This window comes from Phaseolus vulgaris, chromosome 10 (genome assembly GCF_000499845.2).
Source record: "Phaseolus vulgaris cultivar G19833 chromosome 10, P. vulgaris v2.0, whole genome shotgun sequence".
Lineage (NCBI taxonomy): Eukaryota > Viridiplantae > Streptophyta > Magnoliopsida > Fabales > Fabaceae > Phaseolus > Phaseolus vulgaris.
The window spans coordinates 4,698,519-4,842,634 of record NC_023750.2 but is presented as its reverse complement, the minus strand read 5'-3'; the positions used below and the strand labels follow the sequence as shown (position 1 = coordinate 4,842,634).

At 34.0% G+C, this 144,116-nt stretch overlaps 11 protein-coding genes and 5 non-coding genes across 18 annotated transcripts; 10 read left to right on the top strand and 6 right to left on the bottom strand.

Moving 5' to 3' along the window:
• Window positions 1-5,749: 5,749 nt before the first annotated feature.
• On the bottom strand, window positions 5,750-12,958 carry LOC137819023 (uncharacterized). The gene is made up of 7 exons (XM_068622724.1): window positions 12,338-12,958; window positions 12,073-12,222; window positions 8,040-8,144; window positions 7,902-7,946; window positions 7,175-7,523; window positions 6,826-7,015; window positions 5,750-6,530 (listed from the first exon to the last, which is right to left on the bottom strand). Exons 1-7 carry the CDS (start codon window positions 12,903-12,905, stop codon window positions 5,895-5,897), a joined length of 2,043 nt encoding a protein of 680 aa, XP_068478825.1. The 5' UTR covers window positions 12,906-12,958; the 3' UTR covers window positions 5,750-5,894.
• Window positions 12,959-24,303: 11,345 nt separating this feature from the next.
• Window positions 24,304-31,420, bottom strand: LOC137818671 (uncharacterized protein At5g02240). Of its 2 annotated transcripts, none has more exons than XR_011082121.1 (9): window positions 30,961-31,294; window positions 29,580-29,692; window positions 29,136-29,189; window positions 28,905-28,989; window positions 28,595-28,700; window positions 27,660-27,746; window positions 25,764-27,527; window positions 25,296-25,405; window positions 24,304-24,559 (listed from the first exon to the last, which is right to left on the bottom strand). XR_011082121.1 is itself a non-coding variant. In XM_068622227.1 (9 exons), exons 1-9 carry the CDS (start codon window positions 31,226-31,228, stop codon window positions 24,494-24,496), a joined length of 987 nt encoding a protein of 328 aa, XP_068478328.1. In that variant the 5' UTR covers window positions 31,229-31,420; the 3' UTR covers window positions 24,304-24,493. The 2 variants fall into 2 exon arrangements, 1 of the variants encoding a protein (XP_068478328.1); XM_068622227.1 differs by having other exon boundaries at window positions 27,430-27,527; window positions 30,961-31,420.
• A 561-nt stretch (window positions 31,421-31,981) lies between these two features.
• TRNAV-AAC (transfer RNA valine (anticodon AAC)) lies at window positions 31,982-32,055 on the top strand. Its single transcript has one exon. It is a non-coding gene; the product is annotated as a tRNA-Val (tRNA).
• A 7,088-nt stretch (window positions 32,056-39,143) lies between these two features.
• On the top strand, window positions 39,144-39,217 carry TRNAV-AAC (transfer RNA valine (anticodon AAC)). Its single transcript has one exon. It is a non-coding gene; the product is annotated as a tRNA-Val (tRNA).
• Window positions 39,218-45,677: 6,460 nt separating this feature from the next.
• Window positions 45,678-45,751, top strand: TRNAV-AAC (transfer RNA valine (anticodon AAC)). The gene has a single exon. It is a non-coding gene; the product is annotated as a tRNA-Val (tRNA).
• Window positions 45,752-65,781: 20,030 nt separating this feature from the next.
• On the top strand, window positions 65,782-65,855 carry TRNAV-AAC (transfer RNA valine (anticodon AAC)). Its single transcript has one exon. It is a non-coding gene; the product is annotated as a tRNA-Val (tRNA).
• A 3,133-nt stretch (window positions 65,856-68,988) lies between these two features.
• Window positions 68,989-69,062, top strand: TRNAV-AAC (transfer RNA valine (anticodon AAC)). Its single transcript has one exon. It is a non-coding gene; the product is annotated as a tRNA-Val (tRNA).
• Window positions 69,063-71,311: 2,249 nt separating this feature from the next.
• LOC137812816 (uncharacterized) lies at window positions 71,312-71,695 on the bottom strand. The gene has a single exon (XM_068615040.1). The coding sequence runs from the start codon at window positions 71,693-71,695 to the stop codon at window positions 71,312-71,314; it is 384 nt and encodes a 127-aa protein (XP_068471141.1).
• A 6,400-nt stretch (window positions 71,696-78,095) lies between these two features.
• Window positions 78,096-91,028, top strand: LOC137818194 (protein transport protein SEC23 C). Its single transcript, XM_068621469.1, has 12 exons — window positions 78,096-79,106; window positions 79,795-79,968; window positions 81,433-81,594; window positions 83,686-83,828; window positions 85,549-85,624; window positions 85,702-85,877; window positions 85,974-86,055; window positions 87,784-87,861; window positions 88,601-88,762; window positions 88,859-89,122; window positions 89,662-89,766; window positions 90,680-91,028. Exons 1-12 carry the CDS (start codon window positions 78,375-78,377, stop codon window positions 90,818-90,820), a joined length of 2,295 nt encoding a protein of 764 aa, XP_068477570.1. The 5' UTR covers window positions 78,096-78,374; the 3' UTR covers window positions 90,821-91,028.
• Window positions 91,029-92,551: 1,523 nt separating this feature from the next.
• Window positions 92,552-95,522, top strand: LOC137819487 (protein FAR1-RELATED SEQUENCE 5-like). 2 transcript variants are annotated; one of them, XM_068623356.1, is made up of 3 exons: window positions 92,552-92,687; window positions 93,392-93,819; window positions 95,153-95,522. In XM_068623356.1, coding segments are annotated over exons 1-3 (600 nt in total). In that variant the 5' UTR covers window positions 92,552-92,686; the 3' UTR covers window positions 95,324-95,522. The 2 variants fall into 2 exon arrangements, with proteins under 2 accessions (XP_068479457.1, XP_068479458.1); XM_068623357.1 differs by having other exon boundaries at window positions 92,578-92,691.
• Window positions 95,523-97,245: 1,723 nt separating this feature from the next.
• LOC137812810 (uncharacterized) lies at window positions 97,246-98,222 on the bottom strand. The gene is made up of 3 exons (XM_068615027.1): window positions 98,149-98,222; window positions 97,670-98,066; window positions 97,246-97,575 (listed from the first exon to the last, which is right to left on the bottom strand). The coding sequence occupies exons 1-3, from the start codon at window positions 98,220-98,222 to the stop codon at window positions 97,246-97,248; spliced, it is 801 nt and encodes a 266-aa protein (XP_068471128.1).
• Window positions 98,223-106,900: 8,678 nt separating this feature from the next.
• Window positions 106,901-108,797, top strand: LOC137812805 (uncharacterized). The gene is made up of 4 exons (XM_068615017.1): window positions 106,901-107,152; window positions 107,823-107,882; window positions 107,976-108,515; window positions 108,624-108,797. The coding sequence occupies exons 1-4, from the start codon at window positions 106,901-106,903 to the stop codon at window positions 108,795-108,797; spliced, it is 1,026 nt and encodes a 341-aa protein (XP_068471118.1).
• A 270-nt stretch (window positions 108,798-109,067) lies between these two features.
• Window positions 109,068-109,958, bottom strand: LOC137812798 (uncharacterized). The gene is made up of 2 exons (XM_068615004.1): window positions 109,506-109,958; window positions 109,068-109,169 (listed from the first exon to the last, which is right to left on the bottom strand). Exons 1-2 carry the CDS (start codon window positions 109,956-109,958, stop codon window positions 109,068-109,070), a joined length of 555 nt encoding a protein of 184 aa, XP_068471105.1.
• An 87-nt stretch (window positions 109,959-110,045) lies between these two features.
• LOC137812789 (uncharacterized) lies at window positions 110,046-111,826 on the bottom strand. The gene is made up of 5 exons (XM_068614991.1): window positions 111,749-111,826; window positions 111,482-111,662; window positions 111,304-111,366; window positions 110,556-111,165; window positions 110,046-110,436 (listed from the first exon to the last, which is right to left on the bottom strand). Exons 1-5 carry the CDS (start codon window positions 111,824-111,826, stop codon window positions 110,046-110,048), a joined length of 1,323 nt encoding a protein of 440 aa, XP_068471092.1.
• A 7,643-nt stretch (window positions 111,827-119,469) lies between these two features.
• On the top strand, window positions 119,470-128,946 carry LOC137818741 (uncharacterized). The gene is made up of 4 exons (XM_068622322.1): window positions 119,470-119,816; window positions 123,044-123,254; window positions 123,892-127,534; window positions 127,657-128,946. Exons 1-4 carry the CDS (start codon window positions 119,655-119,657, stop codon window positions 128,744-128,746), a joined length of 5,106 nt encoding a protein of 1,701 aa, XP_068478423.1. The 5' UTR covers window positions 119,470-119,654; the 3' UTR covers window positions 128,747-128,946.
• A 2,440-nt stretch (window positions 128,947-131,386) lies between these two features.
• Window positions 131,387-133,633, top strand: LOC137819232 (uncharacterized). The gene has a single exon (XM_068623017.1). It carries the CDS (start codon window positions 131,387-131,389, stop codon window positions 133,631-133,633), a length of 2,247 nt encoding a protein of 748 aa, XP_068479118.1.
• The last annotated feature ends 10,483 nt before the right edge of the window (window positions 133,634-144,116 follow it).

Here is a 144,116-nt window from a genome sequence, read left to right as displayed (position 1 = left end):
ATATTTGAAGTTTTCAAAAAATTTCATATAATAACTAATTTTTTTTTTAAATTAATTTTGATTTAATGATTTTATTGTAGTGTTATTTTTTTTATATAAAATCCAAGAGATTTTCTTTTCCTCTAAAATCCAGAGTAAATAAATGACGATTAAACTTTAACACTTTTTTAAAGTCATAAGGAATAAAAGCTATATTCTATATAAAAAAAACGTGTATTGTCATCTGTTTTTTTTGTATATTGGAAGATGAGAACATTGCATATACTTCCCTCCATTACCACGCATCCATTCATTATTTATCTATTTTTATTATATCATTGTTTTTCAACATATAAAAAGAAAACCAGAATTGGTATTATTTTCCTTAAACTAAAAAATACCCACTTAAAAAAAAATAGTATAAAACGGCTTTCAATTATAATAGACTATACCCATCTTGCAAAACTCACGGGTTATATAAATTGATTGCAAAGTATAATTCAAAATAATTGTAACTGTAACAGTTGGATCGCACAAATAAGATTTAAGAGATGATTAAGAAACTTAAGTTGTACCGAGAACTAGGTAATACGCTCTTAACTACAATTAATGTGTTGATCTCTAATTTTGGTCTAACACCAACATGATCCATCACAATCATATAAATAAACACAACTTTCAAGAAAATGTACGTTATGATTACGCATTTATTACACCGAGTATCGAACAATTACTTGAGCGTTGGAGTACCTTTTGTAGGTATCCTCCCGATTGAGAGCGAACGAAGGAAACGAAGCCCAACCAAAAGTAGTGAATGAGAGCAAAGGAAGGAAATTGAGTGCGACTAAATCTGAGGAGTTAAAAGAGAGCAAAGGAAGGTAATACTGAGCGAAACGAAGAAATCAATTATTTAGTTGGTAGGAGTTCTTTAAGTCCCTTTTGTACAAAAACAATTGGAGCCACCAGAGGGGCGAGAGAAACCGTAGAAAGAAGAGTGAAGCAGATGGTATCCACTACGAATATGGCGAATAAGAAGAGGTCCGAGACCGAGAAGATGATCTTGCTTACGTCCCTTCAAAAGGAGATGGCAGAGATGAAACACAAGAACGAGGAGAAGATCCAAGCTCTTCGAAAGGAGATTGAGTACATGAAGCGACAACATACCTAGGGTAATTTGTTGCCAAAGCAACAACAATAGCGTGATGTGTCCCAAGACAGTCAGCACTGTGAGAAGCCCTCAGTCCAACCCATCGACCCATTTACTACAACGCGTCCTCAAGAAATGGTGGAAGAGTCACGACTCAACTAGTCGTTCCACAACCGAAACCCTGGAGATTGTTAGAAAACATTCCTTCATAAACTATGATGGAGATCAAGCTCAAGTGGACATGGAGGCCAATCATCAAGAGCAAGAAGAGGTTGAGGCTCAAATGGAGGACGCCCATGGAGGTCAAAGCCCACCTCAAAGGCTTACAAGAAGCATGTTCAAAGCTTTAGGAGCTAGGGGACGTTTATTTTTTCTTTTTGTAATTTCTTTGGTTGAAGGTGCTTAGAGGGAAACATTAGAAACCTCTATTGTTAAAGCATCTTTTAGTCTTTAGTTAGGAGTCTTAGGAAGGGGGTGCGTTAGTAGATAGGTGTATGAGTAAATAAGGAGGTGCCAAAGTGAGAGAAGAGATCACACCTTCCTCATGACTTGGTTTAGGCGCCACTTTCATTTGAATTTGGGGGGAGTTTTTGAATTTATTTAGCTTGCATTTCAGCACCTCTAGGCTATAAATTAAGGTGCTGCCCTTGTACATTTTGATTTAGAGCATTGGAGAGCTTTGTGTCTTCTTCACTAGTCTTATCTTGATGGTTCCATGGTTACCTCAAGTGGCGGCTTGCACACTTATCTTGGAGTCTCCATCCTCCTAGTGGCGTGATCATCCAACCATTCTTCCATCTTCATGAGCTTTCTCTTCTCCTTCCTTCCTTCTCTTTCGATATTCATGTCTTAGCTTGAGTTCTTGTCTTTTGGTTCAGCTATTTCACTTTTCAGCAAGTTGTTCTTCTTTGTTTTGTGTTTTGGTTCGGTGCTTTTACATTTCCAGCACTTCTTTTCAGTATTCTTTCCTTTTATTTCATTTTGATCGGTTCATTTCAGTTCTATGTCAATTCTATTCGGTGCAATTGCTTTTCCTCTCATTTTAATCGGTTCAATTTGACAATAATTGGAACTTCCATATGAGTTTGTGTTTTGGCACTAGTTTTGGTGAGTTCTTGTTCATAGAACCTTGATCCAATTCTATGATAAAGTGCCTATCTCATAACCAACTCAAGATGATTCCTAAGAATGTTAAGAATCATTCTAATTGTGCTAGTGGAATCACATCATGTGGTATCAAGATTTTAGGTGTGTTCTTGTTTAATTGTTGAGTTGTGTAGCACTTTATTTCAAGAGCTCTTTTAATTTCTTGCAATTTTAGGTTCTGTTTTTAGGCTTATTTGAGTTTGCTTGCTGTTTTAATTCTTTTGCCTATCATATGTTTGAGTATTTTTCTTTTTGAATCCATACAAGTTTTGTCTTAGTCTTGTTTTTCCATAATTGTCATCACTTCTCCCCACGTGGAAGGGGTTGAACATCGACCGATATGACAGGGTGACTGATTTGGACGAGCACATTGGCATCTACACTACTCAGATGAGCTTATGCGCTGCAGATAACTCGGTGTTATGCCGAGTCTTCCCCGCGTCTTTAAAGGGAGAGGCCCTTAGTTGGTTCACCAGACTCCTACCTAATTTGATTTCGAAACTTTGATGTCTAAGTTTATAACGTAGTTTGCCACAAGTCGACCGCATGACCTAACATCCATTATGCTCATGAACATACGGTAGAAGAAGGGAGAGTCTGTGTGAGTGTTCATATAAAGATTTAGCAAGGTCACGCTAAACATCCGAAATCTAAGCCCAGAAGTCACCATGAATCACATGGTGACAACCCTCTAACCGGGCCCTTTCGTCTATACTTATGCAAGAAGTCGACCTCCAATGTGGACGAGCTCCAATAGCAAGCAACAAAATTCATGCAACTGGACAAGCTCCACCAAGCCCAAGCAGATACTATAGGCAAGAATTGGAAAGAAAAAGAAAAGGTTGGCCAACCCCGGTTTGGCAGAAATGATGGGTACAGGGAGAACTACGACCCTCAGTTCACCAGATATACCCCTTTCAATGTTGATAGGAGGAAGATCATGGATAAGATTCCAAATGTCGATCTCCTACCAACTCCCTGGAAGGTGCTGAGTCCCAAGGATGTTGATGTGTCATGTAAGTGTTAGTATCATCGCAATATCGGGCACACAATTGGGTATCGAGGAGCTTATCCAAGCGGTCACCTACATAAATACGTGCAAAGTGACAATCAAAGCATGAAACGGTCCCCTCCACAAAGGGAAGAACATTCAAGGATAGAGGAGGGGCGTCGGGATAAGTGCTGACCAAAGCGTCAGTCTCGACATGATGAGCCCTAAGGGAGGGATGAACCAGCGCGTTAACAACATGAAGGTGATTAAAATAATTGTCGATATTTTTACCATAGGCGGTAGTTCCATCTCAACTCGGAAGAAACACCTCCGATTTGTGCAGACGGTGAAGTTGACCTCATTCGCTTTTCGGTCGATGATGTCTCCCATCACCTTTATAAACGATGACTTCAAGGTGATTGACTTCTCGATAATGAAGACCTTGGTCAACCAAGGGAGTTTGGTCGATATCCTGTACTGGAAAGACCTTAAAAATAATTAGAATTTCAAAGTCGGAAATACAACCGTACGAGGACCAGATCGTCGGTTTCTCCAAGGAGCGAGTAGACACCCAAGGTAACATCGTATACCAAGTTCAATGAGGGAAAGCTCATCCGGACAATCAAGATACAATATTTGGTAGGAGAGGTCAACACCTCGTACAAGATACTATTGGGGAGGCCCTAAACACAGTAATCACATCTTTACCCTTGTTTTACATGTTTTTTGTTGAAAATCCTTGCAAAAGTGTTTAATTCAATTAAGAAAAATTAAAAGAGAATTCTTTGGAATTGGGGTAGCAAGGATAGGAAGCTAGTGTGGATAAAATGGGAAAATATGTTCAAATCAAAAGAGAGTGGATGACTAGGAATTAGAGATCTAAAGGCTTTTAATATTGCTATAGGGAAATGGACATGGAGTTTATGTAGAGAAACAAAAAAAATCATGGAAGGAAGTATAGGAGTCTAAATATGAGAATTAGCAAAACATAAATAACAGGGACAGTAGTAGTAATAAGGAATCGTGGTGGTGGAAGGATATTAGAATAGCAACCAACGATGAGGAACATGGAAATTGGTTTGAAAGTAACAATGAATAATGGTAAGAGAAAAGAATATTATAATACTATTTGGCATGAGAGGAAACCGTTGGCTGAATTATTTCCTAGACACTATACTAACAACATTAATAAGTATGCAACAATGACAGAGTTAGGTAGCTAGAATAATTGAATATTAAGAAAAGGGGTCATGATAGATAACATGGTGTGTCCAATGTGTCGTATGACTAATGAAAGCATTAATCACCTATTTTTTACATATAAGGTTGCAAGGAGCTATGGAACCCTTATAATAAATGGATAGGCATTAGTAACATTTCATATTTTAACTCCTAATTTAAGAATTTAAACATTTTTACATATTTTTTTATTATAATTTGAATAAGAACTATTTATTCCCAAAACAGTATGGAAATTAATATATGAGATCCTCACTAAGTAGAAAATCACATATTCCATGTGAAAATACGAAATTAGTCTTGCTTTATCTAAGAATTATAGGGGGAGGAGTTGTGGAGTATTTTTTTAGTGATAATCGATTATGGAGCAAGGAATAATAAATTATGGAGTTTTTTTTTTCCTGAGGGTTAATAGATTATGTTGTTGAATAATTGATTATATGTGTTGATTTTTGCTCATGCTTGATTTGCATAATCTTTACATCGTTTGTTGTTGTGTTGCAAGTGGTGGATACAAGTGTTGACTTTTGTGATCATGCAAGATGGTGGTTGTTCTTCTTCATGTTCGTTCAAGGTGGTGGTGTGAGGTGGTGATTCTTCATCTTTTTCATCGTTGTTGTTGTTCTTCTTCATATAAATGTATTTAATACTTTATATTTTTAATTAAAATTGTTAAAATATATAGTAAGGATATAGTTGATTTATTTTGGGTAAAAATAATAAGATTAAAATTTTAAAATAATAATAATTAAAATAAATTTATAATATAATAATAAAATATAAAAATAATAATAATAATGAAATCATTAACAATAATTATAATAAATTATAAAATAATTAAAAAAACTAATAATAACAAAATTAAAAATAATAATAATAATAATTAAATTAAATTTATAATAATATTAATTTAATTTTACAATTATTTCTATTCCAATTTTATTTAATTTTATCAAAATTTACATTCAATAATTTTGTATGTATCCATAATATTAATATTTTTTTCAAGTTCATAGATCGTAGTGAAAATAATGTTTTAATCACAAGTTTCATGTACATCATATTTTATTTAAAATTAATTTTAATCACAATGGCAAAATTGTAATCTTAGAATTTTATCAATTAAAAAAAAATTATCATTCACATCTCAAACTTTCATACTTTTTTTTCTTTATTTTCCTTCACTTTCCACTCCCCCTTAATCCAAACAACTTTATTTTTCACTCTCTTTTCTCTCAAATTCATGATTTTGTCCAAACCCATCTTCAAATACAAAGAAATCTTTAAAGATGATACATGACAAATTGTTTTTAATCCAAAGTGTATATTCAAAGTCCACATAAAAGTTAAAAGCTCTTACAATGTGTTCTTGTCCATTCAATACTAATGACATCAAGTATGACTCATGCAGTGTTGAATCAATCTTGTTGGAAAAATCTTCTTGAGTTGCTTCCATAGATGCTTGGTGATACTTCGAGCCATGACATAAACAGGAAATTGAATGATTGCAAATATAGTGACAGGAAAGAAAGCAGCACTGTATATCAATGTTGAAGTCCAATTCCTCCATTCCAATCGAATGGTGAGCAACATGGTTGCACTGAATGCAAGCATTGTTGTCATCAAAGAAAAGAACAACAAAGCAAATCCCAAATTTAGTTTCCGAGGGAGAGACTTATGAAAATCCCATAACTCACATGGGGAAGTGAGGATGGAAAGGAAGACAACAACTGAAGCAAGTGAGGTAGCAAGAGCCACAACATCCATGATGGTGAAAAAGAGAAACACACTTGAATGAAGGAATACAGGAGTACCATTTTCAGTTCCCCCTGGAATGGTGTATGCAGCAGCAAATACAACTGTAGCAACCAGAATAGCAACAGTGGAGCATGATTGAGCCGTTTCCTTTAACCATTTTTGTGCCTCTTTAAGCATTCCATCATGCTCAATTTCTAACATGTCTTCTGGTGTGTGTCCATCTATGTCACAGTGCATGTTGTAATGTTTAGGAGTGAATCTTCTCACACTCTGAATACACAATAGTTATTTTCTAACTCATTAGTTTGAAGATTATAAGGTTTGATCCCTATGAAGCTAATGAAATAAATACATTTCTTAATTTTTCTTCCATATGTTTAGAAAATGAAATAAATGTATTGATGATTTTAACAAATCAAAGTATTAGGAATAGGTGTAACTTTATTTGGTGGGAATAAAAACCTAACTCATTAATTGTGATTGAGTAGAAGTGAATAAAGTTTATGTAGAAAATAGTGTTGAAATGGATATATAGTAAGTTGTAAAGGTTTAACTATGTACTTACATCATACCAACGCAACTCATCTTGTAGATGGAATGCCACTCCAGCTAAGTGTTCTGCTTTGTAGTAATCCATTCTTGCAACTTCATGCAACACAGTTCTTCCTTTATCTGTGATTTGAGCAACCAATGATTCAATTGTACCTGTTCTTTCTATCAGTTTAAGAATTTTTTTTTGTCGATACTTAACAGCCCTGTGCATAAGTTACACTAAACAAAGTTAGTATGTACACTGTAAGAAAATTATAATTGTTAAAATAATATTTAATTTAGTCAACATAATAATTAATTATTTTTTTATAATGGTATAAATGATAATTTTCTAATAAGAGAGAAGTCTGATATATTCTTACATGGTCAATATGTTTTGCTGATTCTCAGTAACATGATATATAGCTGCAGGATGCACTTGAAGAAATTTATTAACAATTTCTACAATTCCAGTTTTAGTTGCTAAGAAGAGTGCAGTGCGTTCTGGACGTTCTTCTGTGTTCTTACGCCTCTCTTCCCTTTTTTGTGCATTTACTCTTCTTCTTTTGGCCACGTTTAAAGGATCACGTGGCATTGTAATCAATATTGTCCTATTATACTCATTTTTTGATACTTGCCATGATAAATCATATGTTACTAAAATGCTCGCTAGATGTTCAGCCAACTTATGTTTTTTCTTTTCCTTCCACATTTGGTCAATTCCTTCAAACTCTGAAATCAAGATCCAATAAAAACATTATCATAAAAAAATAATTGATGGATATAAATGATTATAAGTTGGAATTTCACGTCGGTTAGAAATAAAAATATTTTATAATACATAAATGTGTGTAATTTTAGAGATCAAAATAATTAGTTACTATATTTATTAAATCATATATCATCTTATAAACTAAAAAATTATTGTATCTAAAGTATAATAAAAATTTATAAAGTAGTTTCTAAATTAGTATCTAACCATTAACTACCAAGATTTTAGAACATAAGTAGTTAGTAGCTAAAACATTGATACTTTTGGGAAAAATTAATGTAATAATGATTAATTGAAGACAATGGAATATAGAGAAAAAGCTTGTAATTAAGAAATACCTTTGGCCATGCGTTTCCAAAACCTGTAGTTGATCTCTGAAATGGCTGAAATTTGTAAATTTCTTCTAATGTTAAATATTTATAAACACATGTCACTCCCAATATTTTAGGAAAAAGAAATTAAATTTACATGAATACCTGATTTGCAGATTGTAGGCTCATCATCCTCTTTACCATTTTCTTCATCCTTCTTTTGTTTAAACAATTGTGACTGTTCATGATTATCATATCCATCAGGAAGCACTGAAACCCAAATCATAACCAACTAACATCAATTATATGTATCAATGGTGAAAGAGTTATGATAAATATTGCATCAGGTCTAAGAAAAAGAACAAAACTTATTTATTGGGTATAGTTTAAATCATAACTTTAAGTGAAATTTATTGGTTTGAAATTTAAAAAGAGTCTAACAAAGGACCATCGTAACATTCAATGTTCCAGTAAATGTGATCACCTCCTATAAGACTTAAAGAAGAACAAATATTCTTCTTGGTTACTTTCTTTATGGGTAAATAACTAAGTGTAGTAGGATTATTACACAATATAGTGTGTAGTAGTTGCTACCGAAGTGGTGGATGAAATAAGAATGAAAAAGAAAATTCAGGTTATTGTGAAAGTAGCTCTTAAGAAAGTTTATGATTCACTTAATTGGAAATTCCTATATTATATAATAGAAAAATTAGGTTTTTTTTCTTCAAAATGGTTTAAGTAGAAAGATGGTTGTTTGGAATTTTTATTAAGTTCTAGTTAATGGACCCAACTAAGTAATTTACACCAATTAAAGGGCTGAGGCAAGAGAATTCATTAGCTCTTATCCTATTATTTTATTGTAACGAAAGGATTAGCAAGACTAGTTAGGCAGGTTTCTTGTAATGAATTTCTTGATTGGATTAAAACTGATGATCTTTCTTGTATGCCTTTTAATGGATCTTGTTATACTTGATGTAATGGAAGGAGAGGGTTGCATAGAATTCATAGAAGACTAGATAGGTCTTTATATAATGGATTGTGTCTGGATGGATGAGATTCTTGTACTTATTAGGTTCTTGTTAAAAATTATTTTGATCATTCCCTATTTTTGTTAGTTTTGCTAGTAATTCTTTAAGGAAAGTTATCAATTTTAGTTTCTTTTCTATGTGGCTTCAGGACACTTCGTATATGAAGCTTATTCATGATTCTTAGGCTAATAAGTTTGTTGGTTGTCCTATGTTTATTTTGCAACATAAGTTTAAAAGGTTGAAAATTGAGCTCCGAGACTGGAATAAAAATTCTTTTGGTAATGTTCACAATGTAGTTACTCCTAAGTAGAGTCTCCTCCTTGGTATTCAACAAATTTATAGACTATTAATTTGTCTGATATTGATGGGTTTCTCTATCAAGAAAAGATTGCTAAGGAGGAGCTTGATCACGCTCTTCACTATCAATACTTGTTTTGGAAAGAAAGGTTTAAGATGTTATAGTTTAAAGATTATGTTGTGACCATGTGTATGCCTTATATAATTAGTTTATTGCTTAATAAAAACAGGTTTTATAGATTTCTAAGTTATGAAATGGATAAAAAGGCATACACATGGTCAATAGCTTCTGAACCAATTATACAAGAATATTTATATGAATTAATCTCATTAACAAAACAATTATCCATTGACGAGTTTTGCTTAACAAGGTGAGTGGATATTGACCCTATCTTATTCACCTGAGACTGTGTGGCAGTGTTATTTTGTTGTAGAAGATTGATCAGTGTCTTATTGATAAGGGGTAATTAGAATATAATTACTTTCTTGATTTTGTTATCCTTACCATTGTATAATTTATGTCTTGGCAGGTAGTAGACTTAAATAGTGTGACCTTACTTTTTGTAGTACGTACAAATCTTCTTGTTGTAGTCATTCTTGATATTTTTACTATCTTGATTGGAAGCGAAACCATGTTTGTAGTAACAAACACTTTCAACGTGACCATTATGCTCACAATGAGAGCAAGCTTAAGAAACTTGATTAGTATAACATGTAGGTTCACATTCTTTGTACTGGTTATAAACGCATTGTTAGCCAATTGTCTTTCTTACTGGGAAACGAACAAGAAAATCTTGGTTATTGGAGGAATGATATCCGTGAGGAGAACATTGAATTTGATATTGTTATATTGGTCATTAAGCTCACGCAAAAACTAGCTTGGTTTTCATGCTCACTCTCAAGAATAGTGGAAGAAACACCAGAAGAACATTTGGTTTAACAAGTACATACAAGATCTGGCCAAAAAATTTCTAATTCATTCCATATAACTCTAAATTAGTAAAATATTTAATAATAGATAGATCACATTGATACAAAAAAGGCCACCTCCATTTGCTAATCAAAAATATGAAGAAGATCTCCTAGAGAGCATCTTAGCTTAAGATCATTCCAAATGTCAACAACAATGTACATCCATATGATGCTCAGTCTTATGGAAGTAGAAATAGAGTGGACTAGCCATGATACAACCATGTTGTAGCACCTACTCCAGACTGAGTAATTTGTATTCGTTTTAGGTGGTCTCGACATATTTCCAATGATAAATTTTACCTTGTTCTTGGTTGTAAGGACAGTGATAAGTGTCATAATTATGAATATATTATGAATAGTGATGTCACTTATCCCAAGCTCAATTAGGTTAAATAGAAGGCATGAGGCATAACCCTAAGCATCATTGAGAGGAACCAAAGGAAGGAAACCCTAAATGAGGTAGCTGTCAAGGATAAATACTCTAGATCTTGTTTTCTTGTTGTTCATGCTTGTAATAGCCACCATGAGTGGCTAATTCTCTTTTCTTTGGGATTGTGAGCAATCTATTCAAACTCTTATGTACTGAGGTGATATTTATCTATAGTATTTATGACAAGAAAGTACTTCTAAGCATCTAACCTAAATGATAATGTTTAACATATTGAATGCTAGGAATAGATTTGAAATGTTAATCGCTTTATAACATCTATTCGTAATGATAAGGAGTTTTTATAAATATGAGAGGAATCGAAAGACTCTCTTAATAATTTTGTATGCGAGAAATCAATATTTATGAGACTCTCAATAATTTTGTATACGAGGAATCGATATGAATGATTTTTATATGTGCATCAGTGTCAATCAAGATGAAATATTATATGTTTAAAACTACAGACGTGTGAGAAAGGTTAACCTCATTCCCAATTTTCTTAATTGAACTATTTTACTCATTTACTTTATTTTTATTTAATTTCATGCAAAGTATTGTCAATATCAAATCAAATCAAATTATTGTACATAGTCTTATACTTAGTGAATACTACTATTAGGATTTTAAATAATTGTTCCTTGTGGATTCGATATCTATGTTTAGGAATAAATTATTACTTCTAACTCGGTACATTGCTGTAAAAAAGAGTCAACAGGTAGTGGTCATAGATCTGCTCCAAGAATAATAATTGGAGAAGTCAAGAACATGAGAAACTAAGACGGTGGCAGGATTTTTGTTTGGATGTAGATAGAGGCAACTATGGACTTGGACTCCTGATGAAAGAAAGTTTAAGAGTGAAACAAAAAAACAAGAGATTGCGTAGCAGAGCTCTTCAATTACATTCTCTAAAGAACTGGTTAGACAATGTAAAGAAGAAAATGAGAGAATGAGTGAGAGAGAGAGAAACAAGAGGTGAACAAACAAATGACTTATATATTTTCTACAATGCCAAAGTCAGGCAAAAAATGAATATACACAATAAAAGTAAAAGAAAACTAACTAATAGAAAAAAGATTTAGAAAGTTTATTAGACTAGATGGTCTAGCATTAAAAGATTGTCAAGATGGTTTGTCAATAGAATAAATGCTAGTTTAGAGAAACAAACTAGACAGTATGTTAATTATTAGAGAATCTACACTAACAAATTAGACAGTCTAGTTAAAGACCGTTTTTGGGATCAGCGTAATCTACAATAATTGCAAACAATGAAATATATAAAGAAAATAAAAACAAATTTTTCCACCTTGACTTGGATTCGTATTAGCTTAAACGATGAAAGTGTTAATAAATAGATAAAGTGTCTAATCCTAACCTTCTTTAACTTGTGAAAAACTAATAGCTTAGAATTGAATTAGAATCTTGGCATCAATTATGATAAAGGTTAAAGAAAAAAGAGAGATAGGGAAAGTACAGTGATAAATGGTGTTCTTCAATGGTCCCATGTGAGTATGGCTTCGGAAAACCTGTGGCATTTTGGAGAGTAGTTGAAGACAAGTTAAGTCCTTCTCATCCTTTTCCAGAGCAAGTTTTTCATCCATTCTTTCCAGCCAAATTGCAACATCTGCACCAAGAAAACTTACTCATATTCCACAATCAAACACTTTGAATGGACTATAAAAACGTATCAGAAATTTACTCCTAACACTCGCAGACACAGAGAGAAATGAAAGACATACGAAAATGTTGGCCAATGACACTCGCATGAAGAGCGTTATATTTGTCAGATCGACGAAAATGTTTTCCAAGATTCTGAACACGGTTAGCCATATACTTGAGAATCTTGAGCTTTCCATGCATGGCAGCGACGAACAAAGGGGTTTCTCCTTGGTTGTTTGTGAGCTCCAGCAATGGCTTCTTTTGTGGTGTCAGCAACTGATCTTCAAATCTGAACACCACATCAACCATTTTCTTGGCCTTTTTTGAAAACACAATCTCGTGCAAGACAGTGTTTCCCTCAACATTCTTCCTGCACAAAGCGTTCCACCTTTCTTCTTCATCAGGCACCATTTCTAGCAACTCTGAGAGGAGTTGAGGGTGGGAGCGAGTTGCAACATGGATCGCAGTGTTCCCAAACAGATCAAACTGCTTCAGAATGTTCTCCGGCTTTTGCATCATTATTTTCTTGAACTCTTTCCATTGTTTCTCCATGGCTGCTTTTTGAGCTTCTTTCATTTCCTCACAAAACAGTTTCGTTTCTTCCATTCTCTCCAACTCTCCTCCTTCCTTCACCTGCTTTTCATCCATTCTTTATCACTCACAATAAGAAACTTATATATATATATATATATATATATAGAGAGAGAGAGAGAGAGAGAGGATATATATAAGGTGAGAATTATGCATGTAAGAAATAAGAATTTTACATATTAAAAATGAAAAGATAGATAATAATTACGAAATTATTTTTAAAAAGTTATGAGTTGCTTATCTTAATTATTTAAATATGATTTAATAATTTATGTTTATCATTTTTATTTTTACAATAAAATTGTGTATACCAAAATAGACACTCAAAATAGATAAAAAAAAAAAAACTTAAAACGTTTAAGTTAAACAATTTAATTTATATATATCTCTTCCATTATCTCTTACAATTCTCTGGCTGACATGTGTTGGAGTGTTGGAAACTCTTACATTTTTTAGTTTTTTCTATGATGCAAAATATAAATTGTTATAACAAAAAATATTGAAAATTGAAACAAAAATTCAAAATATTTTAAGAATCACTTAAAAGAACTATCATAGTTGTCAATAACTTAAATAAATAATTTAAACAATAGAAAGGGATTTACTCAATCTCAAAATTGCAGTGTGTCTTATACTTAACTTGTTTTATTTTAAATGAGTTGTCTTTATGTATTTTTAAAATTAATTATAATTGTTACTAAATTAACTTTATGCAAAAGAGCCTTATTAAAGGTCATTTCAAACCCTACAAAGGTGTAAAGGTGCACTAGATTTTTGTGCATCTCACTTTTTCTTTATCATGTTTACTTATTCTTTTGCAGATTTTCCCTATATCCTTCTCTTTTATTGAGTGGTTGGTATGTGATTGGAATTTGATTTTTTCAATTACTTTCATGGAATAATGAGAATTTTTTAAAATAATTTACCATTAACAACTTTTTTTATAATTATTAATTTTGTTTATTGCTATTTACTTTGTTAAAATTTATTGCTTTTCTGTGAAAAGTTTGATTCGATCTCTCATTTTTTAAAACACTTCGATGTGATTCTTTCAGTAGTGGAGGGACACCTTAAGCTTAGAAATTTTGACACTTTGTTTTCTGATAATGATAGTCAAAAGTTGTTATTTTTTAAAATTAAATAATTGCAACTTTTATATAGTTGATGAATATAAAATATAAAATGTTGAAGGACTTCATTGGTAAACGAATAATTAAAGTCTAGTTCCTTTGATTATTCGTTGCATAACATCCAAAAGAATTATTCATTGTACTATAAACTTAATAGAGGATTTGCACAAATTATAATATATTTCATAAATACAACTTAAACATAGAAGAGTTTATATATATAAATATAATTTTTCACTAAAAAAATAAAATAAAGTCTTTATGATCAAGATGTTGCTCTTACGCTTGTATGTATATTTTCTCATAATTCAAAATATATAAAAATAAGTTATTGAAATAAACTTTTAGCATAAGAAAAATATATAAAAGAAGATATTTTTAATCAATAGATCGTAATCATTCAATCTCTTTTAAATATCAACGTACAAGAACAATGTAAATCACACATGATTTTATACCATAAAAAATATTTAATAAACGAAATATTAACTAATATTCTATTAAAAACTCGTGTTAAGTGTGTTCTACCTGAAATTTCTTATTTCGTGAAAAATTTCAAATCAAATAAGAGAACCACTTAAAATCTAGACTTCGAATAAAGTATTTAGACATAACAAATTTTTAGTATGAGATTAATCAAACTGAGATGATTAGTTTTCTCAATTATCCTCATCAAAATTAATGATAAAATCATAAGAAAACAAAGTATAGAACAATAAAATTTTAAAATAATTTTTTTTATTATATTTAAATGATATGTGGTTTTGAAAAACTTAAAAGAAAATTTGTTGGGGGAGAAAAGAAAAAGAAGTGAGAGAGAGGTGTGTGTTGAAGCCTGAGTTACATTGAATATATGTTTGTAAACATTCTCAAATCAATAATAATATATAATACTATAAATAGAATTAATTTCAGACTAAGTGAACTCCAAAAAATTTGTGGGAAAACAATATATATATATATATATATATATATATATATATATATACTTGATAGCCATCTTATCATTGAAAATTACTATGGAAGTACGAAACCAAACAAATAATTCTAATTACTTTCAAAATCGTTTGATTAACCTTTTTACCTATTAAATAAAACATAATGAATATGTTTTAACTTTTCAAACCACTAAATATAATTATATTTTATTAATAAATTAAAAATAAAATCTAAAATAATTTCGAAATATTTTCAATTATATATATAATATTAATTAATTATTTTCCAATTGAATTGCTAAAACATTTTTTCAATCATCCTCTTCTTCACTACGCAAAGGAGACAGAAAAAAATTATAATGACTTTTGTCCAAATGTGAACTAAAACTTTTTAAAAAGTTAAGGATATACAAAAATCACTTTAGCTTTAGTGATTTTGTCAAATCATGTGAATTCATATGTTCCCCACTTTATAAAAAAAATGTGTTATTGATCATCTTGGACGTGTTTATTTTATCATTGTTATATTATTTACATTATTTAAAGCATAAAATGTTCAGTCCTCTAAAATAAAGGCATAATGTACATTATATCACTATTTTCACTAATTTTTTAGTTTTCCAATACTTCAATTTATTATATTTTCTTAATCAATTTATATTAGGGGTGGCAAAGCGGGCCAGCCCGTCCCGCATTGGCCCGCTCCACACTTGGCCCACAAAAATGCGGGGCGGGTTGGCCCGCCCCGCAAAGTTATTGCGGGTTAGAATTTCCGACGCGCCCCGCATAAGAGCTGGCCCGCGGATTTGCGGGTCAGCCCGCGTTTCTTTTTTTTTTAAATTAAATATTTTTTTTTTTACATTTTGTTCTTAAAAAATTGTCAAATTAAACCTATATATTTGTTACTATCAAATCCAAATTTTTTTTTCTTCCTTTTCAAACATAGTCAAACATCAAAAAATTAAACATTAAGATAAATATCAAATATCACTATTCTTCCACTTCCAAAACATTAAACATTAATTAAAAAACATTAAACATAAACATTATAGACATTCTTCCATTTCAATAACATAGGAGGTCGCTTTAGAAGAACTTTCTTCCATTTTTTCATAATTATAATCTTCCCCATTATCTGCACACATTAAAAAAAATGACACTTTTTTTTCTTACGGGTTAGCGGGCCAGCCCGCCCCGCCCCGCTGCTGGCCCGCGCGGCCTACGGGCTAATGCGGGTTAGCGGGTTGAAAAGGTTAGCCCGCCCCGCGTTTTTTACATGCGGGCCGCGGGTCAGCCCGCATGGCCCGCTCCGCTTTGTCATCCCTAATTTATACTCACACCAATTTACATATTTGTAAAGTTTTTAATTGAATAAAAAATTATAGATATAAAAATGGATCAAAATTTATTAATCAATCCATTTTATTATCGACTAGTGGAAACACAGGTGCAACCGCACCTATGTATCCCCATTTCCCTTTTTTACTCAACTTTTATGATAATAGAAATTTAACATACATACAAAAATAATTTTGTACGAGTCGAAATTAAAAAACAAAAAATGGAATGCAGTGATTGAAAATGTAGTTTATTTTATTTTATATGTGAGATTTGGTGTGGAAATGTGTGAGAGTGTGCTCTCTCTTTCTTCCTGTTGTTGCCTTAAAATAAGGAATTAAGAAAAGAGTTTGAGAGTCATATAAAAACTGTACATTAATATTAATTTAAAAAAATAAAAAATAATTTTATTTTTTGAATAATTCAAATAAAATAATAAAGTACTTCATTATATCAATAAAATGAGATATATTAAATAAGAGTAGAATAAAAAAAAAATTATGTAAAAAAAAATCGGTTATAATAAGAATCCCCTTTATATAAGCAGATATAAATTAGACTCGAATAAGAAAATTGATTAATTATAGTATATGTTAAAATGGAACTTGACCCACTAAAACCTTAATTTATTGGAGTTAACTTAATAATTGAGTGATAAAAGAAATTAATAGAAACACTTTGACGTAATCCAAGAATAATCCAACACAATTAAAAAGATGATGGAAATACACACGACCAACATATTCTTATTCTCTTCTCCAACACTCTTTCTCTCTCACTTTTTCTTTTTTCAAAATCAAAATCTCTCAATTCATGTTCTTTTCTCCTTCTACTCTAGGATTTTTTTTATTTTTATTTTTTTACCACCAATTGTTGCACACATCATCTCCACCATTAGCAATGTCGCATATTTATCAAGAACCACACCCACCATTTAGAATTATTATTTATGCATAGTAATACAATATTTAAATTTTATAAAGATCTCTTATATTTTATAATATTTAATAGATAGTTTATTTTTTAATGATATATAGTATAGGAAAGACTTAATTAAGGTTTTAGTTTTCTAACATAAATAACTCTAATTTTAATCTTTCTTAAAAAATAGTTTGGATTGTAGAAATAAATGGTTTTTACTTTTACCATTATATAAGAATAGGTAATATGGGTTGGAGTTAATGAATTCTGGGGGGCAATATGGGTTGGACTGGTGAGCGAAATTTGGAAACACAGGAACAACGTAATTTTTAATAAGGGTAAGACTGATGTGTCAAAAGTGTTTGCAATGATCCAAGTCAAGGTTTGGTCTTAGTTTTACTCTAAGTCTAGTTTTAGGTCGTTCTTTTATCCTAATTGGTGTTTGGACCCTTTGGCTTGTATGAAGTTGGTTTGTTGAGGTTTTCAGTGATTTTTACCTTGGTATTAATGGTTTCATCTGTTTGGTAGGCGTCTTTTGGGAGGGTGGAGGAGGTTAAAGCGCGATTGTATAAGGGTTGGATCACCCCAGAAGTAATTCATATTTATTAATTTGTTTTGCTGATAAAAAAAAATTAATAATTTCCTATATGTTTAACAATGATCAAATGACTTTCTTAAGTGATATTTACTGCAATTTGGTAACATGTTAGGATTTTTTATGGGTATTAAAGTTCTAAAATAAACTTTAGTTATGTATCTTAAAATAAAATTTACTGATTTTATATTTTTGAGATAAAAATCAAAGAAAAATAATTCACAAAACCAAAATAAAATAAAATTTAAGAGTGGTGAATAAAAAATAAGTTATTTATAGGATTTAATTCAAGACTAATTATTTTTCTTATGATTATGTTCTTTATAGGATTTAATTCACTTGACTAAATTTTTCATTTTTAAGGACTAATGACATATTTAAATTTATATTGAAATTAAAATATAGGCTAAATCGAGTTTATTTTTATTTTTATGCTCTTATGTATATGTGAGTTCATATATATATATATATATATATATATATATATATATATATATATATAATATTTGAAAATATTTAACAAATTTATTTTAATATTATTTTACTTGTTAATAAAAAAAATTAAGCTTTCAAAACCTTAAATTTGTTTTTATATAATATATTCTAATAAAATTTTGAAAAATATAAAAATACTTATAAGAAAATATATGTATTAATATTTAAACAAAATTAATTTCCAAAAATTATTTGCCTTTTTATAAAAGATTCCATAGGCTTTTCTTTTCCTCTAAGATTGGAGACAACCGTATCCTCCAAAATAAATAAATGACGATGATTGTCTGTGAAGGTTGATCAAATCACTTTAACATTATATTTTTTCAAAAGTCATAAGGAATAAAAAAATATTCTATAATTTCCACTTTCTAAAAAACGTGAAGATGAGAACATTATATATACTTCCCTCCACCACCACCCATCCTTTCATTATTTACCTATTTTCATTTATATCATTGCTTTTGAACATAACAAGAAAACTAGGGTAACTCACTTAAACTAAAAATTAACCCACAATTAACAAAAATTATTAGTATAGTTCAAGTCATAAATTATAATAGACTATATCCACCTTGCAACATGGGTTATATAAATTAATTGTACCTAAAAAATATAATTAAAAATAATTTTAATATACTTTAAATAAAGTATTTCTAAAAATTTAAATAAATATTTTTTATGGTTTCAACAATTCAGTGTAAAACATAATTTTATGTGTATTAAATTCTGTCAGATGCAAAGTATCCATTTTAGTCTAATAAACGCAAGTTGTACGATTGAACATATGCAACTGCTATTTAAATGTATGAGTCGGTTAACTGAGAGTTTATTTACTATATGTTAAGGAGGTTGGGTTTCTGTGATACTTGGATCCGGTGGATAAAGGGTTGCTTAGAGTCAACTTCTGTTTCAGTTCTTGTGAACGGTAGTCCAACTAAGGAATTCTTTTCTAGGAGGGGACTTCGCCAAGGTGATCCGCTTGCTCCGTTTCTCTTTCTTATAGTGGCAGAAGGGTTGGCTGGGGTGGCTAGGATGGCAGAAGAAAAGAAGTTGATTGACAACTTGGAGGTTGGCAAGGATAAAGTGAAGGTAAATATGCTACAATATGCAGACAATACTCTGTTCATCTGTGAAGCTAACACCAAAAGCGTGTTCAATATTAAGGCGATTTTGCAATGCTTTCAGCTTTCTTCTGGGCTTAGGGTGAATTTTTTGAAAAGTAGAATTGGCGGGACGGGGGTGGATCATTTTTTGCTTCAACGGTTTGCAGTTATCCTTAACTGCGACACGATGGTTTCTCCTTTTGTATACTTGGGTTTGCCAGTTGGTGGAAGTCATAAGCGCGGTGCTTTTTGGAATGAGGTGATAGAGAAAGTTCAGGCTAGACTAAGCAAGTGGAAAGGTAGGTGCTTGTCGATGGCTGGGAGGATTTGTTTGATCAAGTTTGTTCTTTCCTCTATTTCGTTATTCTTCATGCCTTTATTCAAATTGCCTTCTGGGGTGGCAGATGAGTTGGTCAAGATCCAAATGAATTTTCTTTGGGGATGGGGTTCTGAAGGAAGGAAGATCGCTTGGGCTTCTTGGGAAAAGGTTTGTAAGCCTCGCGAGTTCGGGGTGCTAGGTATCATTGATACAAAGTTGTTTAATGTGGCTTTGTTAGGTAAGTGGATTTGGAGGTTGGGTTCGAAAAAGGGTGGTCTTTGGAATAAGATTCTTGTTTCTAAATATGGTGGTTGGAGAAGTTTGGGCGAGGAAAGAAAAAGCAGTAGCAGCTCTCCTTGGTGGAAAGATCTAAAAGAGGTGTGGGCTTCGGAGGGTTGGGGAAGAAGTTTTGAAGATGGTTTTAAGCGGAAAGTTGGTGATGGAAAGGATATTTCTTTCTTGGAGGACAGTTGGTTGGGTTATTCCCGAGATTGTTTTCTATAAGTTCGACCAAAATCTATGGTGGTTGAGCTTAGGTCTTGGACTAGTGGTGTTTGGGTTTGGCAGCTACTCTGGCGAAGATCTTTCTTCGACTGGGAGAAACATTTGGTGGATCAGTTGCAGCAGGTTTTGCTTGAGGCTAGGTTGGTTCCGGGAGAGGCGGATAGTTGGGTTTGGAAGGTTGGGGGTCTTTAAATATTTTCAGTTAACTCTGCCTATATTCATGTTAGGAAGGATCGAGAGGTGGTTTCTTCTATGGTGTTCACTAAGTTGTGGAAGTGCAAAGTTGTACCTTCTATTGTTCTTACTGCTTGGAGGATGCTTGAAAATAAGTTTGCTAATAGGATTAATTTGTAAAGACGAAGGGTGTTGATTGAAAATTCTATGTGTTGTCTGTGTGGGAAGGATGAAAAGTCTTATCGCCACTTGTTTTTCGATTGCAGTTTTGCTTGGAGTATTTAGTGTTTATGCTCTAAGTGGCTTGGAGTATCGTTTGTGTATCACATTGATCCTACGTCAAACTTTGATCAATTCAGGATGTGCTTGGCTTCAGATTCGGTTAATGACGTGTGGAGCACAATTTGGGTTGGGGTGGTGAATGAACTCTGGAATCACAAAAATTCTGTCATATTCAATAGGGGTGTGGCAGACGTGTCAGAAGTGTTTGTTTTGGTGCAAGTAAAGGTTTGGTCTTAGATTTCGGTAAAATCTCGCTCTGCTTGGTTTTCCTATTCTAATTGGTGTTTGGAACCTTTAGTGTGTATGATGATGGTTTCTTGAAGTTTTTTTCAGGCTTTTTAATATGGGTAGGATTTTTGTCCATTAGTTTGGTGGTATTTATTAAAAGTTGATTTTTGTGTATTTTGCATAAGGGTTGAACCATCCCTGAAATAGTTTCTATTTATTTATTTTTTATTATTGATAAAAAAAATTAAATGTGTTTCATGCTACAGATTCAAGTGTTGTCTTGAACATATGCAAGCTAGTGTACTTAGTAAAAAAAAAAGTTTTTGCTTAATAGCCATCTTATTATTGAAAATTACTATGGAAGTACGACTCGAAAAAAATAATTCTAAGTACTTTCAAAATCGTTTTCTTAACCTTTTACCTAATAAATAAAACATAATGAATATGTTTTCAAATCACTAAATATAATTATATTTTAATAATAATTTCAAAATAAAATATAAAATAATTTCTGAATATTTTCAGGTATATATATATAACATTAATTATTTTCCAAATCAATTGCTAAAACATTTTTTTACAATTCCACTCAATCCTCCTCTTCTTCTCTACGCAATAGGAGACAAAAACAATTATAATGACTTGTGTCCAAATGTGAACTAGAACTTTTTAAAAAGTTAAGAATGTCAAAAATCACTTTAGTGATTTTGACAAATCATGTGAATTCTTATGTTACCCACTTTATAAGAAAAAATGTGTTATTCATCTTCCAAGAATATGACATAATCGTCTTGCATAGTTTATTAGAGAATTATAGGACTTTAAATTCAATTAATTTTATATATATATAAATTCTGTGTGTTTATTTTATCATTGTTATGCTATTTACATTATTTACAGCATAAAAAGTTCAGTCCTCTAAAAATAAAGGCATAATGTACATTATATCACTATTTTCACTAATTTTTTAGTGATCCAATACTTCAATTTATTATATTTTCTTAATCAATTTATACTCACACCAACTTACATATTTGTTAAGTTTTAACTGAATAAAAAATTATAACTATAAAAATGGGTCAAAATTCGTAAGTCAGTCCAGTTTTTACGTTAGATCTTCAGGAGGATGTCTATATGAATCAGCCACCAGGTTTTGTGTCCAATTCTCCACATCTAGTTTGCAAACTTCACAAAGATTTATATGGTTTAAATCAAGCTCCACGGTCTGGGTTTCAAAAGCTAAGTACCACACTTCAAGCTTTTGGTTTTCACTCTTTCAAAAGTGACTCATCTCTATTTGTTCAGTTTCATTCGTCATACACAATCTTTATTCTAATCTATGTTGATGATATTATCATCACAGGCTCTTGCATACAAGAAGTTCAAAACCTTATATTCAAACTCAACTATTGTTTTGCATGCAAGGATCTTGGCCCTCTTCATTACTTTCTCGATGTCCAGGTTAATCGTCTTCCTAATGGTGGTCTGCACTTGTCTAGCATAAATATATTAATGATCTCCTTATACGTACAAACATGCATGTTGCTAAACCACTACCCACACCCATGAAAACTAACCTTCGCATACCGAAAGATGCGTCCTCCGCAATGCATGATCCATCCATATTTCATTCAGTTGTGGGAGCTCTTTAATATATCCTCATCACATGTCCAAAATTATCCTATGCGATGAACAAGGTGTGTCAATTTATGCACAACCCACAAGAGATTCATTGGAAGGCAGTAAAACAAATTCTACACTATCTTGTTGTACTCGCTCTCCTCCTCAGATGTTCGTGCTTTTAGTGATGCTAATTGGGGCAGCAACATTGACGACGAGAAGTCTATCACTGGCTATTGTGTCTATTATGGTCTCAACATCATTGCTTGATCCTCTTACAAACAACGTGTTGTCTCACGTAGCAGCACCGAAGTTGAATATCGCAACATTATCGCAGCTCTAACTGAAGTCATTTTGTTGTAATCTATCCTATATGAACTACACCTTTCCTCCACTCAACCACAGTTATTCTCGAACAACCTAGGAGTTGTTATTCTCATCGCCAACCCCATCATGCATTCTCGAACCAAGCATTTTGAATTAGAGTTACATTTTGTTAGAGATTATGTTCAACAAAACAAAATTCGTTTGCTTCATCTACCTGCCAGCTTCCAAGTCGTTGATACATTAACCAAACCTATTGTTGGTCCCTCGTTTATGGATTTTCGACATAAACTTATGATTTTGAACCATCCCCATAAGTTTACAAGGCAAGATATTAGACAATGTATAGGCAATTATAATATTAGTCTTCTACTTAGTTAGTGTGACATCTATTACATTCTTTGGATCTCATTCTTCTATTGTATGTATGCTTGTATATGGTAACTATTATTTGAGAATGGTCAAGATAGACAAACTTCCACACTTCTTAATCATAAAAATAAAAAACAATGTTTATAAAAAAACACATTTTTGAATTGATTAATCCGTTGGAAAAAAATATTTTCAGATTGATCAATTTGTAAACAAAAAAATTAATTACAAATGCAATCTAAAATTTGTTTTTAAAATTGTATAATACAAAATCTATTTTCATATTGACAAATATATATTGAATATATAATTCAGAAATATACATATATAATTAAACAATCCAAAAAAATCTTATTTATTTCAAATTATTCAATTCAGAAATATTATATATCAAGCAATCCATAATGTCCCAACCCCATAAAGATTCAAGGGAAATCATGGAGGTGAAGAAAGTAATTGCTATTATTTCTTAACTACCACAATCCAAACTAAAAAGTTAGAGGCATGCAAATGTTGTGGCTCAGTTTTTATCCAGAACAGCAACAGATGATTCAAGACTCAAAAATATCACCAAATTCCTACTTATATTTTCAATTTCATCATAATGATATGAGGTGATACAATTTCTGTCAACGACAAAAAAGGTAACTATCAATTATTCAAATTATACTTTAACAGTTTCTTATAACTTTTTTTTTGTTTAATTATGCTTTTAATTCCTAAAATTTGAAATAATTTTTATTTTCATCTTCAAATTTAAAAAAAAAAACATTTTTGGTATCTCAAAATTGGAAAGAAAATTCTGATTTGTCTTTATCTGTAGAGTAGAGATTATTTTCCTTTCAGAGCTTCTAATACTTGCAATAAGTGCTTTTCTAGACACTATATCATTTCTCTTTTCACTACACCACCTCTTCTCTTAATAGATTCAAAAAAATCATTTGTCATACTTTCATGAAGAAAATTCATATCAAAATAATATTGCTGCAAAATATTTATTACAGTAAGAGAATAGAAAGAAAATTGATGCAACATATCTTATTGCAACTTGCAAGTATTAGAAGCTCTCCTCTTTTTCAGTACACCTCTTCTCTTAATAGATTCAAAAATCATGTCAAAGTATGAAGAAAAATCATATCAAAATAATATTGCTACAAAATATTTATTACAGTAAGAGAATAGAATGAAAATTGATGCAACATATCTTATTTTTTATTTACTGGTTTCTTACTTTTGATTTGCCTCTTGTTTTCCCTCTTTTTCCTTCTGTAGGCACGTCTTCTGTACACATGGCTTGAAATGCTAGCTGGACAGTGCAGATTCAAATAATTCTTGCCACTTCTTAGCTTCATTTCCAGGACCTTCCCCCTAAAATGTTTGCAGTTTAGCACCAACAATATGCACAGATGGAGTAAAGAATATATAACTAAAAATATGATCGACTAACAAATATGCACTTTTTTATTTACAGTATATTATAAATTATAGCTACTTATATTGAAATACTTGCACCATATAAATTGCTAACAAAATGTAACCAAAAGAAGAGCTAGTTCTTATCCCCATTCTCATTTATAAGCAAAAAAATCACCCTTACTCTGTATTCAAATATAAGTATATTTTAACTCTTCATTTAATGATATTTTTCCTAAAATTTCCCTAACTTTAATTAATGTCTCACTTTTGATTACACTGTTTTACATAAGAACATTTTAAGAAGAATATTAAGAGATTAGTAAAATTTAATATAGTTAACTGATTTTCTTAATCTGTGTGAAGTTAGGTTTTTTTAATTATAACATGTCGTGTTGTCTAATGCTTATGTTGTCTAATTCTTTATGGGATTATGTTTGAAGATCGCACACCGTCTAGATATATATGGTCAGAATATAGAATATAAGTTATAAGTTGAGGACAACTCTCAATTTGTAAGCGGATCTTGTAGAATTGAATTAAACACGTTCAAATTCTTAAGAGATTAAAAAACTGACACTAATAAAAAAGGTTTGAGAGCCATGTGCAAAAGCATTCTTTCTTTTTTATTAAAAAAATATGTATCATTTTATATAAGCTAATACCAAACAAATTACCACTTAAACTTTACCTCAACAGAGTTAACTTCATATACTTGGTTTTCAGTGACTTCGAGATCTAGTGCCTGCACGCAAGCTTCAGCAACCACAATTCTGCTGGCTTCTCCAACTAGTTTATCACCTGAAAGCCCGTAACAAATTTTTAAAACTTTAAACAAACATACTAGTAAAATGTATACTATAACTTAGTCATAGTCATGTATCTAAAATGCGAAGGGAAATAAGGTAAATTAACATTCTAGTTTCAATATCAATCTCACATGTAGGGATGAAACATATACATCCAAAAAAATGCCCATTCGCTCAAGCCTTTTATCCATAAGATTTCATATAATTAGTGGGCATATGTACAGTGTCAACAGGGGTAGGTAGTCATCATACCAGACATGTTTCATGATGTTAGATTATATTCATTATTATCTTATGGTATAAGCGTTAACAGTTTGTTTTTTTGTTCTTCAACATACAAGCCAACTCACATGATATGCTGATATCCTTTGCCTACAGTTGAATTACCCTTAGCCGGACCTGATCTCACACCTTTCCCATGTGCCATATAAGCCTCCAATCAATCCTCTTCTGCTATTTTCTTTCTCCTTACTAGATTCATCAGTTACGAGAGGGTTCTTTCAGAAACAATCATTTAAATGTAACGACCAGTCACAAAGATCATTTTTAATGGTCATCAACATAGCGCACCACAAGAACCATAGTCATTTTCCTGCATTGTTTCTTTGTATACTTCCAGCTACAATAGCATTCACGCCATCCTCCTTCATCTTTATTGAAGAATTTACATCTGAACTGAGTTCTGTGTCTCACTTGAAGGGATGTTCCTCTCAGATTCCTAACCAACAATTTCTCACAGTTCCACTAGAAGCCCTTGATCTACTATCAGCTTCACCACCACGGATAGTCCCTTCACTTCCTATTCTACCTCCAACAGATAAAATACTGTTCCTGATGCCTCATGGGCTTGCTGGAAGTAAGCAATCTTGCCTCTATCCAGCTAGCTCCTTTGTTATATGATGGTTTATGACTTTCCTCCTGTTGAGGCATTGATTTCCTAGATCTGTTACGGTTCCAAAGTTTGTCTCTGAGTGTCTTACACAAGATGTGTAGCAAAAGTCTATGCAGGAGTATATGATGGCTGAGAGGAGTAATGCCTAGCATTATGTTTCATTTCATTGAGAAGACATACATGTCGTATGTTGCAAGTGTAGCTTTTGCAGTCAAAATTAAACATGATATATGAGTCTCTAAAGAGTTAGATTGGTTGTGTGATAGGAACTGGACTGGATCAAAATTATAGAAAGAAAAACCTTCTATTAACAGAAAAGGGTATATAAATGATTATCCAGAATTTGAAGAGGCACGAACTCTCACACAAAAATCTGAATTCCCTCCCAAATCACAGGTTAAAAATCTCCCTCTCAAACCCTTTTCTTAGTTATAGGCAACAATAACTAACCTTCTCTAATTAGTTTACTAACAATGTAACTAACAACCGGGGGTTACCTATCATTCTGTTAATTGCTATGATTCCACACGTGCATTTGTATGGTTATGAAATTATGATAAACCCCCTTACAAACACAATGAGCCTACTGAATGAAACTCTACATATTCAACTCCACACTCTCAGTGATTCAATCAGAATTATTATTACACTTTAGGGCAGTAAAGATTGGTTGGTGAGATAATCAATCAAACTGTTACAACAGGTAAAACACCAGAAATCCTTTTATGCCATCAGCACTGGGAACTCACTTTTAGGCTCACCTAGCAGCAGTTACTGATCATAATAGACGTGTGAAAGGGTAACTATCGAACAACGTTTTACCAAGACATCACCCAGTTATACATCTAGATCAAGTCGAGGTTAATTCAACCATAGCTCAGGCTCCTGCTTCAGTAGACAAAAAGTGGTGGGAATCTGATTTCTTCTTTTGTCTTTGAAACAAGCTACACTGCTAGCAAGTCACATTACTGATTTTCTAGAATGCTAGTATATATTCAAATATTCAATCATACATCTGGTATATCTAGCTAATTGATTCAGGTGAGCATTGCTTAGGAAATTAACAAAAATTAAAAAAAAATTGCTAGTGTTGTTACATACTTATAAATGAGTGTTACTCATACCTTGACCTACAAGGACTGCTCGTCGTTGGCCAGCTGTTGCTTTGAGCAAAGTATTAAGATCATATGATGTGTATGGTCCATCTGTCAACCTTCCAGGTCTAAAATGCATTTAAATGTGTTATGAGAAGCTTCAAAATTTTAAGACTTTTACATTTAAATTAAAAGTCCCACACCTTTATATTCATCAAGTAGTAACACCAGGTGTGGAGCATGCAAAAATTTCACCTTACCTGATTATGGTAAATGGAAGGCCAGAACTCCTCAGAAAATCCTCCCCCATCTTCTTATACTTCAGGACACCAAATAGGTTCATAATGCTACATGAAAAAGGGACAATGACAAGTCCATGAGAAAAGTTTTGGAACATAATAAACATAATATTTGTCATTGAATAATTATATAATTAATCGCCTGGAAAGTGGAACTTATTTACCCCATAAAAAAAAAGTATTTTATGTAGTTATAGGTAATAATTATGATAGTGAATGAATATTTAAAATGAAGATGCGGTGAGATTAATAAGTGGTATAGTACATCTCACGGTTTGGACTCATAGTAACAGCGTAAGGCACAAAGATTTGTCTCAAAAGGATGAACAGGGGAATCATGCACTCAGAATTAGGGGTAACTTTTTTTCAACATATGCAACAACCAGGCCTTATCCCACAAGGTGAGAGTGACTACATATATTAATCAATGCTATTTGGTTATATCGTAAACTAAAACTTTATCAATGAGCGTTGGTTAACGGGTTGGACAGCACCAAAGAAAAGGTCTAGGGTCTGAGTCTTGAATCTTGACTATTAACTAGGAAAAGTAAGACAATTTTGACTATTTAAGTTTGAAGCACAATATTGACTATACCTAATGAAACCACGTCTGCAATCAATAATAGCCAACAGAAAACCAGTTATGGAATTTCAATAACAATATAAACACAAGGTAATTTCATTTCGTCTTACACTTGAATTTAAAAACAAAAGAAAAACTCTTTATACCTTGATGGAAAAGTGTTTTAAAGTATAAATTAGTTTCTCATTATAATTTTAGAATGGTCTTATTCTGAATTACCATTACCAATAAAATAAACTCTACTTTCAAGCAAGCCAACATATGATACTACAAAACCTTCATGAATTAAGAACAAAATATGAGGTATGCTTACCTCCATGGCAATTCATTGAATTTGGTCACACCTATTGATGACACAAGAACAACTCTCTTCACTGAGGAAGGCAATGCAGATACTAGATTCTTTACTCCCACCCAATCTTCAAATTAAATACTTTTAGTCAAAATCAAAATACCGACAAGTGCATGAAAAGTAGATGAAGATTATGTTGTAGGCAACTTTCAATAAAAGGCATCAGTATTATGCTTACATTTTCCACTCTTGAATCTTCAGATATCTAATCTTCTATTTCATTCTAGTTATGACATCAAATGCTGCAATATATGCATGACATGATTCTTACCAACCCTTTCTGGTGTATTATCATCATCCCAACGCCTTGAAGGAAATGCTGTTGTTCCTGTGCAGCAAATCACGTGTGTGACATCCTAAAAAGCAAGTAAATAAAAAGAAAGGAAAGCAAAAGAAATGGAAATTATTTCCTACACTTTCTTTCTAACTGAAATGAATCATCAAAATGAAAATAATTCAGATCAAGCAAGTATTATTCTGTAAAATACTCTGAAGAGCTTACCTCAAATAAGGATGGATCCAAATCTTCCTGGTTCCTTGTGTCACCTTTGAATACCTGTTATGTTCAGAAGCTCTATATAAGTAGAAAATAAATCCAGAATGGATGAAAATAAATTAACATAGTTTGTTGCTCCTCAGAGGAACTACTTTTTTGTTTTTGGATAACCATCGCAATTAGTTTGGCACCCTAATGAGACCCTGAATTATCTCCAAAAGCTTCAGTCTTTCGGATTTACTATGAGGCTAATCCTCTGTCCCGAGATTAGTCACACTTAAAACTCCTTAAGCATATCTAAGAATGTGTTTTGTGATAATTGAACCCAAGTCCTACCCCACAGGTTCATTGTGTAATGTCAACTGAGTCACACCTACTGGATACCTCAGTGGAACTACTAAAGCAATTAAATTTTCACTTTGACAGCTCAATAAAGAGTAGATGGTGTACCTGCAGTTTCTCCTTATCCTGTTCACCAAATAGTTCTGTGGCTTTCTCAGGATTCCTAAGTATCAACCGTGACTTAATACTCTGCTGAATCAGTGATGCAACTACCAGCTGCCCTGAATAGCAAGGGAACAACTGCTTAACAAACTTCCCCAAGCAAACTATTGTCAATAATTATGTATGCATTTCCACATTTTATAAAACTAATCTTAATGCATAAAATAACACTAAAAATGGGATTCCAAAAGACTTGCAAATACGCAAGGATACACAAATAACAGAAGTTACTATTACAGTCATGTTTATTTAATTGCAGTATTTCAATTACTTATAGAGTAAACCTTCAATTACATCCTCTAAAAATTGGGGTATAACTACAATGGTCCTCCTAAGATGTTTTGTCACCAGATTAATCCCTCAAAAAATTAGCATTTTACTGCATTAGTCCTTCAAACATTTTATCACCAAATTAGTCATTTACAGATCTAAATATCACCATTTTCATCCTTATGGAAGACTAAAGGGTGAACAAAACCGACAGCAACTATGTTTGCCACTTAGTTACCAAATATTCAAGGGGAGTTACAACTACACTAGCACTCTGTTTTTCTCATTGAGTAAATAATAGAAGTACATAAGTTGAGTTATCCAAAACTTATTATCGTCTAGGGGCTAATTCAACCGTCTAACAGATACATTACTCATGAAACAATATTGGCGACTCAGATCGTGTCTAATAACCGACTGCTAAAATCCTGAACGATACACATATCATTCCTTATTATGTATTTTATCCTCCTACTAAATGTCCTAATAAGAGTACACGGAACTTAAAATCATGACTAAAATCACTTTGGTTTTAATAAATACAAAAACTAAAATATATTTCCTCCATCCTTTTTTAAATGTCCTATTTTTGAGAAAAAATTGTTTACATCTATATTTGGTTTTCAAAATTCGAAATGGCATTAATTGCTATTTCACCAGTTATATTCTTACTTTTCACCTAATAAAAATAGAAATAAGAAAGATAAAGTATAAAATATTTCACTAGAAGAGTTAAATCCACTTTTGGTTCTCATAGTCTCGTCAATGTACAATTTTAGCACATTCGGTTCTTCAGTTTTTTCCAAAATTAAAAGGTCTACATGATCCAATTCTATTGTGGTTAGAGAGAAACCTCAACAAAATTGTTTATTCAAAAGTGTAATTAATTTATTACAGAAACCGTTATTCTACTTCGACAAAACCACGGAAATCAAAATCCAGAAAACTAGAACTAAATTTCAATATATTTTTAGAGCAGCAACATGTTTAAGAAATAAATATGGTAACAACAACTTGAATAGGAATATAAATAAATGAAGATAAAGTGTGTGTTTACCAACGCCTCCGGAGCCACCAACAACAAGCACCAATTTGGAGGAAGAAGGAGTGCGTTGGGTACCATTCTTCAACTCCGAGCTTTGGCTTTCAACAACTTCCTCGTTCACAGCCTTCTGCGCTTTCGCCAACACTCTCCGTTTGGAAGCCGAAGCAGAGAGGGAAACTCCGTTACGGAATTTAGCAAAGAAGAAAAGTGGACGCTGCGAAACACCGTGACGGTGGCGCTGGGCGAAGGCTAACGGGAGTGTTGGATTTGCAGAAGCCATGAAACGCAGTCACAACGCAACGGACTCGTCGTTTGGAGCCTCTAACTGCTCCACCACAATATTATTTTTATTTTTATTTTAATAAATTAAAAGTTGTTTCGTTGTTCTGCATTGTGCCACGTGTCCCACTCCTGCGTTTCTCAACCTTTCACTTCTAGCTTCTCGTAAGCACTGCAAAAACGTGTGTACGATGCTTTCTGCAGTGAATTAACTCAAATCTTATAGGTTTTAAAGAATTTTGTGAAAATAATATAATCATTATTTTTCTCTAAACTCGTATTAGAAAATAGAAATAAAAAAATTAAAATTAATTTATACTCTATTACAAAATTATGAAGTGACAAATTTAAAACCTGACCTTTTTATACTGAAAAATTAAACAAAATTTTGCGTCATAAAAATTAAAAAAAATTACCTTTTTATTTTACAAATATTAACAAATAAATAAGATATTAATTAATTAAAATTTAGTTATCATGAGATATAATAATTACATAAAACATTAATAAAGTATGAAATCTTATCAAATATTTTATTAAAATAAAAGTTACACGAAAGTTTTAAAAAACATATTATACAATAAAATTTTAAAAAAAAATAAGTTCTTATAAAGTTGACTCTTAAATAAATATAATGACACGTGTTTTTATCTTTACAAATGTAATCATTTTATTTACCCAATAGCTGAGCATTATCGATTTATAACATGTATTTCTTGTATAGAAAAACCTAATTGAAAAATTTAAAACATAAGGTGTCGTGGTGTAGTTGGTTATCACGTCAGTCTAACACACTGAAGGTCTCCGGTTCGAGTCCGGGCGACGCCAATTTTCTTTTGTTTTTCATTTCTTTTGTTTTTCTATAAACTAAACTCAACTTTTAAGATTTCAATTTCATGTTCTTTTTTTTTTTCTAGTATTAAATGTAATATGTATATTGTTTCAAAAAGTATTTAAATAATACTAAAAGTTGTAATTCATTTAAAACTTACATTGTTCTTCACATCAATATTCTTGATTAAAGCATTACTCATAATTTTAAGCAAAATAGAAATATGATAGAAACGTAAAGATACTTAAAAAAATAAAATAAAGGTGTTTGGAATAGGAAGTGTTCATGTAAGTATGAAATGATAAATCATGCTGAATTTTAAATATTTGATTGAAAACTTTTCATGTTATTTCACTAGCTATTAAAAAATATATTTTTTATACCAAACAAAAATAACTTTTTTATATTAGTTCTACGTCCAGATTTAAACAGTTTCGACAATAAATTTACAATATTTACTTTTAAACATTGTCCATCAAAACGCAGTGATCTTTTTTAAATTAAAGCAAGTGTAAAATGACAATGACCGCCATTTTACTGTCATTTTATTACTCCAATTCGAAGCGTGTCACTTACGCTATCGTATTTTCTTTTTCTTCTTGCACTTTGTCTTCGTGCTTTCCCTTCGTGCTCTCTGCTTCTTCTTCATCTTCGTGCTCTCTATTCATTGTAAGTTTCTTTCATTCACTCATTCTGGCATCCTCCATTGCTTATTTGTTTCTCTTATTTGTTTCTATCCTCCATTGATAAAGGTTTTCTCTACTACCATTACTGTTTCATTGCCTTCCACCACTGTTTTCATTAGTTTCCTTGCGTCACCATTGGTTCTTTATTGTTGTTAGCCACCGCCACTTTTCACCACTGTTGCTTTCACACACAAGGTTTGTGGTGTTTTTAAATTTTTAAATAATTTTTTAGTATTATTAATTTGTATATTTTATATTTATTATAATTTGTATTTATTTTTAGTTTAAATTTATATTATGTTAGTTGTTAGGTCAGAATATAATTATTAAATTGTTATATTGTAAATAGATTTATATTATTTAGTATTTATAATTAATTTAATGATTTTTAATTTGTATATTTAGTATTTATTATAATTTGTATATATTATTAATTTATAGTTATTTGTTAGGTTATAATAGAATTATCATTTTGGTATTTAGTCTGAGGGTGTTCAACCCTCACCAATTGATACGTGTTGGTATTGAGTCTGAAGGTGTTCGACCCTCGGCAAACGTGAGATTTCACACTCATTAGTAAACACCTGAATGACCATTATAAAACATAATGGATCAAAATTGGAATAACTTTATTCACATAAGTGATGAGTACAAAAGAGGAGTAGAAGAATTTATACTATTCGCGCAACATAACGCCAATAATAGTGGCCATGATGGAGTAAGGTTTAGGTGGTCGTGCATTAATTGTTTGGACGGAAGGAGACTGGATGTTAACAAAATCAGGGAGCACCTTCTATGTAATGGATTTCTTCGATCCTATACAACTTGGACTTGACATGGTGAATTATTAAATTTATCACATGTTTCTGTATCTGAAGAATGTGTGGGGTCCACCATGGATGATGCAGTACATGGTGAAGTACATGATGATCGATTGGAGGACATGAGTCATGATGTTGGAGTTGAGTCTTTTGCCAAAGCACATGCGTGTGGAAGTATGTCAAGCGATGCAGAGACTCCATCGTATCCTGGATCAACTAACTTCACACGGTTGTCGACAGTGTTAAGATTGATGAATTTGAAGACAATAAATGGATGGACTGATAAAAGCTTCACGGAATTGCTTCAGTTGTTGAAGAATATGCTTCCATAGGAAAATACTCTACCTAATTGTAATTATGAGGCCAAAAAAATTCTTTTTCCGATGGGTGTGGAGTATAAAAAGATACATCCATGTCCTAATGATTGTATATTATACAGGAAAGATTTAAATTGTTGAAAATTTGTCCGAGATGTGGGTTATCATGTTATAAGTTGAAATAAAAAGATGATGATACTATTGAAGAAATAGAAAAGCATGGACCCCCAATGAAGATGAGAGGAAATGTGATGGCATGTACCAACATCCAATTGATTCTATTCAATGGAAGTAATTTGATGACGAGTTTCCAGAGTTAGGTAAAGAATCAAGAAATACCTGACTTGGTTTAACTACAGACTGAATGAATTTGTTTGGTAATATGAGTACGAATCACAGTTCATTGCCTGTTTTACTAGTTATTTACAACTTACCTCCTGATGTGCATGAAGCGAAAATACATGATGTTGTCTATGATGATATCCGTTCCAAGAAAACCAGGAAATGACATAGATGTTTATCCAAGTCCCCTAATTGAAGAGCAGGCATTACAAGGGATTGAGAGCCGGTAATAATATTTAAATTATTCTTTATAACTCTTTAACATATATGTATCTTAACACTAATTAATGTGAAGCTTATTTTGTAATGCAGTTCTTTACGAATGAGAGGCCACTACCTTTTCCCGCCACAAAATATGTAAGACATGCTTGGGCCACATATTTCCTTAATTTCTATAACTCTAAGATAGTTAATCAATAGTGTATGAATTAGATAGATATATAGGAATATGTTATTAGTGTTTGTAATACATTTTTATCAACATACATAATTTGATTCTCTAAATTTATGTATTTGGCTGACTGAGTTTTAATTGAACATGTCAATTTAAACGGGAATTAGCATTAAACAGAATGAACTAAAAAAACCAATAAAAAACGGTGGTTATGACCAAAACCGTCATTTTATACCTCTCGGAAGAGTGTAAAATGGTAATAAAATGGTGGTTATGGTAATAATCGTCGTTTTAGGGCACCATCTGTTTTGATGTTAGGGAGAGTATAAAACGATGGCTTTTACCATAACTACTGTTTTATAACCTATGCATGTATTATATATAAAAGTTATTGGAAGGTATAAAACGACGACTTTTACCATAGCCATCGTTTTAGATTGACATTAACACAGCGGTCAAATAGTCATCATTTTAATGCCAAAATGACTGTCATTTTTTCACCTTTTTTGCATCAGTGCAACTTAAAAAAGTAAAAAAAATTCAAAATAATATATTTGTTTTTCTATTCATTTTTCTCCTTGAAAACACACCTACAACACTCATTTTTCATTTTAATTTAAGCAGTTTCAACATATATAAAAACTTATAAATAGTTCACTACAAAAATGTTAGAGATTAGTTGTCAAAACATAGTATCACTACAAAATAATCATATTAGAATTGGCTAAGTCAATACTAAAACCACACTATAATTATTATAATTAAGTGTTAAATTTTTAAAGATTTTGTTGGTCAAGTCGATGTTATTTATAATCTAGAGTCGATTAAAAGAACTCTAAACCGATGCTTTAAAAAGATAAAATAAAAAGTAATGAAAAATAATCAACATTCATCTATACGACTCTAAAGTAGACTCTACTATTCTTTTTATTTGAATAACAATAATTTACTATCAGTCTAGATAACTCAAAAGTAAATAAATATAAATTAAATTCAAGAAATGTATGTATTGGCTAAGTAGACACTAAGAAAACAATTTCTTAATGCAAGTAGTGTGGGTTTAATCAACGTTAATGGGGAGTAATAGATTAGCATCAGTTTGACCACCACTAGTGGAGCTTTGGTAAGAAAAAAATAAAGTAATAAGTTATCGAGCACATGTTTTAATGTGTTAATTGCGAATTTTGACTTCCCCTTAACAGTTCCCTCGATCTTTAAAGCACAATTTTCCACTTTCTCTTGCCCTAGTTTCACATTCCCTTTTTCCCCTTTCTCTAGCAATAATTTCACATTTCCTTATGTCATATATATAACTCTCAATGCACAATTCAGATGTGAAAATAGAATACTATCCAAATTTCTCTCAATAAATTTTGAAAACCTTGAGTTCTTGCGTCGCATGCTCATAATGGTTTAGCATCTCACAACGAAAATCTTTTAAAATCTTACCTAGTGTGAGCTGAAATAGGTGACCATGCGCATGACATGATGGTGTGGAGTCAAAATAAATGGTGTTGTGGCGACAGGCCTAGGGCTTTCAATGGAGCTTAAACCCTATATCGAAGATGTCATAAAGGTTACTTTTTTTTTACTTCGTATTGTAAAAGTGTAGTGCATTGTTGATTTTGATGTGTTTTTTTGTTTGAAATTGTTATTTGGTTTAGGTTGTGACTATTTTTATTATATGCATGTGCTTTGACATTGAAATGTGTGGTTTTTACTGAATTCACAAATAACTTAGTGCTTAAGTTTGTTTTGTTATTTGTGACTTTATAATGTGTTTGATTTAGGTTACTATTTGTAGGTAGTCAAAAACCAAAGTTCATAAATTTAGTTCAATTGTAGGCAATTTTTAATCTCTGGGTTGGAGACTTAATGTTGATGTAGGGTAAAGAAAATTCATGACAGTCATTTCTTAGAGGAATGAATCAGTAATGTTTAGTGATAATATGTCCTTGTTCCATGGTTAAGTGATAGCCTTTGTTGTGATGCACAAATTAAATTTTATTCCTTCACTGATATCCATAACCTGCAAATACAATTTAAGGTAGCAAGCAATGAGGTCAAATAAATATTTGAGTAAGTAGAGTTGGGCATAATTTGTATTCATTATGCTAGCCTTTATAGTTTTATGAATGATTACATTTTTTAAGACTATTCTCACAAGTTAACTCCATTGATAACTAAGAAGCTTCCACTACTATACATAAGTGTTTTTCGTGATGGTTCGAGAACTATGTAAGTCTAATGTCATTACTGGTTGATTATATTTCATTAATAAAATAAAAGTATATCTAATCTATGTGTATCACTAGTCCATAGGTTGATGATGAAAGGAATGAGGTGATCAACCCAAACATGAAGGTGCTAGCTTGGAGACTTAATTAATGTGCAACATCATGGAACATGTACTTCGTTAAGGGATATAAATTTCATACAAAGATATGGGTGATGGTAGAAAAATAACAGATTGTGACGTGCATGTAAAAGGTGTGACTGAAGGAAGACATAATGACCTTTTTAGCATAATCCAACATATTAATGGAACGAAATATCTTGGAATGAGTAAGAGGAGTCCTCTTTTGTATTGTGAATGGTTTTATCTAACAATGGATGTTGGCGTGAGAGTTCATTTGCAATATAACATTGTAGAAATCAACATGAGTGAAAAATATATTCTCTATGATTCATCCATCATTCCATAAAAAGCAAGGTCTCTTATCCAAAGATATGTAAGAACTTTTATGACTAGTGCATGACAATCACAACAAGACCCCAAGATCATGTTGAAGTTCAAAACATACAAGATGAATTGACATATCAAGCATACAATCACTAATTTAATGATATAATTTAGTGTATGTAAATTATAAACTATACAAACACCTCCAATATTGAAAATGAGTTTTCATTTTAAAATTTAAACTTATAAAAGTTAATCAACATTTGTCATAATAAAATTGAAATTTCATTTCAAATTCAAATTGATAACCAAATCTGGTCTTCAAATGAAATTTTCATTTGGAATCCAATTGATTCATAGGTGTTATAATTGAATGAGTTTTGATTTAGAATTTAGCTTTAATTAAAAGGTGTTATGTTGTTATTGGATTTCAAATTATAATTGAAATGGGATTTGAATTTGAAATTGGATTTTAATTTAAAATTTGATTTGTAATTGCAATTTTTACTAAAAATATGTCTTGTTCACTAAAGTTCAAAAATCGACAACTAAATTGAGTTATGATAGAAATAGTGACAAAAACATTCATAGTTAAAATAAAATCATTTTTAGTGATTAATTTAGAAATATTATTATTGTTATTATTATTATTAATTGTGTTGTTATTATTATTAATATTTATTATATTTTTGGTTATATATTATTGGATTCGTCTGTTGTATAGTGTTGTATTCGTAGTAATTTTTTCTATTCCATAAGTACTTCTAATTGACTATACGAAACATTTTTTTCCCTTACATCATCTAATATTTATCTTCAATTTTCATACATTATTTATTCCAACTTTTAGTCGACTTTTAATCTATCATACTTTTTTAGTTGTTTATGCAATTTTAGTGGTACAATACTTATTTAACGATATAATTTTTAAATGTTTACTTTGAAAATGAAATTATAAACTATTTAACACCTTCAATATTGAAAATAAATTTTTATTTAAAATTTAAACTTATAAAGATTAAACAACACTTGTCATAATAAAATTATAATAAAATTGGAATTTCATTTCAAATTCAAATTGATAACCATATTTTGTTTTCAAAGACATTTCATTTGGAATCCAACTTATTCATAAATGTTATAACTGAATTTGAGTTTTGATTTAAGATTGAACTTAACTAACAGGTGTTATATTAATATTGAACTTGAAATTATAATTGAAATTAGATTTGCAATTACAATTTTCACTAAAAAAAAGATGTTTTAACGATCACCAAAATCGGATAGTAAAATTCAAAAAACGATCACGAAATTAATTTTGTGAATGAAATAATGATCAAACACATTAAGATAGCTTTCTATTACAATATGATTTACAAAATTATGAAGTGATAAATTTAAAATATGACTTTTTTATTAAATTATTCTTAAGTGACATCTAATAAAAAACTGAAAATTTTAAACAAAATTTTGGGTCATAAAAAATTACTTTTTTATTTTACAAATACTAACAACCAAGTAAAATATTAATTAGTTAAAATTTAGTTATCATAAGATATAATAATTGCATAAAACATTAATAAAGTATGAAATCATATCAAATATTTTATTAAAATAAAACTTACATGAAAATTTTAAAAACATATAATGCAATGAAATTAAAAAAACAAATTAAGTTCTTAAAAAAATTGATTCTTAAATAAATATAATGGCACGTGTTTTTAACTTTGACAATTTTAATTATTTTATTTACCCAATCAAAGATGAACTTGCTTGTACATTATAGATTTATAACATTTGTTTATTTGTCAAATATAATAATGTAAAAAAATTGAACAGATGGTGTCGTGGTGTAGTTGGTTATCACGTCAGTCTAACACACTGAAGGTCTCCGGTTCGAGTCCGGGCGACGCCAACTTCCTATTGTTCTCTTTTTATTAAATATATATTAATATATACTGGTTTCAATATTATTCTTTCAAATAGTATTTAAATAATGTGTTTAAAAATATAATTTTGAAATGTTTGTTTTGGAACTAAAATTATAAACTATACAAACTTATTAAAAATGAATTTTCATTTGAAATTTAATCTTATAAAGGTTAAAGATAAAATTGGAATTTCATTTGATAATATATTGTATTCCAATGACATTTTTATTTGAAATTCAATTGTTTCTTAGGTGTTATAATTGAATTTTAGTTTTAATTTGAAATTAAACTTAATTAACACATGTTATATTGATGTTAGTTTGGAATTACAATTGAAATTGAAATTTGGATTTTAATTTTGAGGGAATTGAAATTGAATTTCAATTTAGAATTTGAATTTAAATTGGATTTGCTATTACAATTTTATTTGGGCTTAAAATTAAAATTTATTATTACATGTTACTATTAAAATCTACTAAATTGGAAAATTTATTGAAGATAACAAAAAATGGTTCGATGGAATGCTTGCTTCGGTCTTTTCTTGGGACACATCTTTTGCGGTTGAAGAGAATTTTCATGGATAAATTGTAGAGGCAACTCTATGCAGCTTTGGAGTAGTCAGTGTTTTGTTATTATCAGGGTTCTTGTTGGGGAGATTATTGAGGTAGACGAATCAACAACAAAAAGGGAGGTGTTAGAGTACGCACGATGAAGAGGAATGTATATTTTCAAAGAAAAATTGAAAAAACTTAAAAGCAAATTTAAAAGTTTGGAACAAAGAAGTTTTTTAGGATGTTAACTGTTAGAATATATGGCCTTAAACGAGAGGGGGGTGAATTGTTTAAGAAAGATTTTAGTAAATTTTTAAGCTTAGAATGAAAATTCTTCAAAAGCACCTTGATTAAGGATTCAGTTTTTCAAAACAAAACAGCAAAAGCACAAAGTTGGAAAAACAATCGGTTGTTTTAGCGAAACAATCAGTTGTTTTAGCGAAACAATCGGTTGTTTATACCAGTCTCAAAAACACAAAACTGAATTAAAGAAATAGGGATTGAGAAATTGTACACAGTTGTTTATACTGGTTCACTCCAAACCCAGAGCTACATCCAGTCTTCTCAGAACCCTGAGGAAATCCACTAAGCAATCACCACTTGATCACTTACACCACAACCAAGAGAGTGACCTTGAAAACCTCAAGAAACACACTCTCCTTGGCCAACACTAAGATTGCTGATCTTGAACACCTCAAGAACACAAACCAATCTCAGCAAAACACACAAACGAATTGTTCAGCAGTTTACAAAGATTACACTTGTTATAGATGAATATCTGAAATCAATACAAGTAGAATCCTATTCCAGCACCTTGATCAATCTCAGAATTCGTTGAAAAACTCTTAGTTGTTGTTCTTGAAAACTTTGTCTCAAGATTCTTAATCCTTAAAAACAGTTTTTCAGAATATATTCAAGAATATAGTTTGTTATAAAATCTTAACAAACTCTTAATTGCATTTAAAATAGATTGGTCAAAGCATTTAATGACTGGAGCGTATTCAGTTAAAGCATTTAAAGCTCAGTCAAAGAAAACGGTTTTTCTATTATGGTTTCAAAACAAACAATCGATTGTTTCCTCAAATCAATCGGTTGTTTTGTTACTTAAGAGATTTCACCATTTAAAAACAGTTTTCAAACTTTCTCAAAACACCTAAGTGTAAACAATCGGTTCTGCTTTGCTGTGTGTTGAAGGATGTTGAAGCCTCTGCTTTGCTGTGTGTTGTTGTGCTGGTTTAAGCTTTGTTCTGGGGTAGTTTAATGTTGTAATCCACCCTTAGATTAAATCTCAAGCAATTAGCATCTCAATCTTTATCAAAGTAAAATGTTTTTCAAACTAAGTTGAAACAACCGATTGTTTTGTCGAAACAACCGATTGTTTACACTTACGTGTCTTGAGAAAGTTTGAAAACTGTTTTTAAATGGTGAAATCTGTTAAGTAACAAAACAACCGATTGATTCGAGGAAACAATCGATTGTTTGTTTTGAAACCATAACAGAAAAACTGTTTTCTTTGACGGAGCTTTAAATGCTTTAACTGAATACGTTCCAGTCATTAAATGCTTTGACCAATCTATTTTAAATGCAATTAAGAGTTTGTTAAGTGAGGGCTTGCAAAAGAGGATTAATGAGTTAGATGCAAGAGATGATGAATGTGGTTTAGACGAGTCAGAAAGAGAGGAAAAAAGGTCTCTTTTAGCTGACTTTAGCAAACTTTTGTTTAAGCAAGAGGAGAGTATGCATCAAAAAGCAAGACAAAAGTGGTTGAAACAGGGTGATCTTAACACAAAGTTTTTTCACTCGTTAGTTAAATGGAGGAGAGCAAGGAATGAGTTACATGGGGTTTTTGTTAATGGTAGGTGGTGTGAGGATAAGGATGTGGTCAAGGACATGGTTAGAGATTTTTTTTGAAGATAGGTTTGTCAGGAACGATGCTTGTTAGGTCAAATTGGACAATGTTGGGATCAATACTATTTCAAAGGATGACAACAAAATGTTGATTGGTAACTTTTTCGAAGAAGAAATTAGGGCAGCATTTTGGAGTTGTGACAGTTCGAAGAGTCCTGACCGTGATGGGTTTTATTTTGGATTCATTAAATTTAGTTAAAATTTCATTAAAAAGGATATGGTGTCGCAGTGAAAGATTTTGCGGCCAACAGTAAATGGCCTCGGGGATCCAATGTGTCGTTCTTATGCTTAATTCCAAGAGTTGAAAATCCTCAACAGCTCGACGAGTCTAGACCCATCTCGTTGGTTGGATGATTATATAAAATAATTTCAAAAGCGTCGTCTCTATGTTTGAAAAAAGTGATTAGCAAAGTTATTGACGTTAGACAGTCAACTTTCCTTGAAGGAAGGGGTTTGTTGGATAGTCTGTTACTAGCTAACGAAGTTTTAGAATAATTAAAAAGAAAGAAAAGGAGTTGTGTTTTCTTTAAATTTGATTACAAGGAGGTTTATGACTCAGTCAGTTGGGAGTTTATTTATTATATGTTAGAAAGGTTAGGTTTTTGTGGCAAATGGATTCATTAGATAAAGTGTTTCTTAGAATCTGCTTCAGTGTTAATGCTAGTGAATGGTAGTCTAACTAAGGAGTTTTTCCCAAAGAAGGGGCTTCGTCAAGGTGATCCGTTAGCTCCTTTTTTTGTTTCTTATTGCGGTAGAAGGCTTGGCAGGTGTGTCAAGGATGGTAGTAGAGAAAAAATTGATAGATAGTTTGTAGATTGGAAGGGCGAAAGTGAAGTTAAACATGTTACAATACAGTAACGATACCTTCTTTCTATGTGAAGCCAACACGAAAAGTGTCTTTTATATTAAGGCCGTTTTGCACTGCTTTGAAGTTTCTTCTGGGCTTAAGGTAAATTTTTGAAGAGTAGAATAGGCGGGTTGGGGATAGATCAGCTAACGCTCCAGCGTTTTGCGACAATTCTTAACTGTGATGTGATGGTAACTCCTTTTGTTTACTTGGGTATGCCGGTTGGGGGTGTCATAAGCGATGTGCGTTTTGGAGTGGGGTGGTAGCGAGACTTAAGGCTAGGTTGTGTAGGTGGAAAGGTAGGTTTTTGTCATTGGCTGGGAGGATTTGTCTGATTAAGTCAGTGTTTTCTTCTATCCTGCTATTCTATATGTCTTTGTTCAAAATTCCCTCAGTGGTGTCAAATGAGTTAGTAAGGATTCAAAAGAATTTTCTTTTGGGGTGGGGTTCTAACGGAAGAAAGATGGCATAGGCTTCTTGGAAAAAGGTTTGTGAGCCCCGCGAGGCTGGGGGTCTTGGAATTATTGATTTAAGGATTTTTAACACGACTTTGTTAGGGAAGTGGATTTGGAGGTTGGGGTCGGTTAAGGGTAGACTTTGGAAGGGGAAATTGTAGGGCTCTCTTTGGTGGAAAGATTTGAAGGAGGTGTGGACTTCAGAGGGTTGGGGAAGAAATTTTGAATATGCTTTCAAGTGGAAGATTGACTATGGAAGAAAGATTTCTTTCTGGAAGGACAGTTGGTTGAGTTGTGGTGCTTTCAAGAGATTCTTCCTGAGGTTGTTCTCTCTGAGCTCGTTCAAAGCTGCTAAGGTGGCCGATCTTGGGGTCTGGAATAATGGTGTTTGGGTTTGGCATTTAGCTTGGGGAAGGAGTTTCTTCGAATGGGAGAAGCCTATGATGAGTCACTTTTTCCAAGTTTAGCAAGGGTTGAGGTTGGACTTGGAAGAGAAGGATAGTTGGGTTTCTAAGGTTGGGAAGTTTCAAACATATACGGTTAACTCTGCCTATGTTTCTTTAAGGAGGGATCAATAAGGGGGAGAATCTTCTACGTACAATAAGTTATGGAGGTGTGAAGCTTTGTCTTCTACACTAATCACTGCTTAGAGGGTGATGGAGAATAAAATTGCTACTATGGTCAATTTGGAAAGGCGTGAGATTGCGGTCAAAAGCCCTTTGTGTAGTTTGTGCGAGATGGAGGATGAGTCTTGTTGTCACTTGTTTTTCGAATGCAGATTAGCTTGGCTTGTTTGGAGTCAATGATTTGCTTTGCTTGGAGTGACGTTCGTGTTTCACAATGATCCTTTGTCAAAGTTTTTACAGTTCAGGATGTGCAATGCTTCTAATTCAGGTAATGACATTTGGGCAGCAATTTGGGTTGGAGTAGTAAGTGAAATTTGGAAACACAATAACAATGTCATCTTTAAAAGGGGCGTGGCTGATGAGTCAGAATTGTTCACACTGGTTCAAGTAAAGGTTTGGTCTTGAATTTCTTCCAAGTCACGCTTTGTTTCGTTCTCTTACACTGACTGGTGTCTAGTCCATTTGGTTTTTATGAGGTTGGTTTCTTGATGTTGTACCTTACGGGTTACTACTATTGTCGATTTTTGAGGTTCTGTCAGTAGGGTTGCTTTTTTAGCCGCTAGAGGTGTTTTTAGCCGTTAGGGGAGGATAAAGTGCAATCCTTGTATAATGGTTGAATCACGCCTGAAGTGGTTCATATTTATTGATTCTTTATTGCTGATAAAAAAAAAAGTCAATGTTAAAAGTGTTTGTTGTGGGGGTTGGTGCAAAAGTCATAACGTCAATTTGTGTTAGTTTTTAGCAAACACTAAATCAAGATCTTCTTATAATGGTTTAATGTTTCTAATACAACAATAATACACTATATCAAATATTATAAGAAAATACAAATTACTTTTTAAAGTTTCTCTATGATATTTTTTACCTTATACAACACTAAACTTGTTTGCAACTATATAATTGTTGTCTAAACGTGAATAAACTACCACAAAACCACACTTTTCATATGTTGTCTAATTTATCAATAATCAACACATAGAATAGTGTGACCTAAATAGATAAGATAAAATTCATATCTTTAAACTTACAGTTGAAGGAACACCTTCTCAATATGGTAGAGGTTTAAGCAATTGAGATGTTTAAGCAAATGAGATGTTTAAGCAATTTCTGAAAAAAAAAATTGAAACATGGAGAATCTTTTAGTTGAAATGTAATATTATAGTACATTTAGATGATGAAACTCAATTAATACATATTTTATTTTATGATTCAGTGGTGAATTCATTTTCTAATGACATTCTAAAATTTTTCTTGCAAATTTCATTTTCCAAATTTTTATTGTTGTTAAAAATTTATTACAACATAATTAAATTTGGTCTAGATTGTATAATTTGTTTTCTTACTCTTTTTTTCAAGTTGTTTTCTTACTTTTTTTTAAGTTGGCTTGCAGATGATTTTGAGGAAGAAATGATGAATAAGATTCATTAAATAAAATATAGAAACAAGTTGGATATTTTCTTAATTTAATTTTTTAGTTTTAATTATGATTTTTTCATGTATTGAACTGGTTTTTTATGTGTCAATTATATATTGAAATACACTTTTGTATATTATAAATTTGATTTATATCATCCTTAGTACATATAATATTATATTAATTTACTTACCTTTAATAAATATATTTAGTTCATTAATTATCTAATAAAATTTCAATAAATAATTTTCTAACTGTTTGTATAATTTAACATATTTTCACATTACAATAATAAGATTTATTTAAAATAAATATATGATCTAAAACAATAAATTATATTTTTTTAAATAATATATCTGTTGACTAAAGAAATAAATATAGTTTTTAAACAATTATTATGTACAACTCCAAGTATATAAACTATATTTTAAAACTATTAGAAATGTGTAGGTTTAAATTCCATGAAGGTATGTATATTAACACTTGTTTATGGATACTTAATTTTGTGGACAATTTTATCAAGTTTTAACTTTTAGAAACAAACTCGCTTAGATTTATAACATTTTTTTTAATCAAATATATTAATTGAAATTTTTGAATTTTCATTTAGACAAAAAGTTAATATTTCTTAATTATAACATATGGTGTCGTGGTGTAGTTGGTTATCACGTCAGTCTAACACACTGAAGGTCTCCGGTTCGAGTCCGGGCGACGCCAAACATTTTGTTTTGAAATAGTATTTAAATAACACTAAAATTTAAATTATATTAACATTTATATCATACACAAGTAATATAAAATTACACTGTATAATATTTTTACTATATAATAAAATAATGAATCACTAGTTTTATTTCTTAAAACTTGACATTGTTGTTGACATCAATTACTTCACTACACACCTATGATTAACGCATTGTTTTTTTAAAAGCTCACTATTTTTCAATCTTATAAATGACAAAACATACTTGATAGGAAACTTGATAATAAAATGTACTTTCTTCTCACTTGGTTGATGAAGTTAATATAGTTAATATAATAGAAATTTGAGCTTGTAAATGTTTGTATATGAGTGAGGTTGATTGTTTATTTTAAAGAAAATAGAGATATGATAAACATAACAGTTATCTTAGCAGTAGAGTTGATACATATACTTTATTCTAGTCTATCATCACGATATAATGTTACTAGTGGCGGGCATCAAGTCAATAGTTTTATGCCAAAAATCTATTTTTCTCATTCCTCCACTCCTTCTTTCTTCAGTGATCAAGTCAAATCTTTTCGGTTATATATGTGTTCTATACATTAAGTTCCTCATATTTTGGTTTGAGAACATGTTGTGTAGTTGCATAGATTAAGTGGTTTCTCATTTAATTTATCACCCCATCAAAGATCTACTTCATCACCTCATCTCGCCCCTATTCCACTAGTATATACACTTGTTCCATTGCTACGTGTCACCCTTACTTCACTAGTCCAATCCTTCTTTGCTCCAACTTTCCACCACACCCGGGATGCACCGATACAATACACATATGCTCCCTTAGTCAATCCACTTGTTGCTTGGTTAGTCCAGATCACCCATATTCCATTAGTCCAAACTTTTTATAGTTTGACACTCCACCCCACTTGGGTTCCAACAATACAATCCATGTTTCTTCCATAAATGTAGTTATCCTCTACTCCCTCAGTCCAGATCACCTATGCTCCCCTAGTCGAGCCATTCCATGTTGTTGTAGTTCATCCCACACCTCTTACTTCGAACCATGATGCCCCTAATGAAAAAGTGCAACATGATGTTAATGGCAGGGTCATCATATGACCAGTGGATAAAGGGTAAACTTACTATGTCATTTATATATTGTTTTATTGTTTAAACTTAATGCTTAACATTTTGGGTTGTGTTTTATAGTTAAAAACATAACCATGATGTTATTAAGGCAATTGGCCATGTAATTAGATTATAATTTAGGAGTCCCTACCATTATTATGAGGGAATGACTTATGAAACCCGACTTAAATGGTGGGCTAAATTTTAGGTGACTGTAATTATATATCAACGATTACAATTTAACCAAATTTTTATATGATCAAATTTACTTAATTGTTTTTTAACTTTACCTATTAGAGTGACTTGGGTCCCTCGTGAGTTGGGAAATTAGAAAAGTATACGAGTCAAAATTTAGAAAATGTTTTTGTGATATGTTCACTAAAGCTAAAGTAAATGGGACTATACATAGTTGCATTGGATAACAAGCATGGGTTGAACTTTTGAACTTGGGATATCCAGAAGTTCAAAGAAAATTCATCGCAAAACAAAATCAACCAGTCTTTGGTTTGAGGTGGAGCATTTCACTCGGTTGGGTGCAAATCACACCTAGACATTACATTGGGCCTAGTAAGTATTTTTCATGACTTATGTATACCTGGTTACATGTTATTCAATTTAGTAGTGTAAGATATAATGTTTGTAAGTGTAAAAACTTATGAGAATATGGTTGACCTATTGAACCGAATGAATTATTTATCGCCACTCAGACCAAGAAGAATGGTGGTTGGGTAGATGATCGTGCTCGTGAGACCTATGTAAGTTATTGTTTCAAATTTTGACACTTTATTCATATATTTAACATAAATTCTTAACATTTGAAACTCCTAATAATCAACTAGGAAACCTACCATAAGCAGTTGAGCGTCATCCAATCAGACAGTTCCAAAGGATCAGCCTCCAACTTCCAACAGATAAATGTTGCAATAAAGTTTCAATAAAGGAAGGATGTTATTGGATGAAAGAGTAAAAGTAGGTATTGCGCATTATGAACTTGGTTGCTAATGTTCACTATGAAGTGTCATCCATCACTCAACCCTCATTATTATCACAATGAATAATTAGTTGAGAATGAACAAATTCACCAACAAGTCCAAGAAGCAACTACAATGACTAATGCAGCAATTGAAAGGGCTAATGCAACAACAACAGGCTTTCTTGAAGAAAATTAAAGGTATTCCTTATTGGAGGACAAAGTAAAGTTGATGCAACAACAATTAACCATGAAGATGAAACAGAAATTTGGCGACACTCCAATAGGTATAAGTTAGGTGTACTCTCACTATGTCGAAGACTTTGATGACCAACCTCTTACTTGAAGTTTACCTACATTGTGAGATAAATGAATTGCTAATTGTTTTCAAGTATTGAATAAGCATACATACGATAGAAAAAATGATGATGTTGAGTTCTAATTTATGTTGGACATTCTAGTTTACTCCAATTGATCTGCATAGTTAGATATTTTAATACTGAAATTTCTATGGCTATGATTGCATAAAAAGCTACCATTTTGGATCTCCATATATTTTGTTCTATCCTTGCCACCAAAAACATTCTATCTCATCTCAGGCAACCTTAAGTGATACAAATGACATTATGAAAAGATGGTGTATGTGGTTGTAGCCATACTGAAATGAAAATGTAAATGGCTAATTTATTTTTTCTCTCTCACCATACTAATTGCATTTCTTGTAGCATTTAGTAATTCAAAGCTTTTATTCCTATTACATAAAAAAAATCTTTAGATACTTTAAATTGTACAATAGTCTTATGGTAATTCATTGTTCTCTAAACGTGTCTAGTCATTAGTACAAATGCATACTCTTTATAAACCATACTTTTCTTATCTTTCTAGCTCATACTTTTACATATATGGTCTCCTTTAAATCATAATTTATTGTTATATTGTAATATATTCTTCTCTCAAATTATTTTGGAATATGATAATTTCTTATTCAATTGTAATAATTTTATCATTTTCAATTATATATTGTTGGATTCACTTGTTCCATCTTAAGTATTGTATTCATTATAATTGATTTAATTATTTCCACAAATACTTCTAATTGACTATGCATTATGATGTTTCGGCCAACCTATGTAGCTTTCAAACAAAATATTTGTTTTCCTTATATTTTGTAATATTTATTTTCAATTTTCATACATTATTTATTCCAAATTGTAGTCATTTTTAGCCTATCATACTTTTTAAATTATTGATGCAATATCAATGGTACAATCATTGGTTTATTGCTTAACGATATAATTTTTATATACTTGCTTTGGAGTTGAAGTTCTAAATTATACAAGCACCTCCAATATTGAAAATAATTTTAATTTTAATTTTAAACTTATAAAGGTCGAACAACACTTGTCATAATAAAAAATTAGAATTTCAATTCAAATTCAAATTGATAACCAAATCATGTTTTCAAATGAAATATTCATTTGGAATCCAATTTTGTAGGTGTTATAATTGAATTTGATTTTGATTTAGAATAGGTTTAATTAGATGATGTTATATTAGAATTACAATTGAATTTGGAATTGGAATTGGATTTCAATTTTGAATTTGAAATTTGAATTGAATTTGAAATTGTAATTACATGTGTTACCATTGAAATCCACTAAAATTGGATTTCTATTTCAAATTAGTATTTTCTTCCAAATTGTTGTTATAAATGAAAGTGATCTTAATTTCAAATTAATATTAGATTTGAATTAATTAGGTGTTATATTCAAATTCAATTGGATTTGTAATTCTAAATATTTTTGAACAAGGTGCTTTGATGCCTCCAAAATCTAAGTAAAAGACTTGAAAAACTTGTTGTGTTTGTGTGTGTTGTTTAGTAGCTTTTGAATTATTAATTCACACCTTGTATTGATCCAAGCTCACTTGAATCTTTATCTCTTTTAAAAGAAGTTTTTTCTAAAAAGTTGTGAAATTTTAGTTAGTTGTTTTTCAAATCAATATGTTGAAAACGGTGTTACTCAAAGGTCTTAAGGTTATAACAAGTTTTTATCCAATTGATTTGTCGAAACAACCGGTTGTTTGACACTTAGTGATTTTTAAAAGGTTTTGAAATAACTTTGCTTTATTTTGTCTTTTTTGTAAAACTGGTTATTTCAATAAAACAACTCGTTATTTTATATGAAATCCTTAATAGAAAAATAATTTCAATCAGTTTATTATTTTTCTAACATAATTCTGTTAAGAGTTCCAAACTGTTTTTAAATGTTTCCAACTGCTTTTGATTTATGATTTAATAGTTTTAACCACTTTCTTAAGTCTATATAAAGACTGTTTTATGATCTTTTCAAGAACCTAAGAAAGAAAGTTTATTAAAAATGTTTTCAAGAGAAGATCAAGAGCTTTTGGATCATCATTTGTGTGTGAAATAGGAACTGGGTTTTTTATACTTCTGTACTATTGCTTTGTAAAACCCACGTGTACTCTATTTACTTCTTTTGAACACTATAATTCTGTGTAATCTGTGTAAAGCAGTTTCAGAAAGGGTTTCTAAAAATTGTGGTGTTGTCAATGAGTGTTGTGTGATCTTGAGGTTCAAGATCAACACTCTTGGTGTGTGTTTTGTAATCTTGCTTTGATTGCTTAGTGAATTCTCAGTGGTTAGCTGAGGGCTGGATGTAGCTCTTGGTTAAGAGTGAACCAGTATAAATATCTTTATGTGAATCTCTTTATCCTTACTCTTATTCATTGTGATAGGCTCCTTCTAGAGCTACACTAAGATAATTGACACTAGGGTAACATCAAAATTCTCCTCTTTTTCATTACTGTTAAAAACTGACCTAAATAGAAGTTGTATGGGCCAAACTGACCTTACATTGTTCCCTAAACTTTCTAATAACACCTAATTAATTACATAATGTAGTCTTTCATCCATTTGGGCTTAACAATCTGACGTTTGGGCCTATTATTGTTGGGCCATGTTGTATCAGTACCATCCACCGGTTCCAGCACTTTGTCCTTAAAGTGAGTAGTTGGATTGATTTGGGCTGAAGAGTCATTATTGGATTGGGCTTGCGGATGTGTTGGGTGTGAAGGGTGAACATTGGGTTGGCCTATTTGTGGATTGTTTTGGAACGTTATAGCATTGTTAGGAGTGAAGTCTTTGTTTTGGGAATCTGTAATGTGGTCATTACGTGGCCTTGGGTGAGTGGTTGGAATGGGTGGTTGGGGCAGAGAGTTAGGTGAGTGACTTAATGGTGGGTTTAAAAGTTCTGCAGGGTTAGGTGGGGCTATTAATGATGGTTGGAAAGTGTTGAGTCACGTGGTGTAGAGTTAGGTGGGGCATTAATTGCTCTTCTGAAGGGGTTTCAATAGAGAAGGCAAAGCGAGGCGGGCCGTGCTGGCCGACCCGCGGGCCGCTGGTAAAAAACGCAGGGTGGGCTGACTTTTTCAACCCGCTAACCTGCATTAACCCACCCCTCATTAGTGCGCAGCCCGCGCGGGCCAGCAGCGGGGCGGGACGGGCTGGCCCGCTAACCCGCAAGAAAAAAAAATGGATGAAAGTTTTTCTAAGGCGACATCCAATGTTATTGAAATGGAAGAATGTCAATAATGTTTATGTTTAATGTTTTTGAATTAATGTTTATGTTTATGTTTAATGTTTTAGAATTAGGTATTTTTAATATTTTGAAAGTGGAAGAATAGTGATATTTGATATTTATCTTAATGTTTAATGTTTTGGTGTTTGACTATGTTTGAAAATGAAGAAAAAAAAAATAGGTTTGATAGTAACAAATATATAGGTTTAATTTGACAATTTTTTAAGAACAAAATGTAAAAAAAAAATTAAAAAAAAAGAGAATGCGGGCTGGCCCGCAAACCCGCGGGCCAGCTCTTATGCGGGGCGGGTTGGGAATTCTAGCCCGCAATAATTTTGCGAGGCGGGCCAACCCGCGGGCATTTTCGTGGGCCAAGCGCGAACGAGCCAATGCAGGGCGGGCTAGCCCGCTTTGCCACCCCTAGGTTTCAAAGTTAGGTGAGTGAAGTGGTTGGACATTTGAAATGCTTTTGGGGTTAGGCGTGCGGGTATTCAAAGAGTTTGGCGAGTCCCTATCCGCGTGAGAGAGTGAATTAATATTCGTGGCTACATGGGTTCCTTTGAAAGCACGGAGGAGGGATACATGAAATACCGGGTGTACTCGTGAGGTGGCTGGTAAACAGAGTTCGTATGCCACAACACCGATGCGGCGGCGCACTTGATAAGGCCGCGAGTAACGAGGGGCGAGCTTCGAACATGTACGACGTTCCACCGATTGTTGGCGGTGAGGTTGAAGACGTACCCATACCCAGTCATCGGGGTTAAAAGAGCGTTCAGATCGGTGGCGGTTGGCCTGGTCGCACATTCGTTGACGAGCCCGACGAAGGTTTTGTTTGAGGGCGTGGAGAACCAGCGTGTGTTGGTGCAATAAATCAGCAACGGTGGTGCCTGAGCGTGGACTGTGCAACAGATCTAGGGCGGTGGGAGGTTGTCTTCCGTACAGAGCATGGAACAGTGAGGTTCCAATGGCAGAGTGGTAAGTCGTATTGTGCCAAAGTTCTGCTAGATGAAGATATTGGAACCAAGTGTGAGGATGTTCGCCCGCAAAGCATCGTATGTAATCTTCCAAACTTCGATTAAGAACTTCTGTATGTCCATCAGTTTGCGGGTGGTAAGCAAAACTGAACTTTAATGTTGTGTCTTGTGCCTTGAATAGGTGTTTCCAGAAAGTGCTGATAAATAGGGGATCTCGGTCTGAGATAATGGTTTTTGGCAGCCCATGTAGACGACAAATCTCAACCGAGAATCGCTTGGCAAGTTGGTGGGCATTGAACTGTTTGGGACGTGCCACAAAGTGAGCATACTTCGTGAGGCGATCACATATGACCCATATCACCGAGTGACCTACTGATGAGGGTAAGTGTCTTATAAAATCCATTGATAAATCTTCCCACACTTGATCTGGTAATGGGAGGGGTTGGAGTAATCCATGGGGCTTTGTTGGCAAATACTTGTTACGCTGACATGTGGTGCATTGTTGAATGTAGTTCTTGACATCTCTAGTCCACCCCAGCCAGTAGAAGGCAGCAGCAATGCGAGCAAGGGTGGGTTTAATACCGGAATGACCCGTTGTGGGCGATTTATGTAGTTATAGGAGAATGTGGTTTCTGAAATTGTTGGTATCTGGAATAAACACTTGGTGAAGAAAGAAGAGCAGACCATGACGAACCAAGAAGAGGTTGGGTCCTTGTGTATCTTTAGTGCAAGCGTCTACTAATCTTGTTCCTTCTATAGTGGAATAAAATTGATGTAACTCTTCAAACAACAATGGTATTGGCGTCGAGAGTGCAAGCAACATTGAAGGTGGATCTGTGTCTTGGCGTGAGAGAGCATCTGCAACCACATTTTGTTTGTCAGGTCGGTATAGAATTTGGAAATCATATCCCTGTAACTTTGATGTCCATCTTTGTTGTTCTGGAGTTTGTATTGTTTGTGACTGAAGTATATTTAAACTTTTTTGATCTGTGATTATTTTGAAGTGTTGCCCCAACAAGTACTGACGCCATTTTTTTACTGCTTCTTTGATTGCATACATTTCTCGGACATACACTGATGAAGCTTGGAGCCTTGGACACATTTTCTTGCTGAAGAAGGCTAGCGAGTGCCCCTTTTGGCTGAGTACAACCCCCACGGCTACTGCAGACGCGTCTGTTTCCATAACAAAAGGCAAAGAAAAATCTAGTAGGTGTAGTGTAGGAACTTGAGATATTTGTAATTTTAATTTTGTAAAGGCCTCCTGAGCCGAGACACTCCATGTAAACTTTTGATTATGCAACAAATCAGTGAGAGGAGCGGCGAGTGTGGCGTAGTGATAAACAAACTTCCTATAAAATCCTGTGAGGCCGAGAAAACCACGTAATTCCGTGAGTGAACGTGGCTGCGGCCAATTGTGTATGGCAATCACCTTTTCTGGATCAGGGGCTACTCCTTTAGCCGAAATGATATGGCCCAAATAATTTACTTGAGAAGTGGCAAAACTGCACTTAGATAACTTAGCAAAAAATTTCTTAGTATGCAAAACTTCTAAGATAATCTTTAAGTGCACAATATGTTCCTGCAAATTGGGACTATAAATAAAATATCATCAAAGAAAACAATGACAAACCGCCATAAATAAGGTCTGAGAAGGTCATTCATGGCTGCCTGAAAAGTGGAGGGTGCATTAGTCAATCCGAAAGGCATGACTAAAAATTCGTAATGTCCATCAATGGTTCTAAAAGCTGATTTGTGAGTGTCTTGAGGAATAAGTCGAATTTGATGATACCCTGAGTATAAATAAATCTTAGTGAAAACTGTAGCTGAGCCTAGTTCATCGAGCAATTCATCGATGGTAGGGATGGGAAAGCTGTCACGGATGGTGGCTGCATTTAAGGCTCTGTAGTCCACACAAACGCCAACTACCATCTTTTTTTTTAATGAGGAGGACGGGGAAAGAAAACGGGCTTGTGCTGGGTTTAATGATACCCTCTTGAAGCATCTCAGAGATGAGTTGGGTTATAATTTCCTTGTGGGAGTAGGGATAACGATATGGTTTAACATTAATGGGTGGGGTATGAGGTAAAAAGGGTATGTGGTGGTCATGTGGTCTAGGTGGTGGTAAACCTTTGGGTTTTTGAAAGATTGTTTTGTTTTGTAGAAGAATGGACTGAATGGAAAAAGGAAGGGAATATAATGGAGATGATGGGTTTTGTAGGTCAGAGTCCAAGGTCACTGATGGAATCGAGTTGTTGTCTATTGAAAGCAAGTGAAGGGATGCAATGGCATGGGTGGATAGGTACTGGCAAAATGTGTGGTAAGTGGTTGAAGTTGGGGCAGATGGAGTGGTAGCTTGTAAGGTGATTTGTTTGTTCTGGAAAGCAATGTTGGGTACAGAGGAATCTGCCTGAATAGGCCCTAGAGTGCGCAACCATTCAATACCCAAAACTACATCTGCTCCTTCAATAGGTAATAGGTAGAAAGGAATGGTGAATGTAGAAGTTTGAAGAGAGATGTCCACTAAGGGGCATATCCCTTGGCATTGTATGAAGGCCCCGTTTCCTACCATCACTGACAATGGGGGGCTTGGTGTAATGTGTAGATGGAGGTGGTGAGCTATGCGGGGCTGGAGAATGTTGTGGGAGCTGCCTGAATCAATGAGAACAATTACAGGCAGGTTGTGGATTGTGCCAGTAAATTTTAGAGTTTTGGGAGATGTGTTGCCTGTGAGGGCGTGGGGTGATAAATGAAAATGGATGTTGTTTGGGCATTCAATGTTTGTGGGTGCAGTCTTGACAGTTTCTAAGGTAGTGTCTGAGTCATCCAAGAGAAGTAGGAAACGAGAAGTGGTGCATTTATGCCCTGGGGTAAATTTCTCATCACAGTTGTAGCATAAACCAAGGGCACGACGTTCTTGCAACTGGGTTGGTGTGAGGCGTTTAATGGGCAAGGGATGAGTTATTTGATGGTTGACAGTGGATTGTTGCTAGGCAATATGGGGAAGTTGGTGGTAGGATGGGTTGTTTGGGGGGTAAGAAAACGTTGGGGTTTAGGTTTGGAGTCACGAAGTTTGTCCTCAATGAGTTTGGCTAGACCAATAGCTTGGGAAACCGAATATGGGTTGAGGATGGAGAGTTCTCTGCGGATTTCATGTTGGAGTCCCGAAATAAAGCAATTAAGTATAATATCAGGGGTGAGTCCAACTACGCAGTTACATAATTTCTCAAAACGGGATTGATAATCTGTTACCGTGGTGGTTTGCTGGAGTTTGAATAATTTTGCTTGATGGTTAGTGTAGGTGGACGGTCCAAAACGTAGTTCCAAGGCTCGAGTGAAGGAAGGCCAGTCTGTGATAAGGTTGTTTTGATGCAACCATTTAAACCAACTGAGAGCCTCTCCCTTGATGTGAAAAGCTACCATAGAAATCCTTTGTTCAGGTGGAATCTGATAAAACGCAAAATACTGCTCTGCTTGGAAGAGCCAATCTAAAGGTTCAGGGCCTTCAAAAAAGGCTAACTGGAGTTTGGGTGGCCGAATAATGGAAGGGGGGTTGCTATTAGTTGGGTGATGCCAGGGGGGTGATTTGTGTTTCCATCGGTGTGTGTGGAGGGAATGTGATTCATGAGAAAGGTGAGGGTGGATTGAATCGAATCATTATGTGTCTCCATGGCTGCCTGACGGGTGTGATTATCGTCCATCTGAACGTGAATACATGACAGACGTTCTTGAATGGATTGTAGAACTTCTTCTAGGTCTTTGGTTTGGGGTTTAGAAGGAGGCATTGGGAAGGTCAATGAAAGCACCAATTGATAGGCTCCTTCTACGGCTACACTAAGATAATTGACACTATTAGAATATATGGCTTTAAACTATAGGGGGTGAATTGTTTAAAGAGGGTTTTTATAAACTTTTAAGTCTTGAATGAAAATACTTCAAGAAAACCTTGATTAAGAAATCAGTTTTTTTCAAAACATAAAGCAAAAGGCACAATACTAGTAAAAACAATCGGTTCTTTATACCAATTAGCAAATATCAAAACTGAATTTAAAGAGTTAGGGATAGAGAGATTGCACACAGATGTTTATACTGGTTCACTCCAACACCAGAGCTACATCCAATCTTCTCAGAACCCCTGAGGAAATCCACTAAGCAATCACACCTTGATCACTTACACAACAACCAAGAGAATGACCTTGAACACCTCAAGAAACACACTCTCCTTGGCCAACACACCAACACCAAGATTGTTGATCTTGATCCCCTCAAGAACACACAGCCAATCTTAGCAAACATAGAAACGAAACTTGGTTCACAGAGTACAAGGATTACACTTGTTACAGAAGATAATCTGAAATCAATACAAGCAGAATCCTATTCCACAAACTTTGATCAATCACAAATTTTTAGCAATCTCAGCTCTTTGAAAAACTCAAAAACTCTTAGCAAAAACTTGTCAAAGATTAATTCTCAAATCTGTTTTTCTGAATATATTCAAAAATGTAGTTTGTTATTAAATCTTAACAAACTCTTAAATTGCATTTAAAGATTGGTCAAAGCATTTAATGACTGGAGCGTAAACAGTTAAATCATTTAAAGCTCAGTCAAAGATAAAACAATTTTTCTGTTATGGTCCCAAAACAAACAATCAGTTGTTTCCTCAAATCAATCAGTTGTTTTGGTTCTTAACAGTTCAACCATTTGAAAAACAGTTTTCAATTTTTTTTCTCAAAACACCTAAGTATAAACAATCGGTTGTTTCGACAAAACAATCGGTTGTTTTAACTTAGTTTAAAAACATTTTATTTTCATAAAGATTGAGATGTTTTATGCTTTAGATTCGATCAAGGGGTGGATTACAAAACTCAAACTACCCCAAAACTATGCTAAACCAGCACAGCAACACCAAGCACAGCCAAGGCTTTAACATCCTTCAAAGGGTTTGGATTCTTCAAAGCTTGAACACCACTTGGTTCAACAATCTCCCCCTATTTGATGAAGACAAATCCTTGGTGCTTGTGTTTGATCTGATTGAATCTGAAGCAGTACTTGCAAAAATAGCATTTAAACTATCCAATGCTTCTTACAGCAGCAAGTTATATTTTTACATATTCCAAGCATATAACATGATAAACAATCGGTTGTTTACACGAAACAATCAGTTGTTTTTATCAGCAGCAGCAGAAAACACTTTCATATCAGAGATTTTAACAGATTATTCAATATCAGATAAAGATATACAAGAACCAATTAATTATCCCCCTATTTGTCTTCACAAATAGACTTTAGCATGTAAAAAAAAAAAACAGATTTAGGAGAGATTATTAAGATCAAGAATACCTAACTCATTTCTTAAGAAGAAAAACCTCTCTTTTGGTAAAGGTTTTGTGAAGATGTTAGCTAACTGCAATTTGGTCTCCACAAACTTCACTTCACAGTTCCCATTGTTTACATGATCCCTGATGAAATGATGCCTTATCTCAATATGTTTGGTCCTTGAGTGCTGAATCTGATTTTTGGTAAGATTGATGGCACTTGTGTTATCACACATTAAAGGAACCTTGTTGATTTGTAAACCATAATCTGCAAGTTGTTGCTTGAGCCATAGAATCTGTGCACAACAGCTTCCAGCAGCAATGTATTCAGCCTCAGCAGTAGAGAAAGCAACACATGCTTGCTTCTTGCTATGCCATGAGATTAGGCTTGAGCCAAGAAGGTGGCAAGTACCACTTGTGCTCTTTCTATCTAGCTTGCAACCTGCAAAATCAGAATCTGAATAACCAATTAAATGAATTAGAGAGTGAGAAGGATACCATAATCCTACAGATGATGTTCCTTTGAGATATTTCAGAATTCTTTTTGCAGCTTTGAAGTGTGACTCTTTAGGATTTGCTTGATATCTTGCACATAGACACACCGCAAACATGATGTTCGGTCTACTAGCTGTTAGATAAAGCAAAGATCCAATCAATCCTCTGTATTTTGTTGGATCTACACTCTTTCCAGCAGCATCCGCATCCATGTAACAGCTTGATGGCATTGGAGTGCTTGCTTCTTTGCAACTCTCCATTACAAATTTCTTGAGAATCTCCTTGCAATACTTTGATTGATTTAAGAAGATCCCATCCTTTGTTTTCTTAACCTGCAATCCAAGAAAGAAAGACAGTTCTCCCATCATAGACATTTCAAACTCACCTTTCATTGCAACCACAAATTCTTCACACAAACTATCTTGTGTAGCACCAAAGATGATGTCATCAACATAGATTTGCACAAGAATTATTTCTGCATTTGATTTCTTGATGAAGAGAGTCTTGTCTACCATTCCTCTTTCATATCCATGAGATAGCATAAAGTTACTAAGCCTCTCATACCACTGCCTTGGAGCTTGCTTCAGTCCATACAAAGCATTCTTCAACTTGAAGACATGGTTGTGGTACTTATGATCTTCAAAGCCCGGTGGTTGATCTACATAGACTTCCTCATTGATGTAGCCATTCAAGAAGGCACTCTTGACATCCATTTGGAAGAGTTTAAAACCACTCATACAAGCAAAAGCCAACAGCAGTCTCACAGCCTCCAATCTAGCAACAGGAGCAAAGGTTTCACCATAATCTATACCCTCTTCTTGATTGTAGCCTTTTGCAATTAGCCTTGCTTTGTTCCTTGTGATCACACCATCCTCATCTAGCTTGTTCTTGAAAACCCATTTCAAACCAATAATATTCATTTCATTAGTTTTAGGGACAAGAAACCATACCTCATTCCTTGCAAATTGATTCAGCTCTTCATGCATAGCTTCAACCCACTTCTCATCCTTGAGAGCTTCCTCAATTGACTTTGATTCAATTTGAAAGACAAAAGTTGTGTGCCTGCAGAAGTTTGAGATGGAGCTACGTGTGGAGATACCTTCCTTTATCTGTCATATGATGTTATCCACTGACAGGTCTCTAGGAATCCTCCACTCCTTGGGCAGCTCACTCTGTTGCAAAATTTCAATCGGTTGTTTCTGCGAATCAACCGGTTGTTTTTCTGCACAGATTTCCAGCTTTTCCAAACTGATGCTTTGTTCATCTTCCTCAGCACTGGTCTTTGGGATTTGATTGATTCTGCAATCTACCTCATCAAAGACAACGTGAACTGATTCTTCTACAGTCATCAACCTCTTGTTGTAGACTCTATATGCATGACTTGTGAGTGAATAACCAATGAAGATACCTAGGTCCGCTTTCTCATCAAATTTTCCCAAGTTTCCTTTCCATTGTTGAGGATGAAACAACTGCAGCCAAAGACTTTGAGATGACTGATGTTAGGCTTCCTTCCATTGAAGAATTCATATGGAGTTTTCTTCAAAATAGGCCTTATAAGCACCCTATTCATCACATAACAAGAGGTGCTCACTGCATCTGCCCAAAAATACTTAGGAAGTGATGATTCACTAAGCATTGTCCTTGCAAGCTCTTCAAGAGACCTGTTCTTCCTCTCTACCACTCCATTTTGATGTGGTGTTCTTGGAGCAGAGAAATTGTGCAGAATTCCCAACTTCTCACAGAATTTGCTAAACTTTTCATTATGAAATTCTCCTCCATGATCACTTCTAATAGAGCCTATGTTGTTGTTCTTTGTATTTTGTAGTCTTCTTGCTAGCTTTTTGAATGTAGAAAAAGCATCACTCTTTGATTCCAAGAAAAGAGTCCAAGTGTACCTAGAAAAGTCATCAATAATAACAAGAGCATAATAATTTCCACCAAGACTCATAGTTCTTGAGGGTCCAAAGAGATCCATGTGAAGAAGTTCAAGAGGTCTCAAAGATGAAACAACATTTTTAATTTTGAAAGAACTTTTCACTTGTTTCCCTTTTTAGCATGCTTCACAAATGTGATCCCTCTCAAACTTGAGTTTTGGCAGCCCAATCACAAGATCCTTTGAAATTAGCTTGTTCAAATGATTCATGTGAATATGAGCAATTCTTTTATGCCAAAGCCAAGATTCATCTTGCTTGGATAGAAGACATCCAATAGAACATGGTGAAGAGATATCTAGTAGATACACATTATTAACTCTCTTACCTACCAACATTACCTCTTTGGTGTTGGGTAGACAGATTTCACATGTGTTTGATTTGAACATCACTTGATATCCCTTGTCACACAGTTGGCTAATGCTCAGCAGATTGTGCTTTAGTCCTTCTACAAAAAGCACATCATGGATTACCAAGATGTTCTTGTCTCCTATGGATCCTCTCCCAAGAATCCTTCCTTTGTTGTTGTCTCCATAGGTGACATGACCCTCTTGCTTAAAGGAGATACTCAGGAACTTTGATTTGTCCCCTGTCATGTGCTTGGAGCATCCATTATCCAAGTACCATAGTTGTTTGCTCTCCTCCAAGATTTCCTACAAAAGAGATTTTCGAGTACAAAGATTTGGTCCCCTTATGAATGTGGGTCCATCTGGTTTATACTCATCAATTAAAGCTTTATTTCCCTTAGGAATCCACTTCATAAGACCTTTAGGAACAACATATTTTCTGATTTTACAGAACCTCACAGAATGGCCTCTCTTCATGCAATAGAAGCATGTAACAATCGGTTGTTTCGATGGTCCAATCGATTGTTTTTCTGGCATTTTCAAAAATAATTTTGAAAATCTATCTTGTTTGTTTTGTGGATTAAAACCTAATCCAGCTTTTCCAAAAACACAGTTTTGAGATGCTAGAACATTCTCAAAGTTGGATTGGCCTTTAGAAAGCTTATCCACTGTTTTAACAAGATAGTGGACCTTCTTTTCAAGATTTTCGCAATTTTCACAAACTAGAGTATCACACTTGCACGAAGAGTTTTTGTAAATGATTTCCAGATTTTCAAAATCTGTTTTTGAATTTTCTAATTCCTCTTCCAGTGTCTTTACTCTGTTTTCAAGCCAGCTGTTCTTTTCTTTTAACCAATTGTTCAAGAAAGCCAATCAGTTGGCTTCTTCATGTGTTTCTTGAAAGGCTTGAAGCAATTGACCATAATTTTCAGAGTTTGAGGAGTTTGATGAACTAAAGATTGAGGCTTTTCTTATTTTGCCTTATTTTCCTTCTTGCTTGACTCTTTGTCATTGCTTCCTTTGGTTCATGAGCAGCCTTGAGTGTGTCCCACATATCCTTAGCGGTTTTGCATTTTGATATCCTGAAAAATTCATTAGTATCTAGTGCAGAAGCTATAATATTTTGAGCAGACCGATCAAGTTGGGCCATCTTACATTCATCATTTGTCCATTGAGACAAAGGTTTTGCAATGAAAGAATTATCCTTTTTAAACTTTGGAATGTAAGGACCATTCTCAATTGGATCCCAAATTCCTTGATCAATAGATTCCATAAAGATTTTCATTCTTGCTTTCCAAATATTGTAATTCAATCCACAGAATAAAGGTGGTTTGTAGATTGAAGCACCTTCCTCAAAAGATAGTTTTCCAGCCATAGAAGAAAAATTTGATCAACTTGAATATCTTTCAAGAACCAAGCTCTTGATGCCAATTGTTATAATATATGGCTTTAAACTAGAGGGGGGTGAATTGTTTAAAGAGGGTTTTTATAAACTTTTAAGTCTTGAATGAAAATACTTCAAGAAAACCTTGATTAAGAAATCAATTTTTTTCAAAACATAAAGCAAAAGGCACAATACTAGTAAAAACAATCGGTTGTTTTACCGAAACAATCGGTTCTTTATACCAGTTAGCAAATATCAAAACTGAATTTAAAGAGTTAGGGATAGAGAGATTGCACACAGATGTTTATACTGGTTCACTCCAACACCAGAGCTACATCCAATCTTCTCATAAACCCTGAGGAAATCCACTAAGCAATCACACCTTGATCACTTACACAACAACCAAGAGAATGACCTTGAACACCTCAAGAAACACACTCTCCTTGGCCAACACACCAACACCAAGATTGCTGATCTTGATCCCCTCAAGAACACACAGCCAATCTTAGCAAACACAGAAACGAAACTTGGTTCAAGAGTACAAGGATTACACTTGTTACAGAAGATAATCTGAAATCAATACAAGCAGAATCCTATTCCACAAACTTTGATCAATCACAAATTTTTAGCAATCTCAACTCTTTGAAAAACTCAAAAACTCTTAGCAAAAACTTGTCAAAGATTAATTCTCAAATCTGTTTTTCTGAATATATTCAAAAATGTAGTTTGTTATCAAATCTTAACAAACTCTTAAATTGCATTTAAAGATTGGTCAAAGCATTTAATGACTGGAGCGTAAACAGTTAAATCATTTAAAGCTCAGTCAAAGATAAAACAATTTTTCTGTTATGGTCCCAAAACAAACAATCAGTTGTTTCCTCAAATCAATCAGTTGTGTTGGTTCTTAACAGTTCAACCATTTGAAAAACAGTTTTCAATTTTTTTTCTCAAAACACCTAAGTATAAACAATCGGTTGTTTCGACAAAACAATTGGTTGTTTTAACTTAGTTTGAAAACATTTTATTTTCACAAAGATTGAGATGCTTTATGCTTTAGATTCGATCAAGGGGTGGATTACAAAACTCAAACTACCCCAAAACTATACTAAACCAGCACAGCAACACCAAGCACAGCCAAGGCTTCAACATCCTTCAAAGGGTTTGAATTCTTCAAAGTTTGAACACCACTTGGTTCAACAAACACTAGGGTAACATCAAAATTCTCCTCTTTTTCATTACTGTTAAAAACTGACCTAAATAGAAGTTGTATGGGCCAGACTGGCCTTACATTGTTCCCTAAACTTTCTAATAACACCTAATTAATTACATAATGTAGTCTTTCATCCATTTGGGCTTAACAATCTGACGTTTGGGCCTATTATTGTTGGGCACTGTTGTATCACATTGCTTTGTAAATTGTTCTTTGTTTTCTATTATAAACAATTTGTTGTTTCGAAAAAACAACTAGTTGAATTTTTTATAAAGAACTATTAAAGTGAAATTTTATCTAGTTGAACAGAAAATCAATTGGTTGATTTTTCAGAACTTTTCACTCTACTTCCAATCTTTGCAAAAATCTTGTTAAAAAAATTCATCTCCTCTTGTTTTGGCCACACATTCTAACAATTGGCATCATGAGCCGAGTTCTTGAAAGTTACTCAAGTAAATTACTCAAGTTTCGATACTAAAACCTTTTTGAAAATGGATGAAATACTACCCTTTGAGGAGGGTGCTTCCATAAAAAAGTCATCTTTGTTTTGTGAACTGAACATTAATTTTGGAAGGTAAAAATAAAAATAGTTTTGTTTTAGAATTCATATTCATAAAACTACAATTTTTTTTATTAATCATAACAAGGGTCGGCTAGATTGATGTTTACATTTTACACAAATTATATATTTAATTACTAATAGCATAGCGATGATACATTTTAATAAATACTTAAATTTTATAATTCTTGAGTCCAATACTACATTCAATACTAAATTAATATTTAATATATAATGTTCGTCTTAACAAATGTTTATCTATGGTAACAATGACCATTATTTGGAGTCGACGCATAGTCATAACATTCACTCCCCTAGAGTTTATTTCGTTCTCTCATCAACATAATATAGGTTTTTATTCTTCATTTAATTAATTTGTTTCAATTTAGATTTATCATTTAATTTCATGAACTTTCCTTTTTTATTTAAAGTTTGGTATTCTCTAATCTTCTTTTTCTGGGAACGATTGAGACCTGAGAAAGAAATTTATTGTGAACAATTTGAATCCATTTTTGAAAAATTGTTTATATTTTTCTGATATGAATGGTATATGTTATTTATATTAATTATATAGTATATAGAAACATGTAGAATTATGAAAACGTGTTTATTACTTCTGCTTTATCTAGTTTTATATAAATTCAAATAATTTTATTTTGAGTTTAAAATCTTGTATACACTGATTAATGACAACTTTCTTAAATTGAAGGAGCACCTTCGATTTTGTTCGAACTAATGTAATTTCATTTCAATTTTTTTAAAATAGGTAATTTGTACCTTTTCGATAAGACAAAATTGCCAACCTAAAATACGAATTTTAAAAAATAAGAAATTGTATATATAAAATACGATTTCTATATACATTTTTAATATTTTAATATATTAAATTTTAAAAAAAAATATATGTAAAATATGGTTTTTATTTTTTTTTAAATCGTATTTGTGGTTTTCGATTTTGCCTTATCTAAAACCTACCTACGATTTGTCCATTTTAAGAATAAAAAAAATTACTCATTTAAAAAAATTTAAAATAAAATTATACTAGTTTCAGAAAATAACCAGCACCTTCTCATATATTGTGGTGACTAGTAGTCTTATAGTGCATTTAGATAATGGAACTCAAATAATTCATATTGTATTTTATTTATTTTATTTTATGGTTATTCAGATTACAAAATTCATTTTCTATTGGTATACTCAATTTTTTCTTGCAAAATTCATTTTTATTTTTATTGTTGTTATAAACTTATTACAACTTAATTAAATTTGATCTAGATTGTATAATTTTCTTTTTACTTTTTTTGAAGTTGACTTAAAGATCATATTGAAGAAAACGATGAATAAGATGCATTAACAAAAATATAAAATTAAATTGGATATTTTGTTAATTTGGAATTTTAGTTTTAATTATGCATTTTTCATAAATTGAACTAGTTTTTTTTATGTTTTCAATTATATATTGAAATACACTTTTGTATATTATAAATTTTGTTTATATCATCTTAGTACAAACAAAGTATAATATTATATTAATTTACTTATCTTCTTTTTTTAATAAATATAATTAGTTAATTAATTATCTAGTAAAAAACTGAATAAATAGTTTTCTAATTGTTTATATAATTTAGCATATTTTCACATTAAAATAATTTGGTGATCTAAAATTATACATTATATTTGCAGACTAAAAGAATAAATCTATTTTTAAAACTATTATTAGCTACAACCCCAAAATATATAAACTATATTTTAAAACTATTAAATGTTTAAGGTACAACTCGATAAAGTTATGTATATTAACACTTGTTTATATGTTAAATGAAATGACAAAGTTAAATATTTTTTCGTTTCTATATATTGTATGGGAAATTTGATTTTTTGTTTTAGTTCAAATTTTGAAAAATCTATTTGTGATATGTAAAAGAAAATTAATAAAAAACATTTTTAATAATTTTTTTTATAAGTGATAAAGAGATTTAAAATTTAAACTAAGAATAAAAATTAATTTTATGTTAAAATATTGCAGAAAAAACATATTTAACTTATTGTGTTAAATAACATTATTTTGATTTTTCATTTTGATTATAACAATAGTTTATCTATCTAATTAATTAACTGAAAATCTTGAAATATATGGTGTCGTGGTGTAGTTGGTTATCACGTCAGTCTAACACACTGAAGGTCTCCGGTTCGAGTCCGGGCGACGCCATTATTGTCTAAATTAATATGTGATAGTTTTTATACTATTTTTACTTAGTTTTAATTTATAAAGAAGTCTTCTTCTTATTTTTTATTTTTATTATAAAAATAAATAATGCATCACTACTTTTCTATCTCTAAAACTTGAATTTGTTCTTGAAATCTAATATATTTGGCTAGACTTATGATTAAGGCATTACTTTCTTAAAAGCTCATTATTTTTCAATCTTATAAATGACAAAACACATTTTCAAAGAAAACTTGCACTTTTTCACTTGGTTGGATAAAGTAAATATAATAGCAATATGAGTTTGGAAATGTTTGTATATGGCCGAGGTTGATTGCATAATTTTTAAAAAAAATAGATATATAGGAACATAAAGATTAAAAAATAAAGGTGTTCGGAATATGTTAAAGTAAATATGAAAGGATAAATTATGCTTAATTTTAAATCTTTGATTGAAAACTTTTTCATGTTATTTCACTAGTTATTATATAATAAACTTTTTACATCAAACATAAATATTTTTATAGTATTAAATATGTTTATCTTTTTTGTACTACAATGTAAAATTAATTTTCGTCTCATTATTTAAACTATAGATTTTTACGGTGCTTGTAGTACGAAAGTGATTGGAATGAGTCATTGACAATAAATGACATTAATTTTTTTTATAGGGTAAAGAGAGTTCTAGTTATTAGAAAAGTAAAAAATTGAAAAATATTATTCATTATCTGTGAAAGAATACAAATGAAACATATATGCAGAAGTGCAGTTAGAAAAAATAACAACCAACGGTCTAATATCCCCCATTTAAGCTTATGTTGGTGGAACTATGAAGTTTAGCAAATACACGTTAGAAATTTATGAAGTTAGAAAATAATATCCCTAGTTAGAAAATAAACGTTATTATCTCTAGCAAATTTAGCAACAATTATAAGGTTCTTGGTTATAGCAGGGACATGCAGGAAATTATGAAGTTTGAATGTAGTATGTGTGTGTGGAGCAATATAGATAGTAGAATCAGTGTGCAAAATGTTCGTACCTTGACCATTACCTAATTTGTGATCTTGTGAAAATCTTGGAATCTTTTGTGACATGGTATGTTGCACCAGTATCGGGGTACCACAAAGGGTCTTCTATGGTGGAAGGACCACCAAGAATGGAGGGCGTGGAATCTTGATCAAAAGTAAGAGCATATTGTGACATGTTTGCATTGAAGGAAGTGGTGGCAGGTGGATCGTAACGATGCCAACACATGTCTACTGTATGCCCAGGCTTGTGACATATTTGACAAAAATATTTGATAGATTGCTATGGAGAAGTTTGATGGGATGGGGTGCGAATGTTAAGATGAGACCCAGGGAACCGAGGAGAAGGAAAAAATGAACCTGAATTATTGTTTGAGCAACCCCCACGAGTGTTGTGATTGGTGAACTTCTTTTTGGTATTGTGTTGATTGTTGAAATGCAATGGAGTAGAAACAGTGTTAACCTGAAGAATAGAGGTTTAAGCCAACTTGTGTTTTTCGGATCTTTCTTCTTCGGCAAGTAGAAGAGCTTCAAGCTCATTTACGTTGTATGGGTCGTTGCGAGAGAGAATGGACGTGATGAAACCATCAAAGTCCTTAGATAAACCATCTAAGATTGTATCAACGTGGTCAACAAAAGATACTAGAGAAACAACTAAGCTAGCGAATCAACTATTTTCTTGATGTTATTAATGTAAGTGGAGATGAATTTGTCATTCTTAAGAGTCTTGAGGAGAAGGCAAAACTTCTTGATCATGGCGCGTGTGTAGGAAACATAGTAGGTGATGAGATGTTTCCAAATTTCAGCGGAGGAGTCAAGACCAACCATCTTGGTCAAGAGGGAAGAAGACATGGATGCAAACAACCATGCCACAAGAAGTTGATCTTGTTTGTGATAATTCCGATACACGAAATTATTCAAACTTTCATTATTTTGATTATGCAAAAACTTGGGAGGAATCTTGTTGCCATCCAAGAAGTGCATTAACTCAAGACATCGCAGGATAGTCAGCACTTGTTGTTTCCATACAAAAAAATTATCGTCATTTAGTTTGTGGGAAATAGGGATATTGAAGTGGTAAATTTGGGAAGGTAGCCATGCAGTGGGCAAAGGCAGAAATATTATAGGTAAAAGAAGAAGAAGACGAGGAAGACGAGTGAGAGTTCATGAGAAGAGAGAGGAAAAAAAATCTTTTAGCTCAGGATAGCATGTTAGAAAAGTAAGGAGAATGAAAAATATTATTCATTGTCTGGGAAAGATTACAAATGAAACATATATATAGAGCATGCATAAATGTAGTTAGAAAAGAATAGCATCTCAAATATCGGCATAAACTATATTGTAATATTATAACATACACGTTACAATGAGTCATTATTCATGTGAGCATACAAGTTCGAGAAATAAATCCAATTTTAACTATATAAAATATTTACAAAATATATTGTGGGAATCCAATCAAACTAGTAAGTTTTGCACTCTCAAGTGCTTATATTTTTGTTCTTTGTTGAATATTTCCGCACTCTCAAAAGTATTTATACTTTTGTTCTTTGTTGAATATTTCTTCATTTAAAACCTTTAAATGAAAGGAGCTTCAAGGCCTCAACTCTTCTTTCAAAGCCTCTTGAAATGAAATGAAATGACAACTATTTAAAAAAAATATGATTTAAATGTAATGATAAAAATTAAAAACCGTGACCTGAAAAACCAACAATTGTCTAAAAATTATAAACAAATTGTTGTGTAAACATTTAAAAAAAACTGGAACTTATTGCAATAGTTTAAGATAATGATTTTGAAAATCTTGGTCTAAAAAATAACTGCTACGTTTAAACAATGTACACGACGGCATATTTCATAGTTAAAAAAAATCAAAACTTAGTTTCTTAAACAATATTGAATCACAAAAATAAATAAAAATACTATTTTCTTACAAATATTTAATTAAAATATAATAATTATATGAAATATTAATTAAAGTATGGATCTTATAAAAAAAATTATTAAAATAAAACTTTAACAAAAAAAGTTATAAATAATATGAAATAATAAAAGTAAAATAAAACATTATAGTATTACTTAATATATTAGTTGAAAAACCTGAAATATATGGTGTCGTGGTGTAGTTGGTTATCACGTCAGTCTAACACACTGAAGGTCTCCGGTTCGAGTCCGGGCGACGCCAACGCTTTATTCCTTTCTCATTTTCTTTTTTCATTTTTCATTTTTCATTTTCTTTTTTCATTTTCTTTTTTCATTTTCATTTTTCATTTTTCATTTTTCATTTTCTTTTTTCATTTTCATTTTTCATTTTTCATTTTTCATTTTCTTTTTTCATTTTCATTTTTCATTTTTCATTTTTCATTTTTCATTTTCTTTTTTCATTTTTCATTTTTCATTTTTCATTTTCTTTTTTCATTTTCATTTTTCATTTTTCATTTTTCATTTTTCATTTTTCATTTTTCATTTTTCATTTTTCATTTTCATTTTTCATTTTTCATTTTCTTTTTTCATTTTTCATTTTTCATTTTTCATTTTTCATTTTTCATTTTTGTAAACTAAACTGAACCTAAGATTTCATGTTCCTTTTTTCATAATGTTAAGTTTAAATTGTATAGAGAAGTTAATACAAATAAGAACATTTGCTACATGTATTTACTAACTGACTTTTACTTTCAATAATCATAAATGATCAAGACTTTCAGTCTTAAACATAAAAACTTGTTTAATTTATAAAAGTACTTATACATTAATTTGTTTCAACGTCAATTTTTTATTACTTATTTATAAGTTAGTTTTAATTTATGATAAGTTTTTTCTTCTACTTATTTTCATCTTTTATATGTACTCATAGAAAAACAACTTACTATCCATTATCCATTATATATTGCATTTCTTCATATACTATTTTTTTACACTGTTTTATTACTATTTTTTTTCATTGAATAGTATAAGAAAATTATTAAATTATTATTATTTTTAAAGATAAAAAAAATTATTTATTATATTAATTAAGTTAGATAGTATTTTATAAATTAAAAATTTATTGATATTTAAAGTGATTTCTATTTATTATTAATAAAAAAATTAAATTAAATTTGAAATTGGTAACTAGAGAATATTGTGTTGTTAGTTTGAAGATTTTTTTTTTTGTCATGAGTGAATAAGATAATATTGTGATTTTTGGTAGGTTGAAGTTTTCATGTTGAGGCAAAGTGATAGTACATGATGTTGTGTATAGTGATATATTTTGCTATAGTTTACATAATTTAAAGTATTTTAGTACTTTCATTTATTTAATTTTTTATTATCGATAAAAACAATGAGACTTTTTTTACCATATGTTATATAGCATGTGTGACGTAAGAGACCCTTAATTAAGATGCAACAAGTTTCATAAATACATTAAATATTGGAATTTATTAGACTATTGGGGTGCTTGTTATATGGTTTGTGTATTATGGGACATCACAACATGTTAAGGTCTTTTTTAAAAAATCAATGCAATGTGTGTTTTCCATTTTACTCAACATGGATTACTTTTTGTGTTCATGGTGAGGAAATTCGATCATCAACTTAATCAATATAAACGAAAACATGCAAATGAAACCAAGAGAAGTAACTATTGAACATATTTTGAAAAGTTAATCGATAATGAGACTATTATTAAAGAATGTTCCAACTCATATATACAACAAATGCTAGATATCCCCAAATCAAAATTCATTATTACAATCCAACAACATACTACATGGTTTGAAAAGTTTATCATTCTCTATTTTCAATTTATTTTAGCATTTGTTCTTGGATTTGGCTAGGATATAAAACCCTTGATGATTTTTCTTTGTCCATGTATATCTTGCCCTATTTACTTGAGAAAAAAAAATAAAAAAGGTATATAAGAGACAAAAAAAGGGAAGAATTCAATAAAGATCAAGGTTAAGAAGGCTTGTAACTTTTCTTTTTCCTATTTCAATTCTAACTCGATGCTATTATATACATCCATTAACATTATCTTACAAAAGAAAATAAAACTCCTTACAAAATCACTACTCTTGAAGACAAACCATCCTAGTGAACTTTTTCCTTGCCACTTTGTCATCTTTCTACAATTAATTAACACCTAATTAACCAATTCATCTGCTTCATCATCTCACTGTTTTCTCTCATCTCATATTCTCATGCATGCATCAACCTCTAACCCTAACAATATTATACATTAATTGTGGTGCATGCCATGGTTGAACATTCAACTACATATACATCACTTGAACTTGATTCCGTTGAACACCACCACCATGCATAAAATTCTCATCCATTAGGATTTCAAAGGCAATTTTTCACTTTCTCTAGTCTCAACCATTCCCAAAGATGATCTCATTCCTTGGACTTATCTTGTTACTTCTGGCCAACTTCTTCATGATGATGATGTTCTTAGCTTTTGTTGTCCATGTCAACTCCTCCAACATCTCCTCCAACATCAACATGGTGTCCTCCACCACCATCAGGAGCTTTCTCAACACCAAGGTTGTTGTTGGCCACAACATTTGTTAGGGTATGTGTTTTAGAAGCAGCAACCCTAGCAGGGCTACCAGATTGGTGAAACATGGGTTTACACCATACGTATATATAAATGAGAAACCAAAAAAACCATGGTATTGCAACCAAGGTCATGCCTGCAACCAGATAGTCATATACAAATGTTGAATCTGGATACATCATATATAGACCGAGAAAGACACCTCCTGCAAGAGTGCATGCCAGAAACAACCCAAAAATGAGATATACTCTAACATCTCCATTTTTATCATCTCCCATTGACTAGGAAGATAATGATGATGATGATGATGATGAAGAAGAAGATCAATCAATAACAATTCTCTATCTATATTCACACCAATCTCTTTCTTCTTACACAATTTTGCAGAAAATGGAGAATGGTTTGTTAGGAATCAAACATTAGACAGTTTGAATGAAAGGGACAAATTTGAAACGTTGAAATCGGAAGAAACTTTGTTGGTCAAGCAAATATTACGCTTGAATAAGCTCAATGTTTAATTTTTGTAACTTTGGTATATATTAAATAAAAATACAAACCATGTATTCCTAAAAGTTTCTAATTTTGTTTACTGATAGTAGCCTTATAATATTTTAAAAGACATATATATTGGCTGGATGGAGGAGAAAATAAAACAGGAGAAAAAGAAAGTTCTTAACATTTTTAAATAATCTTAGTAATAGAGATATATAGAAATTTTAAATTTCTCCTCATTTTAAATTTTCAATTTCAAAATTTTGATTCATCCCAACATGAGTGATATTATTATTATTATTATTAAAAAGTATAAAAAGGAGATTTGTATAGTTTCTGATATTGGTACAACATTAATTATCAAACAAGATATATTGCTTAATTATGGATTTCATTTTCAATTCAAATTCAAATTTGAATTTAGCACTGTCCTTAATGCATTATATTACTCTCTCTTTTTTTTAACTCAAAAGCAAATTTCAAATTAATGTTAGAAATACGACCTTAAAAAAAAAAGAAGGTTTTATCCTTTTATTTCATGTACTTTTACTTAAATGTTCTTTTCAAATTAAAGGGTGTTTGGTAATTTTTTAAAAGTTTTGATTTTATTTAAAACCAGTTCTTAGATCTAATTAAAACATATATTTATAAAATAAAATATTATGTAAAATTAATTTAATTTACATAAAATGATCATAAAAAAATATTAAATTAGTTTCAAAATATGAGTGTTCGTCAAATTGTGACGTTGTTATCGTCGGTTAAAATACTCTAATGTGATATAACAATTTTGTTTTTAAAATTTAAAAAACGTAAAATAATTTTTCAATTTTTTTAATTAAATTAATATTTGAATTAGGGTAGTCCATGTTAATAAAGGTTTTTTTAAACATTAGTGTGGATTAAGCGAATTAAATCAATTTTAAAATAAAAAAATATTAATATTGATCAACCAAACGTTAAATAAAATAAAAAATATTAGTGTGTCATACAAATGTCAAATTAAATAAATTTTAAAATAAAGTATATTAGCGTGGGTCAAGTGGATGTGAAATGAAATAAATTTTAAAATAAAAAATATTAGTGTGACAAAAAAAACAGTAAATTAAATAAATTTTAAAATAAAAATATTATCGTGGTACAAGTGAACGTTAAAATGAATAAATTTTAAAATAAAAAACATTTGTATGGGTCAAGCGGACGCTAAATATTTTTAGTTTGGATATTTATATTTATTTAATTTAGGAATTCGTGACAATGAACAAGAATCATAGATTATTTTTAGTCTAAAAGCTCCCAGATTTAAAGATGGTAAATCTCCTTACCCACAACTTTTTTCTCTCACTCCCTATGTAAATATCCTCACACTCATTTCCTTAATCAACATTCATTTCCTTCATCTACTATCATCTCATTCATTTACAATCATTTATTTCATCTTCAATCATCTTCTTTATTCACACTTATCACCTTCATCTACACATATCTCTTTTATCCACATTGTTCTCCTAATTCTTTCATTTACACTCATCCACATGCATCTCCTTCATCAACACTCATTCCCTTCATCCATTACAAAAAAAAAATATCTATTTTTTCTTTCATATTTTATTTTATTAAATATGTGATGTTTTACTAGGTTGTTTTTTAAATTACACCAATCATCATCGATCAAACCGACACAAATTAATATAATATTAAAAATAGATTTTATTTAACGTAGGCCAAGTAAACGCTAATTAAATAAATTTTAAAACAAAAAAATAGCGATGACCAAATGGATGCTAAATTAAATAATTTTAAAATAAAATACATTAGTATGGATCAAATGAACGCTAAATTAAATAATTTTTAAAATAAACATATTAGACTTAGAGTCGGTCTTCAAAAGCCGACTCTAATGAATTAGCATCAACGATTTTAGAGTTGCACACAAGCGACGCAAATTCAATGCTATTGGTTAATTAACGTAGACTTTTAATTGTTAATGTGAACTTTAGCTTGACGTTAAATAATTATTTTCTTGTAGTGTATTTTAATGATAATAAAAAGTAAAATATATTCAATAATAAAATTTAAAACGATAAAATTTTGAATGAAAATGAAAAAAAAATATAATAACTTGCAAATAGTGTATAAATAATAAGAGTTGATAATTTTTAGATATATTTGAATTGTTAAATAGATAACTGTTTTAATGATCATGTGACGCTAAATTTTTTTTAAGTCTAATCATCATGTATGATTATATTTCTCTTTAAACAAATACGAAAAATAATGTCACTTGTATTTATATGATTTTTGCAGTTTTTGTTTCAATGTCAAATGTGTGTTTTGATCTTTCTATGCCTTGATTGAGTTGTTTATTGAGTTCAAAACTTAATAAAGAATCAAAAGTGGAAATATGTTTTTTTATGAAAAAATGACTTCTAGATTGTGCAATACAAAAGCAATTTTGTTTGTGCAAAAAGCTTTTTAAATTGTACAATCGGAAAGTAAAAAAAGCTTATAAATTACACAATTCAAAAGTAAAAAATATCCAAAAGCTTTTTGTTATGCAAAAAAAATGACTTATAGATTGTGCAATCTAATTTTTTTTTTCATGCAAAAAATGTCTTATGAATTGCATGATATGGAAGTCTTTTTTCATAAACTATAAGGTCAAAGTGAGGATTTTCATATTTATGGGGTGTAGAATGAAATTATAGGGGTGAAAAATGAAATTTCCCTCAACACATTAGGAATTAAGAGGCTTAAGGAGGGTAAGGGAATGACTGACGTTGGGGACAACTAGAGGAAGTTGTGGTGACATGTTTTGAGTGGAGAGCTTGGATGATGAAACTAATGTTTTAGGTGGTAAATTGATGGATGAATTTGTGGATTATTTTGTGGGTGTGTTAAGTTCAGTTGTGTAATAATGTGATGAGTTTGAGGGAGAATGCCCTTGAATGGTCGAAGAAATGAAGTGTGTAAAATCAAGTGGATTTATGAGGTAAAGGCTAGTTTAAGCTTGTAAGCCACAATGCCTATCCAACAAGTGGTTTGGTAGGGTCTGGATAGCAAGGATTGAGCTTAGGGGAAAGGCATTAGGCCATTGATACAGTAGGAGTCTCACCTAGACCTAGTCGTTGACATTGAAGCTTCTAATGGTGTGATGACAATTGTTTTAATTAGCCATGATTTGAAGGGTACAATGGAGGTTGTGCCTGAGAGTGTAAAAAATGAGAGTATGTTGTTGAAAGAATTCCAAAATAATTGTACTCTTAGAGGGATGCATGCAACGTATCAAAGGTGGTGGGAAGTAGGCGACTATATATTGCATGGAAGGGAGAGATGCTAATTGTAAAGTGGTGGGAGGTGTTGCACCACAATTTTGCAAGCTAAAGATATTGGTACCATGTGTGTGGATGATTTTTGGCAAAACATCTCAAGTGAGCCTCTAGCTCCCTGTCTCAAACTTTAGTTTGATCGTTTATTTGGGAGTGGTATGAAGATTTAAATTTAAGTGTGGTTCCTTGGGCTTTGAACATGTTTTTCTAGAATGTCCTGACAAAGAGATAATCACGATCAAAGATTATGGTCTTTTGTAAGTAATGGAGGTGGAAAATTGTGATGGAGAAGTGATGTGCGAGACTTTGGGCAGTGAAATGAGTGGGTAATGATAGAAAATGAGTGTATTTGATTAAACACTCACAAATGACACAAAATAATTATGTGGCCTGCTGATGAGAGTAGGTGGGTGTGATGAAATTCATATAAGTCTTCCCATACATTAGTTAGGATTGGTAAAGGTTGTTTTAACCAATGTAATTTATGTGGCAGTTACTTGTTGCATTGGAAAGTGGCGAGTTATTGAATAAATGTTCTAACATCCTTAGTTCACTCGGGCCAATAGAAGGAAGCTACCACATGTGCAAGGTTGGACTTAAGACCGAAGTGACTTGTTGTGGGTGATTCATAAGATGCGTTGTCATAACTCATTGGGGGAAGGTAGAAATATTTCATAATGGAAGAATAAAAGGTTGTGGCTGGTAGAAAACATATTAGGTAACTATTGAACTTGGGTGCATGAGTGGATTAATTGTTGGCTCTCACTTGTGTGGAACAATTTTTGTAATTCTTTGAAGATGAGTGGAAGAGAAGAGGATAGGGTCAGCATAAGTGACAGAGTCATTGTACATTGATCGATAAGTCCTTGAGTTTCATAAGCAAATTGTTGACTACACAAAGAGGTAGACTCTTCAAATGAGATATGAACAAGTCACGAAATGAGGTTCTTTTACAAATGACTATCTAACGCTAAAGTAAATCAATAAGAAATAAAAACATAAAATATACTATAATGAATATATTAGTTTAGATCTTATTCTCTTTAATAGAATTTTTTTTATAACTTGTTTTTTTCAATTTAAAAGATATATAATAATTTATTATATATTTATTGTATGGTTAATAATTTATATTATTAATAAAATAAGATTTGAAAAATATCTTTTATTTAGTTGGACACTATTGCTTTGTTTGAATTTGAAGATGAATTTGATGGAGTGGATTTGAGGTGAAAGTGAGGTTGTTTGGATTAAGGAAAAAATAATGAGAAGTGAAAGAAAAAATTATTAAAGTTAATGAGTGATATCATATCCGTGATTGATAAAATAATTTTTTTAAATAAATAAAAATGTAAGATTACAAATTTATCATTATGGTTAAAATTAAATTAAATTAAAATATAATTATTATTTTTTTATGTATAAACAAATTAAAATTTATGTAAAAATATTTTACAAATTTTGGCACATATATTTTCCATAAATAAATTTTGTAAATCATTAAAAAATCTTAATAAATATAAATCCTAAATTTTTTAATGTCATACTTAAATAAAAATACAAAATTATAAATTATTCAAAATTATAAATAAATACAAATCTAAAATATTTAATGTAAAAATAAGAAATATATAAAACTCCTGGAATATGAAAAATCTTAAATAAATACAAATCCTAAATTATTTAATGTTATATATGAATAAAAATTTGAAATAAATAAAATTAATAAATTATTGAAAATTAGAAATAAGTAAAAATTGAAATAATTTAATGTTCTATTTAAATAAAAATCTGAAATAAATAAAATTCCTAAATTATTGAAAATTCTAAATTATTCAATTTCCTAAATAAAATTTTTAAATTATTGAAAATTCTAAATAAATACGAATCTAAATTATTTAATATTTTATTTAAATAAAAATAAAAAATAAATTATATTCTTAAATTTTTCAAAGTTTTAAAAAAATATAAATATAAATTATTTAATATAAAAAAATTTGTAAAATCAACCCATAATCAATTTCAGAGAAAAGATAAATAATTATCCCATAAATTTACATGCATAATTGATTATCATACGATCAACATCGATTATCCATTAAAATTTCATACAAAACCAATTCTCGAATATCGATTATGTCTTAAAAATAAATACAAGAATAACCATGTAAAATACTACAATCCTTTGTGACTTTCTTCATAAATCTTAACCATATTGGATGAACTATGTTTTGAAATTTTTCTACATTTTCACACCTCCAAATCAATCAATGAAAAAACATGGATACAAACATTAATGATTAACACAAATTTATCCAGATGAATAGTATTTACCCTGATCCAAATAGAGTGTACATGTATAACATATGAATAGAAGTAACTAAAAGTTATAAAAAAAAAATTTATGACTGAAATAAATTTGAAGTTCCTAATATATGATCAACTTTTGTTTTAACTATCTACTATATTTTTTTCAAAATAAATACTTAATATTTAACATTTTTTTTAGTTTTTTATTTTTTTGTCAATTCTATTGTCGAACATGTTTTTTAAGTTCTCTCATGTCTCGTACAATCATAAGTAGTGTTAAATCTCTTCTTATAGTTGTATTCCCATAGTACATACATAATGAAAAAACTTATAAGTTGTTATGATAAAAAGATATTAATGGACGAACACACAAATTTTAAAATATTTCAAGGATTTAAAATATTAATTATTTACTATTAATAATTATAGTATTATTATTCAATTTACTCTCTGTTGAAAATATTAAATTACTCAAATATAAATAAATAATATAGTCTATTTTCCTTTAATTTATAAAAACTATAAAAATCTAACTCGATTTTTTTTTAGTTGAATGAGTGATACAAAAGCGAGTGATGTATTTTTTGTTAAAGAAAATAACAAACTCCCTCTTTGAAAGTTTGCTGGTTAGTGCAAACTTTGCAGTAACCAACCAATCAAAAGTCACCATTGTGTCTCGGTTTTTGATTCAATATTGAATGCATGCTTATTTTTTTCAGTGAATACTGTGATCAAGCAATCTGAGTGGAGAGAGAGAGAGAGGCAGCAAAACCACTACGATCGCTCTCTCGTGTTCCTTCCCTTTGTTCTCACCGATCCTCTCACCATGGCCGAATTCTTGGATCTCGAATCCCAAGACGGCGTGCGAATGCCCTGGAACGTGATCCCAGGCACCAAGCAGGACGCCCTAAACGCCGTCGTTCCGGTCTCCGTTGTCTACACTCCTATAAAGCACTTCCCCTCCATGCCAGTCCTCAATTACACGCCTCTCCGCTGCCGCACGTGCCGTTCAGTCCTCAATCCCTTCTGCATCGTCGACTTCGCCGCCAAGATCTGGATCTGTCCGTTCTGCTTCCAGCGCAACCACTTCCCTCCGCACTACGCCTCAATATCTGATGAATCCCTCCCCGCTGAGCTCTTCCCGCAGTACACGACCGTCGAGTACAACTCCGACGCCTCCTCCTCCGCCGACGCCGCCGTGCCTCCCGTGTTCCTCTTCGTCGTCGATACCTGCATCATCGAGGAGGAGATCGGCTTCCTGCGCTCCGCGCTGGCGCAGGCCGTCGAGCTCCTCCCCGAGAATTCGCTTGTCGGACTCATCACCTTCGGGACGTTAGTGCATGTTCACGAGTTAGGGTTTGCTGCGCTGCCGAAGACGTACGTCTTCAAGGGATCGAAGGATGTCACCAAGGACCAGCTCCTCGAACAAATGAGCTTCTTCGCCAAGAAGCCACGCCCGGCCGTCGGTGTGGTCGCCGGCGCGCGCGACGGGCTCTCCTCCGACAGTATTTCGCGGTTCCTCGTGCCGGCGTCTGAGTGCGAGTTCACAATCAATTCGGTAATGGTTGTTGATTTAAAGTGTGTTTGGTGTTAGTTTCTGTGTGCGCACGGGTGCTACTCTCGATTTGGTAATTCGTGTTGAGTGTCTATGGCAGTGGAATGAAATGAATTTCGATTGTATATATTTGGTGTTGATTTGCATGTATGTGTGTGCGCACGCATTCCGCTCTCAATTCAGTTACGTTTGTTGAGTGTCTCTTGTAGTGGAATGAAATGAATTTGTATTTGGCAAGGTTTAAATTGTGGAAGCGTTTTTTGTCACCGTGCACGGTGTTTTTGGAAAGTGCAGACACAAGTGGCTGATGCAGCTGCAATCGCAAATGTCATGTGGTGGTAGATACTTCCAAAACATCGACATTGTGGTCAAAACTGTGTTCATAGACTGTTTTTAAGACGTTGGCCTCTGCTGTTAATTTGTGTGTATAGACTCTATTTTCAATTTGGCAATGTTTGTTGAGTGTCTCTTGTAGTGGAATGAAATGCATTTGGTGTGTATAATTGTATTCGGTGCACTCCACTCTCAATTTGGTAATGTTCGTTAACTTTCCCTTGTAGTGGAGTGGAATGAATCTGGAGTGTTTTCGGTGTTAACTTTTGTGTTGAGTGTTTCTTGTAGTGAAATGAAATGAGTTTGGAGTGTATTTTGTGTTAATTTATGGGTGATATACTTGTGGTTTGGTTGGCAGGTTTTGGAGGAGCTGCAGAAAGATCCTTGGGCAGTGCCCGCAGATCAGAGAGCAACTCGGTGTACCAGCACGGCTCTGAGTATTGCAGCAAGTTTGTTAGGGGCATGTGTCCCTGGTTCAGCCGCAAGAATAATGGCTTTTATTGGTGGACCTGCTACTGAAGGACCTGCTCCTGTAAGAGCCACTAATGAAACTTATGCAGTTATATATAATATTGTCAATGAGTTATTTTTGTAGTTGTGTATGTAGCAAAATTTGAGTTCTATAATTAGTTAGTGTTGTGGGTTATCATGGTGAACTGTAATAAGTGAAGCCTGTGATCAATGGAGTGTTTAGGCTGGTAGTAAAGGAACCTTTTCAGCAACAAAGTGTTGAGGTTAATAATTATACTTTAAGTTTTGGCTTCAAAGATTCCATAAGGATGTGATTATAGGTCAGACATCGATTTTTTTTATCATGATAACTGTATCTTAGGAGTTCTTTATTGTCAGCATGCTCAAAATATGTCATCTTTAAGTAAAAATGAAAAAAATGTGGGGGAAAAAGTTGTCTTGTTAGTGATATGATTTGATTATTTTAGAGATATGATTAAATTATATTAAATAGGGAGATACAATATGATTTGATATGGAAATATATTACCAAATATTTCCCATTATTAGATATCGATTTTATTCTTTATTATTGTGTCTCTTCATTATAAATAAGAATACTCATGTGTGAATACAACACGTGGACTTCATTATATTCCTTTTTGGTTTCTATCTTCTCAACATGATACCAGAGCAGTATCATCCAGTGACTTGTTCTGTCACTAATCCTCTCAACATGTCTAATATGCCATTAGCCATTGCAGGTATATTCTGTAGTGAAGGATGACAATTTCTTGACTCATTAGTGATAAATATTGGTTAATCTTTTAGGTGAGGTTGTTGAGTTGTTTTCTGGTCAGAGCTAGATTATGATGAAGGAATCAGAGGAGGAAATACATAGATTAGCAATTGCAGTGAATTGTGGAGGGATATAGGAATGAACGCTTAAATAGGATTTTATTGAAGTTTTGAATTTGGCTTTAGTGTTAGGGTAAGAAAAAGTTGTTTTGGGTTTTATAGTTTAGAATCTTCCTTTCTGCAAGTTCTTTTCCGATGAAGTTATCTAGTTTTATTTTTATTTTATGACAGCAATTGTTTCCCAATTTCAGTTCATCTTATGATTTTTGGAGTATTTTGAATTGAGGTTTCTTTTGCGGGTTTTTTTCTTTTGGTCCTTTCTCAGTCTTTTGGTTTCTTTCAGAGTATATCACACCCTCTGCTGTGCTTTCCCCCTCCTCTTAGAATCTAAAGTCGAATATTTTAGTTTTGAATGCTTTTGCTATGTTGGTAAGGGCATGTAAATGGATATCATTGTTTTGAATGCCTGCATCAGGGTAATGCATTTCCTATGTTTGTAAGGGCATGTAAATGGATCTCAATGTTTTGAATGCCTGCTTCAGGGTAATGTATTTAACTGCTTAGATTGGAGTTCATTTTGATGAAGTAGTAAAATGGAGTTTGCATCATAGGCAATAATGAATCCATCTCACTTGATTGGTTGGTGACATTCAGCTGATTCTCTTTTATGAACTATTGAATATTGCAGATTGTATCCAAACAACTTTCTGAACCAATTCGATCCCACAAGGATCTGGATAAAGATTCTGTGCCACATTACCATAAATGTGTGAAATTCTATGATGGACTTTCGAAGCAGCTTGTACATCAAGGACATGTACTAGATCTCTTTGCTTGTGCTCTTGATCAGGTAGTTTTCACTTTTATCAACTATCCTTTTCTGGTTGGTACACAACATTTACTTGTGCATAAGTTGACCAGTGATTGTCTCTGTTTCCCCCTAAAGAACCTTCACTGTTAAGTTTTTGCCAAACTTAGAATATTTAAACGAACACTTCCAATTATCCAGTGTAATGAAGAGATTGTGACGCTGGTTTAAGCAGTAATTTACTTCTTCCCATTCTTTAATATATTTAATTTTCCAAAGCGATGTATGCAGAAGATTTTGCTTTTATGTCAAATCTTCATGCTATAACCTCCTTTCAGCCTTTTATTGGGTGATAATGGTTGAGCTCAAACCTTATTGAACATAAAATATAAGCCAATGAACTAGGACACGTGTTAGACACTCCATTAAAGTGTCAATTTTTAAAACAATATTTTTGTGTCTACAACATTCCCAGGATATAATCCGATCCAATTCCAACAAAATGTTAATGAGAGAAGACAAAATGATTTTTATAAGAAGTTGGAAAATGACAAACTTATTAGGTAAGTTTCTATTTCTCCTTTAAACAAACACATCCATTTTGATATTTACATTTTGTATTTCTCTTTTTCTGTTTAAATTTGTCTTTAGATGAATTTAACTTAGATGGTATCTTTTTCAATGATGGTAAGTAATCAATAGGGGGCGAAATATTTTAAATGAATTAGATCTGCTTTTCACTTTTATATTTTAGATAGATGGATTAGATTCCGTTTTGTATTAGGAAAAAAGCATCCAACTTGTTATATTTGATTAAATTCTTTGTAGATTATATTAAATATAATGTTCATTCTCAATTTAAGTGATTCATAATAATGTTCACTGTGTGTGTGTGTAGATATATATTTGTGTTGTATCCATCCTATATTTTAAAAATTATAGGTGTGGCAGTGTCCTTGCTTCATAGAATATAAGTGTTGTGCTCAAGCAAATGCTCCAAATAGTAGCAAAAAGTCCATGTTACATATAAATATAATCTCCTTACTTCTACTTCTACCAAAACCACGTATAAAGCCTGGTTACGACATGGGCATGATATTACACAAATATGGGGACATAACAATTTCTCAAAATTTAGTGATATATTATTGGTACAGTAACAAAAATTTATAAAATATTTTATATAAATGAAAAAATATTGATAAAGAAAGAGAGTTTGATGTTTTTTTCGTAATTCATAACTACGAAGCTCACAATTCAGAAATAGACGCATAATAAACCATTTTTGGCTAACTGTACTGTATCAATATAAACATCTTTGGTATAACTCAAACCAGTATTGACTCCACACAATAGCCTACAATTTAGAAGCATTGCTAAATTATTGGCTACAATCTTTTTATCATTTGCTACTCTCTAGTCTATAAAAATATTGATATTTATTCTATGCTATGAGAAGAAAAGGTTCACTGGGAATGACTTTTATTAAAGCAGTCCACTCATTTTATATTATTGTTTAGAACAAACTAGAACTAGTAAACAAAGAGAATGTTTTCTTTTATCGGAATTAACAAAGAGAATATGAAACATATGAGTATAATGATTAATTTTTTTCCACAAACATAATTTTTTCTTACCAAGTTTCTTTTTCTTCCCCTGATTTCTTAGCTTTTATGAGTATTCCTGATCTGTCTTGCCTGGAATCTTCTCTTTTATTTTTATTTGTTAGATTTATTTTATGGAAAATAATTGTTTCAATCATTATTTTTATATGAAGCTTAAGTGGTGTATGATAGTTTGAGGCAGTCCTTCCAATGAGCCATAATTCTAATGCCTCTCGCCATTAATAATTAGATTGTCCAAATTCATAATTCCTATAGTCTGAAATCCCTGGTTCGTTTATGAATAAAATAAAAAAATAGGGGATGATTTTGTTACCTGCTATCTGATTTCATTTCTGGTCAAGTTGTGTGATGCTAAGCTTTATAGTTTTAGGTGGACTATATTGGCTGACAAAAGTGTTATTCTTTATTTCTGTAGATGTTAGAAATTTCTGTATGTGGTTGTTTTGCTTTTGTATAATTTTCACATATTGAAAAATATTAAATTTCTTCTGTATACTTTATCCTCCAGGTAGGAATTGCCGAACTTAAAACTGCTGTTGAAAGGACCGGAGGCCTTGTTGTACTTGCTGAAAGTTTTGGCCATTCAGTGTTCAAGGATTCACTTAAGCGTGTTTTCCAGTCGGGTGATTATGATCTGGGTCTATCTTCAAAGTAAGTCTTAATATTTTCATTTTTTTTCTTTGATGTATGGATCTTCCTTAGTTGTTGTTGAAGAACCCGCATTTACTAGAGATATGGCTAAATAATACTATATAGGTGCAACCCTCACCTTATTAAACAAGTTTTCTGAGGTTGAGTTACATTTTAATCTCACTTTCTTAAGATGACATTAGAGTCATTTAAAACCTATCTTAGTCAAGTTCCTAGTCCTGTGCTCAAGATAGATGAGGGCAATTATTGTATATAAGTGGTTTCAAACCTCACCTTACCAAGCTAATTTAGTGAGATTGAGTAAGACTTAAATTCTACTTTCTTGAGATGGGTATCAAAGTCATTCAAAGCTTATCCTACTCAAGTTTTTTAAGTCTCGTGTCACCTACTATTGGGTTCCCCCTAGTCCCATTTTCGAAATGTCCAGTCCTTGGCATGATGGAGTGTATTGAAGAACCTACATTGACTATAGATAAGGGCAAATTATAGTATATTAGTGGATGCAAACCTCCCCTTACAAGCCAATTTTGTTGGGATTAAATTCCACTTTCTTAAGATGGTATCAGAGCCTATCTCAGTCATGTTTGTTGAGGTCTGTGTTGAAGAGCCTACATCGACTAGAGATATGGTCAAATAATAATGTAATGTATAAGTGGGTGCAAACCTATCTTACCAAACCAGTTTTGTGAGTTTGACTTAGGCTTAAATTTCAAATTTTTAGAGTTGTATTTCTTTTTTGTGTAGAGGGTAATTGTATGCATAAGTTTATTATTGCTAGTTGAGCTACTATGTTAGTTAAATACTAAATAGTATTATAGTTACATTACATGTGTGTGATTAGTGTACCAATGTATAATTGTGTAAAATTGGAAAACAAGTTGATCCTTGTTAAAATGATGAATTTTAGGGCTAGGAAAGAAGTGAATGAGAAATTGATAGAAATCCAGAAAAAATAAGATGTAACTAGAGAAGACCAAAATAACAGACTTTATTTAAGAGCAGAACAGAAAATGGGGAATGGAATTCTCGCCAAGGGTTTCCTTTGTGAGAATTACTCTTATGAGTCTACGAGTCGGGTTTACGAGTCGAGTTTATAGACCTCCCACGAGTCTGAGTAGACTCTCGAGTTTAATAACCTTGTAACCTACTGACTAACAACTGTCTTTATTCATTTTCATTATACATGCTAACAGAAAAAAGATACAATGCTAACTATTATCACGTTGGATATATTATTGATGATGTAATGCAATATCATTGCCTAAAACTCCTATTAGTACTAAGACTTTGGTCAAGCACTAGTACTGCTAGCCCCCAAGCCATCTAACAATCTATTAATTCATATATCTTTTAATACTGTCCTCAAGTTTAACTTGTTCTGTGGCAGTCTATCTTTCTAATAAAAAAGGAATAACAGTGAAGGAATTGATCAGCACTTTTAGTGTACCGAATCCCTAATTATAATATGGTGCATGTTCTATGGCTGCTGACTTGTTGACTCAATCAGCTCCATTTTTTCATGTATTAGAAGAACCAAGCTTTACCAAGTTAGTGCTGGATAATTGACCATAACTGGTGCCATGAACATAGCCTTACTGCAAATGTATATCATTCCCATTTATAACATATATTAAAGTCATATAGTTAGTATAGATGGTCCTGATAGTCATGCATTGCTTTATATAATGAATTTTATTTCTTATCTAACTTCTTTTTGCAGTGGAATATTTGAGATAAACTGCTCTAAGGACTTGAAAATCCAGGGTATTATTGGCCCTTGTGCATCTCTTGAAAAGGTGTCTAGAATATCTCACCTCTTTTCTGCTACTTATCTCCACCCCATAGATGCTTATCTTCTTCTCTGTATCTGCAGAAAGGCCCATTATGCTCAGATGTTGTTATTGGTCAAGGGGGTACAAGTGCATGGAAGATGTGTGGCCTTGACAAATCAACATCGCTGTGCCTATTTTTTGATGTTGTGAGGAAGGAAAGTCCTGAGGCAGCCATGCAGGCCACAAGCAATCAATTTTACTTCCAATTCTTGACTTAGTATGAAAACCGTCTCTATCCTCCTCGAGTAATGTTTTGTCTGTTATGGTAATGTACGTGAAATATTTCTCACTCATCACAGATGTTTTGCTTCAGTTATCAGAATAACAGTGGGCAGATGAGATTACGGGTTACGACACTTTCACGTAGATGGATTGCTGGACCAGAAAGTATACAGGTAAGGTTTCATCTTCAGCCTTTTGATTCATTATACCTGATTCTTTCGATCTCCATTCATTACTAAATCAATTTGTTTAGAGTTATCAAATTGAAAATGTGATAAAATATAGTTTAGGAATGATACACTGTACATTTTTCATTGTGATGCAAAACAAAGCCTTTTTCTTTGTTCACTATTTCTACCACTATATTCCTTCCCTTGCTTAGCTTCCTTGTTGGAAGTCAATGGTTTTGGGGTAATTGGTTGAGCTTATTGGTAGGCTTTGATTCTGAAGTGAAATTAAGACAATTGTTGAATAGGTTGGTATTTAGAAAGTAGGTTGCTTCCTTTTATGATATCCAATTCGGCTGCTGTGCTCCTTTGATCTGAAATATTGGCCATATATATATGTATGCATGTATTCCTTTTTTGTGTTTTTAAATGGACTCGTCACAATTCTCATGTATGGTAGTCATTTTTGTACTGAACTTTTCCTTCACCCAAAACTGAAAGATCTAGCTTTTTTTTACTTATGTTCATTCTTGTATGAGGGGGAGCTTAGGCGTCATGGTAAGTTATCTGATTCGTTACTTTGAGGTTTACACAGATTCTAATTATCAAAATAGCCTCTATGGTTGTGGGAGTTAGACTGGGGTACATCTACCCTCCCTGGACCCCACAATGTGCATACCTCATGGATTGTCACCATTTTTAGTTTACTCATACACAATGACGAGTGGTTATTTGTGGCTTCGGGCATAACCTTACCGTTCAAAATTGGCTTGTACAGCTAGGACTGCCTAAGCCTTATAAGCATTACTTAGACCATATCTCTACTCATTGTAGGATCTTAACTTCTGATAGTACATGCCTTAATGGCCCCACACGGACATTTTATTTAGCCTTTTTGGTCTACCCCTCTGTAGGTAGTCCTTTTAGAGATGCTATGACCTAGGGGTGACCACTACTAAGGTGGGTTTCCTACACACCCTTCATGACTAGGGGCTGTGGGCTTGGAACAGGGGAATACAGTTGGCCCAACTACAAATCTAGGACATATTCAAGTATAATTTTATAATTTGGATTTAGGGTCTAAGTCAACCTGAAAAAATTAACTTGTAAGATGAGGATGGTTCAAGTCTTGTAAGAACTATTTAATTCATATCAATAGTCAATTTGAGATTACATACTGCCCCTTCAATGCTGCATTTAAGGCAGCCCAAAGAAGCCACTGCTAAGGTGTATTATGTCCATGTCCTAACGTTGTGAGCTTAATTTAAGCCCCCAAAAGGGGCGAGCATTAACCAAGTCATTTGGCTGAATGCTAAGATGACTTGGGATCCTAACACATCCCTTGCTGCTGGAATTGGATATTTGGAGCATAAAGTTTGTTAGATTGTTGGATATTTGTAGGTGGCCCATTATCAAGGTCGGGTTAGTGTTGTTGATACCTTGTCCAATTCCATGTTATAATTAACTGAGCTTACCTCTCAAAGCTAGCTTGACGTGAGGTACGGGTATTGCTCAATCCATTTGTAGAATGCTTTTGCCATATATCTCGTCAATGTGGGGGGTCTTCAAAGTCTTTTATGTGTGATAATCAGTGCTTATGGTTGTTCAATGTTGCATGGGATGATTTTTCAAGTAACTTGAGAAGTCTATTTCTTTCCCGGTGTTATGAAAAAATCATTTTTGTTATTTTGTGAAAAATTTCAGTGTTTCTATAACATTTATGTCTAAATGTAGGACTTGATTGCTGGATTTGACCAAGAAGCAGCTGCTATAGTCATGGCACGTCAAGTCTCTTACAAAATGGAAACAGAGGTGAGTGCATGGTGTTTATTTTCAGTTTTGTTGTTTTTGGATAAATACATCAACCTTCCCGTATGTGTGATAGGGATCCGCTTATTGCTGAAGTCACGAACATTAACTTTGCTTCATAACTGTCTGTGAAAACTTTCACTCTAATTCAGTAATACTGTCCCCCTCTTGGACAGGAATTGATCTTATCATTTGGTCTCATAGCAGTGCTATGGTTGATATCACAAACCAGGAAAATCACGTCCAAGTTTGAAAATGTCTTGAATAAGTTGATCCCTGTAGTATGTGCAAATTAATTTACAGAACTAAAATGCATTATAATTAATTGCTGTCTGTTTTAGAAATCATTTAGGAAATCTATTCTACAGGTTTTTTTAATTATTCTGTTAATTTAGATTTCAAAATCTAACTCTGCAAGAGAGGAAAGAAAATTCAACAGCTTTTTGTTATAATCCAGCTAAAAACTACATTCTGCATGAAAAATGGCATGAGGTTTCCTTTGCTTCTCCTTTCAAGAAAATGAACGAAGATATATAGTCAATTGAAAAACCCGTCATACTTGTGCATCACCAAATAGTACAATGACAAAAAGATCAAGAGTCTCAGAAGTACTACTTTTCCACATGATACACCCATAGTTGTGAGAACTGAGAACCTGCTCATCTCTTTCTCACTGACCTGCTTTTGTGGTTGTGCTCTTTTAATGTTGTGATGTTTTGTAATGACGTAATTTTGGAATCAGGCTGAATTTGATCCTATCAGATGGTTGGACAAGGCATTGATAAATCTGTGTTCCCGATTTGGGGAATTTCAAAAGGACGCACCATCTTCTTTCAGTTTGTCTCCCAGGTTGTCAATATTCCCACAATTTATGTTTCATTTCCGACGTTCTCAGTTTGTTCAGGTATTGTATTATCGGATTTTTTAGGTTTGTGATATTTGCTGCACTAATATTTTGTACTTCAATGTTTACCTATTTCCTTAATTATATTTATCACAGGTGTTTAACAACAGCCCAGACGAGACTGCTTACTTTAGAATGATACTGAACCGTGAAAATGTTGCTAATTCTGTTGTCATGGTTCAGCCTTCGTTGATCTCTTATTCATTCCATTCTGGTCCGGAACCAGCACTTCTTGATGTTGCTGCCATTGCGGCTGATAAGATCCTGCTTTTGGATTCATTTTTCACTGTTGTTATTTTTCATGGTTCAACAATAGCTCAATGGCGTAAGGCTGGATATCATAATGAACCGGAGCATCAGGTATTCTTCGAATGTGTTATTGCTAATATGAGAATAATTATTCTATTTAGTTTTGGTCTGAGGTTTTTGTTTGAGAATTACAGTATCCAACTTACTGTTTCAGTATTTTTGTTAATTTCAGTCTTAGGAAAAAATATTGTAGATTATGGGCTTTTATTGATCATATTGATTTAAGATTAAATTCAGTAAGGTGCTTGGACTTGCTGCGTATAGGTCTATATATGCAGCTACTGCAAAGTTTTAACACATCTGGCAGCTCCTTGGCTGCAGTTAGGCATCCGTTTATAATACGTGGGCTTTATTTTATTTTCTGACTTTTATCATTCTTGTATTAACTGTTTAGTGAGAAATCCATGGTATGGCCTGTGTTATGTTGAACCAACTTGATAGTTTGAATTGGTCTTTGGACATCTTTCCCTGGTCTTTGTAAGCTTCTATCAGTGTTTTCTTGAGGTCATAATGTCTAGAACTGGACTAGATCACCAGTGCTCTTACCTTGACATTGACAATTTATTTGATTAAATCACTATATTTTTCAGGCATTTGCTCAATTGCTACGAGCTCCTCATGATGATTCAGATTTAATAATAAAGGAGAGATTTCCTGTACCTCGCCTGGTCATTTGTGATCAGCACGGCTCTCAGGTTACTTTCTATTCCTTCTTGCCCTTGATCACCTGATAATACAATAATTGGTTTGCTTGCTGCTACCGTTTGTTTTTCATTGCTTCTAATAATTACCCCTTTCATTGTTTTCTAATTACCATGCTGTCATCCTAGAATTATTGTTCTGATTTTTTTTTTCTTTTAATTTTGCTTTTGTATCTCACTCCGCACTTCAATAGATGTACACCAGCTAAGAACTCCAAAGTATCATCTATTATTTTGTCATTCTCCGTGAGATTTGGATGGAGGGCTCAGATTTTGCCATTTCATCCATTCATTAGTGATTTTAAAGTTCATGGTAGTATTTTGCAATGCTACCCAGATTGCATGAATATCACATATTGTTGACACAATCCGAAATAAATTACTTTTTGTTAAATAATTATACTAACATGTATGTTCATCCAATTAATGACATTTAATGTAGGCCTATGAGAAACATGTATTTCATAACTGTTAGTTATTGGACCTTTATGTGTGACTAGAAGGGCTTATACCGCATTTACTAAAGCAAATGATATTCGATATAGTATTCTCCGAATGTGCTTAGAATGAAGTAAAATTTATGGGTGACGAAAAACTATTGATGCCATGGTTTTCTTTAATCCTTGTGTGTATGTGGGTTTCCTTGAGATCCATTGGCAGTGAAAAAAGGAAGTTTACCTGTCAGTTTCATTTGAAAAGCTCTCCCTATACAAATTGTTTATGTATGATGAGAATAATTATTGTTTATCGGTGAGCTTTGAATATAGCTGTAATTTAATTGATGTGATTCATATGCTTTTGAACTAACTGCTATATGCATGTGCATATTAGTATTTTTGTTTTTCAGTGTGACTAGCTCCATTCGTTTTACAGTAATGTAAGATGTTTTGTGTTAATGTGTGTGCAGGCTCGATTTCTACTAGCAAAGTTAAATCCTTCTGCGACTTACAACACCGAAAATTATAATCCTGGAGGTGATATTATCTTTACTGATGATGTTAGCTTTGAGGTCTTCCTGGATCACTTGCAAAGATTAGTAGTTCAATAAATTATATGACCTTGGAATTTTTATGTAAAATTTTCCTTGGATTTCTGCCTGTACATTAACTTCATTTTAGTATGTTCTTACAATTTCCAATTTTGTGCAAAATGTTGTAATTATTTGGAATCGAGCGCTCATATGAAGGACAGAAGGAGTAAATCTATTTTCTCTGTAGCTATATATCCAGGCTTTAAGATTTTCCTTGGTGGCGAAAGTTTCTCCTATCTTCTACTCAATTACTTTCTGGAACTATCATCTGGTGCTAATTAAGCAGGCGGACATTAATTTTTTCCATTCAACTGTCTTCATTTAAGTTAATCATGTTAATCATTAAAAACCATTATTTAAATTCAAATAAATTATTAAAGACCAAACATAATCAATTATATTAACCATTAACAAAATTCAAACAAAAATTAAAATTATCATATTAAGACTTTATTTTTTTATACTAAAAATGAAATATATTAATAATAGTTATATTAAATCACCTATTTATCCTTTTTAATATATAAAAAATAACATAGTTTTATCTGATGTGGAATTTAATAAATATTATAGTTTTCATATTATTTAATTTTGTTTTCATTTCAATCTTGTAAAAGAAAAATACTTATTTTCGAACCTTTTAAAAAAAAATTTAATCCTTATAAAATGCGATCATTCTTAAGTTTCAAATTTCAAACTATTTTTAAATTTAGAGTAAATCATATTAAAAGGAAAATATCCACATAAAATGTGTTCATGCATAATGTTAGAGACAATTTATCCCAGTTTACACAATTGTGAAGTTCTTGAAAGAAATGTTCTAAATTTCCAATACAACTTAATTAACAAATTATATATTTTTTGGTGGAAATAAAATAAAATTGAATAGAAGAAAGTTACTGTAAAACAATTGTCTTAAATGTGTAAGAATTTTTCGAGTGAGACTTCTTTACTTTTATCAATATAAAAAGAAAGATATACAAATTTTATGTATAATTGATTATAAACGAAATATATACATATATAATAATAATAATAAAAAATTTATGATATAATGGATTTAGAAAAGATATTTTGATACCAATACTATTTGACAATCAATTTTTTTTTTATTAAAAAGAATATCTAGCAATAAAGGATGAATCAAACAAATAATATTAGGTAGTTAATAAGTGGCTTGAACTTTTGTAAGAAATATTAAAGTATTAACACTTTAATAAATTATCTTATTGATAATGTAACATAATTGATTATTTTAATAGAACTAATTATTGTAATAATAAACTAAATAATTAGAATAAAAATATTAAAAGAATTATTTTAAAATTTACCCTATAAATTATTTTTTCATTATATTAATATAAAAAGGTTTATTCATTAACATCAATCAAATAATTTTTTTTATTTTCTCTCAAAAATAACTCAACAGTCTATTATATATCTCTTATTTATTTTCTTTTTCTAATCACTCCTTAATCTAAAAAAGCCTAAAAGATATTTTATTTTATTTGTTGTTATAGTGGTTCTATTTTTTTTTCTTACATTGCTTTGATTCACTTAATACATTACCACCTAACGAAAAGTATTTAATACAAATCAAAAGAATTTTTTAATATTTTATAAATAAAATTAAAAATATTTCGAAAATCACTTAAACCAAATTTTTGAAAGATTAAACATAAAATTAATTTTTTGAAAGACAAAAAAATTAAAAACATCCAAATAAGACCAACATTCAGCCAAAAAAATGATTTTATGACATAAAAACCATAGAAGTCATGACATTCTTCTTCCTTCATTGAACACACACCTTCATTGCTCAACTTTCTCACATTATCTTCCACCAATTTAACCCTACTTGCACACAACCCTGTGTTAATTTCTAGTAAGTAAGCTTACTCATTCTTGATTCATTTCACTTCACTGCCTTTAAAATTTCACATTTTCATTAATCTGTATAATTTCAGGAAAATTCATGATGTGGGGAGTTTCATTTTCCCCCTTTTGATTTATGTATTCGCTAGAGCTTAAGTAAGGTTGAATTTACGAGAGAAAACTTTGTTATAGCAAATGGGTTTGTGTAATTTTGTAAGATAAGTTCAGAAAATAGCATCTTGTTACTGTTTGTTTAGATTTTAAAATATTGGGATTCAACATCTTTCTTTCAATTTTTTTGTTGAAGGTAAGTTCAATTTGGTTTGGGGCTGCATATTGAAAATTGTTAGTAATGCACTTGTCTTCAGTTGTGGTTATTCTCTAGTGATGGAAAACCATTTGAAGCACCATTGAGGAGAGTAAAGATAGACAGGGAGATGAACAAGAATATTGAGAAAGTTGTTAAGAGGGATCTTATGATGAATAGTATCTCTAAAAATTTGGTCTTAAACCAAACTTAACGGAACTTTGTGATTCATGCAGCTAAACCTACTTACTAGAATAAGGCTTTGGTGGTGGTGGTGGTTGTTCAAATTTGAAGATTTTGCTTCAGTGATTTTTCTTTTGAAAATGTAGTTATGCAAGATTTAAATAGATAAGCTCATGATTGAATAGTTTCACTGAATGATCATTTGCTCACTGTTGTCTTATTAGTGGATTTGGAAGCTGTGGCAGAAACAGTTGAAAATTGTACTGATAAAATATCAGCAGCATTTGAAGGCAGTTCTATTGTGGAGCCAAATGTTGGTATGGAGTTTGATTCAGAGGAAGCTGCCAAGAACTTTTATGATGAGTATGCAAGGCAGGAAGGGTTTGTTGTGCGCCTTGATCGCTGCCATCGTTCTGAGGTTGACAACCGAATCATTTCGCGCCGTTTTTCATGCAATAAGCAAGGTTTTCATGTGAGGGTTAGAAATAAAACCAAGCCTGTTCATAAACCAAGGACTAGCATAAGAGAAGGTTGTGAAGCCATGATGTTGGTTAAAGTTAATAAATGTGGGAAGTGGGTGGTTACTAAATTTGTGAAGGAGCACAGTCATCTGCTAAATGCTTCTGGTTCTCCTTCATATAGTAAAATGATTGTGAGTTTTATCTTTAATTCCTGACGTTGAATATTTAGTTCTCCATGTCTCGGTATTAAAATTGAATACAGTTTTGTATTTTACTTTAATCTATTGCAAATTGGGACAACAAATGTCTTGTGGAGTAGTAATTCCTGTTTGCACACCTTTAACTGTTGAAGTAATAGTCTTTAATCTTGAATATTATCAAAGATTTTTGCCATCGGAGTTCATTTCTTGTTGCCAAATCTAGTATATCTCTATTTATGTTATGTAAAGATCAGTAAATCACAGATTTATTGCTCTTTATAGAAAAGGTAAAATCATTTGTTACTTTTTGTTCTTTTAGGCAACAAGTTTTGTGAGTAACTATTATATTTGACCAGCAGTAGAGTTGAGTGTATCTCTTAATGTCACACATGTGAGGCTGTGACTGATTATAGTTCATCGGTGTGAAGTGGAAATGTAGTTAATTATGGATTCCTATATTTTAAAGATTTCTATAGCTGTTTATATCCCCAAACTTGTTTAGATTGAACAACATTGATGTATGCTCATTCTTATTTCATTGTATTTTCTTATCATGCAGAATGCTGACAAAGATTAATTTAACACAATGTAAAAATCTCATCTTAGCTATTCATTCTTTTTGGTTTTTAAGAATTAAGATTTATTGAGTCAAAAAAATGAATTAAGACTTATTTCATTCTAATTCCATGCTTCTGAACAGACCTGAACTTGTCCCAATTTACCATAATTCATTCTCGTGTTCTGTCAGTGTCAAAAAGTCAGGGAATGAATGAATTGATTTTAAGGAGACTCATAATTTAGGTTTCTAGTTAATGGTTACACAGAGTGTAGCAGGAATGCTACAGTCTTCTAGTCTGTATTGAATCTGCCAGTTATCTTTAGGCACCATTCATATACTGTGTTACATTTTAGTTCTTTATTTTTGGCTCCTATTTTTTATATTATGTCCAAATATGATGTGAATTTATACTTTAAGTATGTTACTATAGGAAATCTCCAGCAGCTTTTGTGGCACATAAGCAGATTGATGACAGTGGAGAATTTTTCCTTATTGGAAGATCAGTTCTGAATCATAAGCATAATGTTACTCAAAATGATCATTTGCATTGAATGAAAATTTACAGAACAGTTGACATGTTTTTATCTTAGCATCTTCACCTGAACTTTCCTTACATATTTTCAAAGTTCAAACACTTCAGACACCTGAAACTTTTGAAGAGTTTTACTTGTACTACTACACCAGAAACATTTGTATCAACATCTTAACAATTTTGAACTAATGCATTTATGAAATCTTAACAATTTTTGTTTGGCTTACTTCCAGGAGTCAAAGGATAGGATAATTCAACAACTCACAAAGGAACTTGAGTACAGAGATCGATTATGTCAGCAATATCGCAGACAACTATTCTCCCTTCTGGAGACTGTTGAGGAACAAACAGAAAGCTTATCAAAAAATGTTGAGCTTGTTGTTAACAATATAAAAAATCTTTAGAATGAAGTGCAAAAACTTTATAACACTGACAAACTTCCACACAGGATTTTGTAGAAAGCAAATTCCTTGCTTCATCTTTTATACTAACATGGGTCTAATGTAAAGGATTGCAGTGAATCGGATATTGGAGATGGTTTGGCAAAAAATCTCCATTTTAAGCCTAATAGAATTCATGCTACATGAACCAGAATCATTATTACATTGTTTTTCTTCTGTTAGTAATGGATCATCCAATTGCAGTCACAAACATTCAACATATCTAAAAAGGCTTCATGCTCACACACTTTCTACAAATGTTTACACTTTCAACCAACTACCTATTATAATTCAATTGCTATAACATATAAAAATAAATTAGTGCACTTACATTTGATCTAAAACTAAGTTTTAGTAGAAATCAGCACCAAGGTTACTTTTACAAATTATAATCCAAATATGTATTCCCTGATGTGTCAAATTAAGATGTATTCAAGAATTGATCTTTCTTTATAAATATTTCCCTTCCATACTTATAGATACCCAATTGGGATAGAAATATTATTCTTAAAGATATGATTATCTAACAACTAGGATGATTATGATACACCTCAACCCAACACTCCAAGATGACCCAAAAGATTAATTAGACAACCTAAATGGATGGACCAATATGCAATCTAATAAGTTAGAAAAGGAGGTTATATTATCATAAGAATAGATGTTTGTAAGGCCTAAGGGCACATAGGGTACCTATTTAGAGTATTGATACCAAAATGAATGCATCAAAGGTTTTGTGTCCTAATTATATTAGTGTATTCTCTCTTCTCTTAGTATAGCTATAGCAGAAGCTTAGCAAATTGGTGCTTTCATTGACCTACCATGCCTCTCAAACCCAAACAAAAGATCTGGAGGAAATACTCCACTCCATCCACGAACACCTTGTTGCCATCCAAGTTCAGATGGAAGAAACCCACACCCATCAAGCTTCCATGGAAGCTTGTAACGAGTCCCTTCATTCCACTGCCACCTTCCTCATTGATCAGGTATCCTTTATTTCGCATATAGAGAATCTTGTCCAGCCACCAGGTGGCGCAAACATCACTTGAAATATTGCAACATCCTCTCCCCTCACCAATGAGGCACAGACTATTCCTAACCACACCCAAAACCACGCTCAACATCAAAATCCTGCCCCCACCATCTGACCCCCCATGCTTCAGTTAGCCTTCTTTGAAGGTCCTGAACCCTTGGATTGGCTCTTTCAAGTAGAGTAATATTTTTCTTTTTTATCAAATCCCACCTGAGCAAAGATTATTTATGGTAGCTTTTTTAGCTCTCAGCTGGTTTAAGTGGATGCATCAAAACCTTCTAATCATAGATTGACCCTCCTTCACCCGTTCCTTGGAACTGCGTTTTGGAACATCCACCTATGTTAACCACCAAACAGAACTATTCAACCTCAATCAAGTCACCACAGTAACTGAATATCAGGCCTGTTTTGAAAAATTATGCAATTGTATTGTGGGACTTACTCCACAAACTATACTCAATTGTTTCATCTTGGGTTTACAACCAGAACTCTGTCGAAAGTTGGGTATCCTAAACCTTTTCTCTATTTCACAAGCCATTGGGTTAGCCAAGCTTATAGAAGAAAAATGTAGAGACTCTAAAATTAGACAACGTCCACCTCCACCTTATATTACCAACCCCCTAGCATTACAACCAAGATAGTCAAAATCGAGATCTTACTTAGGATCGAAAAGATAAACATGAATCATAAAACGTAAGATCGTAACACGGATCGTAAAATCCTACAAATTTTATGGAATTCATAATTGAACCTCATAATATATAAAAGAGTACATAATTAGGTGTAAGCAACACATCCTATAATAAGAGTAACCATTTACTAGTTACAAAACATTGAGAAAATAATAATCTATCTAAACCAAATAATCTTGTAAGTTAAATTCATATTCAACTTCATGATTTTCATCTCCTTCATCATTCAAATCAATCATGTCTAAGTGATGACTATGTAAAGATTCTTCCTCCTCTACTTCAATAGGAACCAAGTTTTCATCCAAATCAAATGTTTCATTATGCTCATGCTCATCTTCCATAATCCACTCGTCATCGGATGAACAATCATCAATATTAATTTGAGTTGGTTTTCTTGTTTGCTTCTTCTTAGCTAATTTTGAATTAGCCATAACAAAAACAACATCATTCATTGTGCTTTGCTTTAGCCTATTTCTTCTCTTTGTGTGGACCTAAACAAATGCAAAGAAAAATATTATAAGTAATTTAGTGGATAAGTAGTAGACTACTAATTATATTCTAGAGATATATTTTAAGTTAACTTACCATCTCAAAGGAACTCCAGTTACGCTCACATCCGGAAGAGCTACATGTTAAGCTCAATACATGAATGGCAAACTTTTGGAGTTCTGGATACTCATCACCATAAGACTCCCACCAATCTGCGGGAGTCTTTAAATTGATTGACCTAGTATCCATGGGACAACCAAAATTTTTTGCTCGTTTTTTGAAATCATCAATTTGAACATCAATGAGAGTTTGTTCATCCTCATCCTCCACCATCCTAGTTATGCATTCCATTAGACCACGCTTCACCTCCAAATCTGCTTTAAATCCAGGACGATAATGCATTTGAGGGTTAAGAAAATAGCCTGCAACATGCAAAGGCCTATGGAGTTGCTTGTCCCACCTTTCATCAATGATGTTCCACAAAGGCAAATAGCTAACCAAAATATATTACATTGAGTTAGATTTTTGTTTTGAATTTCAAAATCACCATCTCAACAAACAAATACATAAAATACCTTTTTTTGACACCATTGAAAGCTTTTTGTATCTTCTCTTTAGCTTGGTCCATTGCTTCATAAATGAAACCCATGGTTGGCTTTTGATCCGAATCAACCAATCGAAACACTTCAATGAGAGGCAATGTTCCCTTCAAACATATTATGACATTCTTCCAAAAATTCTAGTCTAAAACCACCTCTTCAACTATTTTTCCATCATTTGTTTTAGAAACTTGCTAGACTTCCATTCATGACTAGTAAACATTCTGATTAAAGCTCTCTTATTCTCATGGAGGCACCCTAATGTCAAAAAAGATGTAGCAAACCGAGTAATACCTGGTCTTACCAAATCTCTTCCCTTTGTGAAATGTTGAAGTAGAGATATTAGAGAGTGAGACTGCAATGGAGAAGTTGAAAGAGAATGGGAAAGGAGAGCGGGAGTCTATTTGCATGACTTAAAAATAATTAATTAAAAATTATTTTTGTTGAAGTTGTAACGTTTTTGAGTAAAAAATTAAAAATTTTACTGTGCAGTAACTGATTCCTTTCACTGTGCGGTAAGTGGATTCTTTTTAGTTATTTGGGCTTTTTATTTCATTGAACCCATATGTTGTTGGCTCCATCTTAAACAGAAACCCTAATCTCAAACTATCCCATATGTTGTTGCTGCCTCCTTTTAAACAGAAACCCTAATATTAACTACCCCATCTAATGTTGCTACCACACCATAGCCACCGTGTCACACTCCGTCACGTCGCGACACTATAAACGCTACCACGCCGTCGCAATGATGATGTCAGAAGCGCTGCCTGTGGCGATTTCCAGTATCGTGAAACTCGACGATTCCACGTGAGTTGCGATTTACAACGCCGATCCCACGTGATCTGCAGAAATAGTATTTTTCTGGTGATCGTAGATCGGCACCATGAGTATACATTGTAAAATCGTACGATCTTACAATGCAACTCGCGATTTTGACTACTATGATTACAACCACTCATCCCCCACCAATATCCCACCTAAACCCACCCTTCTTTATTAAGCGCTTGTCCTCACAACAGATGCAAGAATGTTGCGCCCAAGGCTTATGTTACAATTGTGATGAGAAGTTTACTCCTGGCCACAAATGCTCTACTTCGTGATTTCTATAATTGTTAGATGATCAACCCTCAGAACCCAATCCAGAATCACCCACAAGTGAGTTTCCAGAAACCATTCATTTCCACTTGTCACCACTTGCCCTCACCGGACAACCATGCCCCCAAACTCCTAGGTTCACTAGTCTCATACAAAACCTCCCAGTTACTGTCCTTATTGACTCAGGAAGCTCTCACAACATCCTCCAATCTCGCATAACCCACCACCTACACCTACCTATAACCCCAAGCCCTTCGTTGTCTGTGATGGTGGGCAATGGAGCCTTTATCCAATGTCAAGGCATTTGTCCATCCGTAGACATATCACTCCAAACATCTACATTTTCCATTCCCTTTTACCTATTACCTATCGAGGGAGTTGATGTGGTTTTAGGCATTGAATGACTTTGCACCCTAGGACCTATAAAGGCATATTTCTCCATTCCTAGTATTGCTTTCACTCACTGTAAACAACAAATAACCTTACAAGCCACAACCCAATCTACACTCACCCCTACAACTTACCATCAATTGTGTCAGTACATGTCAACAAACTCTATTGCCTCATTTCACCTTATCTCCATCAATACCGTACAACCCTCACCATACCAATTGCATGACCACCTTCAAAACCTGTTATCCCCATTGGCAGCCCTACCCTTGCCCATTTGTTCTATTCTCATAAAAATCCAAATTTTTTTCCAAATACCCCGTGGCTTGCCACCACCTAGACCCCATGACCACCACATACCTTTACTACCTAATACCCCTCCCATCAATGTGAGACCAAACCGTTACCCACATTCCCACAAAGAAACCATTACCAAATTAATTTTAGAAATGCTTCAAGACGGGTTTATTAAGCCCAGTAATAGTCCATTCTCATCCCTAGATCTTTTAATAAAAAAGAAGGATGGCATTTGGCGCTTATGTGTAGACTACCACGCCTTAAATTTAGTCACAATCCACGATCGCTTCCCAATCCCTACCATTGATGAATTGCTCGATGAACTAGACTCAGCTACAATACTAAGACTGATCTATATTCAGGGTATCGCCAAATTCGTTTAATACCAGAAGACAGGGTATCACCAAACTCGTTCACTCACGGAGTTAAGAGGATTTCTCGGTCTCACCGGTACTTTATAGGAAATTCGTGCATCATTATGCCACACTCGCCGCTCCTCTCACTGATTTATTACATGACCGAAAATTCAAATGGCCTGCCACAACCCAACAAGCTTTTACAGAATTGATATTACAATTAACCAAGTTGTTTACACTACATCTTCCAGACTTCTCCAAACCCTTTGTTGTAGAAACAGATGCCTCACAGGTGGCAATAGGAGCTATGCTCAGCCAAGACGGTCATCCCTTTTCGTTTTTCAACAAGAAGATGTGTCCATGCCTCCAAGCGTCCTCAGTTTTTGTTCGTGAAATGTATGCAATAACAGAGGTAGTAACAAAATGGCGTCAGTATTTATTAGGCCAACAATTCAAGATATATATGGATCAAAAAAGTTTGAACACCCTATTATCCCAAACGATTCAGACCCTAGAACAACAGAAATGGACAACCAGGGTCAACAATTTTTGCCAACGGATCTTACAGGAGTTGCATGAAACCTCAATAACAGGGCGCTCGAGTCTTAAGCCCACACTCACGTGAGTTGCTGCCTCATTTTATTAGCCAGAATGGACACGAGATGTTAATGATTTTCTTGAACAGTGCACCACTTGTCAACGAAACGAATACCTGCCTACAAAACAAGAAAGATTATTCCAACCACTACTAATACCCAACCAAGTGTGGGAGGACTGGATTTTATAACACATTTACCTTCATCGGCGGGTCACACAACCATTTGGGTAATTTGTGATCGGCAAACCAAGTATGCACACTTTTTGACGTTGCCCACACACTTCACGACTCAAGCTTTGTCCAAACGTTTTTATGTGGAAATTTTTCGCCTTCACGGGCTACCGAAAACAATTGTCTCCAACTGCAACCCTTTCTTTCTTTATCAGTACCTTTTGGAGACAATTGTTTGAAGCACATGGAACAACATTAAAATAAGTTCTTCCTACCATCCATAAATGGACGGTCAAACTAAAGTACTCAACAGGGGATTGGAAACTTACCTAAGGTGTTTCATGGGAGATCATCCCAAAACATGGTACTAATAGCTTCATCTGGTTGAGCTATGGTACAACACCACTTTCCACTAGGCCATAAGAATCTCCTCCTTCCAAGCTCTTTACGGTCGACTGCCACCCACCACGGTGGATCTGTTGCACCTTTCGCGCACGGGAACCACTGTCGCAGAACTACTCCAACAATAAACCATCATCTTCCACAACCTCAAACACCACCTTCGTAGAATGCGCCAAAGAATGTGTGATCAAGCTAACTTCCACCGCAAGGATCGAAGCTTTGACATCGGTGACTGGGTCTAGGGTTGTCTCCAGCCATACCGACAACAATCAATGGAACGCCGCCAATGCCCCAAGCTTAACCCATAATTTTCTGGCCCGTATCAGATCACTCGCCGCATCAAAGCTGTCGCGTACGAGCTCCGACTACCAGTCTTCCCGAGTTCATACCCTTTTTCACATATCCCTCCTCCGCCTTTTCAAAACTCCCATTCCTTTCCTGCACACTAACTCTCCCAAGAAATCCAATGATGTGAGTTGATTTTAGGATTGCACATTTATTGGTTGCTCTTTGTTTATGATTTTTTGTTTTTATCAATGTAAGGTGAGAACCCAAAGAAAATTCCCATTGGACACGAACTTAATCAAGTCGTTAAGTAAGTGTTAAAGTTCACTTCTAGAGGGCAAAGAGAAAAACACAATTATATGGTGACAATGATGCAATGGTGTGTAATTGAAGAGAATAAGGCAAAGATAACCAATAATTTAAGAGACAAACATGAAAGTATAAAGAGGAATGGATTGGAGGGTGCAAATAAAGATAAAAAGAGGAAGAGGTGAAGAGAGCTTATGGAAGAAAGAAAGATGTCACGCCACTTGGAGAAGAGAGGACTCCAAGATGAGTGGTGCAAAGAGTTGCCACTTGAGATGTTACCTACCCAAGATAAGACCAAAAATGAGAGCTCACAAGTCTCACAAAATCACTCCTGCATAATTTATTTATTATTGAATTTCCATGTGTAAATACATGAGTCAAGGAACCCTTTATATAGGAAGGAGTGACTTGGAGGGCAATATGAGTGAAGGATAAAATGGGGAGGGGAGAGGGGTGGCCTAGGGGGTTGACCAAGGTCAATGTCACCCCTAGTCCTAGATTCTAGAAGCTAGGGCTACCTTCCTAACCTAATGGACTTGGCACAAGCCCAATTTGATAAGTACACCCCTCTTTTATGCTATATGAACTTTATTCTACTGAAATTAAAAATAGAGAGAATAGCTGGTGCTCAGCTCCCATTGCTTGGGCTTTGCTACTAGTGATCCTCTGAGGGATGATGGACTCTGAGGCATTGGCTAGTGGCTAGTGACAAGATCTTCCCCTTTGCCGTCACCTCTTTCTTCAGGTCTTCAACTTCGTTTGAAAGCTTGCTCTTTTCTTCAGCCAAGCTTAGTGCCTTTTTGGTCTTCTCAGTCAAAGCCACATCCAAGCGATTAGCCTTAGTTCAGAGACACTCGACTTCTTGATGAAGGCCACTCAAACGGGTAACTTCATCTCGGAGGCGTTCCACTTCTTTATGGAGTTCTATATTCTCCTTTATCCTTTGGTCCTCAACTCTTTTTCGATCTTTCGCCTTGACATTGACTAGGCAAGCCAATGCAAATGATTGTCCGAGTAGCTTCTCGGTATCATGAAGAAGGTGATCTTAGTCATGAGACATTAGTCGAGCTTTATCCTTGCTAGGTAAAAAGTATGACTCACCATGAGCTGGGACGTCAAAATCGGGACCCATAAGCTTTTTCCTCGCGAGCTCTCGGCCTCGTACTTCTGAATTGTGATGACCTCTTGGTTGGGGGCTCGACCATCTGAATGAGAATGTTCGGTAGGAGGAGTGGTTATTGGTCTTTTCCTTTTGAAGACGAGCCCTGAGGTAGTCTACTCGTCTTGGTAAGATTGAATTTGAGCAACCCCAGCTGAAGCTTTTCTCTTTTGCGACAAGGAATCCTTAGGCAATCTCCCAGCTGCCCTCATTTTCTTGGTGAGCTCAGCAAGCTCAACCTTGCTAATATTGGAAAGCATGCTATATGCAAAAATGAATAAAACACTTAGATGTCATATTTTTAAACTTTCCCTTTAAGGATAAGAAAGGAGATGTACCGATATAGGCTTTGAGAGCACTAGAGAGATATTCTTTTGTCAACAGTGTCAAAGTATCAAAGACGACTTTCAGATTCACCAAAACCTCACAAATGCCTTGGTCCCTTAGGTGCAGATCTTCCAAGCGTCGAGCACTCTGGAACTTAGGATTGGATGTCCAATACAAAGGAAAGTCGTACAGTAGGGAAAAATCTCCCATCGAGGCTCAGACTTTGAGAAATCGGCCTTTGAAATTTTTGTAGGATGATTGAAAAAAAGTGAGCAAACCTCTCCCAGGGGCACCATTTAAAGAAACCCATAGTTGGTGACCTGAGTGTTTGGCCTCGAAAAAGGTACATGAAGACCTCTACAATCAGCGAAATGTCGAGCTGGGAGCATAAGATAATGAAACCCCAAATGAATGCCTCGTTATTCGAATGTAGCTGGGTGAGTGCTACATTCAGCTCGATCAATAACTCTTTTTCGAAAATGGACAGGGGCAAACGAAGTAGGACCTTTTAAAAGAACGTAGGGTACAAAAAACATAATGGACCAATAGAATCCGATGACTCATCGCAGCATATAGGTTCCACTTCCTTACACTCTACTACTTTTACTAAACTCTTATGTTTTTTGCTCAGACAACACCCTGCTTTCCTTAACTCCCTAATTTTAAACGAGAGTAAGAGGTCTCTTTAAGAAGTTTCTTTTTAGCCCATGGATACACAGAACTATAATCCATTTTCGAAGGCAACTAATGCATAAACAAAGATAGAATACGAATACCATTTAGGACAAGACAAAATGAATTGAAACTAAGATGCATTTCTCAAAGTGGAATCAATAAGGTAAATGATAATCTTCCAGGGAGATTCAGTGGATAAAGCATACCTAGTTTTTCAGTGGGAGAAGGCGGTGCGGGGTGGCGCGAAGAAGGAAAGAGAAGGGAGTTCGAGCATAGTGATGGGTTTGGAGTGAAAGAGTACAAAATGGTTGATTCGTAGGAAGCGCAAAATGGGTCATTTGGAAAAGAAGAAGAAGTTGAAATGGTAGGATTTTTCCACCGTTGATAATGTGCCACATGTACGCACCAAATTTAGTATGGTGAGACGTCTTTTCAGGAGACGCTTTGGCAACCGCGCCCCACCTACCCCTTATGAGAAAGGTCATGTCAGCCACTGGTGAAAAGAGCCTCTTCACCTTGTCAAGTTCGACTTAAGCCTGGGGGGCTGTGTACTGGTCGGACGTGCTCGGGTCCTCGACCTATGCACTTAAGTGTAGTAGCTCAAATTAGACATGCTCGTATGGAAAATACCTAGATCGACTTGAGGCGATCATGGACCCAATGACACGTTATGAGGTCGGCCCAGACAATTGGAAGTCCATATTGAAAGGATAACTAAAGGTAAAACCACATGGTGAATAACTGAGGTAGTTAAGCATATATATATATATGTATGTATTTCGATGTAAAAGCTGTTAGGAATAATGTTGCATTGTACCCGAAAATAAAAGGTACACATTAACAAAATATTCTTGCTGTTAAGATTAAATTCTTGCTGTTAAGATTAAATTCTTGCTGTTGAAATTATATTCTGGTTGATGAAAATTGTTGAAGGAATGTCTATAAAAGGGGTTTAAGACCTAGAGTAAAGGTAAGCTCTTCTGAGAACTCTACACTGATACAAATTTTATAGTTTGAATGCTTTCAATGACTTGATCGTCGGAGTGACATCAATAGGTGGAGCCTCCTTCGTCACAAGCGTCTTCATCTCGGTTCAATACACTAAGTAAAGTCGCTTCAACCCGGAGCCCACTTCCAAGTCCGATCGAGGTCATTAGGCGAGAACAGTTTCCAATCTTAGTTTAGATATGCGATTTGGATTTTTCTTAACTAAGCCTAGCATAATCGAATCTATTGCGAGAGATATTGCAAAAGATTGGAAGGAGATTTGCTCTAAATCGAGTAAGAATTACTGAGGATTATCTTTGTGAAAAAATCTGAAAAATATCTTTACAGAAGGGTTGATTGAATTTGGAATTTGTTTCATCATTTGAAATGTCATCATCAAGGCACGAAATCTCTACAGATAATTCGAAACAAGAAAAATGAGTGAATATATTAAAATATAAGTTAATTAAGATCCAATTAATTCGGCTTAGGTAAATCTTATCTAAAATAATGAATTTATTCTTAATTATAATCTAAGAAAACCAAAATTAAACACTCTGGGCGAGTTTGAATAGAAATGTACTCATTATTAAGTATCTCTCATTAGATGAGTGTTAACATTATAATCCCTATACCTTATTTCAATTTTCAAAAAATACCTAATTAGATAGTGAAGTTGGTGAAGAGTATGCAATGACAAAAAAAAATAAAAATTGAGAGGGAGAAATGAGGATAGGAAGATAAACTGGGTTAGTTGGATGTAATTTGTAAGCCAAAGGATAAAGGATAAATGATAAAGGATGTAAGATAGCTTCTTCCTGCACCTCCATGACTTCTTCTCCCACCCCATACTAAAAGAAAATTTACTAATATACCCTTCAGTAAAAATATTAAAAAATTAAAATAATATTTTAATCTACTTTTAACATTTAACCTAAACTTCACTTTCACCTTCATCGTGCCTCTTCTTCTGTTTCCCTTCCTGTGGCACCGCACCACCCCCTCCCATTCCGAGGTTTTTCTTTCTCTTCATCTCTCAAATTTCTCTAAACCCCACATTCTCTATCACTCACAAATCCACAAGTGCCTTGTTCACAGGTTAGTAAGTTTAATTTTACTAATTTTGCATTGCTTTTGAAACCTGGGTTTGTGCTGCTGTGTAATCTGGTACTCACTCTGTAATCCGTTTGTGCTGCTACGTAATCTGGTACTCATTGTGTAATCCGTTTGAAACCTGCGTTTTTTCGTAATAGGCACCAGATTATGTAATCTGGTACAGCTGAGAATGTAAAGTAATACCAGATTACGTAATCTGGTTTAGGTTATTTAAGTAATTCTGGATTACGTAATCCGATTTAGGTATTTAAGTAATTCCGGATTACGTAATCCGGTTTAGGTATTTAAGTAATTTCGGATTACGTAATCTGGTTTAGGTTTACAACATGTTTTGAATTACATACTTCAGTATGTACATTGTGTACTTAGTGTTTCAGATTATGTAATCCAGTAGTGTTCTTACAAAGTTGCGATTTTTGTGTTTTTGCGTTTTTGTTATGTATTTAGTTTCTAACCCACTTGGTAAAAAAAAATTTAAATTTTATATTATGTACACAAATTCATGATTATATTATTTATTATTTGTAAATAATTGAAATTCAAATTGTGTTGTGGATAGATATGGCAAAATTTAGAGGTGCTGGATCTCAGGAACATGATCGCAGAAGACCGACGACATCTGTCCGTAGAAGAGACCGATGTGGTGTCGAGGAAAGTATTGGTGATGATGTTCATATTGATAATGACAATGAACAAGGATTACAAAATGATGACCAAGTAGACCAGGGAGAAGGGTTTCCTGGAGGACCTTCTGATATGTCTTTACTGGTAAATTTTGCTGATCATGTTGTTGTTAAGCTTTGGGAGGGTGAGGTAAGAACGAAAAAAACCTTCAATTAAATTGTCTTTATTAACTATTGTTTAAATTTATTTAATTATATTTAATATCTACAAATTTTATATTAGGATCGGGGAGAACTTAAATTGGTATCCCACGGTAGAAAATTATGTAAAATTGTGATGCCTCATGCTAATATTGAGCTACTTGTACAAAATTATGGATTGTTTAGTTTGTGCCATATAAGTTATGAAGCCTTTGTCGAAAGGTGGCATCAGGAGACAAACTTCTTCCACCTTCCCGTAGGTGAGATGACCATCACACTTGATGATGTGTCATCTCTTTTACACCTCCCCATTTTGGGTCAATTCACAACATATGTGCCCTTAGAGTACAACGAAGCTGCAACAATTTTGGCTGAGTTACTAGGGGTGGATGAGGCTCGGGGGAAGGCTGAGATGAGGCAGTGTCGAGGCGTCCACGTGCGATTGAGTTGGCTTCGAGATATATATAAGGAATGTTGTGCTCAGAAGGCTTGGGAGTGTGCTGCCAGGGCTTACTTGTTGCATCTGCTTGGTTGGATGCACTAGTTTTGCGATAAAAGTGCAACCTCTGTATCTATATCGTACTTATTGTTATTCAGCAATCTACATATGTCATGGATATGCATGGGGAGCAACAACACTTACATATCTATATGAGTAGTTGGGGGATGCATCTTATTTTAACACGAAGCAGTTGGCCAGTTATGCGACACTGGTTCAGGTATGAAACCATACAAATAATTAGCAATCACATGTTACATTCCATAATATTTTGTATTAAATATTTTATAAATAATATGATTGAATTATGTAGGCATGGATTTATGAGCATTTCTTGGGCATGGAAAGAAGGGATATTAATCCCTCATATGACGAGGTACACCCGCGGGCAACACGGTATATTGTTGCCCATCAGATTTGCACAGTTGGTGATGTGTGGGTGCAGTTGGATGGGGTCACACACGATGACATCATTTGGACTCCGTATGAGGACCATAGATTGAGAAGACCATTTGAGACCATTTATTTATTCTCGGGTCACTTGCGATTGGGCAGCTTATCACAGAGACATATGCCCGAGCGTGTCTTGCACCAATTTGGGTACGAGCAGAACATTCCACCATCACCGATGGCGGCTGAGGCTCCTGGTGCACATGTCATTGATCAAAGGTGGTTGCAGTTTGATCACCACGTGGTGACAGGTTTGAGAGTTGCTTCTAGTCCATCTACATGTGTTCCTGAGTACATGTCTTGGTGTAGGGCGGTATCACACCCATACATTCGCAGAGGTGAACTTGGAGATCGACCCAGTGTTGTACCACGTCATCGCCTTCGTAGTCCAAATGTTGAGCAGGCAGGTCATTCGTCTCAAGATGAGCGTGCACAGACGATAAGGTTTTTTTATTGTTATGTGATTAAACAATATATTTGACAAGTTTAATTTATTTTGAAATTGGTGCAGGGTATATTTAGGCGCATTGTCAATATCCTCCAGCGCATGATAGATTGTCGTCAGGTCACTGAAGGCACTGGCGCATATGAGAGTACGGAGGCAACGCTGCAGTTAGCCCGGAGCGTGACAAATGACGGGGCAGTCTACACGAGACGATCACGTAATGTTCGTGGACATCGTTGATATTTTTTTTATTACATTACTGTAATAATAGTAACCTTGTATGTGTACAATATGGTTTAATTAATTTATGTTATAGTGTTTGTTATTTTATTTTTATCTGACATAAATGCGAATAAATTATGAATCGGAATTGAAGTAATAAATTATGAATCAGAACTTAAGTAATAAATTATGCATCAGAAACCCACATAATAAATTATGTTTACATCAATCGTCTCCAAGGTTCACATATGTCGGGCTAATACTGATTAATTGGGTAAAATATTGCATTCAAGCAATGTAATATGATGACCATAACCTTGCTTCTGGGTAACAATGTGTACACCATAAAATGTCAGCGGTAGGTATGGGACAATCATCAAGCAATTTTACCTGCACCACAAATGGAAATTAACAAACAAAGGAATATAAATAATGTCTTGAGTAATAACCTTACCTGCACAAAGTGTGAATCATACACATGACCAATACATAGTAATCGGTGTAGACTAGCATCGGTAGGGGGTGCAGTATGCAATAGAAAAATAGTTATATTTTGTTTTAATGACAAACAGACTAAGATAATATTGTATCTGTTTGCTATTAAGTATCCCATATCTGGTATTGTCATCTATTTTTCAACACTAGCCTGCAAAATGCTATAATGAAATTAGATTGCATACAAGTTCAATTAATCAATGCACATGACTCTTATGGATATGCACTTACCACTAACAACTCATCCACTAGTAAAGACCTCTTGATATCTTCTACTCGTTGATGATCACCTAACAATGTTGCGTATTCTTCACGCCACTGAGATATTTCTTTGAATAAATCCATTCTGATGAGTGGCCATGACTCTTCACCCATCCCCAACAATGAGGCAATAGCACGAAACCCACAATGTCCATCAGTTTTAACATCTATTACATCCAAAATATAAGGGTAACATTTCAGATGAAATTGATCAAGCATGGGAATTGCATTGGTGTTGGTCGTCACCTTAACCTTTCCCTTACGAGTCTTCAAAGATGATGAACTATCATTTACAAAATGGATGCGATTTACATGCTCAAAATATGAAGGGGTGCGTTTTGTAGACCTCTGAAATTTATTTGCTTGATTCTTTTGGGATCCTTTTGTCTTAACTACATTAAGTGGTGCACATAATGTTGTCATGTTCGGATAGGCAATTTTACACTACTTGTTTTTAATTGTCACTTTGCCACAAATATCAACCTCGTCGAACCGGGATAGAATTACATCTCATTCTTGTTGAATTGACAACCGATATGATGAATCACATTCAGATAAACCTGAAAAACTCAGTCTCGTCCACATAACACGAACTTCATTAAGATGAATGACACCCATAACATACCTGGCTAACTGACAAACACATGGTAATCCGTGAGTCTGTCTAAGAACACATCCACATCGTTCACTACCAAACCCCACATCATTGACTCGATCAAACTCTTCAGCAATGAGAATCAAAGCATGTTTAGATATAGAGTCAACCAACATTTTATACAATTGCACATTGAATGTGTGTCCTATCACATGTAGACTCATTTGAAATGATGCCTTGATCTCGTTATGTTGAAGTATAATAACATGCTTGATAGCATCCAAACACGAGCACAAGTTTCCCATGCTATTTTGTAATATTCATTTCAAAGACCAATGAGCTTATTCAACCCTGTATAGGTATAAAACATAATAAAACAATTACACGTTATACACGTTCTAAACAAAGTAAAGGCATTCATATACCTATTTGATGTTGTATTTCCTAAATGCATTAACAAATTTGTCCAACACTTGACAAACTTTTCTTTGTGCGAAATAATCCAGGTGTTCTTCACATATTCAAAAAGTAATGGCCACGGTGAACAAATAGTTTCAAAAATTTTCTCAAACTCAACAAATTTAACAATCTTTGTACAGTCAATGATAGTCTTCCATGAATCCATCTCAACTTCCCAAGCCTCGGTAGAATCTACCAACATTTTACACTTTGCTTTAGCATTCTTATTGATGTTAAACCGACAAAGAAGATTTCTTGTTTTAGGAAACACAATATTGATGGCATTCATCAAAGAAAGATCTCTATCACAAACAATGACTTCAGGCCCCATGAAATTCTTTTCTTTCTCGCTAGATAAGAATGCAAAACCAGTAGAAAAGGACAAACTTGTACAAGTTACACCAACAATCTCAAGCAAAGGCAGTCGATATTTGTTTATTTTGTAAGTTGTATCCATTAAGAATACAATGTTAAATGCATTCAAGAGTTTCACAACATCAGGATGAGTCCAAAAAATATCACTAACAATATTGGAAGACTCATGACACGTACTCCAGTGAAGATAGTTGTCACTGTCTAACAACATCATTAACTGTTGTAATTCAGTTCTTGATCCTCTAACTAATCTCTTGTATGATTATCTTGCATTGTATACTTGCTTTATTGTTGTCATATTATCCTCATTATTCTCTTTCAAAGTACGTAGAATGTTACCTGGCTTAACCATGCTTTTAGTCATATCAACAAGCATTGAATGTTCATTCGTTTTTAATCTGCCTGCATATGGATGACCACATATTATGAGTACCACATATTACCTTAAGTACCCAACCTTGACCCTTTCCAACAGGTTTACCTCGCAATTTAAAGTGACATTGACATTTTCGAGTACCAATTACACTAACCTCCAAACCATCCTTGTACTTTCTGTAACTACCCCCCCTTAACAAGACATATGTCTTTCTCCCTTGCTTTCCATTTGCTATGTCAGACCTAATAATGACAATAACAAAACCAAGTCCATAACCAACCCTACGGACCCATTCAAGTAAGTCTTCTCGCAAAGGAAACACCTACACAAAGTTATTCTAACAATATTACAAAATCACTTCTTCAAATTATAATGCAATAAACATGAATGAAATGAAATTTTATTCACCTCATCTGTTGTAAAATGGATACCATAGTCCCCTTCAAACAATCCATGTTGATGCACATAATTCATTAATTCTTCCATACCTTCATTCATAAAACATAAATTTTCATTTTATTATAATTTCCATAAATTCACATAAGTATGCAAAACAAAAATAGCATTCACTTTCGAAGATTTTGTAATTGACAACTTAAACATGACTTTCGGATTGTATAATTCATAAGTCAAATTTTAACAACATAATGAATTCCGGATTATGTAATCTATAAGTCATTTTAAGTGACTTCCGGATTGTGTAATCCATAAGTCAAAATTTTCACAGCAAAATGACTTCTGGATTACGTAATCCATAAGTCATGTTTGATGTTCCAAATGTCTTCCAAATTGCGTAATGCATAAGTGAAATTCATATAGCAAAATGAGTACCGGATTACGTAATAAGTAAGGCATATTGAAAGTTCTAAAATCACTTCCTGATTGTGTAATCCATAGTTCATTTGGTACCGGATTACATAATCCGGAAGTATGACTTTGGCAGGTTCCAAATCTGGTATGCACAGGAGTTATCTTACCCAGAACGCTTTACTTAGGCACCAGATTGTGTGATTCATTGATTCACCAGATTAACTATTGTGTAAATAATTATTTAAGGCAGAAGAATGAGAATGAGAACTTACCAGAGTATGAGAATGACTACCTCACCAACGGTGACAATGTCAACACCACCTACCACCGCTGCTACCTACCACCGTGCACCACCTCAACCACCTTCTCAAGCACCACCTCCAGCACCACTTCAAGGACCACCACCACTCGAGCTCGAGCGCTGCATCCCACCACACGAAGTAACTTCTTTTTTTTCACTTGCAGACAAACAACATTTTCATTTTTATCTTTTTACTAAAAGGATAATTTTGATATTTTAAAACTTTGTGGAGGAGCCCGAAAAAATCATGGAGGTGCAGGAAGAAGTTGTCAGGATGTAAAGAGGCTTAGGGTGTGCATGGAGCACGAATAAGTGGAACCAAAGAAGATATGAATAAGAGTTTAAGATGATATGGCCAATCAATGAAGTGAAGGGCACATGCTATAGCTTACTGCACTTAGTTACAAACTTGTACACGCTTGTTCTATTATAGAAATTTACCTTTGTTGTTAGTATGTTTTGTTTCATATTAAAATTAATAAAAATAATAAATAAATAAAATCTTAAAATGATAAATTTTCCATTTCAAATATTTTTTTAGAAAATGGTAGTTATTTCTTTTTAATAAATACATGCCCTAAAAACATGTTTTGGGCCTAGCCCACTCATCTCTAAATGTTTACTCTCCACACCTCCCCCTCACTCTGCCTCACCCATTTTTCTCACTCACGTGCCACACATCACCACACGTACGGAAAATGTACGAACACACTCCTGAGAAAATCCCACACAATCTCCGCTCAGAAAACGCAGCTTTTATTTCTTTGTACCTGTTACATCTGTGGGGCCCACTCTTCTTTTCTTATTCAACTCTGCATTGGAAAAATGAGCTTACGAAAAGTAAACAGCAAATTGCATACTCAGAGATTTCGTTTACATGTGGGTCACAAAAGGAGGTGGGGCCCACGGTTGTATGTGAATCGTTCAATTGAAATGGCTCTCCACCTTGTTCATTTTTTTAAAATTCTAATAACACCTTTTAATCAAAGTATAACCTAGAATTAATCAAACGTCTAATTTATATTAATTTTATTTTAATAAAAATATATTTTACTGGTAGGATGTGTTTGGGTTCGATACGAACACTTAAGTGCATGATCCTGACTCACCTAGTTTATAAAGGTTGAATGCTTAGCTTGATGCAAAATGGAGATAGCTCCAGTAACACGTCGGATGGTCGACCCAAATAGCTAGTAAGGTATTTTAATAAGATAGCTAAAATAAAAACAATTGAATGGATAACTAAATTAGCTAAAGTATAGATAGTTACTCTGAGATTCGATGAAAATAAATAGTTAGATGTAATGCTCTACCCACACCCCTAAAATAAAGGGATATATTAACAGAGTATCTTTATGTTTATTAACTCCTAAAAGGAGATCTACGAATGCTATAAAAGGGCATCAAGACCCTGAACAAAGGTAAGTTCAATCTTGTGATACTACACCCATACACATACACTGTCTTGAGATATTCATAGTTATATGCTCTCAGTGACTTAATCGTCGGAGTCTCGTCAATAGGTGAAACTCTCCTCACTGTGAATTATAAGCATTGCAAAGTGGCAAAAAAAAAGAAGAAGAAAAGTCAGCCCAAAGTCCGATCCAAGTCAGCCGGCAAGAACGTTTGGTGCCCACCGTAGGGTCTGGTAAAAATTGATCCCACCAACGCTCTACAGTCGAGACGTGAAGCACCAAGTAACCCGACGCGATGAGGAACACTAGGCAAGGGGCACAAATTCCTGAGGGGGACGAGGTCCCATCCTTGCAACAAATCATCGAGACCATGAGAGCTCTCCAGTAGGCAAATGAAGAATATCGGCAGAAACAAGAACAGATTCGGGAAGAAGCCCGAATCGAGCAAGAACGGCTACGAGAAGATGCTTGAGCCGACCAAGATCGCCTTTGGGAGGAAACACGACTTAATCAAGAACGTCTTATGGCGAAAATCGATGCCTCTTAGAGAACCATGGAAGAGCACGCACAAGCTAATGAGGAGTTACACAAAGTCAATAAGGAACTGCGGAGGAACATGCATTGTCATGGTCGACGCCTCATTCGAGCTCGTTCCCTAGACATATCCTTGAGAGATGACCCCAAACCATTCTCACATCAAATCATGGAAGAACTCATACCGCCTCACTATATCACGCCCAAGATCACTCCTTTCTCTGGCGTGGAAGATCCTAAGAGCCACTTAAAGGCGTTCAAGGCTTAGATGATGATCTCGGGTAGCTCAGATCCTATCCGATGCAAGATGCTCATGGGCATGTTTACAAGAACGACTCTACGATGGTTCAGTGGGATCCCAGGCGGCCATATCACCTTTTCCCCTCAATTCTCCACAATGTTTAAGGAGCAGTTATCGATTAATAGAGTTGACCCCCTACGGTTGCCCGATCCATTTGACATCAAACAAAGGGAAAGAGAGTTGCTCAAAGAATACCTAAATTGTTTCTATGCAATCTCGGTAAGACTTCAGACTCCGAACGAGGAAATGGTGGTTGCCGCTTTTGTTAAAGGGATGACGACGAACCCCTTTAGCGACTCGTTAATCCGAAACAGGACGGAATCGCTATCCGAAGTAGGGGAACGAGCTACAACTCATATTGAGGCAAAAGAAGTCGTACTAAGGAAAAACGACAGTTCACAATCAAACACAACCTAGGTATAAGGAGATTAGCCATGATCGCTCATCGAGGGGCGACGAAATGTCCACAAGTAAAAAAACCGACCAGAGGTACATTCATTATATTGCGAAGAAAGAAAAGTCGAAGAATCAAGCTAGAGAAGAGAGCCTAATCAGGCCAAAGTTCTAAGTATCCTACAAGGAACTCATACGCATGGCCGAGGTAGTGGATAAGCTAAACTTTCCACAAAAAGACAAATCGATTTTTGGGGTCACGAAAGGAGAGCTAGTGTGAATTTCACAGGGCGTGAGGGCACAATGTCGAACGATGTCCCTCCCTAGGCTATCAACTCTCGAAGCTAGTCAAAGAGGGGTTCTTGATGAAGTACCTTGAGGTCGGTCAAGAGGAACTAAAAGGGGAGGCCACACCCCAAGAGTTAAACCATGAAACTCCAATCCTTGGTGATCTGAATACCATTATGGGAGGTTTCTCTTGAGGTGGAAGCTCGGCGTCTAGCTGCAAACGCTATGCCAGAGTTGTGATGTCCCTAAATATAAAGAAATTTGGGCGGTCAGCTGAGTCCTCTCTTTGCTTCACAACATCTGACCTGGAGGACGTGTTCCCCCACGAAGATGATCCTGTAGTGATATCATTCATCACCGTAGGACGAAACGTGCAGAGGGTCCTCATCAACCAAGGAAACTTGGTTGATGTGATGTTTTGGGGAACATTCGTAAATTTGCAGATCTCCCCAGACCATTTAAGCCCATGTGATGGTTGCCTTGTCGGTTTCGCAGGCGAACAAGTGGAGGTGCGTAGGTATGTTGAGTTAAGGACAACGTTCTCTGATGAAAGCGCAACCAGAATGATCACGATAAAGTACATCGTTGTTAATACCCCTTCCGCGTATAACTTGCTTTTGGGACGACCTTCCCTGAATATGTTAGGTGCGGTGGCCTCTACCGCCCACATGAAGATGAAGTTGCCCTCTCCCGAAGGAAAAGTAATCACGGTGAGGGTAGACCAAAGGATGACACGAAGAAGTTATGAGAGAAAACTGAGAAATTGTAGGGGAACCTACACAATCACCACCCAATTGGGTGAATCAGGTTGGGTGGCCGAAGTTGACCCCTGTGACGAAAGACGACCTGGACCCGTTGGGGAAGTTCAGGAATTAGAGATAAACGGTAAAAGCTTCAAGCTCGGTGCCTCACATTGTAAGGAGTTGGAAGATAAAATCGTCGAAGTCATTTCAAAGAATATGAACGCTTTTACATGGTCGTCCACCGACATGTCTACGATTGACCTCGACTTTCTGTGTCATCGACTCATAATGGACGAGAAAGGTTAAACCCGTAGTTCAGAGGCGAAGGAAATTTAGCGAGGACAAACGCCTCGCCATGCGAGAGGAAACTAAAAAACTCCTCGTAGCTGGCCATATAAGGGAAATTCAATATCCCGAGTGGTTAGCAAACGTAGTCATGGTGAAAAAGACAAGTGGAAAATGGAGGATGTGCTTCGAATTCACGGATTTGAATAAAGCCTTTCCCAAAGAATCTTACCCCCTGCCGAGCATAGACTCTTTGGTTGATAGTGCCTTAGGTTGTGGTCTTTATGCTTTTTGGATGCCTTTTCGGAGTACAACCAGATTTGAATGCACCCAAAGGACGAGAGTAAGACGACTTTCATGGCCGAAGCTGCTAGTTATGGTTACAAGGTCATGCCTTTTGGATAGAAGAATGCGGGGGCAACATATCAGAGACTCATGGACTGGATCATGTTTCCAATGCTCGGTCGTAATGTCCAAGCATACGTGGACGACATGGTTGTCACCTCGGCAATGGCGGACGAGCATGTCTCCGACTTAGACGAGTTGTTCGCCACCATAGCAAGACACAACTTGAAGCTCAACCCTGACAAATGTGTTTTCGGTGTCTAGGCAGGGATGTTCCTTGGTTTCCTACTAACCGAAAGAGGAATAGAAGCAAACCTTGATAAATGTGCAGCGATCATGGAGATGAGAAGCCTAGGCAACGTTAAGGAGGTGCAACGATTAACTGGGCGCATGGTTGCCCTATCGTGTTTCTTATCACTAGTGGCGATAAGGGGTATTCTTATTTTCAATGCCTAAAGAAGAACGACCATTTCGTTTGGACCGACGAGTGTGAAGAGGCTTTTGGCAAGTTAAAGGAATACTTGGTTAATCCGCCCGTTCTCAGCAAACCTACTCTAGGAATTCCTATTCGCTTGTATTTTTCAGTGACCGACCAAGCCATAAGCTCAATTATCTTGCAAGAGGAAGGGAAGGCACACAAATCGATTTACTTTATACGTAAAGTGTTGCATGGTGCAGAGGTTCGATACCAAGCTATCGAAAAGGAAACTTTGACAATGGAGTTCACAGCTCGACAACTTTGCCACTATTTTCAAAGTTTCACCGTGGTGGTAATGATCGACCTACCCATTTGGAAGGTCCTCTCGAAATCTGATATTATAGGAAGGATGGTGCGATGGACCATAGAGTTATTTGAATTTGACATACATGAACCGCATGAACCATCAAGGGTTAGGTATATGCAAACTTCATGACAAAACTCTCACCCAAAGGCTTCGAACCTAATCTGAATGATTTTCTATGGATCCTTTTCATTGATGGATCTCCAACCTACAAGGAAGTGGGTCAACATCATCCTGGAGGGACTTAGATTCATGTTTAAGGCTCTTAAATCATTCAAAATCTAGTGTCTTTTCCCCCCTCTAAACCCATCATTAATTAATGTTGACGGTGACATTCTATAACTGTGACCATTGTTGCTGATAGATAGACGTGTGTTGAGCGGTTATGAGAAAAGTAGAGAATAAAGAAATGAGAAATTAGAATGGTTAGAATAGAGGGTGTGTGACCAGTTTCTTTTAACCATCATCAAAGGAGGGAGTAAATTAAAAACTGTTATTTTTTAAAATTTAAAATTGAAACTCCTTTTATAAACTCCTTTTTCTTTCTCTATTTTCATATTCAAAAGTGTTGTTTTTAAATTGTGAAGCAGAAGAAAATGGAAATGGAAGAAGAAGAAGCCCTCTCTGTTGGTACTCTCTCTTTAGCCCAATTCTCTCAATTTACTTTCTCTTATTTATTCATTTATTTATGTCTTTCATTCTAATAACAAAACCTTCATAGTTACCTTAAGCAACTATGAAGAATCAACCTTCATATTTATTTATTCATTTATTTATGTCTTTCGATTGCAATGAGTAATATTTACTTTTTTTAATATTATTTTTACCTTATTTATTTCTCCTTTCACATCATTTTCTTTATTTTTACTTATCAATATCAATAGCTTAATTCATCAAAATTCTTAAAAGCAATTATTAATATATTGATAGCAAAATTTTGTCCCATTTTTTTTCTCAAAATTAGTTTTATGCTTAATTTCTAAATATTCGTCATAAAAAAATTCACTAATTTTAATCAGAAGTATTTTATTTTAAAATAATTAAACACAAGAGATATTGTCTACTATCTTTATATTTAGGGTTGAAAAAGTGGGACGGTCGTGTAGGTTGGCCCACGGCAATGCGGGGTGAGCTACTTATTTCAACCCACTAACTCGTTTAGGTCCGTCCTACAAAATCCACAGTCTGCGTGGGTCAAGTGCGGGATGGAGCGAGTTAGTCCGCATAACCCGCATAACTTTAAAATGTAGAAATTTTTTTTGGACCTTTATATTTTCTTCATGTAGCCTCACATTTCACATTCTGAAAATTTTAACATCTTACTACGCATGTCTTGTAAAAATAATATTATAAAACTATTTACCTAATACATCTAAATAATAAAAATTTAAAATATTTATTTTAAAAAATAATTTAAAAAAAAAATATTTCTGATGCGGATTAACCTTTATGCAATGTAGACTACAAAAATAATCCACAGATTCTATGCGGGGCGGGTCAAGTGCGGGACGAACCAGAACCATCCCACATTGAAACCTCTACTTTTATATAAAAAAACCAACATCACTTATAATTTAAACCTTATTAAAAATAAAATAAAATAAAATAAATTTCTCTCTTACCCCCACTTAAATACACCTAGTAACAAGACAAATCATATGCTCAAGATCAAACTTTTTAGCTGAAAAAAAATATAACGAAAAGAAAAGAAAACCATTAAAAAACCATTAATAAGTTCTCCAACAAAAGATCAATTACACTTAGAAATAAAATTAGTAAATATTATATGGCAATAATCTAAAAATAACCTATTGATATTTTTTCTTTTGCAATGGTATCTTCCCATTGGTCTCTTGGAAAGTTCTAGGAAACTGAAAGTAAAATCAGAATAATGATAGCACCCTTTATCGTACAACAATTGATAATAAATTTAATTGAAGAACAACATTTTTTAGTTTACTTCTCCACGAAGTAGTCTTTAATCTTTCATCTTTAAGTAGACCAAGACTTGACCCATTATTCACCAAACCACTCTTCTTCCCTTCACATTCTCATCACACTTTGCTTCTTCTTGAGTGACCCTTTAGTTGTTTTGTGAAGTTAGAGGTACCCTTATTATGGAGGTCACCCCAAAGGAACACATTGAGAGGATTCGAAGGACCAAATTCTCCATTGGAGGGGAACTCAACCCTTTGCGTGAGGACTTGCATCATGCAACAAAGAACCTCTCTACTGAACTTTATGCCAAAGATGTTCACTTTCTCATGGAACTCATTCAAGTAAGTATCCCACTTACCATCTTTTTTCTGTTTCACTTTTGTTCTTATATCAATGCTATTTTGGTTTTTTCACAATCTAATAGTGCAAACTTAGCTTGTTTTAGATTTTTTTTTTCCCCTAGTAATGTTTTTGATAGCATACTTCATTGGGTGTTTGCATGTGTTTGGAATGAGAAAATGTATAGATAAGAGAGAAATTACTAATTGATATTCTAATACATTTGTAATTTGGAGTACTCATCTTTAGAAATAAGTATTTTTATACATTTTACTATCAAAGTATTTTACATTAATGTTTTAAAAGTTATGCATATTTTAACAGTTCATTAAATATTTAATAGTGTGTTCACTTGTTATACACTTGTTATACAAAAAGTTTATTCTTCTTTGTTTTTGATTCAAAATGACAATTTATTTAATTCATTTTTCTTATTATTTGATGGCTAAAAATATTCTTTGAAGGTGGTGGGGAATGGATTCTTTAATGGGCTGTTTTACATAAATTATCATCAAATTGTTTTGATATTTTTAATTGATCGAGATATGTATTTATTTCATCAAGGACAGAATATTATTGGTTTTCTTCCTATTTTAAGATCTCTTAATTTTTCTGAATTTATGTTTTTTTTAGTTGAAAAGTGAAAAGTTGAGATATTAAGAGAGTTGAACTTTTAGGAAAAAGTATTAAAAAATTGGTGTTTTTAAATTGAACTTTAAGAAGAATTTGGTTTTCTTTAAAAATATTTAAATAATAAAATATAAATTATTTTATGTAGATTTAATTTAATTAAAATTTTATAAATTATTTCTATAGTTCAATAATTATTTAAAAAAAACAAGTTCTTTATTATTATTGAAACTTTTTTTTATAAATTGTTTTGAAACATATTTTTTTTAAAATTTTGTTGGTACTATGTGATAAGTGTGATTAAAAAAGTTAATTTTTTTTTTTATATTTAAAAGAATTAATTAATTAATTTATATAATTGCATTTTAGAGTTAATATTATTTATTATTATATAAATAATTATATTTATTTGTATTATATTATAACTTTATTTTTATTATTATTAATAATATTGTTAAATATTTGATACAAGCAAAATAAGATAAAAATAATAATTATTAATTTATTTAATTTACATTTATTATCACTATTTTGAAAGTTTTGTTTTGATTAATATTATTATTTATATTTTATAAATTAATTTTAAATATTTTTTTTAATATTTATATCATTAATATTAATAATACTTATATATTTATATTATTCTATTCTATTATATAATTATATTATATTATTAAAATTAATTATATTATATACATAATAATTATGTACAATAATCGATAATCGATTATATCTAAATTTTATAAAATAATCTATGTCAAAATATATATATATATATATATATATAAATATATAGATATAAATTTTATAATATAATCAATTATGTTATAAAATTTATATATGATTATATATTATAAAACTACGTATTAAATTTTATAATAAAATTAATTATTTTTATTTTATTTTATTATTGTATATAATTTTTTTTATTTTATTAAAATATATTTAATATTTTTAATTATAAGTAAGTTTATATAAGTGTAGGTTTAGTTCTAGTTCTTCTTCCTTCTTCTATGTTTCTCTTCACCATTGTAAGGTAAAAAAAATACTCTTCTTTGTATTTATGTGTCTCTCACCGTATAGGGGTTAATCCAAATAGGGGTTAAAGTTTTTTATTAACATCTTTTCTAATTTTTTTAATTTTCTTCTCTATATATTTCTTAGCTATTACTAGTGACAACATGAAGTAATAATTGATTGATATAATTTAAGTGAGAATCAATATTTATATATCTTTAATATTTTCTTCTCTATTTTTTTATGATTTTAAGTGAAGAAACTATTATTTTATTATTTTCCATATTATTTTTTATTTCTTTTAATAACAATATAATTCCTACAATTTCTCTTTTAGAAGTTTTCATATTTTTTTTGCTGATTTTATTATATTTAATTATTCTTTTTCTAAATAATTTTATTCAACCCAAATAAAAGTAAGAAATAGTTTCTTGTACTAATTATGGTAAATTGTAGAATTTGTTTATTATTTCATTTGATGAAAACATCTAAAAAAATCATTTTCTATTTTCTTTATTTTCTTATTTAAGAAACTCTTTATTTAAAGCCCTTTCTTTTATTTCAAACGTTTTAATCATATTTAGTCTACTAAAAATCAGGTATTAATCATAATTCTTTAGGAATAGAAAAACTTAATATATCTAGTGAAGAATTTTATGGAGTTAAAATGTGTGTATTCAGAATGAGAATAAATAGATACTTCACATATAAGAAAGTAATTATCAATTGATACTCTAATATATTTATGATTTAAGCATTAAATATTTAATTGTTTAATAAAATAGAAAATGTGATAAAATATGGTCAAATAAAAAAAAACTTAATTATCCTTTTAGTGATACATTAAAGGTCAAAAATTAATTTTATCCCCATATTTTAAAAAGTTTAATGTGGTTCTAATTTTTTTTAAAAAAAGTTTAAAGTGGTCCTCACTTTTTTTAAACAATTATGTGTGGTGGTTTCAACTTTTTTTTAAAGGAAACGTGGTAATAACATAATTTAATTTAATAAAAAGAACCATCACAAATATTTTTAAAAAAATGGATTATTAACATTGAATTGACTTTTGATATTATTACAAGGACTAAAAGGATAATTAAAAAAAATTGAATGATAAAATTTACAAATAAGTATAATTGACTAGTAACACATACTATTAAATATAACTACCCTTTATCAGAAATTTAAGAGCTAATTACAGTGTGATAAAGTGTAAAAATTAAAAGGAATCTTACTTATTTGAGATTTTTAGCACTAAGGAATTGTTGGATATGAAACTTTTTAATGGTAAGTTATCAACTGAGTTCGTGTGTGATTTTGGTTAAAAGAATAAAAATTGAGCAAAAGTTGAGTAAAAGTGATTATCTCAATTATGTGGAAAGGTTGCAGCAGTGGAAAAAATTATACTGCATAAACCTTTCTATATATTTTGCAGTAGAAATTAATGAAATGTGAGGGAAAAAAGACATTTTGCTCTTGATAATTTCTAGCCTTCACTGATATTATTAACAAGAATAATGCAATGGTATCATTCAACTATAGTGACTAAGTAACTATCACAAATTTCTTGTCACATTCACAGAATGCAGAAGATAACAAGTATGTTGAAGGAGTGAATCCATCACTTGAGTTCGTCATAACTTCAAAAGATATCACAGCTACTTGTGCTCCAGCCACTTTACTAATCTTCAACAATGAAAAGGGTTTCTCTCCTGAAAACATTGAATCTATCTGCAGTGTTGGAAAGTCCACAAAGAAAGGCAACAGGAGTAGTGGTTACATCGGTGAAAAAGGTACATTATCACTCCCACATGTCTCAACAACATATTTTTGTGGTTTTGTTATAAGAATTAAACAATTTAATGGTATTTAGATGTTGATCAATTGTATTGGACAAACATACATACATATAACTAGCCTGAATCAATTCATTGTCTAGTAATTTGATTTTGTGAAGAGAATCTCTGTAACTGATATTACCAAAGAAAATATAACAAAGGCTTAATTTCACAATGCTTTAGCAAACCGAACTGTTTTTCTTATGCATAATTTTGTGTACTGCATTTCACTTCATCCATACATAACATTTAGCTAGAAAAATAACATATTTTCGTTTTTAGGACTTAATCTCGATGGATTTTTATAGTTTTTCTATTGTTTGTGGAACCGATTGTGCTTTTGTTTTAGGAACAACTTTTGAGTTAGCAAACAGGACTGTGTTTCTTATGCATAACATAGTTCTCAACATTTAAACATGTTATTCAGTAAAATGTTCTGTATTTTTTGAAAGGCCATGCTAATAAAAGTAGGATGACTCATATAAAACAAAAGGCTTTTAAATGAAGGACAAAAGAACAATGCGTTGAAGTAGGCATGTGAAACAAAAAGATGCAAATGTTTGACAGAAAATATCCTTTGGTTGAATTGCAGGAATTGGTTTTAAGAGTGTATTTTTGCTCACTGCTTATCCTTATATATTTAGCAACGGATATCAGATACGGTTCAGTGAGAAACCTTGTCAACACTGTGACATTGGGTATATAGTTCCTGAATGGGTTGAGGAGAAGCCAACCCTTGATGACATAAAGCAGATATATGGTGGTGCTGCTGGTTCTCTTCCAACTACAACACTTATCTTACCTCTAAAGCCAGACAAGGTCAATCCTGTGAAGCAGCAGCTCTCAAACATTCATCCAGAAGTTATGTTGTTCCTTTCTAAAATCAGACACCTGTCTGTAAGGGAAGATAATGAGGACTCCAAGCTGAATACTGTGAATGCTGTATCCATTTCGAGCGAGATTAACTTTTGCACCAGGAAAAACATGAATGCTGAATCCTACACACTTCATCTCTCTGCTGAGGAAAATGGTCATTCTGGAAAGGAATGCAGCTACTATATGTGGAAGCAAAAGTTTCCTGTTAGGTTGGAAAATGTGGTGGAAAGGAGAATGGATGTGGAGGAGTGGACTGTAACATTAGCCTTCCCAAATCAGGAGAGGCTTCATAGGGGAAGGAGCTTACCAGGAGTCTATGCATTTCTTCCTACAGAAATGGTAACAAATTTTCCCTTTATAATTCAAGCAGATTTTGTTCTGGCTTCATCAAGGGAGACAATTCTCTTGGACAATAAGTGGAATCAAGGGATACTAGAATGTGTTCCAACAGCTTTTATGGATGCATTCAGAACGCTCATCATAGGAAGATCAGATGAGGTTCCGATCTCCAGTTTGCCACCCATCTTTAGGTTCCTTCCCATTGATAGTTCTCCTTTTGAAAAGTTAAATCATGTGAGGGGGAAAATCAAAGAAAAAGTTCTTGGAGAAAACATCATTCCTATTGAGACGTACAAGGAGCAGAAGCACTTCTATAAGCCGTGTGAAGTTAGCAGGCTACTGCCAGAATTCTGGGACATTTTGGCTGAGGCTCGGGAAGAAAAAGTATACTTGCATAACCTGTCATCTCACAATGGAAGAAAAATCTTGAGTTCTTCATTTGATAGAAGTGAGTATGATCACATTCTCAGCTTTTTAGAGGTGCAACAAGTCAGCACTGATTGGTATGCTAAGTGCATCCAGAGTTCTAATCTTGTGGATGGAGCATCAGAAGTTATTTATCTGAAGCTTTTACTGTTTATTGCCACAAATTGGTCAAAATTCAAAAGCTCCAACGTGATGGACATTCCATTAATTAAGTATGTGGGTTCTGATGATAATCTGTCCCATTTCACTCTTAGTCAATGTAGTAACAGCCGTGGTGCCAAGCTAGTAGTCCTAGCAGATCCAAGTCAGTCTTGTCCTTGCTCTTGGATGATTGATTGGAACAGCGAATTTTCATGCCAAACCTCCAAATTCTTTATGCCGCAAGTCACACAGCATGCTATCTTACAGTCACCCCGCAGGCAGACATTGTTGGAATGGCTAGAAAATCAAGTTCGTGTCACTACTTTGACTGTGTACACTTTTGCACGACTCCTTTGTAGTTCAATAAATAATAACTCCAAGCTTGCCATTAAATATGTCCATTTCTTATATCACTCTCTATCGAAGAGATACTTATCAAGTAGTGAGGTTAAAGGTTTGTGTAGTTCCATGCCACTTGTGGACAACTATGGACATGTGACTGCATGCAGAAAAGGGGTTCTTGTGCCTGCAAATGTGAGCAAATGGGCAGACTTGATTGTATCAAATCCATGGAGAAGGGAGGATTATGTTGAGCTGGGAAAGGAGTACTTGCAACCATTGGATTGTGCAGGCCAATATACAGGGCATGGGAAGCTCATAGAATTCCTGGTAAATCATGTTGATGCTTCTGATATACCTAATATATATCCTCCAAATGCTGGGTTTTCTGCTGTAGAAACACCACTTACCAAAGAAAATGCCCTTTTGCTTTTGAATTGGATTCGAAAGCTGAAGTCTAGGGGTGTGAATCTGCCAGAGAGGTTCTTGAAATGCATAAAGGAAGGAAGCTGGCTTAAAGTTACAGTCAATGAATGGAGACCACCATCAAAGTCATTCTTAATTGGCTCATCATTAGGAAGAATTTTGCAAAGTGGTTCTGTTCTTGTTGACATTCCACTGATTGATGAGGGCTTCTATGGGAATCAAATATCAGAGTACAAGGATGAGTTGAAAACAATTGGGGTGATGTTCAGTTGTGAGGATGCATGTGGATTCATTGGGAGAGAGCTAATGTCGCGTGCAAGTTCTTTAACTTTAACCAGGAATCATATTCTTTTGATGCTTGACTTCATCCAATATCTGAGGCAAAAGTATCTTCCCTTAGACCAGTTCGTCAACAGCATCAGAGAGGAAAGTTGGCTACGGACATCTCATGGTCTAAGGTCTCCGGTAGGATCTGTATTGTATGATTCAGGATGGCTAGTTGCATCTCAAATTAGTTCCATCCCTTTCATTGATAAGGCTTATTTTGGTGAGGACATATACAAATTTAAAGAGGTGCTTGAGTTGTTGGGTGTGGTAGTTGGTTTTAGTAAAAACTATCAAGTTGTCATTGACCACTTAAAATCACCCTCAGATTTGGCCAATTTGACAGCTGAGGCTGTTCTTTTGATAATGGAATGTATACAATTCTCGCGTTCTTCTAGTAAACTCATAAGTTTACTCAAGAAGGTACCATGCTTCTTGAAGACAAAGACGGGTTTCAAAACTCCTGGTGAATGTTTCTTGCATGATCCTCTATGGGGCTGCATTTTGGAGGTATTCAATGGTCTTCCTATAATAGATCATCAATTCTATGGAGAGAAAATTTTCACTTACAAGGATGAACTGAAGCAAATAGGTGTGGTGGTTGACTTTGAGCAGGCTATCGAAAAGTTTGCTGATCTCTTCAAACAGAAGGCATCACAATCTTCCTTTAGCCAACATCATGTCAAGTCATTTCTTTCATGCTGCAGGCTGTTGAAGGGAGCTGAATACAAATTCCCTTCAAAATTTTCTAGAATAATACATACTGAGAAGTGGTTGCAAACAAGGGTTGGTGGTTATAGGCGTCCAGGGAAATGCATTTTATATGGTCCAGAGTGGAAAGCTATCTCTTCAATAGCTCGTCTCCCTTTCATTGATGACAGTGACAAATGCTATGGTGAGGGAATACATGAATACAAGGAAGAGCTGAAGAGCATTGGTGTTGTTACTGATGTAAAAGAAGGGTGCAAGTTTGTGCCTCAATGTTTGAATTTTCCATCAGATCCCTCAACCATTACTCCTGAAAGTGTTTTTTCCTTGCTGGAATGCATCCGTGTTCAAATAAAAGGGGGTGTTGTCACCATTGAAGATGACTTCAAGAAAAAATTGTCTAAAAATTGGTTGAAGACACATGCTGGATATAGGTCTCCAGATAAGTGTTTGTTATTTGATTCCAAGTGGAATAAGTACCTCAAGCCAACAGATGGGCCTTTCATTGATGAGAAGTTCTATGGACCTGAAATTGCATCTTACAAGAAAGAACTCAATGCAATTGGAGTTACCATTGACGTTGAGAAAGGGTGCCTTTTGCTTTCTAATCACCTTGACTTTCTCTCTGATTATGACAACATTGTGAAAATATATGGGTACATCCTTTTTCTCTCAAGAAGTTTATTCCTTTTTTCTCCATTTATTTCAAAATTTTAAGCTTATGATCATATCTATGATTCATTCTGTCTGATTATCACAACCTTGTGCATGTGTATAGGTACTTAAGTGAACACAAGTGGAAATTTGAGGATAAAGCTGCCAGAAAGATTTGGATTTCAGAAAGTGCAGAGTGGGTCAATTCTGAACAATGTGTCATACATGACCAGGATAAGCTTTTTGGTTCAGAATTTTATGTATTGGAAGATTTGTATGATGAGAATATTCTTCCATTTTTCTCCTTTGCCTTGCAAGTCCAGAACAGGCCCTCCCTTGATGATTATATCAATATTTGGAATGATTGGGAGAGTTCAGTGGAACAGTTGTCACATGACCAGTGTTCTAAGTTCTGGAGTTTTATGTTGAAGCATTTGACCTCAAGATCTGAGAAGAAACTTACTGATTCCTTGGTGAAACTACCTGCATTATCTGGCAACAATGAAATATTTTTGTTAGATAAGAATGATGTTTTCATTCCTGATAACCTTCATCTGAAGAAACTTTTTGAACACGAGAAAGTCTTTGTCTGGTATCCTCAGAACTTGGCACCATTGACCAGGTGTGAGTTGTTTGACATATACAGAAAAATTGGTGCTCGAAATATCTCTGAATCTGTATGCATGGAAGAGTCATCCTTGATCAAAGGTGTTGAACTCAAACAGGTTGATCCTGGTAACATTTGTAATGTAAAGGTGTTGGCTAAGCTTATTCTTGGTTTCCTTTCAAGTTCTAGCCTAAAAATGGAACCAAACAAGAGGCATGAAGCTGTTCAAGATCTGCTCAACTTGAGTTTCTTTGAGACAGAGGGTCCAGTCACTGCAAGTTACAATTTGAAGCTATCATCAGGGGAAATCATTACCAGAAAGACAAATAGATTGGTAAGGTGGCAAACACAAAGTTCCAAGTTTTTCACCCAAATGAACTGGCAAAGTGAAGATGCAAGTTTGATCAAATATGCTACATATTTCTCGGAAGCCATATCAGAGGGTGTTTTGCGCGAGAATCATGATCAATATCCTGAACTTTCTGAGCTCATCAGATTGGCTTTTCTTCTGAAATTCAACAGTGGGGAAATTGACTTTCTTATGGAGTCAAACAACTTGCACTGTGAGGATGAGGACTTCCTCAGTTCTTCCTTCCCATCAAACTAAGCTTCTCCATAGTTTGAAATGTTTTAATTGAGGTTTGTTTGTTGCTACATACTATGCATCATAAACTATGTTTGACTCTTTTTACCTTGTCTTAGTAGTGTGACTACCTAATGACCAAAAGTAAAGTTTGGTATTTGCTGTTAATATTTGAAGAAATTTTAGTTACTCAATTTCATGATCAATGCTTTGTTTTTATTGTATGGCTTAGTATTTGTGTACATATTCTCATGCTATGTCTGTACTTTTCTTTGATGAACATTGACAATAGTCATGATCCATGTTGAATTCTGTTGTTTCATATACCAAAATCAGAGTTCTGAAGTTTGGTGGAATTTTCTTTACCACACTAAAATTTCTATGGCAAAGTGTTTCCCAAGAGACATATTTTCAAATATGCAAAACTTCTTGTTCCTGTTCAGCAATTTACTTTGAAAGCTATAACATATTAGCATTTCACAACCATTTGTAAGCTACAAAAAACTGGTGCTCACTTGCTATCTTCTTCTCATTTGGAAACAGAAAGCTCACACTTTGATTGATGGAAGAAGGTGAAAAAACGAATGTTTTCATAAACTAAAATCAACATTTTAGCATTTGAATAAATAAAATGAAAGAGGTTTAGCACTTGGATAAAAAATTCTTGGCTTTCCAGTGTTTTTTTTCCCCTTAAAGTGAGGCAGCTTGCTTGAATGAAAATCATTTTCCTTTCCCGAAAAGAGAAAAAACAAAGAAAAATGTAAAATAACAATAGAAGTAATAGAAAATAAATTTGAACCAAAAAACAAAATAAGTGCTTAAATATAAGCTATTAATAGGATAAAAATATAGCACTATTCAACATTTATCATTCTACAATCAGATTGCAAAAAGTCAAATGGTTTGTCTTATAAGCATTTAAAAATCCTTGCTTTTAGTTTTCCTTGCCTAATTGATGTGATTAGGATTAAAGAGAAATATAATGAAAAAAGAGAAATGGACTACCAGACTTAAGAATCAAGAGAAGAACAAAAAGAAATTTCAAGGGAGATTTACCACAAAAAGTGGAAGAACAAATGTGAATTTTAAAGATTATGGAATATTCTAAGCGCATCAAAGAATATTCTATAATGTCATAAATTATATGTACAAGGATAAATTACTTTTAACGTCAATGCATGTGATAGTTGTAACTATTTTCACATGTCACTTTTAAGCACATGTGACGGTTGTAACTACTTCTATGTGTCACTTTTAAGTACATGTAATGGTTGTAACTACCTCCATGTGTCACTTTCAAGCACATGTGATGGTTGTAACTACCTTCACATGTTACTTTTAAGTGCATGCGATTGTTGTAACTACTTTTGAAATCTTGGAAGTCTAAGGGAGTAGAGTAGACACATGAAGTGTTTCTAACTTCAACATGTCACTTTCAAAGTCATGTGTTACGTTGTAACTACTTGCACATGTCACTTTCAAGTGTTTGTGAAGGTTGTAACTACTTCATATGTTTCTCCCTTTTTCTCTCCCTTTTTCTAAAATCATTATTTCCTTTACTATCGATCCATCTCCATTTTAAAAGGACTTTCCTTGACCACAAATTTCTTATTTAACTCCTTCAAACTTAGAGAATCCTAAACTTTTCATGAGATTTTCTTTTTATCATACTGAACTAGCAGTTTCTTCTTGCAACCTTACATTTTTCTTCTTGTATCCCACAATGTTGTGCAAAGACAAAATCATCCCTATATAAGAAACTGTACATTTATTTTTTTGTATTATGGATTACAAAATCCGGTAAAATTTCGGATTGGTGCCTTCAGTAACTATTAAGGAAATAATAATTATAAAATTATATGCAATATTTGACGATATTGTACCCAATTATATGCAATTAATTTAATAATTATAGAATCTCATGATTAGTATCTGTACTGGGCCGAGAGATTGGACCGAAAGCAAGGCGTATTAAGCCGACCGAAAGCAAGGCGTATTAAGCCGACCGAATGCAAGGTGTACTATGCCGACCGAAAGCAAGGTGTACTATGCCGACCGAAAGCAAGGTGTACTAAGCTGAGAAAGTAAACTAAATAACGAAAGAAATAAAATAAAATGGAAATTATTATTAAGCAGAAGCCCATGAAACTGGGCCCAAATATGTAGGTATGTGTAGTAAATGTTTAATACAAAAAGAAAAGGCCCAAATAACTTCTGGGCCCAATAAAAGAGTAGTATAAATAGAGGGTCATCCTGAGAGGTAAGGGTTGTTGAATTCATTTTAATATCCTGTAAAACTGAATCTAACTTTGGCATCGGAGCACCTTTCAGGTATGCACACTCATCTGTGAGAGGAAGCCGAGACCGAAAACCGAAAGATCTAATGGAGTAAATTAAAGTTGACCGGGAAGTGTCAGTCAAGCAATTCAATAAAACGTGAAAGATTTCCGAACCAAATACAAACCAAGAACAAGTAAGCCGAAAGATCACACCGAGAAGGGAGTCCGGAAGCGAAGGCCGAAAGGTCAACGGGTGGAAGGCGAAGATAGTTTGTTTCTAGGTCCTTGTAAGAACATTTTGGCGCCCACCGTGGGGCCGAGAAACAAAATGAGCGAAAGAGGAGAACATTCTAGAGAACAAGAAGATTGTCAGAACGCCACGACTATGGCCATGTTAATGCAATTGCAGGAGGAACTTGAGACACTGAAGAAGAGTAATGAAGAGGAGTTGAGCATGTTGAGAGCTGAGAATGCTTACATGAGACAAAGATTGAATGGAGAAACAGCATTAAATACTTCCCCGAGAAACTTTGTTAATGAAAGAGAGAACAAGGAAGAGAGTTTCGGGGTTACACAAAGGAAGATACCTGAGACGTCCGGTGTCGCTGTGGAAACGCCAGTCAGAAGACACCCGTTTTCTGAGACTATAATAGAGACCCCATTACCTGACAATTGGAAGAGTCTAACAATAGAGAAGTATGATGGGAGCACAGATCCAGATGAACATGTTGCAATATACACAACTCAAATAAGTCTGTACACGTGGAATGACGCCATTCTATGTAGGGTTTTCCCAACTACCTTGAAAGGAGCGGCTCTGAGCTGGTTTACCCGGCTACCACCCTTATCTGTTGATTGTTTTGACACTTTGATAGAAAAGTTTGGAGCTCAATTCGCTACAAGTAGACCACATCACTTAACATCTATAGCTCTCGTAAACATAAGACAAGAACAGAATGAGTCACTGCGAGCTTTTATGGAACGCTTTGGAAGGATGGCTTTAAGTATTAGAAACCTCAGTCCGGAAGTCTCTATGCATCATATGATAACTGCCTTGAGACCGGGACCATTTGCCGATAGCTTATGCAAAAAACCAGCCGTAAGCCTTGATGAATTAAGACGGCGCGCAGCAAAGTTCATGCAGATGGAGGAGTTAAGGGACTTTAGGAATCAGGCAAGGATGGACGTGAAGAACGAGAAGAAAACAAATGAAAGAGAGGCAGGATATCAAAGCAGACGTTTCAGAGAGGAACCCCGTGGCCGAAAGTTTCAGCAATACACACCATTGAGCACAACTCGGACCCGAATACTTCAAGTAATACCGCCACCAAGGAAAGCACGAACCCCAGATCGAGCTGACCATAGCAAACGTTGCCAGTACCATAAAAATCATGGCCATCACACTGAAGAATGCATAGCGCTGAAAGACCGAATTGAAGAGTTGATTCAGACAGGGCAATTAAAACGCTTTGTTAGAGTCGGAAGAATGAAGGCTAGTCAAAGTCCAGAACAAGATGTCAGGGGTAGAGGAGAAAAATTTGGAAGAACGACTGATATACAAAACGATCGAAAGGAGAGAAGAGGAGGAAGAGACGAAAAAAGAGATCTAAGAAGTGGAGGAAGCCACCCCCATTCTCAAGAGAGAAGGAGCCAACAACGCAGTTTGGGAAGGCCAGTCAGGGGGTTCATTAATACCATCTCTGGAGGTTTTCCGGAAAAGGAAACATATAATACGATAGGAAAGAAATATTTGAGAGGTGCCATGACCGTGAATTATGTTTTCAAAAGAAGAAGTTTGCCACCTATGTTATTTACTGATGAAGATTTTCAAGATATTGATCCTGATCAACGAGACCCAATGGTGATAACAATTGAAATTGCCAGGTACGCGGTAATGAAAACTCTAGTAGATCAAGGGAGCCCAGTCGATATTCTGTTCTGGGAAACCTTCAAAAAATTACATTTGAAAGAACAAGACATGGTTCTTTTGAAGGAGCAAATAATTGGGTTTTCAGGTGAAAAGGTTGACACCAAAGGATATATTGATTTGCCGACAACTTTTGGTAGAGGAAATGCAACGAAAACAATTACAATCAGATACCTGGTGGTAGATACTCGTACTTCCTATAATGCCTTGTTAGGAAGATCTTTGTTGAATAAGTTGGGAGCTATAGTGTCGACGCCACATTTGGCAATGAAATTTCCAACTGAACGGGGAGACATAGCAACCATATATGTCGATCAAAAAGCAGCGAAAGAGTGTTATGCGACCGGATTGAAGATGGTCCAAGAGCCGAGAGTGGCGACCGGAAGTATGGAAGCAAGAAACATGGTTGCAATGGTGGACTTGGATCCCAGAATGAATGATGACGAAAGGATAGAGCCAAGAGAAGAAATTACATCGGTTCAATTAGGCGAAGATGAAACGCAATGTACATATGTTGGGGGTAGTATGCCCGAAGAAATGATTGATGACTTAGTGGCAGTAATAAGAATGAACAAAGATTTGTTCGCCTGGAAGGCATCAGACATACCGGGAATTGATCATAACATCATTTCTCACAAATTATCTGTTTGCCGAGAAGCAAGACCGATAGCTCAAAAACGAAGGAAGTTGGGAGAGGAAAGATGAAAAGCTGCTCTTGAAGAAACTGAAAAATTGTTACAGGCGGGTTTCATTAAAGAAATCCAATACACGACTTGGTTAGCAAATGTAGTTCTCGTCAAGAAGGCAAACGGAAAGTGACGAATGTGTACTGATTATACAGATTTGAACAAGGCATGTCCGAAAGATTCATATCCTTTGCCGAGTATTGACAGGTTGGTTGATGGGGCATCTGGTCAGGCCATGATGAGTTTCTTGGATGCTTATTCCGGTTACAATCAAATACAAATGTATAAACCTGACATCTCGAAGACTGCATTCACTACCGATATGGCAAACTATTGCTATCAGGTCATGCCTTTCGGTTTAAAAAATGCCGGAGCAACATATCAAAGATTGATGGATATGGTGTTTAAAAAACAAATTGGAAAGAATATGGAAGTGTATGTGGATGATATGATTGTCAAGTCTCATGCGGTAGATAACCATGTGAAAGATCTTGAAGAAATATTTGCACAGATAAGGAAGTATAACTTGCGATTGAATCCGGAAAAATGCGTTTTTGGAGTCAAAGGTGGGAAGTTTCTCGGCTTCATGTTGACTAACAGAGGAATTGAGGCAAATCCAGATAAATGTGAAGCAATAATGAATATGAGGAATCCGATAAATTTGAAAGAAGTTCAGAGGTTAATAGGAAGGTTAAATGCATTGGCAAGGTTTTTGCCAATACTTGCCGAGAAGTCCAAACCGATAGTGAAGTTGTTGAGGAAGGCCGAAACGTTCACGTGGAATGAACAATGCGAGCAGGCTTTTGCAGCGATTAAAGAGACGGTAGCCAAACCTCCCATCCTGGTCAAACCTATGTCAACTCTGCCTATCATTGTCTACCTTGCCACTTCTCACGAAGCTATAGGAGCAGCCTTGATACAAGAAAATCCAGAACAAAAGCCTATATACTTTGTGAGCAGAGTTCTCCAAAGCGCCGAAACCAGATACCAACGGGTTGAAAAAATCGCCTTAACACTTGTATACACAGCAAGGCGACTCCGGCCATACTTTCAGAATCATCAGGTTATTGTCAGAACCGACTGCCCGATAGCCAAAGTATTAAGGAAACCTGAACTTGCGGGAAGAATGGTAGCGTGGTCAGTAGAGTTGTCAGAATTTGGAATCAAATATGAGCCACGAGGAGCAATCAAAGCACAAGCATTAGCAGACTTTATTATCCAAATGCCGACAACGGAAGCCGACCATGAAGCGTGGATTGTATTTGTTGACGGATCATCCAGCAAGAAAGGGAGTGGGGCAGGAATCGTGCTAGAAGGACCAGGGAACTTTCATTTGGAAATGGCTCTGAAATTTGAATTCAAAACTTCAAATAATCAAGCCGAGTATGAAGCTTTAATTGCAGGATTGGTTTTAGCCAAAGACATGGGTGCACAAAATGTTATATGCCGGAGTGATTCTCAATTAATGGTGGGACATATGAAAGGTGAATACCAGGTCAGAGATCCCTTATTATTAAGGTATTATCACAAAGTCTTGAGCATTATGGAAAACTTTATCACAGCCGAGATCATACATATTCCGAGAGAACAAAACACAAAAGCAGATTCTCTATCCAAGTTGGCAAGTCAACGAAGACAACCTCAGCACAACTCCATTTTACAACAAACCTTGCACAATCCGACAGTTGGAGTGGAAGAATGTTTGATTGTTACCACAGAGAAAGATGATTGGATTCGATCATACAAAGAAGTGATTAACAATCAAGAACAAGGAATTGAAATTGATGTTAGAATGGCTAGAAAAGTCGCTAATTTTATCCTCATAGGGGATGAACTGTACAAGAGAGGGTTTTCAACTCCTTTGTTAAAGTGTCTTTCTCATGAGCAAGCTGAACATGTAATCCGAGAACTTCATGAAGGACTATGTGGATTGCATTGTGGTGCGCGAACAATGGCAACACGAATCTGTCGTGCCGGATATTATTGGCCGACAATACGTGAAGATTGCAATCAATACGTTAAAACCTGTAAGAAGTGTCAGGAATTTGGAAGCCTCAACCATATACCATCACAAGAGTTGCAAAGCATCGCTTCACCCTGGCCATTCGCTAAATGGGGAATGGATATCCTTGGCCCATTCCCTTTAGGCCGAGGACAAACAAAATTCATGATTGTTGCGGTTGATTATTTCACAAAATGGATAGAAGCTGAAGCATTGACAAAAATAACAGCTCAACAAGTTCAAACTTTTGTGTGGAAGAATATAATTTGTAGATTCGGCATTCCACATTCTATTATAACTGACAATGGCCGACAGTTCACTGATAAAAAGCTTATGGAATTCTATGCGGATTTGGGAATCAAGTCTACAACTACCTCAGTTGAACATCCGCAAACAAATGGGCAAGCAGAATCAGCTAACAAAGTCATTCTCAGTCAACTAAAGAGAAGATTGGGAAGTGCGAAAGGGTTGTGGGCCGAGAAGTTACCTGAAATATTGTGGGCATATAGATGCACACCGCAGACATCAACTGGAGAAACACCATTTAATCTCACATATGGAACAGATGCTATGTTACCCATAGAGGTCACTGAACCAACATTACGAAGCCGAATAGAAGATTAGAGTGTTAACAATGAATGTTTAAAGGCAGAATTAGATTTGATTGAAGAACTTCGAGAGAAAGCCAAAATCAGAGAAGAAGCAGTAAAAAGAAGAGCATGTAAGAGGTTCAATGCGAAGGTAAGACCGAGAACTTTTAGTGAAGGAGATTTGGTATGGAGAATGAGAACTGATGCAAGAAAAGATCCAGCACAAGGGAAGTTAGCGCCAAACTGGGAGGGACCGTTCAGAGTAAAAGAAAACTTGAAGAATGGAGCCTATAGGTTGGAAACGTTAGACGAAAAGCTAATACCCAGAACTTGGAATATGAGTCACTTAAAATTTTATTTCAGTTAAAGCTTGTATTTAAGAACACTAACTATTGTATATTAAGATCTTTTGTTAAAAGTTCTAAGTGTTAACTAGAAACTCTCGGTCTTGGATGCTTTCACTCCAGGTGAAATCCTTCCCGAAAGAACGGTTGCCCGCTTGCTCGAGTAACATCGCGAGTGCCGGCCGAACGCTCACCAAATTTGCTTGATTAACATCGCAAATATTGGTTGAACGTACCATCTCAAGTTCCGGCCGAACGCTCACCAAATTTGCTTGATTAACTTCGCAAATATTGGCTGAACGCAACATCTCAAGTTCCGGCCGAACGCTCACCAAATTTGCTTGATTAACATCGCAAATATTGGCTGAACGCAACATCTCAAGTTCCGGTCGAACGCTCACCAAATTTGCTTGATTAACATCGCAAATATTGGCTGAACGTAACATCGCAAGTGCCGGTCGAACGCTCACCAAATTTGCTTGATTAACATCGCAAATATTGGCTGAACGTACCATCTCAAGTTCCGGCCGAACGCTCACCAAATTTGCTTGATTAACATCGCAAATATTGGCTGAACGTAACATCGCAAGTGCCGGCCGAATGCTCACCAAATTTGCTTGATTAACATCGCAAATATTGGCCGAACGTAACATCTCAAGTGCCGGCCGGACGCTCACCAAATTTGCTTGATTAACATCGCAAATATTGGCCGAACGTACCATCTCAGGTTCCGGTCGAACGCTCACCAAATTTGCTTGATTAACATCGCAAATATTGGCTGAACGTAACATCGCAAGTGCCGGTCGAACGCTCACCAAATTTGCTTGATTAACATCGCAAATATTGGCTGAACGTACCATCTCAAGTTCCGGCCGAACGCTCACCAAATTTGCTTGATTAACATCGCAAATATTGGCTGAACGTAACATCGCAAGTGCCGGTCGAACGCTCACCAAATTTGCTTGATTAACATCGCAAATATTGGCTGAACGTACCATCTCAAGTTCCGGCCGAACGCTCACCAAATTTGCTTGATTAACATCGCAAATATTGGCTGAACGTAACATCGCAAGTGCCGGTCGAACGCTCACCAAATTTGCTTGATTAACATCACAAATATTGGCTGAACGTACCATCTCAAGTTCCGGCCGAACGCTCACCAAATTTGCTTGATTAACATCGCAAATATTGGCTGAACGTAACATCGCAAGTGCCGGCCGAACGCTCACCAAATTTGCTTGATTAACATCACAAATATTGGCCGAACGTAACATCTCAAGTGCCGGCCGGACGCTCACCAAATTTGCTTGATTAACATCGCAAATATTGGCCGAACGTACCATCTCAAGTTCCGGTCGAACGCTCACCAAATTTGCTTGATTAACATCGCAAATATTGGCTGAACGTAACATCGCAAGTGCCGGTCGAACGCTCACCAAATTTGCTTGATTAATATCGCAAATATTGGCCGGACGCTTACCAAATTTGCTTGATTAACATCGCAAGTAAGCTAGCCACCTATCCTTAGTTGTTCGCTTAAAGATCACAATTAAATGGCCGATCGCCCGTTCTTGTTCGATTAAACAGAATACATTTATCGTATGAAATTAAGATAATAAATAGCTGGAACCGATCAAGTAAAATAGACGCGAAGTACACCAAATATTATTATATAATTTGATGCCGTATATCCAAAATTCCTATTACTGCAGAGACAAAACGTCCTAAAAAGTCCGAAAGTTTTTACTCGGAGCTATTACAAAAAACAAAAAACATCCTAATTAGATTACTATTCGGCCTCGTCATTCCTTTTTCATCCTTCATTTTCCCTCTCATCTTCTGGAGATCCGTCATAAGGAATATCACTAACTGGAATTAATTCGCCCTTATAGAAGTCTTTGCCGACATCAAAGTTACCGGCATCTAACGGGATCTTGTAAAAGTATTCGGCTTGTTGAAGAGCTTTCTCAAAACCCAACTGGTGTTGTTGGATAACAAAACTCTCAGCTTCACCAACTCTCAACTTTAACTTGTTCACTTCTGCTTCCAATTGAGAAATGCCTTCAGCATCGATTTTCTTCGCAGCAGTGAGTTTAGCAACGTCTCCCTTCAATTCTTGATTCTTCGAGTTAAGTGCCACAGTTTGGGCCGAGAGCTTGACATTTTCACTCTTCAATTTTTCTTTCTCAGTTTCTTGTCGGTTATTAACCGCAGAAAGTTCATCAATTTGAGAATTTAGTAACGCGATTTTCTCATTCGACTCAGCTGCTTCTCTCTTCAATTTCTCAAATTCAGCAGAAGTAACATGGCTCTTTGTTTTTTCCTTTATCGCTTCACTAATCAAAAAAGCACGGCTAGTCAATTCAAACATTGAATCAGCTAGAGAAGGAACAGAAACCACTTTGAACATATCCCGAGCAGAGGAATCAAGATTGCAGTCAACAAAGTCTGAAAAGCGTGTGGACGATGTGAACATTGTTTCAAAAAGCGATTGAGAAGAACTCCCAGAACCATGACGATGCTTTTTAGAGGAGTGTGACCTTCTATTATTCTTGTCTCGTTTCCTACTCTTTCTAGAAGGTCCTATTCCGGCGTCCGCAGCTATTTCAACCTCTAAGCGAGGGGTAGGCTCAACAATTTCATTTTCTATTCCTGGAGCTTCATTCTCAAAACGAGGAGTTGAACCTCCAGCCTGACTAAACAACTTAGAGAAATAAGCACGATCCTTCGGTTTTGTGGCAGCCATTAAACCTGGACATCACCAACAGATTCAGCAAAGTTAAAATTCTATTATTACTAAAAGAGGAAATCCGAAAGAATCACATACCCATGAAATCCTTTTGGGGTTTACGAGAAACGTATAGCCGAAGCAGAGCACGAGTTGGAATCTTATGGGAGAAGTGACCTAGAACCGCAATACCATGCTTCTCTTCGGTAGTCATCGAATGGTAAGAACAAGAGTTGAATTTCACAAGAGCACGGGTCCAGTAAAAAGGGAATTTTGGAATATCACCATCAAAGAAGTACTTTCTCCCGGTTTCCTCAATTAGAATTTTAAAGAAGCCTCCTTTGAAATTTTTATACGAAGAAGTAAATGGAGAAAGAAAACACACTTTTGTCTTACTGATCAGGGACAACCAACTAGGCTTCTTGCCGGGCCGAGAGCTATAATAATATAAAAAGGTTTTCGGACTCGGAATTAAAGAAAGGTATCTACATAAAATACTGAAAGCTTGCATATAAGCCCAACCGTTGGGGTGAAGTTGGGTAGGAGCAACATTAAGAAAACGCAAGACACCCATCTGAAATTCACTTAACGGAAACCGAATATGGAGATCAGTAAAGAGACATTCATAAAAATAAAAAAATTCGTGTTCGTCGCCTTCACGGCCATGGCAAACATTATCAATGGCACAAGTTCGCCGAAAAGAAATGATTTCCTCAGTGGCATCAGGAGAATACACAAATTTTAGAAAGGAAGTTACGAAGGGTTGAACTAAATTGGTACCGAGAGAAATATTCCCGAACTTTTGGATTAACCCATTCGTACCCGCGCCGAAGGCTTAATTTTTGTTCGGCCATTTCTTCTCTTTCCTCGACCTCAACATCTACGCCATCCTTGCTTGACGAATTCAGACACGAAACCGTTTCAGGTGACAAAGCAGGGTTGGCATTCTTATTGGACTCAATCACTCTCCCAGTAGATTCATTACTCGTGCTCGAAAATTCCGTAAACTCAGAGGAAACGGAAACAGAACTTGATGAAGACATTATACCTTCCGCGAATATTTGCTTCAGCTTTAATATATAATGCAGGGAGAAACTGTGAAATAAGATGAATAGAAGTGAAGATTTATAGTGGTGGGAGAGTGGTGAAATCTGAAGAGTCATGGCATAGTGACCATCAGATTTACTTACATCTGATGGTTGGCACTTCCAGCTTGTCCTGTCAAGCGGTCCCATCAGCTTGTTTTTTCATAGTTAATACACCATTCAAGTTTTTCTCTCTTTTCTTTTAAAATTGATTTTCCCCCCAAAAAATACAAGAGGTAGCATTTTATCTTTTAATAGACATTTCGTCGTCTACATCTCCTTATGCCTGGGGGGCTTAGTGTACTGGGCCGAGAGATTGGACCGAAAGCAAGGCGTATTAAGCCGACCGAAAGCAAGGCGTATTAAGCCGACCGAATGCAAGGTGTACTATGCCGACCGAAAGCAAGGTGTACTATGCCGACCGAAAGCAAGGTGTACTAAGCTGAGAAAGTAAACTAAATAACGAAAGAAATAAAATAAAATGGAAATTATTATTAAGCAGAAGCCCATGAAACTGGGCCCAAATATGTAGGTATGTGTAGTAAATGTTTAATACAAAAAGAAAAGGCCCAAATAACTTCTGGGCCCAATAAAAGAGTAGTATAAATAGAGGGTCATCCTGAGAGGTAAGGGTTGTTGAATTCATTTTAATATCCTGTAAAACTGAATCTAACTTTGGCATCGGAGCACCTTTCAGGTATGCACACCCATCTGTGAGAGGAAGCCGAGACCGAAAACCGAAAGATCTAATGGAGTAAATTAAAGTTGACCGGGAAGTGTCAGTCAAGCAATTCAATAAAACGTGAAAGATTTCCGAACCAAATACAAACCAAGAACAAGTAAGCCGAAAGATCACACCGAGAAGGGAGTCCGGAAGCGAAGGCCGAAAGGTCAACGGGTGGAAGGCGAAGATAGTTTGTTTCTAGGTCCTTGTAAGAACAGTATCCTATCTAATTAGATTGTAATTTGGGAGAGAGAAACTTCCTATATATTTCCTATACATGACTGATGTAATATACACATAAGAGAATAAGAAACATCTTTTCTTCTTACCATTTTTTATCATTTTCTTATATGGTATCAGAGCACCGATCTTGGTGCCTGACAGCCTCTCCATTTTTATCCCCTAAATAAAAAATCATGTCTGGCAAAGAAGGCACCAGTAACGAGTCTGATAGAAATCTCGTACAACACTCCAGTGCCAAACAAATTCAACAATTGGCAAGGGCTATTTACTCGCTCAACAATAACGGTAAAAGTGACACGTTTGTTAGCTTGCCCATAACTCCTCTTCTAATTCTGGATTTTGGATAGCGGAGCAACCCATCACATTGCATCTGATTCACAATTTTTCACACACACTTCATCATCATTTATTTCAAATGTTAATCTGCCCACAGGCTCAACTGCGCCCATCTCATCTACAGGCACAATTAAATTCAATGACAAAATCACTCTCAAAGATGTTCTTTGTGTTCCTTCTTTTAATTTAAATCTCATGTCCATTACTAAGATAACCAGTTCACTAAATTGTTGTGTCGTTTTTACTCCACATGGTTGCGTTTTACAGGACTTGGCTACGGGGAGGATGATTGGCTCGGGTAAACAACACGCAGGCTTATACTACATGTCCCCTCTTCCAAACCAAGCCCACGCATCTCAAATATCGACCGATCCTGATTTATAGCATAAGCGCCTTGGACATCCTTCTCCAGCGTGTCTACAACTTGTATCTTCCCTATTACCTATCCCTATCAGTAAAAATCTCATTCCCATTCATAATCATTGTAATATTTGTCCCAAAGCTAAACAGACAAGGCTACCCTTTCCTTTAAGCACAATAAAATCTCATTCTCCATTTAATCTATTGCATTGTGACATTTGGGGTCCTCATAAAACCCCAACTCATTTTGGAAAACGTTTTTTTCTCACTATAGTCGATGACTATACTAGATGTACTTGGCTATTTCTTATGAATCACAAATCTGAAACCCAACATCTCTTAGAGTCATTCATTACATTTGCACAAAATCAATTTCAGGTATCTATTAAAACCATCCGCGTTGACAACGGACTGGAATTTATTTCAATGTATGATTTTTTTCTCAAAAAAGGTATTGAATGTCAACGCACTTGCGTTTACACTCCTCAACAAAATGGGGTAGTAGAACGCAAACACAGACATGTTGTAAACACAGCACGAGCCCTCCTATTTCAGTCCAATTTACCATTAGAATTTTGGGGAGAATGCGTTTTAACCGCCACATATATCATTAATCGCTTGCCATCACCTTTACTAAAAAATAAATCACCTTTTGAGCTACTATATAATCAACCACCTTCACTTTCTCACCTAAAAACTTTTGGTTGCCTTTGTTACGCAACTGTTGTTTCACCTAAGCAAAAATTTGATCCGCGTGCCCGACAATGCATCTTCATTGGTTATCCTCACAGTCAAAAAACATACAAATTATTTGATATAGATGCAGACACTTTTTTTACAAGTCGGGATGTCATCTTCCATGAAAGTGTTTTCCCATTCTGCCAACAGTCACAGACACAATCCTCACCTCCATTACAAGGTATTTTGCCCACTATTGACATTGACTTACCCACTCCTGTCCAACATTCACTCGATCAACCTTCTTCTCTTACTCATCACAATGCACCTGAACCTCCATCAAACCAACCTTTTTCTCCTACTCGTCACAATACACCTGAACCTCCATCAAACCAACCCTCTTCTCCTACTCGTCACAATGCACCTGAACCTCCATCAAACCAACCTTCTTCTCCTACTCGTCATAATACACCTGAACCTCCAGTAGACCAACCTTCTTCTCCCATGCCAAGAAGTTTAGCACCCATTACCAAACCTTCTCCAACCGACCTTCCTGTTCGACGATCCAATCGCACATCAACCCAACCTTCCTGGCTTCAAGACTACGTAATGGGATCCCAAGCCAATCATTCGACCACTGCCCAAGACCGACAGAATGGAACCAGGTATCCTATGCATCATTTTCTTTCTAATTCACGATTTTCTTCTACACATAGTGCATATCTTGCTAACATCACAGCCACCAAAGAACCTCACACTTATGCTCAAGCTATCCTTGATCCAAATTGGCAAAAAGCAATGGACGAAGAGCTTTCTGCCTTGCAGCTAAATCAAACGTGGACTTTGACATCGTTACCCGCTGGACAGAAACCCATCGGATGCAAATGGGTCTATAAAATAAAGTACAACTCAGATGGTAGCGTCGACAGATATAAGGCGCGCCTTGTCGCAAAGGGGTACACTCAGATTGAAGGTGTCGACTATTCTGAAACTTTTTCACCAACAGCAAAATTAACAACTTTGAGGTGTCTCCTCACCATTGCAGCAGCCAGAAATTGGTTTACTCACCAGCTAGATGTGCAAAATGCCTTCTTACATGGCACATTGCATGAAATTATTTACATGGACTTGCCACCCGGACATCATCGGCAGGGGGAGAACATGGTATGTCGACTCAACAAATCCCTTTATGGTCTCAAACAAGCATCTCGAACATGGTTTTCAACATTTTCTCATGTGATTAAATCTGTAGGATTTCAACAGTCCAAGACAGATTACTCTCTATTCACAAGACAGAATAACTCATCATTTACTGCCCTTTTGATTTATGTGGATGATATTCTTCTGACAGGAAATGATTTGACAGAAATTCAGCGTGTTAAAGATTGTTTATTACAACAATTTCGCATTAA

Bases quoted from the DNA above. Each gene is read 5' to 3' on its own strand.
- LOC137819023 (XM_068622724.1), bottom strand. From the start codon at position 12,905: ATGGATGAAAAGCAGGTGAAGGAAGGAGGAGAGTTGGAGAGAATGGAA. The intron at 12,223-12,337 runs GTATGTCTTTCA...TTCTTGGTGCAG, and splicing joins TGTCATTGGCCAACATTTTC to ATGTTGCAATTTGGCTGGAA. The intron at 8,145-12,072 runs GTACTTTCCCTA...TTTGGGTTTCAG, and splicing joins GAAGAACACCATTTATCACT to TGCTTCCTGATGGATATGAT.
- LOC137818671 (XM_068622227.1), bottom strand. From the start codon at position 31,228: ATGGCTTCTGCAAATCCAACACTCCCGTTAGCCTTCGCCCAGCGCCAC. The intron at 28,701-28,904 runs GTAAGAATCATG...TTTAATTTGAAG, and splicing joins TAATACACCAGAAAGGGTTG to ATTGGGTGGGAGTAAAGAAT. The intron at 27,747-28,594 runs GTAAGCATACCT...TTTTTCATGTAG, and splicing joins TTCAATGAATTGCCATGGAG to CATTATGAACCTATTTGGTG.
- LOC137812816 (XM_068615040.1), bottom strand. From the start codon at position 71,695: ATGGGAGATGATAAAAATGGAGATGTTAGAGTATATCTCATTTTTGGG.
- LOC137818194 (XM_068621469.1), top strand. From the start codon at position 78,375: ATGGCCGAATTCTTGGATCTCGAATCCCAAGACGGCGTGCGAATGCCC. The intron at 83,829-85,548 runs GTAAGTCTTAAT...TTCTTTTTGCAG, and splicing joins GATCTGGGTCTATCTTCAAA to TGGAATATTTGAGATAAACT. The intron at 88,763-88,858 runs GTATTGTATTAT...TATTTATCACAG, and splicing joins GACGTTCTCAGTTTGTTCAG to GTGTTTAACAACAGCCCAGA.
- LOC137819487 (XM_068623356.1), top strand. The intron at 93,820-95,152 runs GTGAGTTTTATC...GCTTACTTCCAG, and splicing joins CTTCATATAGTAAAATGATT to GAGTCAAAGGATAGGATAAT.
- LOC137812810 (XM_068615027.1), bottom strand. From the start codon at position 98,222: ATGGGTTTCATTTATGAAGCAATGGACCAAGCTAAAGAGAAGATACAA. The intron at 98,067-98,148 runs GTATTTTATGTA...TATTTTGGTTAG, and splicing joins TTCAATGGTGTCAAAAAAAG to CTATTTGCCTTTGTGGAACA. The intron at 97,576-97,669 runs GTAAGTTAACTT...GCATTTGTTTAG, and splicing joins ACTGGAGTTCCTTTGAGATG to GTCCACACAAAGAGAAGAAA.
- LOC137812805 (XM_068615017.1), top strand. From the start codon at position 106,901: ATGGCAAAATTTAGAGGTGCTGGATCTCAGGAACATGATCGCAGAAGA. The intron at 107,883-107,975 runs GTATGAAACCAT...TGAATTATGTAG, and splicing joins GTTATGCGACACTGGTTCAG to GCATGGATTTATGAGCATTT. The intron at 108,516-108,623 runs GCAGGTCATTCG...AAATTGGTGCAG, and splicing joins GTAGTCCAAATGTTGAGCAG to GGTATATTTAGGCGCATTGT.
- LOC137812798 (XM_068615004.1), bottom strand. From the start codon at position 109,958: ATGACAACATTATGTGCACCACTTAATGTAGTTAAGACAAAAGGATCC. The intron at 109,170-109,505 runs GTAAGTGCATAT...TTTGTGGTGCAG, and splicing joins TAGTGGATGAGTTGTTAGTG to GTAAAATTGCTTGATGATTG.
- LOC137812789 (XM_068614991.1), bottom strand. From the start codon at position 111,826: ATGGAAGAATTAATGAATTATGTGCATCAACATGGATTGTTTGAAGGG. The intron at 111,367-111,481 runs GTACTCGAAAAT...ATCCATATGCAG, and splicing joins TTTGGAGGTTAGTGTAATTG to GCAGATTAAAAACGAATGAA. The intron at 110,437-110,555 runs GTATATGAATGC...ATTACAAAATAG, and splicing joins GGAAATACAACATCAAATAG to CATGGGAAACTTGTGCTCGT.
- LOC137818741 (XM_068622322.1), top strand. From the start codon at position 119,655: ATGGAGGTCACCCCAAAGGAACACATTGAGAGGATTCGAAGGACCAAA. The intron at 119,817-123,043 runs GTAAGTATCCCA...TCACATTCACAG, and splicing joins TTCTCATGGAACTCATTCAA to AATGCAGAAGATAACAAGTA. The intron at 127,535-127,656 runs GTACATCCTTTT...GCATGTGTATAG, and splicing joins AACATTGTGAAAATATATGG to GTACTTAAGTGAACACAAGT.
- LOC137819232 (XM_068623017.1), top strand. From the start codon at position 131,387: ATGGCCATGTTAATGCAATTGCAGGAGGAACTTGAGACACTGAAGAAG.